The sequence below is a fragment of the Rhineura floridana genome, chromosome 4 (assembly GCF_030035675.1).
Source record: "Rhineura floridana isolate rRhiFlo1 chromosome 4, rRhiFlo1.hap2, whole genome shotgun sequence".
NCBI classification, from domain to species: domain Eukaryota; kingdom Metazoa; phylum Chordata; class Lepidosauria; order Squamata; family Rhineuridae; genus Rhineura; species Rhineura floridana.
The window spans coordinates 133,333,564-133,477,742 of NC_084483.1; the positions used below are offsets into that span (position 1 = coordinate 133,333,564).

General features: G+C 41.8%; 2 protein-coding genes across 3 annotated transcripts; one reads left to right on the forward strand and one right to left on the reverse strand.

Moving 5' to 3' along the window:
* Positions 1-9,726: 9,726 nt before the first annotated feature.
* CCSAP (centriole, cilia and spindle associated protein) lies at positions 9,727-24,496 on the forward strand. 2 transcript variants are annotated; one of them, XR_009762336.1, is made up of 4 exons: positions 9,727-10,185; positions 14,564-14,850; positions 16,754-16,879; positions 19,842-19,930. XR_009762336.1 is itself a non-coding variant. In XM_061624484.1 (3 exons), exons 1-3 carry the CDS (start codon positions 9,840-9,842, stop codon positions 20,013-20,015), a joined length of 807 nt encoding a protein of 268 aa, XP_061480468.1. In that variant the 5' UTR covers positions 9,731-9,839; the 3' UTR covers positions 20,016-24,496. The 2 variants fall into 2 exon arrangements, 1 of the variants encoding a protein (XP_061480468.1); XM_061624484.1 differs by lacking the exon at positions 16,754-16,879 and having other exon boundaries at positions 9,731-10,185; positions 19,842-24,496.
* A 4,972-nt stretch (positions 24,497-29,468) lies between these two features.
* RAB4A (RAB4A, member RAS oncogene family) lies at positions 29,469-54,404 on the reverse strand. The gene is made up of 8 exons (XM_061624485.1): positions 54,047-54,404; positions 48,492-48,572; positions 47,521-47,635; positions 47,013-47,075; positions 44,663-44,817; positions 36,131-36,226; positions 34,155-34,303; positions 29,469-30,482 (listed from the first exon to the last, which is right to left on the reverse strand). The coding sequence occupies exons 1-7, from the start codon at positions 54,075-54,077 to the stop codon at positions 34,188-34,190; spliced, it is 657 nt and encodes a 218-aa protein (XP_061480469.1). The 5' UTR covers positions 54,078-54,404; the 3' UTR covers positions 29,469-30,482; positions 34,155-34,187.
* Between the last annotated feature and the right edge of the window lie 89,775 nt (positions 54,405-144,179).

Below are 144,179 nucleotides of genomic sequence, written 5' to 3' on the forward strand. Positions count from 1 at the left end.
TTGTTGCTAGAGGCCCAGGTGACCTCCGTGGCTACGAGTGCCTTTTACCAGCTTCGGCTGGTAAGACAGCTGCAGCTGTTTCTGGACCAGGATAGCCTGACCACTGTTGTCCATGCACTGGTAACCTCTAGGCTGGATTACTGTAATGCGCTGTATGTGGGGCTGCCCTTGAGGTTGGTCTGGAAGCTGCAGCTGGTGCAAAATGCGATGGCGAGACTGCTCACTAGGGCAGGGTATCACCAACATGTTACCCCACTGCTGAAAGAATTGCACTGACTGCCCATTTGCTACCGGGCCAAGTTCAAGGTTCTAGTTTTGGTGTACAAAGCCCTATACAGCTCAGGACCAGGATACCTGAATGACCGTCTTACCCCTTATATACCCAGTTGATCACTGTGCTCTGCAGGTGAGGGCCTCCTGCAGATACCATCTTATCAGGAGGTTTGTTCTGCACAATATAGGAGACGGACCTTTAGTGTGGTAGCACCTACCCTGTGGAATGCCCTCCCTTTGAATATTAGGCAGGTGCCATCTGTGCTATCTTTTTGGTGCCTTTTGAAGACTTTCCTCTTTCAACAAGCCTTTTAAGTTGAGGCCTATCCCAGTCTGCGTCTGTGTTAGAATTGCTTTTAATATGTTTTCTTTAATAATATGTTTTAACCCTTTTTTAAAAAAATATGTTTTTAAAGCTTTTTTAAAAATGTTTTTAATGTTGTTTTGTTTTAATGTATGTTAAGGTCTTTTAATGATGTTTTGAAGTGTTTTTAGTGTTTCTGTTTGCCGCCCTGAGCTCCTGCTGGGAGGAAGGGTAGGGTTGGACGTGATGGCCTTATAGGCCCTTTCCAACTCTACTATTCTATGATTCTATGAAATAATAAATAAATAAAATAAATAAATTATTTTTAATTATGTCATTTTAAAACTGTTTTGATCTGCTCTGGAACCTTTGGGTGAACAGTGGGCAATAAATCTAAATAATGAAAACAACAACAATCTCCTTGAAGTAAAACAAAAACAAAACTAGCACAGCAGGGAAAAAGATTCGGGCCAGCCTGATCCCAACTGTGCAAGTATTCCATTTGTAGGGAAGATAAAAAACCACACAACTCAGCATAGAAAAGCATTAAATAATGTGAGACTCACCTCCAGTCTGAAGTGGTAGAATCCATCCTATGAGAAGGAACCATTGATAAGCACTGTTTGAGTATGATTCTGGAGCCAACTGTGGATCCACCCAATAGTTCTTCCATCCAGCCCACATTTAGCTAGCTTGCTAATCAGAATATCATAAGGCACTTTGTCAAAAGCTTTGCTGAAGTCAAGATATATTATGTCCACAGCATTCCCATAATCTACAAAGGAGGTTACCCGTTCAAAAAATGAGATGAGTTTGGCAGGATTTGTTCTTCATAAATCCATGTTTGCTCCTAGTAATCACTGCATTGTTTTCAAGGTGCTTACAGATTGACTCTTTATAATCTGCTCCAGAGTTTTTCCAGGGATGGATGTTAGGCTGACTGGTCCGTAGTTCGCCGGTTCCTCCTTTTTGCCCTTTTTGAAGATAGGGGCAACATCAGCTCTCCTCCAGTCATCCCGCACTTCACCAGTCCTCCACGATTTTGCAAAGATAATAGACAGCGATTCTGAGAGTTCTTCAGCTAGTTCCTTCAATACTCTAGGATACAGTTTATTGGGCCCTGCCGATTTGAACTCGTTCAAAGTAATTAGGTATTCCTTGACCATTTGTCTATCAGTCTCAAGTTCCAATTCTGCCCCTTCTACTTCATGTTTCCTGGGAGAGTCATAGACCCTTTTTGGGGAGAAGACTGAGCCAAAGTAGGAATTAAGCACTTCTGGCTTTTCTTTGTCATCTGTTATCATTTTGCAATCCTCATTGAGTAGCTGTGTCACCATTTCTTTTCTCTGTCTTTTACTATGGACATACCTGAAGAAAGCTTTTTTGTTGCTTTTAGCATCCCTCGCTAGCCTCAGCTCATTCTCAGCTTTAGCCTTCCTGACACCATACCGGCAATTCCGTGATAGCTGCCTGTACTTTTCCTTTGTGGCCTGACCTTCTTTCCACTTCCTGTATGTGTCCTTTTTTGTTTTCAGGTCATCTCTAAGCTTTTTGTGAAGCCACATTGGCTTCTTCTGCTGTTTCCCCCTTTTTTTCCTTGTTGGAATTGCTTGCCATTGCGCTTTTAGATTTTCCTTTTTTAGAAACTCCCACCCATCTTGGACTCCTTTTCTCATTAGGGTGGCTTGCCATGGAATGGTATTTACAATTGTTCTGAATTTATTAAAAATCAGCTTTCCTGAAGTCCAGGGTGCACATATGGCTTTTGCTTCTGTTAAAATCAAGAATTCAAGTATGGCGTGGTCACTTTCCCCCAGAGTTCCCGTAACTGCCACTTCATCCACCAAATCATCTCTATTGATTAGAATCAACTGCAACTTGGAACATTTTCATAGGGTTGTTGTGGTAAGAGGTATTCAGAGGTGGTTTACCATTGCCTTCCTCTGAGTTTGGATGCATCTTAGTCTGGTGCATTCCACCTTGGGTGCCCCTGCTAGGAGTCTAGCCTCTTGGTCTAGACTCCTGACAGCATTGCTCTCAGCTTCTTTGACACTCTCAACCCCCCTAAAGGTTTTCTGACTGGTCTGGAACCTTGCCTGAGCAATAAAGTACAAATAGGAGGTCAAAGACCTCCTATTTGTGCTTCCAGTGAATGCTTCACACTTTTATCTTGTTACTGAGCAATAAAGTGCCTTCCTGTGTATTCCTTCTCTCTGATTCCCAGACTTGGCCCCACACCTTGGATTGTGGCTTGCCTCTGATGGCTGTCTGTGGTTCATCCTTGACACATACTCATGCAAAGTATTCTAACTGAAGCTGTAATATTATCCAAAGAACATAAGAAGAGCTTGCTGGATCAGGCCAGTGGATCAGCTAGTCCAGCAATCCTGTTCACAGTGGCCAACCAGATGTCTATGTGAAGTCCGCAAGCAGGACCCAAGTACAAAAGCACTCTCCTCTCCTATGGTTTCCAGCAACTGGTATCAGAAGCATACTGCCTCTGACTATGGAGATTTGTATAATGACATTAAATCAATAGTTTTATTCCCAATACCTTTCGTAATGATCCCTAGCATGGAATTTGCTTCCGCCGCACACTGGTCATCATTGTCATCAAGCTATCCGCTATGACTCCATGGTCTTATTCCTGGTCAGTCACCACCAGTTTGGACCCTTTTGATTTTACCCCCCAAAAGCCCAGTTATGCATGCTGTTCAATTTTTGGAGCTTTTAAAGATGTTGTAAAATCTCCTACAATTCAACAGTATTCATACCTGGGATACATGTCATGGGGGAGGGGGACTTCAAATTTTAAGAAAAGTGTACAAGTATTGGTAATTATCCAGCTAAAGTTAATCAGAACTACATCCCATTAGAGCTAATGGCACAACGTTGTTGCTTGCAACTAACTAAAATCCCACAATTGATGGTGCAGGGGGAATTATGTTTAAGTTTATACTTAACAACAAAATTTAGCATTTGTGTAGTGCATTCAAGCGTTCAAAACATTTCACATACATTATGTTGTACTCTTAAGAACAACCACTACCAATACTGCAAGATAGGATTATGATTACTGTACAGTTATTCCCAAACTGCAGACAGAGTGGATGCTGGGAGACTGTTGTTTACCTAACACAAGGGTGAGAAACGTGTGGCCCCTCCCCATGTGATGTTGGATTACATTTCTATCATCCTTGACCTTTGGGTAAGCTAGAAGGGGCTCACAGGAGTTGGGAGTCCAACAACATTTGGTTTAGGATAGGTTTATTAATTTTATGTACAGCTTCCCACTAAAAAAAGTCCAGAAGCAATTTACAACCAAGTAAAAAATACTATAAATTACATAAACTTGGATTGCTTTAAAAGAGGATTAGAAATTCATGGAGGATAAGGTTATTGAGAGCCAGTGTAGTGTAGTTGCTAGAGTGTTGGACTAGGATCTGGGAGACCAGGGTTCAAATCCCCATTCAGCCATGAAGCACACTGGGTGACCTTGGGCCAATCACTGCCTCTCAGCCTAACCTACCTCACAGCGTTGTTGTGGAGATTAAATTAGGAGGGGGAGAACCATGTATGGCACTTTGAGCTCCTTGGAGGAAAAGAGGGATATAAATGCAAAAACAAACAAACAAATAAATATTGAAGGCTACTGACCATGATGACTATGTTCTCTTTCCACTGTCAGAAGCAGCATGCTGCAAATCACAAGTGGGGAGAGTGCTTCTGGTCACCATGACAACAGAGTGCTGGACTAGATGGGTCTTTGGCCTGATCTAGCAGGGCTCTTATGTTCTTATGTTCATAAACATATAAAACACAGATTTAACAATACCATCTTGTATCACTGATGCTGCCCAAATGCTTGGGAAAACACAAATATATTTTCCTGGCACCACAACAAAGACAAGGTTTTAATCTGGAGGGCCACAGGCTCCCCAGGGCTGGCTCAAGACATTTTGGTGCCTGAGGCAGAGCAACTGTGGTGACCCTCACCCGCCCCAGCTCAAAGTGCATAGTGCACAAGGCCAGTCAAATTATTTGGGCACCTGACACAGAAAATCCCACAGGCTCCTCTCCCTCCCTGGCAGCAGAGCTTGGAAGATTACTTTTTAAAAGTAATAAATTACAGTTACAATTACATGGCCCCAAAAAGTAGTAATTACAGTTACAATTGCAATTGCTTTGAAAGTAACTGATTACTTTGCTTTTTCTCAAAAGTAATCACTACAATTACATTTCAGTTACTTGTTTTAAAAAAGGTGCTGGCCTTGGCTGCTGCAGATCTAAGTAGCCTAAAACAACATTAAAAATAAACACACATATACAGAGGTAGTAGAATAATTCTTTTTATCCATAAGATAGCAAGGTGGTCTCTCCGCTGGTAAGGGAGGTGGGGGGGAGGCAAAGGCCACTACTCAGATCTTTCCATGTCAAACCAAGTGCAACCCCCCCCCACTCAGCCAGCCAGCATAATCTTTCACACTTAGCCACCTCCCAGACCCTGCCCTGCCACCAACTAAGGGACACTCACCCAAGCAAACAGTTTTCCCTGAGATGCAAAAAAGTTAAAATACTGCAAATGCAGCACAGCAGCCAGAGGGTGGTGAGCCACTTTTGTGTGCCAAGTGCAAACACAGTATACACACACTCACACACACACACACATCATCTTTCACCTCCACAGTTCTTTATCTCCATTCTGCTGCTGCCTCTTTCTCCTCATTTATCCATGATCTTGCCCTCCAGCTCCTTTCTCCCTCCACTCCATTCTTCGACACCACCATCCATTTTTTTCTCCACTCCACCCCTGTCTCACTCCTCACCTCCTCCCTCGTCGCCTCCTACCCACCCACAGAGTATGAGGGAAGAGCAATGCTGCACAGAAGCCCAGTCACATGATTTTCATCCACAAATCAGAGGAGCAGAAGACTTCCCCTACTCCCCCCCCCAGTAATGCCCAAAAGTAATGCTGGAAACATTATAATTACTCCACAAAAGTAATAAAATTACTCCTAGTATAAGTCGGGATCGACTTGAAGGCAGTCCATTTCCATTTTGTATTACAATCAAAATGTAAAGGAATTACCCATTCGTTCCTCAAAAAAGTAATGAATTAAAAGTAATTCGTTACTTGTAATGAATTCGTTACTTGTCAGGAATTGTTTCCAGGCTCTGCCTGGCAGTCACAATTCAACAGCAATAAGTTAAATGACAAATAGTTTGCTGACCTTTTGAGACACCTGAGTTGGCTGATTCACTCTGCCTAATAGTAGAGCCAGTCGTGCTTAACATTTATTGGATTGTACCCCTGGTAAATGAACAACTGAAACATCTATTTCAGCAAACGTTATTTTTATTGCCTTCTAATTTATTTTATCATGCCATTCATGCAGAAGTATCTAGAAGTGCTTTGGAATTGTTAATGTTATAAATAAACAATGAACTGTGACTTTGGCTAAGTGAGTCATTTCATAAATGTGGTAGAGAAAAAACAGATCCCTCCAGCTCATGGTCATTTTGTAGTGTTAATGACTGCCAACAGGCAACGATATACTGTCTTTAATGGAGAAGGCATTATGGGAAGAAAGTAAAACTAAAGTCTTAAGAGGACCTCAAGTGGGCACTTTTGGAGATGCTTTTGACCACAGTTACTTGATTTGTCCTGGCATGGGAGATGGAGATGATGTGATAACATTCTCCTTGTTAAAGTTGTCCTTGGACACTGTACAAACATTCCTGAGGCCATTTTTGCCTACTGAAAGCCAGAGAAGCAGCAACTGCGTTTGACAAAATTTCATCGCCTTCCATCACTAAAGAAGCTATTTTTCCTCACTGCATGGTTTCCATTAATCTCTTTTGTAGAATCTCCTGAGGAAAAAATATGGTGTCCAGATCAGTTTAAATGTCCGTCCTTATACTGACAGCAGTGAACAATATCATTCTTTGGGGGCTGGCTTGCGCAGCTGTGGCAAGCTGAGCAGGCCCTAGCCAGCTGGGGAGGACTAGCCTCAGAGGAAGGCAATGGTCATTCATTGGCAATCACTTGTGGCCGAGTAAGATTGTCTTCCAGAGTAAGGTCTTTAACAGTGGGTCTGTAAGTGACTGTGGAGGCCAATTCTGGATCCACACAGCCTCCCACAGTGAGGACATAGGTTTCCAGATGGAAGATGGTCATGATGAGGATTTGCTTGACATGCCTTCCGCTAAGCTCATTTGTCCCTTTTGCCCTGTACTCGTGCTTCTTCAAAGTCCATACCACCTTTGATAATGGCTGACCTCCAATTGGGATGCTCATGGGCCAAGGCTTCCCAGTTCTTGATGCTTATGTTACATTTTGTTAGATTAGCTATGAGAACATCTTTAAACCTCTTTTCCTGTCCACCGATATTCTGTTTTCCATCCTTATGTTGGGAGTAAAGTAGCTGCTTTGGAAGATGGTGATCAGGCATTCGAACAACATGGCTGGTCCAGCAAAGTTGATGTTGAAGGATCATTAACACTGGTGGTCTTTGCTTCTTCCAATACCCTAACATTAGTCTGCCTATCTTCCCAAGTAATTTGCAGAATTTTCCGGAGGCAGCGTTGGTGGAATCTTTCAAGAAGTTGGGAGTGGCGTTTATAGATGGTCCATGTTTCACAGGCATACAGTAAGGTCGGTAGTACAATGGCTTTGTAAATAAGCATTTTGGACTCCCTGCGAATATCCCAATCCTCGAACACTCTACGCTCCATTCGGGAGAATGCGGCACTTGCAGAGCTCAGACGATGCTGAATTTCAGCATCGATGTCACCTTTTACAGAGAGATGGCTGCCAAGATAGGGGAAGTGATCAATGTTCTCCAGTGTCACACCATTAAGCTGGATTGATGGTGCTACAGAAGGATTGGTTCACACTTGCTGATGAAGCACTTTGGGTTTTTTGATGTTAAGTGAGAGGCCAAGCTTTTCATATGCTTCTGCAAAGACATTTAGGATAATTTGAAGATCTTCCTCTGAATGTGCAGAGACTACATTATCATCAGCATACTGAAGTTCTATGACAGAGGTTGTAATTACCTTACTTTTTGCTTTCAGCCTACTGAGATTAAAAAGCTTTCCATCTGTTTGATATGTGATTTCCACACCAGTGGGAAGTTTCCCCTCAACAAGGTGTAGAATCATGGCGATGAAAGTAGCAAATAAGGTGAGAGCAATGACACATCCCTTTTTGACATCTGATCCCACTTTGAATGGATCACTTTGAGAGCCATTGTTATCCAAAATTGTTGTTGTCATGGAGGAGTTGCAAAATATTCACAAATTTATCAGGGCATCCAATTTTCAGAAGGATGGTCCAGAGAGCGGTTCAATTTACAGTATCAAAGGCCTTAGTCAGATCAATAAACGCCATATACAGAGGTCGGTTTTGCTCCCTGCATTATTCTTGAAGCTGTTGTGCAGTGAAGATCATGTTCACTGTCCCCCTGGAAGGGCGGAAACCATTTCTTTTGAGATTGGCAGGAGGCGATTTGCAAGAATCCTTGCAAGGATTTTACCTGCGGTAGCTAGAAGAGAGATGCCTCTGTAGTTCCCACAATCTGTTCTATCACCCTTCTTGAAAAGAGTGATAATTATGGCATCCCTAAAGTCTTCCGGGATCTCCTCCTTCATCCAGATTTTTTCGATGAGCTTGTGAAGTTGTTGTGTAAATTCAGGCCCACCTTCTTTAAAGACTTCAGCAGGAATCCCATCAGGTCCACTAGCTTTGTTATTCTTCATTTGATTAATGGCTTTACTGACTTCATCCAAATTAGGGGATACTGCAAGCTCATCTCTAATTTATTGTTGCAGGATTTGCGAGAAGATCTCATCAGCCACAATAGAGTTACAATTAAGGAGGTCGTGGTAATGCTGTTTCCAAAGCAGTGCAATAGACTCTTTGTCCTTTAGAAGTTTGGTACCATCTATTGAACGTAAGGGATTTGTACCATAATTTGTTGGTCCGTAGATGGCAACCCCCCTCTGAATACCACTTACCATGAACACCCTCTTCATAGGGTCACCATAAGTCAGGATCGACTTGAAGGAAGTCCATTTCCATTTAGGATACAATTCTCAATCTGTGTTCATTGCATTTGTTAAAAATGAATACATGTAATGTAACCCCCTACAGTTTAACTAAACAAAATATTTAGATTTAAGATAAGTTTATGTTCATTTGCTGTCAGGGAAGTTAACTTTGAATGCCAGCATTTGATTGCATTTGATTCATTTGTGGATCTACTTGTAAGTTAACATCTTCGTCCTCAGTTGCAACCAAGGCTATCGGCACACTAGTTGCTTCAAAAGCAGCAAGAATGTTTTTTTCTGGCTGCATTTGAAGCAGCTCTTCCCTCTGCATGACAAGGGCTTCAGCAGGGTCACCTGCTCTATCTATTGGGAACTCCCCCAGGGCATTCAGGAATCCTGTGGATTCCATTATTGTAATACAATATAATACAATAGAAGAAATAAAACAAGCATAAAATAAAAGACAACGTAGAAACCAACCGTCGTTTAATTCATCTCGCAAGGGGGCGAAGGGTTGGGGTCACCACAGAAAGTGCTGGGCTCTTTCACACCCTGCGGCGCTCCTTAAATGAGAGTACTTTGAGCCCCCCCCCTTAGCTACTAAAAAAGGGAAATACTCTTGAGCTATGTAAATCGCAAGCAGTTAAAAATGTTAAAGCTCAAAACCGACACACTGATTAACGGGCTGATTCAATGAGAGCAGAGCGTCAAGCCCAGGCGCGCAGTCTTGGCGATCTACACTGTCTGTCTGCGATCACGTGCACTACCCATCTGGGATACTTTTTATAGAAACAGCTGCGTTGGTGGGTGAATAAAATCTGGTGACTAAAAACACCGCAGAAACGAAAATCACTCTTGTAGGTTTTTAGAAATGCCCGAATCAGGTTCCCCTCCCAGATATGAGTCTGGCCAAACCCAGAGACTTCCTTGAGCCTCTCTTGGCCGTCTCCTTAAGCTAGATCACCCTTTGGGCTCACCAGCAAGGGACGTCCTTTGATGTTTTGAAAGCCTCTCTAAGGTTTGCTTGTGACGTAGTCACAGGATGCCTGCCTCGCACGCCGATTGGCTACAGAGGGCGGAGGCGGACGCAGAACGTCGCTGTTTGTGTTTAAACGTTCCAGCGGGAGGGTGGGGCGAGGATTGCTCTGCTCAGGGTCTCGATTGCAGGGCGACCCCGCGGGGCAGGATTGGTCGGACGGTGCGCCCCACGATGGTGCCGTCGCGGTGTGTGAAAAGCGAATACATGAAGCGCTTTAAAGAGCCGAAATGGGAGGCGTGCGGCCCCTGCTACCAGGAGTTATTGCGCTACCGCCTGAGCCGGCGCCTCTTGGAGCAGGCGCATCGGCCTTGGTTTTGGGACGGTTGGGAGCAGGACAGCAGCCTGAGCAGCGGCGGTAGTGCCAGCTCCCCGTCGCCTCCAGGCACCTCCAGCCCCCCGGGTGCTCAGCAGGGAGAGGAAGGAGCGGCACGAGCGGAAGTGCCTAGCGAGCCTGCTCTCGGCGGGGCTGCTGGGGAGGCTGGAAGGTCCAGTCCCGCAGAGCCCTTGCGCGGGTCAGGTACGTTCCTTTACGCGGGGGCAGGGGAGGACGGTCTCCTGGAATGACCTTGAGCGAGTCTCTCGCTGCCTCCAGTAACGCGGGCGAAGGAGATCGGTCTGTGTGCGGATGGGGGCGCTGGGAGCCGGCTGGCAGGATGAGTCGCTGTGGAGCGGAGGGAGGGGGAGCTTCGTGGTCCATCCCTCCCTTGCAGTGAAGCTGTCGCTGGATATTAATCGTTGGGAAGCGAATTGCTGTGGCTTTACATAAGTGTCACGGCTGGGAGAGGCTTCCTGTACACCTTGCCTGTTTTAAAGGGCCCTCCAGCATCTCTTTTAGTAGGAAACCGGAGGGTGCAAGGACCCTGCAGACACTTCTGTACCAATCTGGCGTCTGCCTCTTGCCATTGAGTGTGTTGGAGCTGAATCTCCTCACCCATCTGTCAGGGAACAGGCGAAGGCTGTTCTGCCCTTAGTCCATAAAGGCGCACGGACTTAGGTGCTGTCGCATACTCGGCCCCTCCTGCGTAAACCTGCGTCGTGCAGGATGCTTAAAGCAAAGCGCGCCTTTCCTTTCATCTTTGACGACTGCGTGTGGTGGTGGTGGGGAGAACTCCAGCTTGATCGTCGCTGCTTTCTCACGCGCCAGCGAATAGCCTGTTAACTTCAAAACCTTCCCTCTTCTTGCGCGAGCTTAGGCTGACGCAAATAGCGGCATTTTGGAAGCCCATCTTTGCAAAACTGAAAGGCTGATTAACTTCTCTCCGGCTTTCCACGTGCTAGCAGGGAAATATGTCAGGCCCACCTTCATTAAGGCTCCCTTCGGGAATTAATGTCAAATTAACTACCTATACTAGGGATGGGGAATCGGCAGCCCTCCCGATGATGTTGGACCATCATCTGGTCAGGGATGGTGGGAGTTGCAGGTCAGCAACATCAGAAGGGCCACAGTTTCCCATCTCTGAACTGCTAGGAATGATTCAGCGCATGCTTAGTGGCTTAAATATTGCTCTAGTCCCAGTATTTGTTTTGATGAGAGGCAGCAATTTTTGTTCTTCTAGACAGCAGTATAGAAACATGTACTACTCCATAAGGTAAGGACATTGCTGTTCACAAGGGCACAAAATGATGGTATTAATGTGCAGCCCTATCCTATGTAGAGTTAGATGTGCTTAAGGCCATTAAAATCAATGGCATTAGGCGTGCAATATTGGATAAAACTGAGGAACTTGTTTCCACTGGATCTACTTCCAGACCATACAACCTTTCTGCCAAAAAAAAAAAAAAAAACCAACGAGGTGAAGCATAACAATCTTATTGGGAGTGAAGGGTCAGATTCACAGCTCTGAAAGCACTTTTTCCAGACTAGCACATGGAGTTTTTTGCTTTGCTCTTGAATATTCCCATTGACATAAATGGAGCCAGCTTTGGAGAATGCAGCTTTGATTTTAGCCGAAAAGTATCTTGATCTTTCATAAGCTTTTTGGAATGTTTAATAAAAGGACAGTTGTTTCACTGGCCTCACCATTGCAAAGGCCTCTAAAGAGTGTCCGACTGAAATACCCACACAATAAATATGCCCAATTCAAAAGTATCCTGAACAGAATAATGCTTTTAAAGGCAAAAAGTAGGAAAGTATTAAAAAAATTGCTCTGAAATTCTTCATCAAAGCCTTTTTTTGTGTGCTAGATTTACACAGAGTTGGTAAATGTCCAGGTAGCTAATTTACTTCTCTATAGACCTAGAATCGTAGAATAGTAGAATTGGAAGGAGCCTATGAGGCCATCCTGTCCAATCCCCTGGTCAATGCAGGACCTGTACCCTAATTCCCAGAATATGCTTAATTAAGAGTTGTTTCACACATTGCAGCAAATTCAGGTTAGCCACTAAGTGTACACTCAACGGATCAACAGACAATGCTCTATGCTTGATTGTACCTGCATGATGTATGTTATTTACAAACATAAGTTTGGTGTGTTTGTGCATCATCTTTTTTCTTTCTTTCCAGTTTCCAGTTGAAAATGTATTCTGAGAAGTGACCTATGACAGTCTAGGACTGTTGCCTGACTTCCCTGACAGCTGGAATCTAATTTTTCAATTTAATGTTTAAATACTCAGAATATTGAATGTGGACAGATATCATCATCTGAAAATAGCCAAAACAAGTGGAAGAAATATACATGATTTATATGTGGAACATATTGTCAGCAGATATAGTGATGGCTGACAGGACGACTTGATAAAAGTACCCCTGCACAAATTTGCAATAGCACTTCATGTTGGATAAGATGATCATACGATAGCATGGCATTGTCTCTGTGCTGTGCATCCTGGACAATATTTATTTGGAACTTAAAAATGTCACAAATGCGACACTGGCTTAGAGGACCCTAACTCTTTTTGCTGGTGTCACACTGGTACCTTGGAGGCAAAGAAATTTCCTGTATAAAAGGGTTTGGGTTTTTTTTACTGCAGTTATCTTTTTTCCTTTCTTGTTTCTCATGGCATGACAAAAATCAGTGTCATTATTCATGGCATTGACAAGAATGAGTAATAGTGAGCCATGATACTGTGTCTGTATGCACACAGTGTGTTCAGCATTTGTAGAGAGCTCTTTGTCAGTGATTCTCACATGGATTCACAGCTGCTTATGTAAGTTGTTGCTATGGTATCTTGCATCTTAAAAATTGCATAAGCTTTTATTCTCTAGCTTAAAATAAGGCACTAACAGTAGCAAGGATTGTTACCTGCTAGCTGTAAGAACTGTAATGCAGTACCAAACAGCATAATTATGCTAGCCAAGCTTGTGAATGGGAAGAGTTGTGCTGTTCAGCCCCCTAGCCAATTTTGGTCTGGCCTCTTGTATAGGGAAGGCATTGCACTTTGCTGTAATACTATACAACTCTGATCACTGGCATCTCTCCATTGGTGATGTGTCCACAGTCTGACTGGAAGTATTAATAAAGGAGAGTTCTTTTCCCTAGGTGCGATGTTAGAATTAAATGAGATGTTGCAGACTCCTGTGTGATATAGTGCTCTAAGCAAGAGTTGATTTTGTCTATAGTATAGCTCAAAGAACTTCTGTTACACTAATAGGCTGCACTGGTTGTTCATAAGATTAGCCCTGCTGGATCAGACCAAAGGCTTATCTAGTCCAGCATTCTGTTTTCACAGTAACCAACCAGATGCTTATGGGAAGCCCGTAAGCAGGATGTACACACAATAGCACTCTTTCTGTGATGAACCTGCTCTGGTTAAGCCCCAGGACTCAATCCCCAACCCAGGGCAATTGATCCTGGCAAGGCAAAACCCGTGCTGAGTAAACTACAACAACCCTGCAAGGTAGGTAGACTGTCACCACCCCTTAAAGCTGGTCACCCACTCTGGGCCAAGGGGAAATCCAAAGTGCCAGAAATAGACCTGCCAAGGATTCCAACAACAAGGGCCAAAGTTACACTCCTTGTCCTGAAGCCTTAGGCAAATACCCAACTATATGGTAGTCCATTAGTAGCGAAGGTACCAGATTCGGAGCAACACTACTCCTGCAGTGAACAGACACAGGTAAATAAGCTTGATTAAATAAAATATAAGTGCACAAAAATAGCAGCAAATTGGTTCCTTAAAACCCACACCCCTGAGGGCCAGGTAAAATACACAGAGAGTTACAGCCACAGATAAAAAATAACAAAACTGTCTAGCCTAGTCTATACTTACAAAGAGGTAAACAGCAATATAACTTCATGGTTCCACATCTCCCCAGAGATGTATAGCCTGGATAGCAGATGGTAAAACTGAACCCCAACATCAGGTAGCACCATCACATTGAGGAGCAAAGGCTAAGGTTTTAATCCTATACTTATGGGAAAAGTCCCCAGCAACAGCCAGGAATTAATTAGTCAATCGGGGTTTCAAATGATGCAATGCTTACTGGAGCTTTCGCGCCTAACGATCACATACTCCCCAAATCTTCCCAGGCCTATGGCCTTGGATACCAGGCTGTACTGATAAGCAGGTGTTCTTGCTTGGGCCTAATTAACTAGCTTCAGCTGTGAAAAATGCAAGTCGTTGCCTTCACAGAGGCCCCATTTCGGACAAGATGAAATCCCCACCGTTTTTTTTGCTTCTGAGCCATTTTAGAAATCAGGTGTTCTTGACACTTTCCACTTGTGATACCCAGCAACTGGCATTTAGAAACATACTGTCTCCAACAGTGGTGGTAGAGCATAGCCATTTTGGCTAGTAGCTACTGATAGCCTTATCCTCAATGAATTTGAAGCCATCCAAGGTGGTGACCATTACTACCTCTTGGTGGGAGTGAATTCCAGAGTTTCGCTATGTGCTTTGGGAGAAAGTACTTTTTTTTTTGCAAGCTATAGTTAAACCCAATTCTTTTGTCTCAGAGGAAGAAGGCCAAGAAAAAGCTGAAGAGAAGGTTGAAATTGATGGAGGTGACAAAAAGTCTGCTACAAGAGGAGCTGACAGTTCGACAAGTTGTCAACAAGGGCAGCCTGCGAGTCGTGGTGCCTTGGGCAACCGAGGTGACAGAAGAAGAGCGAAAAGTCCTCGAAGGATAGATACGGCAAAGGGTTCAAAACACCCATTTGCCTTGTATGGCTGGGGAGAAAAACAGACTGATACAGGGAGCCAGAAAACATACAACATCTGTGCATCTGCTTCAGTGAATGAAGTAAGGCAACTTAGTGTATCTGCTTATGGGTTGTTTATTTAAATTTCTGCCCTCCTCCCCAGCTTCTTCCGAGTCCCCCTTGTGTTTCTAAAGTCAGTCCAAGTTTGTGTGCTGCCCACAAGGAATTCATTCCTTGTACTTATGACATTGTATGCTGAGCAAAGTAACTCTTGACCATTTAATGTGCTGTAGTTAAATGGGCCAGCGTTTCCCCATTTGTAACATTTCTTACTTCCTGCCCTTTGCTACTCTGCCTGGGCAGCTAACAGAGATCCGAAGGCTTTTGATCATGTCCCCGCAAAGGCAAGGAATATCACAGAGCCAATGAGCAGCTAAGTTACCTCTGTGCATCTCTTTCAAAAGTGCAGGCATCTCTCTCTCTCTGACTAACACAGTTTTGATGGTGACCCTTCGGGGTGCCTATTTTGCCTCCGCGGTCGGGCTGGCCTTGTCGGCTTCTGACCCATTGATCATGCTAACACAGTTGCGTGTGCACTAGCATGGGGGCAGAGAGCAGTATAGCATCCTTTTCATGTTGCACTAGTCCAACCCCCTGCCTGTCTGCCTTGAGCATGGTGTGTTTGTACTGTTTAGGCTGCCACTTATTTATTTATTGCAGTTCTCCATAACTGGATCTAAGGCCCTTGTTTCCTTGGTCAGTTATAATGTTCTAAACTGGGTGCAGAGCTGGCCTTAATGCAAAGCAGCGGCTTCAGATGTTCTCCAAAGGGTGTGGTGTTGTTGGCATTATTATTGTTTATTTGTATCCAATGAAATCATGACGCGTGTGGAATGGCTTCTGCAAGCGGAGTGGAACTCCTTCCCTCTCCTCTCCCCTTGGCTCCCCCAGTCTGCTATGGGTTTCCCCCCAACCTTTCAGAGCAGTTTTGGGGGCCAAGGAAAAGGAAGGGAAGTTCCATTACATTCATGGATGTTGTTGTGGGTGCAATGATTTTGTTGGATACGAACCATTATGTATTAGATTTCTTGTCTGCCCTACATCTGAGGTCCCAGGATGAGTTCTCGCAGTTTAAAAATACAATATTAAAAACAGTTTCAACAGAATTACACTCAAGAGAATAGGGTGGATCCTAAAATATATATCTTGGATGTCAAAGGCCAGGTTAAAGAGGTGCATTTGTAGCATATGATGAAAACTACATAATGAAGGTGCCAGGCACACCTCTGTGAGGAGGGAATTCCATAACGTAGGGGCTGCCACAGAGAATGATCTCTCCAGGGCTGCCACTCCCCTCCAAACTTCTGTGGGTGGTGGAACTACCAAGAGATGTCCCTCTGTAAATTTTAACACCTGAGAGGGTCTGTAGAGAAGGAGGTGGTCTTTCAGAAATAGGCTGTCACAGAGCTTGGAAAAGTTACTTTTTTGAACTACAACTCCCATCAGCCCCAGCCACCATGGCCACTGGATTGGGCTGATGGGAGTTGTAGTTCAAAAAAAGTAACTTTTCCAAGCTCTGGCGCTGTCGTAGCCACTGAGGCCACCTGACCCTCCAGTGACAATGTTGGATCCAGGAGTACCCACGTGCTATGGACCTACTCCAGGGGAGCGCAACCCTGTCTAGAACAGGCCATCTCCCCACCTCCCCCATTTGCCACACAGAGGTATCTTCATGTTCCACCACAGCTGGATGCCCAATTGGACTGAGATTCCACTCTGTAACCTACTGAACATTGTGACTGAGCCTTCCTTTGGATCGTCTGCCAAGGTCTTCTGTAATGTTATTTCTCTGTTGATCATAATGGATTGTGATGTCGTCATTGAGATCCTATGGTGTAGTCATGAAGTTCAGTCTTCTCAACCTTGTTTACAAATTATATTGAACAGTATTTACTAACTGTAATTTAATGCAAAGCTTTTCTTTGTTTCTGGCTGCCATTTCAGTGCTGCTGTGGAAGGAATTCTCGATGCTAGAACTGTGGCCTGTCCCCTGTCAGAGAGAGAATAATCTTTATAAAACAGCAGGCAGTTAGCGTCAAATGTCCCAAGACAGAATGAGCTCAAGTTTAGGTATGGCACAAAAGGTTGGAATTACTGATTGCTCCATTGTGGTAGGCTCCCCAGATCTGTGACATTGACAAGCTGCACGTTCTTGCCAGAAGTGATTGGTAGGGCCATGAAGGCAAGAAGTGTTACTGCTTCCTAGGAGGGGTGGGGTATGGGCAGCACAGCAGGGTGCAGGCACGGTGGTGTAGTCAGTCCAGCACTCCTGCCTCCATGCCCACACTGCACTTTGCTCCCTGCACCTCACCACCCCCTCTTCCTTCTCAGGAAGTGCCAGTGGCACTGGTGGTCCAAAGCCAGCCGTGCAACACTGCACCACCTTCATCGCCCATACCAAGTGCTACTGGTTCATGCAAAAGTGCTGCTAAACTGTGAAATGTTAGGTTAAGAGCATGTTAATGTATGTCTGGCAGGGTTATGGAAGGAATATGACAGATAAAAGGATAAGAAACATTTTTTTTAAAAAAGCTTGCAGCACCTACTGGTTAAACTTGCACATCTGGATTTAGGCTGGTTTAGCCCTTTAAATAAAGCTAAGCTTGTTTTCAATAGACATGTGGGATTTAGTGTGAATGACCAAAAGTCCCAACAGATAGTGGCAGTTGCTACTGAGCAGAAAAAAATTGCATTTATAATAGAGCTTACTCAGGAGCCAGGCTGCTTACCCTCATGAGTATTCTTGCTCATGTTCATGATTGAATGACCAAGGGTATCTGTACACAGTCTAACATAGTTTTGTAAAACCTCTACTCCTACAGGGATGAAAGCAGAGGTATTGACAGCTAAGGCCTTCAGTCCCTCAAGATTAGCAGTTGAGCCCATTTCAGTTAGGTTTCATACCCTAACCCGTGCCATGTGTATTGCAAGCTAGTGATTCAATTTGGATATGTATAGCTAACTGGCATATGATTTATTTTACTTAGCTTGCATCCTGACTTTTCAGTTTGATGAAATTCTCCCAAGTGGCTTACAAATGAAAGTAAAAATAGATACGATTAAACAACAAAATAAGTTTAGCAATGGAAATGATAAAAAGGAGAAGACAGCATTAGAAAATGGAAAGCCACAATAAATCTTAAAAGCAGCAGTAAAATTGGTTGCCTTTTAGTTAAAATAGCAGGCAAAATTAAAATGGTTTTCAGCTTGTGCCAAAATCTTTCATAGGTTTTTTTTTTGCCAAGTGGAAAATGCTAGAAATTCATAAATGGCTGGGCACCATTTCAGAGAAGGCTCTGTCTCTCATGAAGATAATTGCATCCAGAGAAGGTTTTTGAAGATCTCAACATCAGGATAGGTTCATGTGGGAGCATACAGTCCCGCTTAAAATCTTTTACAGCTTGGAACCAGGATATCTAAAGATCCTTAGTGAATGCATGCTACATTTGATCACTTCTTTAACCTAATGACCATCAGCTGGTGTCTGATATACTTGCTTTCTAATTTCCAAAATGTTTTGATGGTTGTTCACATTATCAGTAGGCTAAAAGTCAACTTTTATTGGGTAAAGGTGATCAAGTTAATCCATCCAAAGCTGGTCCTGGATTTACCTTGTGTCTGTTTGAGATCTGGTCTTGGCCGCATGAAACTATTCAGTGATGTGAATTAGATGTCTTTGCTGCTTTACAGAGACAAAACTAGTTTCAATATATTGAAAAATATTCACCTGAACTCATACCCAGTATCAAAAGTTTTAAAAAGTATGAGATTACTTGTCAGTAATATAGCAGATTGTTGTTATGTTTGGATTTGCTATTGATGCTACTGCCTTTGGAGGTGACAGGAGTGGAATTTGTTCACAGCTGTTAATAATGTGTGCTGTTAGACCAGAAACCAATATAGTAAAAGAGCAATTGGCACATCGTACTCGGTAACTGTATGAAGCTTCAGGGTATTTCGAGTTACAGTATTTCATGTAGAGTTTTGAAAATGGAAATACCGAAGATGGTTCAAATTCAGGCAACCCAGGCCTTGCAGTTTAAAAATGTCTATTTCATCTCCTACAAGAATGATGTTTTAACAAGAGGCACATGGCAAGGATGAAGCACTTAAGGAAATGGGCAACTGAATAGTACTGCTTGGCGAGGAGACCATATCTATCACTTTTTATTCCACCTGGTCAAATGTGTAGACTGAATCTCTTCTCCAAAATGTACCACAAAAGACTTGGGTACTAGCACAATTTGTAACATGGCACATATAGATTACAAAAAGAGAGGGAGCTATTCCATTGAAATTTAATTATATATAATCTTTACAGAAACAATTTTCTTTCTAGTGAAATGAAGTTAAATTGTTCCTCTATCTAATAAATTTGAGTCAGATGATCTATTAACGAAGCTGCCAACAGTATCTGTCAACATATTCATTTTGTGATTCTAGGATTTTAATAAGCCATTCCTTTTTGGAAGGTGTCTTGCTATCTTGGCCATGATCAAGGTGGTCTCCTTTGTATTGTAAGCAAATGAGATGGAGCAATCTGGCAATCCTAATAAATATGGGAAGCAATCAAACTGAATCAGACCACTGGCCAATCTAGCTCAATGTCATCCGCACTGACTGGCAGTGGCTCCCTGGGGTTTCAGAGGAGGAATCTCTTCCAGTCCTACCTAAAGATGCTGGGGACTGAACCCGGGACCTTCTGTATGCAAACCAGATGCTCTGCCACTGAGCTGTGGCCCTTCCCCTGATATAAACACGTAAGTAAGGGTAAATTTGTAAGTAAAATTATTCATAACATATAAAAATCAGAGTAATGATATACTTAGCATATATTGCTCACTTCTGGTTAATGGTAGCAACTGCAGAGTGTTGTAGTAGAAGTGATCTGGTTTGAAGTCTCTGAACTATATGCCACCTCTTACTAGCAACTCAAAATTGTGAATCCATAGGTGGGTTTGATTACTAAATACTGTAGCTTGGGAGTTGTGCAGTCTATAAAACCAGCTAACACTTAAATGTCTTCTGTCAGATTCATGCGTCTGCATTAAGAGCAAAGAACAGAAGGCAAGTGGAAAAAAGGAAGTTGTCTCAGAGGCGGATTCATTCGGCGGAAGTAGAGCGAACCTGGAGAACAAAATCTCCTGGACCGGACAACCCCTGGATGACTGAATACATGAGGTGTTACTCAGCACGAGCTCGGTGATTCAGAAATTTGTTTGGACCTGTCTTTTTAAATTCAAAAATAGTGGCTGGAAAACAACTGGTGAAAAATTCCAAACTACTTATGCAAGGTTTTTACAAAAGGATTTTTCCAGCAGTTTGATATACTTGTTTATATTTTGGCTACTTAGCAGGAGAGGGAATAATGGAATCCATACGGATAGGAACTATGCTTGTCAGTATAGCTTCCCTACAATTTTTTAAAAAGAAGAATATTAAGAGGTGTTTCTACTGACCTTGAGCTAAGAAACTGTAGAAGGTTGTGGAATTAACTTTTTCCAATGAAAGAACTCCAGAGGATTTTTTGACAAATACTTAGTCCCTCTTTGATCATTGAAACATATTGACCCCGGTCCACAGAAAATTTGTTGCCCTGAAGTTGCATAGAAACCTTTCTCTGTATAGGGAGCCATGAGACTTTACAAATCAGATCTGTGATAAATAAATAAATGTGGAGCGATGTAGGTGCCATTGCATTTTCACGTGATTTTAGTTCATTTGCAGTCAGCTGTACAACTGGAGACCTAGGAAACCAAGTGCAGACCATCAGCCCTCTGTGGAGCCTCAGCAGTGGATTCAATCAACCTCCTGTTGCTTGCTTCCTGAGACTGCAAAAGTGGGGATCATTATCCACCTCGCTTGGGCTGTGTGTCACAAGCTGTGCAGGCTGGATGTGCATAAATACACAGGCTATTATAGCTAGATGCGTAAAAGATTGTATCTGGAAATGCTACTGGTGATTTTAGAATTATCAAAACTTCCTAGCTTTTGGTAAATTTGTAGTGACTCGTTAAGGTTTACATTCCAGTTCTGGGTTTTGTGACCATCTGGAACTGGAGATTTTGGTGCAATAGATTAGTAATGTGCTGTGTTTTTATTCTTAAACTCTTTTAATTTGCTGTCATGAGTCCATTGTACCAAATGACAGGTGTAGACAATCATTAACTATTAGTGATGGTCCATTCAATAGTTTGCTGTAAATAACATGGTCTTAGTGCCACTGAACTGGGATGTAGGTTTTTTTAACTCTTCATCAGGGTGGATAAAATATGCTTTGTAAACAATTATGTTAGGTGAGCTTCTGCATAGTGAAATGTTACTAATATTCATACTCCGAATTAAACTAGACTGATCAAGCTAGTGTACATTCTATAAGGTATGTTCAGGACTCGGGTTGATAGTGCAGATTTTGCTGTTCTCAAATGTATGACATGTCCTTTGTTTCCCCCGCAAAAGTGGTTTTGTGTAATTCAGAGGATGAAGCCATTGGCAGTCATGAGAATGTAACAAAGCTGTTACAGTTTTAAGTTTGTGTCACATATTGCTAGACTGCCTGCCAGCTAGCTCTGAATTGGTGGTCATTAAGCTGCTTAAAATGGCCCCTTTGGCTACAGTCAGTCTCCTTAGATTTCAAATTATGTTGGCTTCATTCTTGTAGGGGTATTTTTATGCAGCTGGCATTAATCTCCATCGTTAAGACTTAACTCAGTTTTTGGAAAACAGTTATTGGTAGGAAAGAGTCCTTTCATTATGAAGGCTACATCATGTACTCTCACCAGAAACTCTGTAGTTCACCACTCTCAGCTTACCTCTTCTATGGGAGGTGGCTTTTGGCCATCTTGACTTCCATTTCCTTTCCAACTATTGATGTATTTACTTTGCTTTCTTTTTTTTAGTTGTAGCTGCTCATTTCCTTAGCTTTTGTGTGTGTATTCCTTACCTTCAATTTACAAAATGAAAGGACTTTAATTGTACATAGCTTTAACATGAGGATACATTTCTACATATTTTTTACATTGACTCCTTTCCTTCCAAGGGATACATGAAGGATTTTTTTCTCATGATCTAAAGGCCACTTTTCCTAAACAGCCTACAGCTTTTTTAAATATTAGATTCTCTTTTCAAAGGGCTGCATGTACTATCTTCAGCTTCCCAGAATGCAACAGTAGCTGTGCTCAGCTAAACTTCTTGTAAACTGACTTATGCATGGAAATGAGGGTTATCTAAATAGATTTTGTTTGTTGTATGCTCCTCCCTAGAACTATTGTTGCAGAAGATCCTTTTTTAAACAGGTATAAAGATACTTTGTGACAGAATTTTTAAAAAGCTAGATCTCTTAAAGGATGCCCAGGAAGATGCAAGGCCCTTGTGGAAAGAGAATAGGAAATGCTGAAATCACAGTTAGAACAAGCATACTCAAAGTCTGGGCTTTCAGTCTTCCACAAGAATATACTGGGTGGCTTTACATGCTCAGGGGAGCAAGTGAGGGGTAGACAACTTAAAGCGACTTGTAACTTGCAAAGGGTGGAATGTGCATCTCTCTGTTCTACATGGAACATCTGCTTTCATGTGTAAGATGGCATACTAAAATGTATCTTAATTTTCAGCGCTGCTTCTCCCCTCCCACAAGCTGAGCATTATGCAGTGTTCAGAAAGGAGCCTCTGGCACCACAATCCCATACGTGCATCGCATTGCATCACAATCCCATATGTGTCTCTTCAGAAGCAAGTCCCATTGAATTCATGGGACTTGCTCCCAGGCAAGTGGGTAAAGGGCTGCAAATACATTTTCTGACAAAAGTTCTGTTCAGGCATTAGACAGCTCTGTAAATATAGCGCATGTGCTGGGACAAGTGTGTTAGCTTCACCTTCCCATCCCTTTCTCCCTCAGAAAGTTGAAGGGCAATTGTTTGAAGTGAGGAGCCTGTTCCCCGTGCATTTTAGAACTGATTTTCCAAGATTTTACATCACTCAGGAAGGCTCCCTCTTCAATATAGGAGGTTCCCCGCTTATCCTTGCTGACGGCAAAGGGAATGTTGGGGGGAGTTAGCATGCTTATTCTTGCTGTTGTGTTACATTTTCAGATACAGTAGTCAGTCCGACCTGAATAGGGCTAATTCTACCATCCTAACTAGTCAATACAGAAGCGTGCTTAGAGAGTTGGCTACTAAAGCTGGAATAGGGGGAAAAAACTTAAGTTCTGAGCTGTTTGAGCCGTATGAGTAGAGAGAAAACTTTAGTTCTTAATAAAACTGAAAATGGGGACACTGCCATGAAAAAGACCCCGCTTTGTCTAAACTACAGGGGAAAGCCATGCTTGTATACCTTTGTGGATCTCTGTCTTCACAAAACCAGAGTGGTATCGTTACATCCTTCAGTTGCAAAATGCCTGAAACTCAAAAGCACAAGCAACCCTGATAATCCCAGCAGAGTGAAAAAGTATCTCCCTGTCCAGTTGGACAAATCTTCTCACATTCATGTGTGGTGTGAAACTGTAAACCCACACTGTGCAAAAAAATATGCTTTTGTGTATGTTTGTGCTGCCACATGCACATGCTCCTTCCATCACTTTCAAGTAACTTCAGTGGTAAACTATCATTGGTGAAAGTTGACCTCTCTTTTCTATTCTTAAATATCATGTTCATGGGTTTTTTAATGTTAGTTTCCCCACAAACCTCTTGCTTGGGAAGGGAGAAGCTTTAAACCTCTTCTACCACCTATGCCCTCCCCCCTTGTTACTGGCAGCTATGTCTTCTTTAGGTAACTACATAGCATGCAACCTGCTGTGGTCCATGTAAGGATATATGGATTGCTAATATAGCCTGGCATTAGACTTCCTCTAAAACTGACCAATATGGGGAGAGGACCAAAAGCTTTCTTTCTATAGCTTCTATGGTTGGCGTAATGGTAGCTTGCAATGCTAGGCCAATTGTTTGGTGGAAAATGGCTCTGGCTCACCTTTCCCTACTAGGATCATCTCCCTCCCTGGAGATGTGTGTGTGCTCCCTTCAGTTGTAATGTACCCACAATTGGACCTGCCCCACTTTTTGAGAACCACTTCCTTTAAGCAATCGGTACAATTCACTTGAACCTTCAGAAAACTGTTCAAGTATTTCTATACCAGGCTAGCATTAAAGATGGCTTCAAGATACTTCCATCTATATATATGGTAGAAATGTATTTTTGATATGGGGTGCAACATAACTTGGAGCATGCAAATATCTACTAGCTTACGTTAGTAGAGCATATGTTTATATTCTCTTACCTCTACAAAGTCCGTCAGGTTGTGACTTGGGGTTGGGAGGACCAAGATAGTGTTGTTATGAGGAGAAATGTAGCCTAAAGCCATCAAGGGAGGCAGGGGTAAGTGACCAGACCAAGCTAGACAAAGTCTCTTGAGCATGACTGTTGAGGTCCAGATACTTGAATAGATGGGGACACAAAGCAGCAAAACTATAAAGGCCTACTACTCCTACATGTAATTCCTATCATGTGAAGTTATGCCAGAGGTATAAGGAAACTGTCACACTTAGCTTTTGTGAGCACTGAAATCACTTTAGAGAAAAGCTTGGAAAAAATTAAGCTTGAAGCAATATGTGACTTAGAATGTTTTTTAGAAGTTTTTTTTCTAATGCTCATGTTCTTTATATTTAATTGTACTTGCCATGACTTTGTACATGTGAATAAAACCAATTTGAAAAAGCATTTGTTATGCTGTCTTGATAATGGTGGAAGGGTAAGTCTTACTAATGTATTTGAGTTGCAGGGGCCAGATGCCTCAGAGCCCTCTTAATGGGTTGCCAAACTGCCACAGTGAGGGAAATGACCTCAGACTAAAACAGGGATGGGGAACTTCAGGCCTGAAGCCTAAATGCAGCCCTCAGTGCCTCTCTGCAGCTACATCCCTTACCAGCCCTGCTTCCACCCTCCAGGGTGTTTCTGGCTCGAATGTGTTCTTGAACTTTAGTACTACCTCTTGGTAGCCTGGATGGAAGATAGGAAAAAGGCCCCTCTCGATCTACTTTCCCCACACCATGTATAATTTTATACCCTTCCACCATGTCTCCCTTTCACAGGGGAGCTGCTCCAACCCCTTCATCATTTTGGTGGCAATTCTGAACCTACAGGTTCAGAAAACAGTGGAACTTTTCCCAACACGCACTATCATGATTTTAAGACAAATGCATGAAGGATATGCTCTACCTAGGCCAGGGAGCTCAGAGTGGCCCTCCAGTTCTATTGGACCTCTAGCATTCTCCCCAGGCCTTACCCGTCACTGGTCCTACTTTGAAGAGAGTGGTTTTGTGCATCTAGAATGTGCTCTTGAGCACTGATGCCTCTTGCTTATCTGGATAGTGCATGTAGAAAGCAGGCTGCTGTACAAAAGCAAAATGTATATTCGCTCTGTGCACTTTTGGCTCTGGCTTCACCCACCACAGGCATGTGACCCACAAGGGAATGTGGCCATGGGGCTGGGAAAGGGTCCCTGGCCTAGAAACACAAATTTGAAGTTACTGTCAGCCACAAAGTTTGGTATTCAGTGCTGGTCCTACTCAGAGTAGACTCACTGAGGTTAAGACATGACTAACAGGTTAATTTCAATAAGTCTTCTCAGAGTAGGGCTTGTAGTCACAAGAGGTATAAGCATCTCACCCACAACTCTCATGTTTAATGGTAGGCACATCTCCAGTCAATAAAATACACCTACATAAGAAATGGGACAGACTGAGTATTAGCAATGCCACTTGAGTCCAGAGGGAAAAGATCCTGATGATGATGTACTAGTCAAACTGACCAAAACAGTGTATAGAGGTTTTGTATTTCTCACTTTCTGTTTTGGCATATTTGATACCAGTCTTCTGAATAAACATACACAACAGGCTTTCTTCATTAAGTGGGCAGAGAACTGCAGCACTAGCCTAACTCCCAAGGTCAGATCTGAGTACAATTAAAAATTGATCAAAGTACGGCCTACCTTACTGCTATAGTAGATATAGTAGTTTCTAACAACGTTTATACTAATTCTAGTTAACATGGATTTTTGGTCTGTACCAGATGAAGAAGGCAACACTTTGCTGGAAAAAAATGACCTGGTTTACAGCGCATTTTTACCATTCACACCTCCTTGTGTTTCCTAGAAAATAAATCTATCATCCCCACATGATACTCCTAATGCTGTATTCATTACCTAACAGCAGGGAAAGAACAGACCAAAACCTCATATGCAAGAACCAGTATTTTTACAATTGCATTACCTCCCAGTGATCGTTACATATAAGAATGGTCACTTTATCCCTTTTTGTTTGCAAGAATGTGAGACAGCAGAAGGTTTCTTTTGCCCATGCTTTCTTGTGTTCTTCAGAACACATGTAATTTTTCCAGTTTTCCTTATAACTAGGTCATCTTTGTAATATTTCGAGGAAACATGCATTCTAAGTAACGGACATTTGACTTCTGGATTATTCATTAAGAGATACAGAAAATCCAATTATTAGTCTAGAAATAACCTAAGTAAGATCAAAGCTTTCATAAATACATGTATACCATATGATGAATATATATTTAAAAATCACGTAAGCAAAATATTCAGCAGACAAAACTTCATGTGCTCGTTTTCATTGAAGTCAAGCTTTGCCAAGGCACTTGGGTTTAGCAAATCATGATTTAGATTCTGTGGATTTAGTGTATGGGGTGTCTAATGCAATAAATAAAAGATTATCAGCATTGTTAAACTCTGAGAAACTACCCTTGACAGGAGTTGTATTTTATAGAGCTGCAGCTTTGCACACTGGAGATGCTAACAATGTAAGACATGATGGATGCATGAAAAGGCTGATGAGCCAGGAAGGCCTGGTCTCCATCCCTTCCACCCACACCCTCCTCAAGCCTCCCAGATGGTTGAGAAAAAACCTGCATGTAGTACATTTTTTTTAAAAAAATGTTTTCTTTAGTTTTAGTAACATTTCTGACAACATTAAACAGCATAGTAAATTCTTTATACAGTATAGAAGTCATGCATTTTAAGTTTAATTTATTCTGTGTAAATGCACTTTTATTTTTAGTAGCAATTAAATTAAATGCCAAGAGCACACACATACTGTCTTGAAGCTCAACTGTAGTAATGCTCCTGAAGTTCCTATTTGTGGAATGAAGCCAATTTAGGTAGCATTCTAGCACACTTCAACCTCACAAACGACAGTCCTCCAATGCAAATGAAGTGTGTGCAAGATTACATTGCAATTTTCAGTCCTGAAGGATGGCACTACACATTGTAAAGGAAACACAGGATTCCCAACTCCATGTCTCCCTTGTAAACGTTAATGCAGTGATGGGAAGCATTTACAGGCCAGAATCAATGACTGGGCATGCCTAATCCTTTCCTACACCTGGTTTTCTCCTCTTCACCAAGCCAGGCTTGAAGATTTATATAAGCCCAGTAACAGAGAAACAGCTGGGGTGGTGAGAATCAGAGGGCATGGGAAGAGATAAGGACTTTGCAAAGATTCCTATATCCATGTTAATTTGCAGGCACAAGCTTAGGAAAGGAAAATACAAAGGTGAGATTTGCCTGCCTTTGGTGTATCAACCACTAAAAGGCCGCAAATATTCGTTTAGAATTGAAGCTATAGGAGAGAGTTCTCCCTAAGAGAAATTTTTATGGGCCTAAAATTAGTCCCAATTGTTTTTCCCCCTACATTAAATTTGAATACAAGCAAGTTTGTGAAGTAAAATTTCTTGGATTAATTTGGACACAAACAGTAAGATGAGTCTATTGTGCCTGCTTTTTCACTGATGCTGGGGAAAAAACACCAGAGGAAAGTAGAGAAAACAGAACTCCTTCAAAAGAACATACATAACCAAACCCACTTATATAAGCAGCAAGGCACGAGGCCTTGAGCTCTCCTATAAAGGAGGGTAGCAATAGGGAAGGCCAGTTTTTGTACTGTAGTCCTACAGACCAACTATGTCAGCCTACACCAACCCGGTGCCCTCCAGATGTTTTGGACTACAAGTCTACTGGCAGGGCTGATGCGAGTTGTAGTCCAAAACAGCTTGGTGTAGTCCAGCTTGGTGCAGGCTGATCCATGCTGTGGATGAAAGATGTGCAGAAAAGGAATAGGAATTGTGGGACATAACTAAATGCAACAGAAAGACTTACAGAGTAAATACCTGAGATTTTACTACATCATTAATTAGTTTACAATTAAGAATAGCATGGCACCTCCTTTTCCTGCTATTCCCTCCAACATGAGAATAGCAGTACCACACTCACAGGGAACAAGTTGGGCTTTAGGACTTACCGACTAAGCTTCTTTGGAATTGTTGACAAAAGTATATGTAGCTTCAGAAGAAATACACAATAAAAACACAAAAATAATATTCTTTGAAAGCATTTCTGAATCATTCTAAGATATCCATGCAGTATACCCCATGCTATGAACCAAAATACATCAATACAGACACTGCATGCTAGTCGCTTTACTTTTAATTTGACCTTTTTCCACTACAAAGCATTGCGGCATGTTATTCTGCTTACATCGGTATTAGTTTGTTAACTTTTCAGTGACTTAACCCTTTCAAGTTAATGTTCTCATTTACCTCAAAGCATTCCAGTGTCCATTTTGTGTTCTAATGAGTAACTTGTCTGCAACCTGTATAGTTTGACTTAACATGAATGGGAGAAAATAGCAAAATTCCAACATTAAAATGAGGCTATTAAATTGGGCTAGAATGCATGAGCTGTCTCCCAACCATAATTTGTTTACTGAAATGCAACCAGAAGGACTATAAAATTGAAGGACCACCTTCTCCTGGATTAACCTGTCTAGCAATTAAGTCATTGCCGCCCTTCCTCTGGGTGCCCCTGCAAGTGGAATGTGAGTGGTACTGAAGGCCCTTTTCTGTGGTTGCACCTTCATTATGGAATTCCTTATCCAGAACCTGGTGCTTTCATTTTCTTGCAGGTGTCAGGCAGTCTGCCTGACACCTAGGCTTTTGGCATTTTTGTATCTTTGTACCTTTTGATTTTTGTCATTCCGTGTGGTGAGTTCTGGCTTGTCACAGGGCTGCTAGATTTTTATTTCCATTATTTTTTACTATTCTATCTGCATTATAATGAAACTTTTGTTATTTTTATTTGCTGTTCTGTATTTACTGCAATTGTTTCTTCAAGTTGTTTTAACTGGGGGGGGCAGCAATTTTGATAAGAAAAATGGCTCACAGCTCAACATGCTTGCGTTTTGAGTAAATAAACATTCAAAAAGAGACTGCTTATGTCTTTTTAGAACATAAACCAAAGGAATATTTATTTGACAGTGTCAAACTTTGCACCCCTTTTACACATCTTCAGGTATGGCCTAGTCGAAATGTTTCAACAATATACGTCTTTAGCCTAAACTAACAAAATCTAGCTCAAGCAGCCCTGTTTACACTTCCCATGTGCAGCTTCAATGTTTCCCTATTTCAGAAATATCTGTGAATCAACAGCCACAAGTACTCGTGTTCTTGAATTTCTAGGTGCCAACATTTAAGAGGCCAAGTCATTTTGCTTTATACATACACATACCTACCTCTCAGGCAAAGCCAAGGCTTCATATTTCCAAATGAATTTATGGAACTCTCAGATACCATGAAAGCAGAGGGAAGCTTTTAAATGTTTGACAAATTGCTATAATTTACTGTATTGCATTTCTAGATTACAGAATTATAGAAGATGCCTGCACCACATTAAGTTCTGTAGACTTTAAAGCAGTCTTCTTCCATATACATCATATGCTACTTTTTCATAACAGACTGTTTCTTTTTATAGAGCGCAACCTGAATGGAGTCTTCAGTATAGAAATTACTTTAATAAAAAAAAGCCAGAGAATGATGATTCACAACTTCAGATACGGCTCTAGAATGGTAAAACAAGGAGGCATCATCTTTTACTCAAAACATACAAGTTCAGTTACAATTTAAGATGTAGAAAAAAGGAATTTCCCAAGGCAAGATCAGACAGCAGTAACCTCTTGAGTTCACAACTGAATTTTATAGCTTATATTTGTCAAAGTGATTGAAATACATTTAAGAACTGTCAGGAAACAGTTCAGCTATGCTTCAGTAAAAAAAATATTTCTTCAATATGGCATATTAGTAAACTTATGGCCTAACCGTTTTTCCAAAAAAAAAAACAAAAAACAAATCATATAAACACCTTGTAGAATGTGGCAAATAAAACACTTGACAATCAATGTCAGCAGCTTTCAATATCAAATCATAAATAGAAGCTATAGTACAAAAAGACATGATAAAGCGTACCAGAGTTACATATTATTTATAAAACAAACAGCTGTTAGTGCAACAATATGTCAGTATATCATGCTTCAGAAATTTAATGTCCACATTTTATATACATAGGATACAGCAGTGTTTTAAACTGGCGGGAATGAACAAAAATATGCAACAGAAAACATTTACATACAGGTATTTTGCTCTTAGTAATGTCCACTGAATTACCACATTTTCTTTTTTGCAGTCTTGCTGTGCCAAGTGCACACTTGTGGAAGACATTCCACAGTACTTTAAAAAATACCGTATGTGGTATGCTTTAGTGAATCAAAAGGGAGTTCTAAAATTGCAGTCTTGAAGTCATGGCAGTTGTTTCATGAAACATCATTTGAAACGACAGCTGAAAAATAAATAGCATTTAGTGTTAAGAAATATAGGTAATCCTTTGCACACTTTAGGAACAAATTCCATAGACGTTTCACTGAATTCTGTGTGAAACCATAGAACTGATCTGTCTTTTGAGATAGAGAAACAGTTAAACGGATGTTCACAAGATCATACAATATACACCACTTCTCCATTTCCCCTCTCACAATCACTAATGCAGGTCTGAAATCACAACTCTGCTAAAAAAAAAAGTTGTAATAATATGTCCATGAGGTATTGTTTTTGTACCCAAACTGTTTTATAAATGCCATGCTCAACAACAACAAAAATGATCTGCAATGTGAAAGCACACTGAATATGTTGGAATTGATTCATTTACTCAGCTGCATATCAAAATATTTGATACTTAATTCTAGACATTGCCATGAAATAAACCATTTAAATTTTAATAAGGCACCCAGAATACATACAGAAAGGCAACACTAGACATTAGGATAGACATGATATACCCTGTTTATATGCTATTCTGCACGAGGTTGTTCTGAGTATACCTGGACCTGCAAAGACACTGTGAAAATACAGATTTTTGTTCTGATCTTGCAAAGGACCAATATTTTATCACTATATATAGATTTTATGACTATACAGGTGTCACTCTTATTCACCATCTCCTTGTTATTAAAAGATTATACCATTCTGCCACACAGTCAGATCAGTAGAACAAGTTTGTATTCAGAGATCAAAATTTGAGAGCCATGAAGTGGTATTTAATAATAATAACAATAATAAATGTATTACCCACCCTTCACCAGTTGGTCCCAGGTCGGGTCACAACAATATAAAATACAAATTGGGCCCAATAACTCTCTCAGGCCTGTTGGGAAGATAAAGTGGTAAGGGGGAATCATGTACATTGTCTAGAGCTCCCTGGATGAAAAGTGGGTTATAAATAAATATTCCAGGGAGGTGATGGCGAAAGAACACTTGCTGCCCAATTTTGGCCAAGCTGAAATTTCTGTAGTTTTCAAAACGGAACCCCATGTAAAATACATTGCAATAATCCAAATGAGAGGTTACCAGACAGGTTTTAATTGGCTGCTGTTCTACTGACTTGCTTTTACCTGCTCTTTTATATTGCAATATATTTAATATGGTTGTCTTTTTGTATTCATATATTTGTTATCATCTAAGACCATGTTCCTGTGGAAAGGTGGGATATAAATTTAATAAAATAATAAGAGGTTCAAATCAATTTGCATTTTTATTTCAGTGCAGATCCTTACTTGTAGCCAAGTCATTTCTATGTTACACTTGTCTTTATAGTAATTAATTAATTAATTAATTAATTGAGTTATATCTTGCCTTTCCTCCCAGTAGGAACCCAGGGCAGCAGTATATAGTGGCATTGGTCTTTTTATAATATAATACAGAATTATGTAAAAAGTAGTTTTGCTTAGTCAAGCTTCAAAGGAAGTGAGGAAGAAAATATTTCTCTATTAATGATTTGATTTATATAGTTCTGACTTATGGATGTTACTAAAAACTGAAAAAACATATAAGTTTGTAGGAGGCACATGGGGAAAACAGGGCAGGAGAGTTAGGCAAACGAGAAGCATGGCAAATGGGAAGCCTATCTGGCTCCATATCTCGTCCAGAATAAATAAGGGACAGCACAGAGATCGGGATTTTTGTGTCTGTGTGGTTATTGCTTTTCGCAGCTCTGGAGCCTAGACTTATGTTATGTAAAAGCCTTAAAGATTCAAAGTCATGTATTTATTGCTCATCTTACTAGCAAATATTTTTACTGTAGCTTTTAATGAGCTTTGTTTTTTCTTGTTCTTCTGTAAGGGCTAAATAGTTTTTCTAAGATTTTGGAAAGGTCTTAGAGGCCGAATCCACCTGTGGGAATTGAGTGGTCATTGAAATTAAAATTTCTGTATGATAACCGTTTCAGCCACCATGCTAGTGCCACAAACCTTTGAAAAATATGTATTTCATCAACATAAAATGACAATATAAAGTGGTGCAGCAATTGCAAGTACTCTCGGATGAAACAGATTATCTTGACCCGTTCCAGTCTGGGTTCAGGTCTGGTTATGGGACTGAATCGGCCTTGGTCGCCTTGATGGATGGCCTTTATTGGGAGAATTACAGGGAGACTGCGACCCTGTTACTCTTACTTGACCTCTCAGCGGCTTTTGATACCACTGACCATGGTATCCTTGGGCCAACTTGGTGAGATGGGTATCGGAGGTGCTGTTTTACAGTGGTTCCGACCCTACCTCCAGGGTCATTTTTAGAGAATAGCATTTGGTGACTGTCTTTTGGCCCCCTGGCAGTTGTGCTGTGGGATGCTGCAGGGTACCATTTTGTCCCCCATGCTATGTGAAGCCCTTGGGAGCGGTCATCAGGAGATTTGGGGCAATGTGTCAGCAGTACACTGACAATACTCAGCTCTCTGTAACATCTGAATTGGGAGAGGCCATGCAAGCCCTGGACCTGTGCCTGGACTCGGTGGTGGTCTGGATGGGGGCCAATAAACTGAGTCTGAATCCTAGCAAAACTTCTTCCTCTTCTTCCAGGCATTTTAGCATGTGTTTTTAAATTGCTTTTTAAAAATGTGTTTTTAAATTTGTATATTTGTTTTTAATTGTTGTAAACCGCACAGAGAGGTTCGGCTATGGGGCAGTATACAAATGCAATCAATCAATCAATCAAGATGGAGGTGCTGTGGGTTGGTGGTTGCCTGCTTTGGATGGGGTCGTACTCCCTCTGAAACAGCAGGTCTGTAGTCTGGGGGTGCTCCTAGATCCATCTTTGTTGCTAGAGGCCCAGTTGACCTCCGTGGCTAGGAGTGCCTTTTACCAGCTTCGGCTGGTAAGACAGCTGTGGCCATTTCTGGAGCGGGATAGCCTGACCACTGTTGCCACGCACTGGTAACCTCCAGGCTAAATTACTGTAATGCGCTCTATGTGGGGCTGCCCTTGAGGTTGGTCCGGAAGCTGCAGCTGGTGCAAAATGTGGTGGCGAGACTGCTCACTGGGGCAGGGTATCACCAACATGTCACCCCTCTGCTGAAAGAATTGTACTGGCTGCCATTTGCTACCGGGCCATGTTCAAGGTTCTAGTTTAAAGCCGTATACAGCTTGGGACCAGGATAGCTGAAAGACCGTCTTATCCCTTACCTACCCAGTCGATCACTGTGCTCTGCAAGTGAGGGCCTCCTGCAGATACCATCTTATCAGGAGGTCCGTTCTGTACAACATAGAAAATGGATCTTTAGTGTGGCGGCACCTACCCTGTGGAATTCTCTCCCCTTGAATATTAGACAGGCGCCATCTCTGTTAATTTTTCGGCACCTATTGAAGACCTTCCTCTTTCAACAAGCCTCCCAGTCTACTTCTGTGTTGGAATTGCTTTTTAATGTTTTTAAACCTTTTTTAAAAAACAATATGTTTAACCTTTTTTTAAAGATGTCTTCAAAGCTTTTTTAAAGAAGTTTTGTTTTAATGTATTTTAAAGTCTGTTTTTATGTTTTAAATATGTTTTAAAGTGTTTTTAGTGCTTTTGTTTGCCGCCCTGGGCTCCTGCTGGGAGGAAGGGTGGGATATACATCAAATAAATAAATAAATAAATCAGGGATGTATGTAAACAAAGATGCTGATCCCAAAATGCTAACTCTTACCTTTTCCTTTGCTAAAATGAGTTTCATTTGTTCCTAACAGCCACATTCTTGAACACTTTGAGCTTGTGCTCTTCGTGGAGATCTCAGCTGTCTCAGGGCAGCATCTCCATACTGAATACCTGAGCCCATCCTTTCTGGATCCAGTTCACCTGAGAAAACAAAAAAATTGTACTTGTAGCAATCATTAATTGCACTTATGACTCCCATTTAAATTCAAGCGATCTCTTTACAACCATGTAATGTGAATATTCAACTTTTCCTAAACAATATAAATATATAAAATAATAATTTGTACTTTTAAATACTCCTAATAAAGGAAAAACAAAATTTCTTTTGTAAGGAAGACCAAACAAGATATGGATGGATTTCATAAAGGAAGCCACAGACCTGAACTTACAAGATCTGAACAGGGTGGTTTATAGCAGATGCTATTGGAGGTCACTGATTCATAGGGGCGCCATAAGTCATAATCGACTTGAAGGCACATAACAACAACAAAGAAAACTTTGAATAGTTCTGTCTCTCACACAGATTGCTGTGCTCTCCCCTCCCTAGCTGGAAGATGTACAGCAGTAAGGCGTACAGGTGGGTGGAAACCAGATGTTAGGGCCTGAAAGGGTCTAGCTGACCCCCAGATCCTAAAGTTTAACTCAAGAAGCCACTTCTGAGTCACACTACTATTAAAAATATCAGATGTCATACATATAATTAAATAAAGATACATTTAGAAAACAATACATTTTTGTAGTAACCTGCGAAAAACATTTTGATGTTATCCCCCAACATTGGGTGATTATCCAATGTTATCCAGTGTGGTATAGTGGTTTGAGTGTTGGACTACGACCCAGGAGACCAGGGTTCAAATCCCCACACAGACATGAAGCTCACTGGTGATGGGCCAGTCACTGCCTCTCAGCCTCAGAGGAAGGCAATGGTAATCCACCTCTGAATACCGCTTACTATGAAAACCCTATTCATAGGGTCGACATAAGTCGGAATCAACTTGGAGACAGTCCATTTCATCTGCCCCAAATCTACTTGAGGGGGTTAGGGAATCCCCAGTACAGATTGGGGGAGGACCGGGAGAGAATAGGGGAAGTTTCACTGCACAGGCGTAAATCCTTGCACTAACAAAATGAGCAACATAGCACTACTTTGGATACAAGTCACTGAAATCAGGTCCATCAATTTCAATGGATTTACTCTGTGTATTACTTAGGTGGATATCACCCCTAGAGATTCAAGAACTCATTTTTCTCACAGGAAAATCCCTTTTGTACAAGGCTGCACGGAGTTCTGCAATGGAAAATGAATGTAAAAGGAAACTACATGAAACTATATTAAATATGACAATTTAAGCCTACAATTCTATATACCGGGGTGAGGAATCTTTCTGGCTGGCGGGCCAGATCCTTATCTCCCTGTCTCTGGCAGGTCAAATTCAACAGGTGGGCAGATCCGTCCATTCATAAATCATCTGATGCTGCACTTTGAAGTCCTGTTTGAAAACCAGCTGTTTGAAAGCCCTTTTGCAAACAGACCTGTGCTGCTCTTTAAGCCTCTGAAGGCCAGCTGATTTGCAAACATCAATGCATTTTGGTTTGAACCTCGTTTTCAAAGGTCCAAAGAGCAGCAGAGGGTTGTTTGAAAGCCCTCCAGGAGGAAGAACTAGTTTCCATTGAAACTGCTTTTAAAATGGAGGGGGGGGAACTTAAATGGAAACCACTTCCCCCTCATAGATTAAGGCATGCCCTCCTAACCCATCAGCTGACAGGTAGTGGGAGCTCCATTTAAGCTCCCAATTGTTCCTTTGAAGCCATATTAGCACCTGCCCCATACCTGACGTCACATTTGGGGGAAATGGCCTTCACATCTGGCCTGGCAGCATTTCAACATATTTCATTATTCCACAGACTCTAAAGTGTCTAATACTTTACAGCTGAAAATATTTTAAGATCACAAACGTAACTGATTACCTGATTCAATTTTATTAAGTATTTTTCTTGCACACTGTACAAAGGCCTCTTCAACATTCTCCCCTGTCAATGCACTTGTTTCCAAGAACATCAGCTCTGCAACAAATATAAACAATAAAGTGTTTGTCATCAATGTTTGAAATGATGGCCTGAAACGGCCTTCCCCAACTAGGTGCCCTCTAGATGTTTTAGTAGAATACAATTCCCATCATTCCTGACCACTTGCCATGCTGACAGGAATTGTAATCTAAAGCATATGGAGGGCACAAGGTTGGGGAAGACTGCCCCAAAGAATGGTCAGAAAGCACCTCTCACAGTTCTACTTTTGAAGCTAGCAGTCACATCCACTCCTTTTATAGGGTACCACCTGGTAATTAATCACATTCTATTAACTCAAGGTCCCTCCACTGAATTTTTGCCAGTCCTCCCACTCCACTGCATCCCCTCCCAATGCCCCATCTCAAGCAAGAGAAAGGGGTCCCTAGTCACAGGAGGGGCTTTTCAGATGGCTATATTAGAGCGTGGAGAAGGCTTGCTGCATGAGCCATCTTCTGCTCTTGCACGTCTGGATCCAGAATCCATGAGTTTAATATTGTTTGACTGTAATTTGTAAGCTGCCAACAGAAAAGCAGGATAAACAAATTGTAGTAATAAAAATAAAATAAATTGAAATATTTATATCCTGCCTTTTTGGACCAGCCTCTAAAAAGGCAGCTCTGAACAAACCAATATATAAAAAAACAAATTAGAGAACATAATCTATATCAAACAGAAGTGCACAAGGCAATACATGTACCAAAAGTAAGCCCTGTTAAGTTCAATGGTACATACTCCTAAGTATAGCACTGCCACTGAAATTAAGCAACAGGAAACACAAAGGATTCTAGCAGAATATCTTCAACCAAAAGAATAGACAGAACTCTGAACACTTATGATACAATGCAGCCACAGACTGGCATCAAGGCATCAACAAAGAGGGGGATAGAAGTTCCCAGATAATTTGTATATGCCTAATCAGATAGGCAGTATAGCATGCATCTGATTACAACCAAGAGGAAATATGGGGATGTCTCATAAAAAGTTGTTTTTCCCCAACCACCACACCCCAGTTTTGGTGATTGGTTGATGGGGGCTACAAAATGGGCACCCCTCACTGGACCGTCACCTCGTAGTGGTGAGTGGGCTTGTGTGTTCCAATGAACCCTGTGAGCGATGCCGTTGGGAGTCATGTACTCCCAGCAGGGTCACGCATGGCGGTAAGGTCAAGGGAGAGGAACCAGACAAAGAATGATTCAAGAATGTCCTCAACAGCAGAACAGGTGGCGGATAACAATGTGTATGCTACAACGGCTGTGAAGTCAGACGAAGGCTGCAGCAGTTAAAAGACTTCCAATCGTTGTGGTATCCATGTCATCGGATCAAAGCCTTTTTCTGTCAAGATTGTGTGTTGATCATTGTGCGCCGATCTCCCCACATAAAACAAATTCACGCACAGACATCTTCCAACCAAACCAAACCAAAAGTCCCATGGCGATCGGAGAATGGCAACAGGGGCAGGACTGTGAAATCCGGAAGCCCCTAGTCATGGACCCACACATGGGTGGTGGATACAGACTCAGTCGTCCTGGCTCAAGGAGTGAGGCAGTTGAGTAGTTTGGCAGCTATATTCATGACTGAGCAGTCCTATTCAGGAACCACTCTGCTCACCCCATATGGAGAGGGGGCTAGAAAAGGTGCCATAAACAGAGTCTGCCTTATCTCTCCCTGACTGGATTACCGCGTCCAGTGGGGTCACCACTTAGCAGTTGCAAAAGACAATTGAATTTTGGAACATGGAATATACAGACATTGCTAGACAATAAAGATAGTGAACAACCTGAACACAGGACTGCCATCACCCCGAGGGAGTTGAGTCATTTTAATATTGACATAGCAGCACTCCAAGAAACTTTAAGAGCAGTAGGACAACTGAAGGAAGAAAAAGGAGGTTATATCTTCTTCTGGAAAGGACTGCCTGAACAAGAACGATGAATACATGGAATAGGCTTTGCTATTAAAAATGATCTTGTGAAGCTCTTGTCAGAAGTTCCTATTGACATTAATGAACAATTCTCAACTCTCCGGTTAAAACTTGCCAAAAACCAGCAGGCAGCTATTCTAAATGCTTATGCACCAACAATAGATGCTGATGAAGACATCAAGGAATTTTTTTATAACCAGCTGGACACCACCTTATCAGAGATACTTAAGGAGAATAAAATTATCCTCTTGGGCGATTTCAATGCAAGAGTTGGGCGTGATTTTGATTTCTGGCCAGGCACCACTGGGAAAGAAGGAGTTGGCAATAGAATGGCATTCTACTTCTGACTAAATGTGCAGAGCATAAGCTTGTTATTACAAACACACTCTTTCGCCAGAAAAATAAATACATCACGGAAGCACACTTGGTCAAAACACTGGCAGATCCTGGATTACATAATAGTCCGTGCCAGAGATCGTCATGATGTACTCCTCACTAGGGTCATGATGAGTGCTGATGACTGCTGGACAGATCACTATGGCCATTAATATTGTTCCTCAACATAGGCTCCAAGGAAGAAAACCAAGGCATAAAATGAACATCCATGTCCTTCAAGATCCTATTAAGCAAGCCTGCTTTCAAACAACTCTCAAGAAACATCTACTGACGGAACTCCCTGAAAATGTCGAGGAACACTGGATTAAACTGAAGACATCCATTATTGCAGCATGTGAACAAACTACTGGATACCAAACTAAGAAACTTCAGGATTGGTTTGATGAGAATGATACTGAGATTGAACATATCGACAAGAAAAGGAATGCCTTCCAGATATGGCAGAAAGACATTAATTGTGCTGCTAAGAAAAAAATCTATGCCAGTGCAAAGGCTGAGGTCTAAAGAACTAGAGAACTTAAGAATGCCTGGTGGATAAAGAAAACTCAAGAAATCCAGCACTTCGCAGATGCCCATGATTTTAATGCTTTTTTAATGCCACAAAGGCCATCTATGGACCAACAAATTATGGTACAAATCCCTTACGTTCAATGGATGGTAGCAAACTTCTTCAGGATAAACAGTCTATTGCACTGTGCTGGTTCAAGAGCATTACCACGACCTCCTTAATCGTAACTCTATTGTGGCTGGTGAGGTCTTCTTGCAAATACCACAACAACTAGAGATGAGCTTGCAGTATCCCCTAATTTGGATGAAATCAGTAAAGCCATCAATCAAATGAACAACAACAAAGGTAGTGGACCTGATGGGATTCCTGCTGAAGTCTTTAAAGAAGGTGGGCCTAAACTTACACAACAACTTTATAAACTCATCAAAAAAATCTGGATGAGGGAGGAGATCCCAGAAGGCTTTAGGGACACCATAATTACAGTATCACACTTTTTAAGAAGGGTGATAGAACTGATTGTGGGACCTATCAAGGTATTTCTTCTTGCTACCGCAAGTAAAATCCTTGCAAGGATCCTCGCAAATCGCATCCTGCCGATCTCAGAGGATGTCTTCCACGAATCTCAAAACGGTTTCCGCCCTTACAGGGGGACAGTAGACATGATCTTCACTGCATGACAGCTTCAAGAAAAATGCAGGGAGCAGAATCCACATTTATATATGGCATTTATTGATCTGACTAAGGCCTTTGACACTGTGAATCGAACCGCTCTCTGGACCATCCTTCTGAAAACTGGATGTCCTGATAAATTTGTGAATATTTTGAGACTCCTTCATGACAACATGACAGCGACAATTTTGGATAACAATGGCTCTCAAAGTGATCCATTCAAAGTGAGATCAGGCGTAAAACGGATGTGTCATTGCTCCTACCTTATTTGCCATCTTCATTGCTATGATTCTACATCTTATTGAGGGGAAACTTCCTACTGGTGTGGAAATCATATATCGAACAGATGGAAAGCTTTTTAATCTCAGTAGGCTGAAAGCAAAAAGTAAGGTAACTGCAACCTCTGTCGTAGAACTTCAATATGCCAATGATAATGTAGTCTCCGCACATTCAGAGAAAGATCTTCAAACTATCCTAAATGTCTTTGCAGAAGCATATGGAAAGCTTGGGCTCTCACTTAATATTAAAAAAACCAAAGTGCTTCATCAACAGGTGCAAACTAGTCCCTCTGTAGCACCATCAATCCAGCTTAATGGTGTGACACTGGAGAACATTGATCACTCCCCTATCTTGGCAGCCATCTCTCTGTAAAAGCTGACATCGATGCTAAAATTCAACATCATCCGAGCTCTGTGAGTGCTGCATTCTCCCAAATGAAGCGTAGAGTGTTCAAGGATCGGGATATTCACAGGGAGACCAAAATGCTTATTTACAAAGCCATTGTACTACTGACCTTACTGTACATCTGTGAAACATGGACCATTTATAAACGCCACTCTCAACTTCTTGAAACATTCCACCAATGCTGCCTCCAGAAAATTCTGAAAATTACTTGGGAAGACAGACTGACTAATGTTAGAGTTTTGGAAGAAGCAAAGACTACCAGTGTTGAAACAACGATCCTTCAACATCTACTTCGCTGGACCAGCCATGCTGTTCGAATGCCTAATCACCATCTTCCAAAGCAGCTACTTTACTCCCAACTTAAGGATGGAAAACTGAGTATCAGTGAACAGCAAAAGAGGTTTAAAGATGTTCTTAAAGCAAATCTAAAAAAATGTAACATGAACATCAGGAACTGGGAAGTCTTGGCCCATGAACGTCCCAAATGGAGGTCGGCTAGTATCAAAGGTGCTGTGGTCTTTGAAGAAGCACGAATACAGGGTGAACGGGACAAACTAGATAAGCAGAAGGCACGTCAAACAAACCCTCATCGTGACCATGTTCCTGTTGGCTATTAAACCGAGAAAGCAGAGGTTAAATTTCCACAAGTGAGCTACGTGACTTAGAAGCAAAAGTTGGCAGAGCTCGAGCCATCTTCAAGGACACGTTGCTATGCAACCTAGGCTCGGGCAGCTGGCCTTATCTATATAGAGGGCCAGCAGACACTTGTGAGTGTGGGGGTCGAGGAGTTTGTACAGAGAGAGCTTGTGATATATTGTCAGTAAAGTGACTCTTAAAACTTATTGCTTGTCCGGCTCATTGCTTCAACTGGCATCTAGCCTGTCACTGTACTGTTCTGCAACCTGGGCATCTGCTTGCGCCAGATACAACATCCAACAGTTCCATCTGGAAACCTAAGTCCTCACTGTGGGAGGCTGTGTGGATCCAGAATTGGCCTCCACAGTCATTTACAGACCCACTGTTGAAGACCTTATCTTGGAAGACAATCTTACTCGGCCACGAGTGATCGCCAATGAATGAATGATGAATGACAAAATGGGCAAAAAAGTTCACCCATTCTGAAACACTGCCCTCACTCTGACTTGCCTTCACCCTCCAACCCAGTAGCTTCCAACATCTGGGGGTCGTAATTCCAAAATATTTGCAGCAATTAAGTTAGCAAAACCTTTCATCATTTTTAGTAGAATTTAGGAGAGAACTTCAGGATGGGCGAATATTTTTCCATGATAGGTTAGAGAGGGTCCTGGCCATAAAGATGTCACTTTTGCCAAACTTTCTTTTTCAAAACTCTTCCACGGTTTATTCCTGATGATAGTTTTAGAAAATGGCAAAGAGTGCTGGAGCAATTTGTTTACAAGGAGAAACAGTGAGGGTAGGTAAGACCACACATATCAGAGAAGCAAAAATGGACTGGGTTTCCAAACCTCACATTATATCTTATACCCAAATGCAGAAACTTCTCAAGAGTGGTAACAGAACAGCCCAGTTTGTAGGTTGCAGAGGGGACGGATGCAAAGGTCCCATTGGTCAGGATGATGCCCTACATACCCATAATGTACCTGGTATTGGTAGCAGCAGATAATCCCCTTTTTCCCCAAACAATGCTTAAAGCCTGGAAGAAGTGGGTAGAATGGCTCATGCCAGCACCTTCTGTACTTCCTGTGCTTGACCGCCCTTGTTTCAGTCACCTGGATAAGTATGCCCAATATGTAAAAAATGATCTGGTAGAGAGGGGGAGAGTCATAACAACTGAAGAGACTGGCAGAAGACTTGAGTGGAAAAAGCGAGCAGTGGTGGCAAAAAATCAAGGCATGCTCATTTGCTACAGTTACTTCATAGAGAAGGAGGAACTAGGCCTTTGACAGAGTTTGAACATCTCTTGTGTTGAGGGTGAACAGAAAGGCATATTCTTCTGCAGGCACCAGCTATGCAGCACAGCAGGACTGCAGGTGGTGCAGGCAGACATGTGCATTCCAATCTCTCAAGAGATAGGATGCACAGTATTATTATTATAAAATTAAATTTATATCCTGCCCTTCGTCCCAGCAGGAGGCTAGGACAGACATTAAAATATATTAAACCAAAACAACTTTAAAACATGTTTTTTAAAAAACTTTAAAAGCATCTTAAAAAGCAATTCCAACACAGACGTAGACTGGGATAAGCTCTCTATTTAAAAGCTTTCCTTGGATTCAGACTCAGTTTACTGGCTCTCATCCAGCCCACCACCGAGTCCAGGCACCAGTCCAGGGTTTGCAGGCTCTCCCAATTCAGATGCTACAGAGAAATAGAGCTGGGTATCATCAGCGTACTACTGACACCTTGCCCCAAATCTCTTGATAACTGCTCCCAAGGGCTTCATATAGATGTTAAACAGCATGGGGGACAAGACAGCACCCTGCAGCACCACACAGCACAACTGCCAGGGGGCCGAAAGACAATTGCCCAATGCTATTCTCTGAAAATGACCCTGGAGGTAGGATTGGAACCACTGTAAAACAGTGCCTCCGATACCCATCTCACCAAGTCCGCTCAGAAGGATACCATGATCAATAGTATCAAAGTCACCAAGAGATCAAGTAAGAATAACACGGTCACACTCTCCCTGTCCAGCAGGGCAGCCAATCATACAGAACCACCTTGGCCAGTTTAAGGAAGGCTGCACTAAAGGTGATATATAGCATGCTGTTAAAGCCAAACACAATCTATAGCTCACTACATGACGTTTAACACAGAATCTATAGCTCACTATGACCATCATGCTGGAGAGAGCACGGAGGAGTGGGTACCCTGATCCACCTACAGTGGGGATACCCAAAGGTCCAAGAGTTCTGGAGAAAGGTATTTGGCAACATAACAGGGATGTAGACACAATAGTCATACCTGACCCAGTGCTTGCACTTGTCTCATTGTTTGATAATGGTCAGGGAACCCTTCATCATTGTGACATTACATATTTTCTATAGTTGGCAGCAGGCTGGAAGTCACACAACATTAGGGGGCATCAGACGTTTCTGTTTCAGATGGCTCCAGAGGGTATGGAAATTTGTATTACTGGAGAGGCTAATGCATCACAGTAGTGTATTGCAGAGGCTCACTAGCAATGATAATTTTCAAGAAACCCAGCTTCCATTTTTCAGTTTATAAATTGGGAGGTGGAACGGAGAAGCAGCATCTTTGACTTCCTGTCAAGCCTCATTTTGGAAAGATCTGATAAATGCAAAGCAATACAACTGTTTCCATGCTGGTTTTACCCCTTTTACTCCAATAATATTTTAATGTTTTATTGCACTGCAGGAATATTTTTGTTTGTTGTTCTACTACATTGTGTTATCAACAAATAATTTTCTTTTCAAAAAATTACTTGGCTTCACATCATCACGTAAACAAATTGGACTGTGTGATGACATCATGCTGCCTATGTGAGCGTTCAAGAACAAGTGTTTTTTTTAAAAAGCAGCCGAAAACAAGTAGTCTGGGGGGGGAAAGGAAGCAAGGGGGTCTTTAAGAAACTTGTTTCCTAAAGCTTTTCTTTCACTCTGACAAATTTTGTGGGTGAAAATTCAGTGTAGCCCTGTACCCGATTACATTTGAAGAGCAATGTTTCACAAACAAGTATAGCCCAGAAGCAAAGTTTGCAATATAACCTGCAAGCTGCATCTAGTCCCAGGCTATGGTCTGAAAGTGCATGAGCCACCACCTTGATGAAGCTAAGCAGGTCTGGGTCTGCACAATGTCTAGATGGGACACTGCCTGGGAACCACATGTATGCTACCTTGGGTTTCTATGAGGAAAGAAATATTTAAAAGAAATTTCCAGAGGCACTTTCGTCTGGCCCATGCAGAACTGTCTACTACAATTCCCAAAAGTCTTTGTTATTGACATCCACCCACCCACCCACTCACTCACCCACTCACCCTCTCTCTCTCTGTGTGTGTGTGTGTGTGTGTGTGTGCGTGCGTGTGCGGGAGAGGGAGAAATAGAAAACAGTGCTAATACTGGAAGAACGCCCTTCTCTAACCTCATGTCACCTAGATGTTTTTGACTACAACATCCATCAGCCCTGGCAGTATGCCCAATTGCCAGGGATGATGGAGTTGCAGTCCAAAACATTTGGAGGGCACCAGATTGGGGAAGGCTGACCCAGACCAACTATTGGTGAACTCAAACATTAAAAGCCATGAAAAATACTTACCATTTTCTTGAGCAAACCTGGATGCTTCTAAGAATGTGACTTCCCGATCTCCATCAAGATCTTTTTTGTTCCCACACAGTATTATTACAATATTCTGACTTGCTAGCATCCTTGCATCTGTTAGCCAGTTAGTAAGCGCATTGTAGGTTTCTCGACTAAATCACAAAAGAACAAATTATTAATCATCAATAATTATATAGTCAGCTCCAAACTATGCTTTAATTATCCTAGATCTATAGCTATAGCTAATTTTGATAGAAGATCAACACAAGACTCAACTGTAGAAAAGAACTGCTGCACTTTCTTCTGTCCATTGCTGAAGAATGCAGAGGAGCTACTGCCCAGTAGTGATGGATACAGAGTCCTAGAGTCCTGGCTGGGGAAAGGCTGCAGAGCAGCCAGGCAGCACCAAGAAACATGTAGTGTTAGCTCTACATTTGGACCTGGGTAAGTGTACTGTGGGAGCTGAAGGCAAGGCTGGGAGTAATCAGCAAAGCATGCTCCTTACACTGGTGCTCCAGCTGAGGACTAAAGAAGACTCAAGTACTGTTTCAGAGTGAGTGTATTTGAGGCTCCAATGGGACCAGCTGTGAGTTAAAGGGACAGCACTCAATTTCTGAGGCATGCACTCCAAGACAACTGGAAGTAAAAGGGGAGTTTCTCTGAAGGAATCATTGGTACCCCAAGAAGCTGACAAGGAAACATTCTTTAATGTACTGTTTCCAACACCTGCTAAATTCTTTTTTGTTTAGGCAAGCCTGCCCAAATATGTAAGCTGACCTGCATTTATTTTATTGATTGATTGATTGACGTTCATATATCACCCCATAGCCTAAGCTCTCTGGGCGGTTTACAGCAATCAAAAACAATAAAAACAAATATACAAATTTTAAAACACAAAAAACAATTTAAACACACAATTTTTTAAAAAATTAAAAACAATTTAACAACACATGCTAAAATGCCTGGGAGAAGAGGAAAGTCTTAACCTGGTGCCAAAAAGATAACAGTGTTGGTGCCAGGTGCACCTCGTCAGCAAGATCATTCCATAATTTGGGGGCCACTGCTGAGAAAGCCCTCTCATAAGAACGTAAGAAGAGCCTGCTGGATCAGGCCAGTGGCCCATCTAGTCCAGCATCCTGTTCTCACAGTGGCCAACCAGGTGCCTGGGGGAAGCCCGCAAGCAGGACCCTCTCCCTTGTTGCCATCCTCCGAGCTTAGTATGTAATTTCATTTTATAATGTATATTTTAATGCAGATTTTATTTGTTTTGCAATTTTTTTAGATCAACTCTGATTTTTATCAATAATTTTAATGTATATTTTATGTTATAGAAACTTAGAGGTTTTTACAATTACTCAGTATGCAAATTCTGTTAAATAATATATATAAAATAGGTAAATAAATGTAGGATAGTCCCCAACAGCTCTTCATCTACAAAACTCTTGACTTTGAGGATGGCCAAGGCTGATGGTCTCTCACACTCTTAGGGTCCTTTATTTATTTATTAGATTTATATCCCGCCCTTCCTCCCAGTAGGAGCCCAGGGCGGCAAACAAAAGCAGTAAGAACACCCTAAAACATAATAAAAACAGACTTTAAAATATATTACAACAAAACATCCTTAAAAACATATTAAAACAAAACATTCTTAAAAAATCTTTAAAAAAAAGATTTAAAAACATATTAAAAAGCAATTCCATCACAGATGCAGACTGGGATAAGGTCTCTACTTAAAAGGCTTGCTTGAAAGAGGAAGGTCTTCAGTTGGCACCAAAAAGATAACAGAGATGGCTGTTAATGTGCCAAGAATTGTCATATGATTCAGAAGAGTCCAAGTCTAGGATAAGGACCTACTGAATGTAGAAGCTTGAGCATAACTGAATTTTTTAAGGAAACGTGGCTTGTGGATGTGGACATGGACCATTGACTAGGAAAGAGGCTAGCCTAGCTCCTCAGCCATTGAAAGTGAGATCTTGTTGTGCTTGTATCAATCCGTCCAGTCTAATCAGAATGTATTAAGTGGTGTTTAAAATATTTTATTATTTAGGAGAGCTTGAACAGGAGTTTCTTTCCTTAAAATTAGAGACCCCAGGTTAAGACGTGGTCGCTCAAAAGCAATGCGGCTGGAAGCACAATTGTGCGAAATACTGCGCAGAGGCTTCTGCTTTACAGAATTTGTGTGATTAACCTAAAGACGTTATGAAAAGTGAACTTGTCCTGATAGTTGCTCTTACGTATGCAGAATGTATCTTAATTGTAAAGGATTATATATCCACCTAAGGATAACTGCAGGAAGAGCAGAATACAGTTTATCCTTACTTAAGATTACAAGAGTTTTTCATTTTACCTGGTGATATCATAAACAAGCAAGGCACCTGCAGCACCTCTGTAGTAGCTTCGTGTTACAGACCTGTAAAGAAAAAGGTGTACTACTGTAAGACGACAATACGTTGTGCTCTATACAGTGCTATAGTTACAAACAACATAGAAGCTATTGTGCCCACTTAAAAAGGCAGCATGGTCATGGAGCCAAAGTTAAGCAGCTTTAAGCCCCATCAGTTTCAATGGGGTGTGTTCTACAACTCTCCAGATGAAATCAACAATTTAAAAATAACTTTTGGCTGGACCATGACTAGAATTTCTCCTATGGTTATGACATGATTGAGTGTCACAGAATGAGGGGAAACAACAGTTAGTATCCAAGAAACTTGTTAGCATTTATTAAAGATATTTTTTATCCTGTTTGGCTTACAAAAACAAAGCATAAAAAGTGGCACACAAATAGGATATGTGCTGCTTTCTTCAACTAACTGACGTGCCAACAAATTTCAGTACTAAATCACATGAAAATATACCTGAACCGCTCTTGTCCAGCTGTATCCCATATTTGTAGTTTTACGTATTTCCCTCCTACATTTATTATCTTTGAACCAAACTCCACTCCTATAGTATGATTTGAATCATCTTTGACTAGAATAGAAAAAGCCTCAATTAGTAAAGTACAATGTAAAAGTACACAAGGATATTATATTAATAGTGGCATTTTCAATATTGATCCATACCTTGTTAAGTGCAATCAACAGTGTATTTGCTAACATAATAAAGAGAAAGCGTTATGGTAATTATACACACTGCATTTTGCAACATATATTTAGAGCTATCAAAATATACTTCTGTGAATACGCTGAACAAGATACTTTATACTGTGGGTTATATGCATGCACTATGTCACACACAGATGTGGCAATTCCCAAAATTTACTAGTTGCATCAGTCAAGAAAATTCCTTTATTCAAAGGCTCCCTGTGAGCTTTACCCTCTGACAAAAACAATACCTCCTTCTCCCCTTTCCCCAAGTTTTTGTTAACTAAGATTTATGGGAATATGTTATCTATGCCCATGCTTAAAGCCATGGCTATGGTGTTTTCATTGCAAGTAGTGTTAAACTGTATTATCACAACAACATACAAATAGATTAGTGGACTGACCAGGAAAGCCTGGAATCTGCCTTGATAAGATTGCTAGTATATTGGCAAAGAGCATTATGCTGAAGGGCAACCATCAAGGCAGACTCTAGGCTCTCCTGGTCACGCAGTGATACACACCCCATTTGTGTGTCATTGTGATAACTAATTTTGATCCTACTCATAATGAAAAGCCATGATAGCCATGGTATTAAGCATCATACTGATACTACGTTCTCCCAAGTCTACGTAGAAAGTGATTTGGGGTGGGCCCTGTTGAGTACAACTTCAAAGTAAACACAGAAAGAATTGCACTGCATGTGTCCCTCCTAAAAACTAAACTCATGCCTGTGTTACACTTACATTTCTTTTCAATAAATTGATGAAGCAAACAGGATTTGCCAGTGCCTGCATTTCCAATGACCAAAAACTTAAACAGGAAATCTGAAAATGATAAGAGAACCAAATGAGCATATTCAAATGTCAACAAGCCATGCTATTACTGCTTTTTTACTCTGTCATAAAATGAAGTCACAGGGGCACAGAACAGATAAATTCTCTGGTTGCCATTCAGTGCCTCACTCAGCAACAGACCACAACAGAACAAAAGAATAGATATGGCTATTTGTATTCCATGCATGTCACAAGAATCTATCCAATACAAAATTCAGCATTTGAAGGCTCTCAGATTTGTATTTTTCTTCCAATCTTTGTGGTACTATTTCCGGTATAAAACAAGAGCTGGTTTATTCTAACAATCTAGATTATAAAAACATTTCAGTTGAATCAAACATTTCTTTAAAAAGCAGGACAGGTTCTCCATAAAAGACAAATATCAAGTCATTTTAAATAGATATATATTCAAGTTTGGCATCTCTGAATGCCATGACAATCCAATTTGGATGAATCAGCAGAAAAAATGATCCACTTCAAGTTTGCAAAGCACAAATATGAAAAGGAAAAGACATACACTAACCTAAGTTAAAATACTTTTAAGCCCTGCTGCTTTCAGTGGGAGATCCGTGCTCATAAAATAGAAAAGATTAAGTAACATATATAGCAGTGATGGGGAACTTTTTTTTCCAGTCTGGGGGGAAGTATTCCCTTTTGTGCAACCTTCTGGGGGCTATATGCCAGGGTGAATGGGGCCAGAGGAAAAGCGGGAGGCACAATAGATGTGACTTTTTCTGCTGTACAAAACATTCCAGCCATGCAAAAGACAGGTTTCTCTACCCCTGTCCACATCTTTTGGTCCTCCATCCAGGTAAGCAAGAAGGGTGTGACATGGCCTGGGGAGATTCTTGGGGGCTGGACAAAGAAGCTTGGAGAGCTGCATTTGGGCCCTGGGCTTGAGGTTTTCAACCCCTGATCTATGGGATGTCCAGATATTCCACAGTCTGAAGCTATCTGACCTCCAGACTTTATGTCATCTATCCTTTCATTAACAGTTTTCTATTAGGTCACATTCAAAACCGCCCTGTTCTATACATACAAAGTAAGGTTCTGCTGTAAATCTAAAAAGGCTAACAGCAATGAAATATGTTGTTTGCTATGTTATTTCTGAGTCTGCAATGGCTTGAAGTAATTCAACACGATCTGCATTGAAAACATTCAGATGAGCAAATTTGAATGTCTTAAGCGCTACTTTATACCCAGCATCATTTTGCATCACTGACACCCTCTGATAAACACTACTATAAATCCCATTTCTCCATCCATCAATGCCTTCATAGCATAGTTTTGGCCTATTGATACATTACAATGTAATGACCCAAGATGTGGTATTTTCTTCTTTAAAGGATTGCTTTTAGTTTTTTCTAATTTCTCTCCTAATTTGGGGGTAAAGTTTTTAATGCCTATATCAAGCTGATGTAATAATCATCATACTTAAGCCAGAAGCTAGGAACTAACTCACCTGTTTTGCTATCCAGATCAGTATGTATGGCACTGACTACTTGTCTGATAAAGTATTAGAATGCAAACATGTCAGGTATCACTTGATGAAATCAGCAAGACAGGATTAAAAAGAGGGGGGAAAGAACATGTTTGCAAGAGACAAGTACAGTATACAATAACAGGTTTTAAAATGAAAATGATTTGGTTTCCTATTTGTAGATATTCCATTTGACTTCAGTGCATGAAGTTTTCAAGTCACCTCATCATTTGCTTTTAAACTTTGCCAACACACTCAAAACTACAATGCAGATAACATATTTCCTATACAACTAAAAAAATCATAGTGCAATAAAGCACCATAGGCTTATATGAATCCTACATTAACCTAAAACTAACTATTTTTCTAAATCACTGTGGGAAAGGTTGCTGGTATATTTTATTTCATGTACACTGTAGTGAAAGCAATTGACATGCCAGTTATTTCTTCAGCTTTGCTCTCAGCTTTTTCTTTCCAGATGAAAACAAGAACAAAACAAAGCTTTGAAAGGCACTTTATTATAGATGTGATTCTCTTTCTTCCCAGCTGACAAAGAAGCTTTGAGCTCCAAGATTCTGTTGGGCTGTCTGGCCTCTCACCCTAGACAACGTCGTTGTTACTAGGAATGACTGGAGACAAAAATGCAGCCAAGAGAAGACATACAGTCAGTCACTACTATCACAGCCAATCTTGAAACATTAAGGGACATTTGGAGACAAGAACCTTGTAATACACATATGAATGCTAAGAGATACATGACTATTAAAGTCAATACTACAGGCCTACAAGGATGCAGTAACTGAGCATTTAAAATGATTAATTCAGTATTAGCTTTTATTCTTGAGTTGTTTTGAAGCAATTAAAAATAAAATACAACCATTATTTTTCCACATTGTGTTTGAAGTGCACAAAAGGTACAATATTATATTACATTTGCTATCTAACTAGTAATTCACAAAAATACTCCACTCTGTGGGCAATTTGACAATTGCCCCAATGAAGGTAGATTTAAACTTGGCAATGGATGTAAACTTACAAATCCATCTTTTGTGCACATGTTGTGCAAAGCAAACAAGAATGACATCTAAAAACATAATGTAGAACTTCATCTCCAGCTATATTCTTTCATAAATGTTCTTTATTTAACCTAAATATTCCTATGTAACTATAACATTTTCTACCTGGAACCCTTTAAAATGGAAAAAATAAAGACAATCACCAATAAATTCTTGAAAAAGAAACCATTTGGTAATCTCACAAGGAAAATGAGGGTGCGGGGAAGATTTTCAACAAAAATCTTGAAGAAAGTAAAGACAAGATGATATATCTTAATTGCAAGATACTGAAGCCCAGAAATAAAAAGTAGAAAACAAGCAACAATGACCAAGATATTCCAAATCATGGAAGCTAAAAAATGGACTATACTCCCCCATCTACACCTCTGCCTCTTCTTTTATGCTGCCGTACGTTTCTTCCCAGAAACAAAATCTTCAAGTCATCATTCGATACATAATGAAGTTTATGGGAAACTGCCAACAGATAATGGTTCAGTATACAACCACTAGAATTTTTCATCTTATTTCTTATTTTAAGAACATGGGTTTGATCCAAATATATTAAGCCAAACAAAATAAGGCATGAACATTTTAAGTACAAACAAATCAAATCCTAGTAGCACTAAGAAAGAAACAAGTTTCTTAATTTACAAAGGTACTAATTGTACCTATGATGAGTAGCAGAAGAAGAGCAGTTAGTCTTATGATAATCATACATATTCTTCGTGACATGACTAGGGACCATTTGCTGCTATGCTGATACCTGGCAGGAAGCACATGCTATTGCTTGCATTTAGTAAGGGGTGTGGAGCCATCCTGCAGCATGTGATTGATTCAGAACTCTGAGCTTGGTGTCCTCATATACCTGAACGGTATTACTCGCCTATCCTTTTTTCTCCATTTGCTCACATGCTTACTATACAACATTCATAGTATTATTTATGGCAACTTAAGAAGTTTCACCAATGATCAAATAAGCTACGGCACTTAACTACCCCCCTACACACACCTAGTTTTGCTATTATTTAACCAATTTTCCAGGTTTGCTCCTTTACATACAGCAATTATTCACTTGGCCCTAGATGACCATGATAAGAAGCTCTTCATGTTTTTCCAGGCTGAACAGCATATACCAGCCTTCTTCAATCTGGTACCCTCCAGGTATTTTGGACTACAACACCCATCACCTCCAGCTAGCACAGGCTGTTGGGAGTTGTAGTCCAAAATATTTATTGGAAACCAAGTTGGCAAAGGCTGGTATATACCAGTCACACCATATTTATTGTAGATGAAATCATTTTCTATCTCACACAACAGATAGAGCATCACTACATTTAGCAAGTAGTGAAGTGTAAGCTGATCATGCTGAGCAGCACTATGAAAGGTTGAAAACTGTGATAATTTAGCAACCTAATGTAGGCTGTCTCTAAGAAAAACTCTCAAGATACACAGTATACCCAGCCCCCCAAAGTAAAAAAGCACTACTTTTAGCACATTTAATCTGGATTTACCATATAGGATAGGCATTTCTCTCTTTGAAATCTGGGTGCAAGCAGATGTGATTAGTTTGGCAACATTGCTTGATGCTTCCCAAGATTCTCCAGTTTTCCAGGTTATTTATTCCAGTTGCCATCCACCAAAAAGAAAACCTTCCCACTATTACTTTCCTCAAAGCAAAAACCGTTGTCATCTATAACACCCCACACAGAGATGGGGAACCGGTTAGTGGCTTGCAGCATGACCAAATACAACAACACCGCTATCACTATACATACATATAGTAGAAATTTAAGAAATGGGTCCCAAAATGTATGTTTGGGCTAAACACAGGCCCCAGATTATAAAAGGTTAAAAAATACTGATCTACACTATGGAGATAATAACAATGATACAAGGCTGTCGTGAGGATTTCCAAAATAATATGACATGTGAAGGGCTTTAAAGTATTAAGTATTGCTACCTACGTAAGGTATACACAATGGGAGGACAGCCTGGCTGGGAGTCCAGAGTCTGTGAGTTCAACTCCCCGCTCGTGTCTCGTGGGTGTAAAGGGCCAGCTAAAGATCAACCCCACAGCGAGTGGCTCAGGGGTTACGTGCCCTGCCACCTGTGCAGCCGTGGGCAAGCTGCATAGTCCCAAGGAGCTCAGTTGCCCCCAAGCTGGCAGTTGCAGACAAGGAAGGGGCTGGCTTGTGCAGCTGTGGCAAGCTGAGCAGGCCCTAGCCAGCTGGGGAGGACTAGCCTCAGAGGGAAGCAATGGTAAACCCCCTCTGAATACCGCTTACCATGAAAACTCTATTCATAGGGTAGCCATAAGTCGGGATCGACTTGAAGGCAGTCCATTCATTCAAGGTAATCGTTAAACACATGTACATTGTTCACCCCTTTCTCGAAAAACCAAGACCGACCTGCATAGAATATCGCTACCTGCTTTTTCCATTCCTGGACACAAAAACCGGGAGAACAGAAACAAGGACAGAATGGGAAGAACTGTGGAAGGTCCTCTCTACAGGGTGTGCCTAACTCACGAGCAGCATTGGCTTTGTACTGTATTGTTTTATTTGATTTTAAAACTGCATGGTTGTACTGTTGTAACCCACTCGCCCTGCGGCCTTATGGTGACGGGAGGATTAGAAGCCCTACAAATGCATAAATGGGGGAAGAGAATAAATGCCATATACTCTGCCAGGAGAGAGAAGTATGCATTTGTGCTATGTTCGGCTCTATCGCATCACATCACAGGTCCAAGGATTAGAAAGAGGATCTTTCATTACAGCCCGGGGGGGGGGAGAAAAGGAAAGCGCTGACCTCTCTAAGCAATCCCCCCCTCTCCCCTTATGTATAGGCACATCCATCCACAGCAGTCCCTATTCCTCCCTCGTATTCCAATGCTGTGTCCCGTGCCCCGCCCCCCATCAACCCCTCCCTACCGTAGGTCTCGGACATGGCTGTCTGCGACATTTTTGGAGCGACGCGACACGACCGTTCCTCTCCCCGCCACCGCTGCTCGGGGAAAACAGGATCTCGAGGCGCCTCAGTCAGGCCGCAGCCCTAAAAGCGGCAAAATACCTCCAGCGAATTCGCTCTCCAACCAAGCAACAGGGAAAGATAAAGAGAGAGAAAAAGCACTTGGACGGACCGACCGACCATCCACCCACCCAGGGGCACGAGAGCGCATCTCCCTATCTCTACGCCTGCGCGCGCGGCCCTTCGGAGTAGCGGCCTGCCGCTCTACGCAAGCGCGCCGGCGCGCCAACGGCTCTCTCACTCACCAAAACAAAGTGCACGTGCGCGGCGGCTTTGAAATCTGAGATCTCGGCAGATGGGTGGAGGCGACTGAAAGGAATTGGTTCTCGCAGCACGTGGCTTTTGGGCGTTTGTGCGTGCTTGTTTCGAAAGCAGAAGGTTGGGCAAAAGGGGTAGAATGCCTCAGGATGAGCGCGACTCTGTGGTCACCTTTACAGAGGATAACCCTGTATTTAGAGGACTGGGAGAGTAGGAGCCTTGAAAATGCCCAACAAGGGGTAGCAGGGCCTGGTCAGCAGAATCAGCAGACACACACGCCATCTGGAGTCTTCCCCAGTATGATAGGATATACTGCATTAAATTATAGTAATTACTTATAAATTTGTATCTAAGTAATGCCACCTTCCTTTGGGAGGAAGAGTGGGATATAAATTTAATAATTATTTCTTTAAAATCTATGTATGTAAACTTTATGCAAACTGATGTCTTTTTTTTTTTTTGCAATGCATACCTGGCCACCCTACTAGGCTTAAGTTAACCCTGAAAAAACCCGGAACTCCTCATCTTTATTATGATGCATATTATAATAACTCTATTGACTGTTAAGGTGTTACAGCACCCTTGGTTGAGTTTATTATTATTTATTAATTTGTTAAACTTATCTACCACCCTTTGTCAAAAGATCACAATGTAGTTTACAACATAGAACATACTAAACAGTATATGTTAGTACGTAACACAATATTCTACACAAAACAAAAAAACCCAATTATAATAAGAAATAAGTAATAAAGTGCAAAGTTTCATAACATAAGTTACTAGCTGCTTATCTCAGGTTGTACGTGCATTTTTGACACTACTTTATTGACAGCATCTTGTAGTCCTGAGCTTATGGGGGCACCTGATACATAAATAAATAAATATATGGCACCATATGGCTGCTTTGGAAAAGTACTCAGGAATTCACATGAAACTGTCGTGTGTGAGGACTGAACTAAACATTATGAGGGAAATAGGATTTCCAATCCTGTTCTTTCTTGTAATGCTAATATTGGGGCTGAATGTCATTTGCTTGGGAGAAGGTGAGTTGAGTGGGGTGCTTACATCAGTTGATGTTAAAAAAAAAACAGCTCTCAGTTTCTAAAGGCTTTTCTACAGCTGCACTCTGAAACCAGACATGAGCCAGGCTGGGGGGAAATGGCCTCAGAGAATCAGTGGGCACAGGAGAAATTGAGCATTCTTCCTGCTCCCCCATCACTTTCCCTGTTATCTCAATGCAGATATGAGATTAGGATACATTTGCCAAGATAATGTCTAGTTTGCCCCCCACACACACACTTTACCCTTTTTTGTCTCTATGACGATTATGGCATTCAGTGATTTTGGCTGAGCAAATTCACCCCTAATTCTTGCATACAGCAGATGAAATGGCAAACCTGTACCTTGACTGCATCACTTCATACAGGCGGTGGTTCCGTATCTCCAGCACACTCCATATTTTCTAGTCTCGCTTATTGGAATGCTCCTAAGTTAAAAATCAAGTTAAATCCCTGCACATAGAAACCTATAGCCTCTTACCATTATTCTTTGTATGTTCACTGAATGTTTTGAATCGCAGCTGTAATGATTAACAATATGAACTAGGAAATAGCCCATTCAGATGTAACCTCAACTGTGAACTTTCTCAGTGGCTTGAGGCTACTGCCTCTCCATCTCAGTTTCTCCTCTGTAATACTGGGATGACAATACTGACCTCCCTTACATGGTTGGTGAAAGGGGTTCTTAGATCATGTACATGTGAAGCACTTTGAACACTCTAAAGTCCTATTTAAACTCAGGGCAGTAATAGTACTAATAAAAATATCCAAAGTGATTTTTATCTTTTCATTGGTCATGACTTTCTTAGGCGGTTAGACTGATTTCAAGATTTACCTGTTTTATCCATTCTTGTTTACTTATAGCCTATATTGTTAACCAGTAGAACCATATGTTGCTCATTATTTGAGAGTAGCTTAGGTCAAATAACCTATCAACCCAAGATGTAAACATGCGCTGAACAATTACATGTCTTGATGTTATTCCAATTTCCAGTCCATTATGGATTATTTCTGAGAATATCTGGGAAAACCCTCTTAGCATTCCTTCTAACTAATGCTATTTGATCTAGAAGGAATTGTCGTCTTAAAATAGTTTGCATGTGTGTATTCCTAAATATGGCAGCAGCTCTCTCCACAGGCACAAGCCAATATCTTCCATACCATCTGCTATGTGATCCTTTCAACTGGAGATGACAGGGATTAAATTTGCTGCATGTAAAGCTAAGCTATGAAAATATATTTAGGGAGAAAGATTCTGAAGTTTTTCTATAGTGCCTTGCAGATGGCAGTGCCATGTTGTGATATGGGCCTTCCGCAGCGCTCCTGAGAATATAGTACTATGGATCAAGGACTGGACCATCCAAACCTGCAGTTAAGAAGTAGCTCAGAATAATATACTGTTAATCTTTATCAGAGATGTAGTTACAGCTTACATTCACTTTGCCTTAAAAGAGAGAGAGAGAGGGAGTGAAACCTTGGATGTGTGTTTATTGTGAGATTCATGCAACTCATGCATGCAAGTTTTTTTCATTGTCTACACAGCATTGTTGGCATAAAAATGCCAGCCTGTATCCCCCTCCAAAATTCTGGATTTATCCTTTCTGTGGAACTTCTAATAAGCTTTTTAAAATAACTTCTGCTAATTTACCCATTCGCAATATGAAGTCCCTATCGAGAAGCACCCTTTCCCTTATAAAATGAATTGTTTGGCTCCATTTCCCCCTATTCATGTCCCCTCCCCCTACTTCTAAACCCATTAGAATGATTAGACATAATGTCTGGCAAGATGTGACTTTTGGCTGGTAGCCATGTTCCATGTATGTTTGTGGATACTTTTTCCCCATGGAGCCTACTGTAACATGTCCTTTGCCCCTTATAAAGCAAAAGATTGTGCTGATAGGAATACATACGTCTAGCATTAAAAAACCCCACAGGGCTGGTTATTATAAAGTAATATCTGCACCATGACACACTGTTGTGTAACTCAGGGTTAGGGAAAATATTCTGTTGAACTTTACGCTAACATCAGCTGATTTATCCTTGGAGAAACAGGGAGCATGTTGTTGGCTAAATTTCAACCTTGACAGACTGCATGCTGTTATCAACATTGTAAAAGTCAGCCACTGTTTCCTTTTATGGGAAGGAAGGGAGATTATTCTTTTTTTTTATGGTTGCTTTTGGGGATACCCTTCTGGAAGGTCTATTTTCCCTTTCCCTTACATATATGTACCTTCCCCAGTCTGAGTCAAATTCTACCCTAGAGCACCTGTTTAGATTTTACCATGCTGTGAATCCTCGGATATGTAACAGCTTCTGTGCTTAAAACTTGAATGACCAGATCTTTGTTTAAACCTGAACAAACTGGGGCAGGGCAGCAGGAGTTGTGTAAAGGCAATAAATAAAAGTTCAAATTAGTCCTGCTGAAAACTTGCCCATATGGATAACAGATTCATTGGCATAACTCTTCATGGGGAGAGATAGCAATACCTTATATCAGGGATGGCCAGTCAGTGGCCCAGAAACCCCTTCAAACCTTCATCCCCCTTCAAACAGTTGTATCAGAGTTTCGTTGCCACCAATTTTTATTCAGGATATAGTGAAAAGTATTACCATCTTTTCATATAGGGAAAATAAAAGTTTTCAAATGATTATACACCCCACATTTTATTGTTGCATTTCTCCTTGGGATTTTTAATGCAGTACTATCCCTGAGTAGCAAGTCAGGATTTCTTAAAGTAGATTTGTTGTGCAGGGTGACAGTGCTTTAAGCCACTTTAAATGCTCAAAACTAAAATGCCACTAGCAAAACACTGACAGTCTGGAGGCACCCTCAGTCTTGGGTCATTTGTGTGTGTATGTGTGTGTGTGCACGTACGTACACACACACACAAGTTCTTGCAGTTATTCTGAAGGTTCTCCCCCCCACTCCATGTTAAGATATTTAGTAACTAGGTACAAACTTTTTATCTAGCCATTTTGAAGCTTGAAGTTAGCAATGCTAATTTTTTATCTTAACATTTTTTACTAGCTTAGGATAGAAAACCTGTTCTTGGAGAGAGTCTAAATAGCATTATTATGAAACTGAAGCCTTGGCAAATGTTGAGTAATGGAGAAATAACAAAATATTTTCCATATAGCTGTAGTATCACAGTAAGTAATCAGTTGTTATTGCTCAATAAAAGTACAGTTTTAATTAATTATATTTTCTTGGAAATAGTGCGTCATTTACCAAAACATCACATTTCTTCAGCAACATGTTGCTAGAAAATGCGTATCTTCCCCAGCTAACAATTGTGCTTTCTATGTTGAATGTATTTGCGTAAACATCGCAGGTATCTGTGGGGTAGTGCTGGCAAGTGAGACAACTTGCCTGTGCCATTAAAAAAATGCAGTAGAGAGGTTGGGTGGTCTGCAGTGACCTGCTTAGTCACAAGTGCACTCATATAGCTGTTTCAAAATAGAGAGCGGGGAACAGCAAGACTACCTTCACCTTGAAAAGCTATCCTCTGCCATCTTATAGGTGTAAACCTTTAACCTGTTGGTTTTTTTAAAAAAACAACCCTGTAAGCTTGAATTATTGTAATTTGTTTGTTAGTCAGCTAATAAGCATTAGTAGGTCTGAGATTTAGAGCAATACTTTTTTTTTTGTCACTACCCCAACCACGAGATGAACTCGCAAAACAGAGTTCCCATAATGAAACTGAAATGGTCATGAGAGATTAGGAGGAGTGTGTGTGTAACAGTGGTAAAGGCAGAGACAGCCAGCTAACAGCAGCTTTTGGTACTACCTCACAAGCACAGTTCCACACGTTCCCTGCCATTGCTAATCCTTCACCTCTCACTGTGTGTTCCACTGCCAGTTGCCCCATCTCACAGCTCTCCTCACATGTTTATGCCTCATTCTCCTTTCCCTCACTATCCCCAGCAGGGCAAGTAGTTCAGACTACATCCTGCATCTTCCAAGGAAGTAGCACAAATATCAACATTTTTTACTTAAAACTTATATTCGGACCTGTGCAGGTGCACACTGTGAAGTAGTGTTCTCTTACCTCCCCCCTCCTTTCTCAATGGGAATAAAATGGAGAATAAAACTTTGTTACCACAGATCTGCTGTAAAGGCAAAGTTAGAACAGGGGAGGAAGGGAGGGAAAAGGGTGCCAAACTGGTACTGCTGGAATGATGCCTCTCCCACCAATATCAGTTGTGATATCATGCAGCCAGTGCCCATGACATGAAGAGTGGTAGCAAAACATAACTAAAAAACCCCATAAAACTAAAATGAGAAATCCCAGAATAAATAATCAGAAGTAGTATTAACACAAGTAGGGAGTGAATGTCATGTGCATCATGAAGTGCTAATACTGGTAAAAAGTGTAGATTGGCCAAGTCTCCTTTGTCATGTATCTAGTTTAGCCTTGAGAGACAAACCATGATGGCAAAACAAATTAAAGACAATAGCATGTCCCAACATTACAATAGGGTGACGAATACGTTGCCTGGGTTGCTTGGGATGCTAGATAGAGATGGAAGAGGAAGCAGGCAAGATGGCACAGCGAGTAGCTGTGTTTGTTTGAGAGCTGCGGCTTGTCTCTGTTTTATCACTTATTTTAATCATTTTTTATTTATTATTAGAAATCTGGGTGTCTCTTACATTTGAGCATTTTATCTGTCTACTCACTGGCTACGACCTTGAGCCTCTTGTTGTTTTTGTTTAAATTACACTCTTGAAGAAGCTGGGACCAGGAAAGCATTTTATTAAGGACACTATTAGTTGCTCCATTACTTACAGGAAGGAGCTGAAAGGGAGCTGACTCAATCTTAATACCTTAGACGTCCTCTCGACTTTATATGGGGGGGCTGCGTTTACTTAGACCAGCGGTGACTGTTTAATTACTGAGAGGATGAATCTTTGAGAATGACAGGTGTGGAAGCTTTATTCTACCCTATTTTGACTTTTAATCCCAGAAGGCTTCAATTATTTAACTAAGGACCCAGCCCTTGTGGGAGTTACTGCTAGTATTGCTTCGATAAAACTAATGGTTTACACCAGAGAAAATTACAAGCAACTGGGGCTGGTCCCAGTGACTAAAGATGTCTCCTCCGTTGTCAAGGCTCATTGCCAATTAAAAATCACTGACTTTCTTAGCCCCACTGTGGAAGAAAGAACTAACCTTGACCCCATTGCCACACCAAATGAGGATGAGATTAGATTGGTCTTTGGGTCTGTTGTGTATGTCAAAGAACCTTGACTGGGTGTCCCAGGAGAATGGTAGGCATAGCTATGATAGGCATAGCTTAGCTGAGGAGCTGGCAATGGCGAAAGGAGTGCCATCTGAACCCAAGTCCCATGGAAGCCCTAAAATATCAAAATTATTACATCCCCCAGTGGCATCAAGAAGGATAAACCCAACTCACCTTCTCCATACTCGCCTATTCATTCTGCTCATCTGAACAATGATAAGGACTCTGATTTCCACCTTGCTGTTAATTTGCTTTGCAACCAACATGAGTTGATCTGAAATCTGTTCACTGGATGGGCAGATGATATTGCCAGATCAAAAAGTTCCTTTCAGAATGCAAGGAGCTCCTAACAATCTTAACAACCTGATGCTACACCACTCAAAAGTGGGTTGTAATTCTAAAAGCAACAAACTTGGTTCACAAGCTGCTGAACAAAAGATCTTACCAATCCATGCTGACGTTTCAGCAAACCAATTCCCTACACCAGTGTTATGCCCCAGATCATTGAGTAAAATCCCTGACAGCAGGAGAAATAAAGAAAAATCTCTAGGGCTGGCTAACAAGAAACCCAGGCCAAAAATAAGTAATCCTGTTACTAATAGTATAAAAAACCCCAAAAATGTCAAAAGCAAGACCAAGCCTAAAAATTCAGCTAGAATGAATTTCAACAAGCTATTCAAGCTACTGGAAGGAAAAGACAGGAATCAAAACATACCCTCCGAGAAGCACAACAATAAGGGGACTACAGATTCACTCCCGAGAGTTTGTTCACCCCTGAAAGCCAGACCAGCTTAGTCATCAGCCTTCTTAGTCATCAGTCATCCAGGACCCGTGGTGAATCTCACAGCCCCTAATGTGACAACTACTCCTCCCTTGGAGAAATTGTAGTAAACCTATCCCTCGGATATCTCCCTGGAAAACTCATCCTGGCATCTCCAGTTCCAGAATCAAAACCTGATCTTCACCAACTACCCTAAACCAAAGGGCTTGCTTACATAATCTGAGCGTATAGCTCACTTTGTACAGCTCACCAAAGCTCTCGGCGCAATCGCCTTAGATTCACATGCTATATGGAAGGTAGAGTATCTTTTCTATAATTATCATTCTTCCTGGGCAATTATAACTTTTGCTTCACTGCATTTAGTAGCTAGAGTTTACAGCGCCAACCAATCATTTCTCAGTACAGGTATGAGAGTCTGGAGGCATTTTAAGAATACGTCCCCAGCTCTCTCCCTTGGGTCCTTGCGGAGCTAGAAGGTTTCCCCTCCTGACCCTCTTAACATGGAATTACTGCACTTATAATCTGCCCCTAGTATCTCAAATCAATCAAGTAAACTCAGATCCAACGTAGAGCTTTCTGGGTCCATTAATAGCATTGAGATAGCTGGGAATGATAACATCACTGCTGCCCCAGAGGACTTTAGCAAAGAAGAACTTATGCTTATTGACAGCTTTACCATCCTGCCTGCACAAGAACAAAATGTGATTTTGCTGAGACTCTCTACTCTACAAAAACTATTAAAAAACAAACTCCAATAGAACTCTGAGATTTCCCACGGTTTAAACCGTCAAAAATATCATGTCCTCAAAACAGGCTTTGGAACCACCTCCCGGGATAAAGGAAGTCCTTCAGGAAGGGGCGAGTTTCTAGATCTCAACCCTTATCCCTCAAGTGTGAAGGGAAATCTGGCCCTAAGTCCCCAGATCTTGGTATTAAACCTCCCAAGCTACCTCATTCTTTTGTCTGTTCTAAGAAAGGGGCGCAGAGCCCTATGCTTGCTTCATATCGTGCTAATCGTTGTGAACCTGAAGCAACAAAAACTCCTGTTGCCAATCTTAAAATCTGTAGCCCTTAGAAATATGACTGGCTTGCCTTCCAACAGCTGGAACCACATGAAATCCGATCTCAAAACATGAGCGATCAGCGTAGGCCATTTTCTGAAATTTCCAGCCCCCAAGTTCCAATACCCAATTGTTGTGCGCTGAGTACGAAGGAGGAAGACCTGCTCACAACAGAGGAATTAGACTAAGACTAGACAAAGTTAATATTTCATCAAAATCTGTGGCCCCAAGGAGGAAAACATCACATGAAATTGGAGACATTTTAAATGATGTTGACAGGATGTGCAATTTTGAGGATGTGTGCAGTCCAACAGTGTCAGCAATTGCTCAAAACCCCAGAGAAGCAATGAAACGACTTATTGGAAGATTTTTTCCAATCTTCCCTGCCGTGTGAAGAAGTATCTAAGACCTACCCATATTGGCAGTTATTGCATCACAGTGCTATTAAGCTCCTTTCATGGAACATTGCTGGCTGGGCCTCTAAGAAGTTGATGGAGAATTCTTATATTCAAACAATAAATAAAATATATTCTTTGGTAATTATAAGGTTATAATAAGATTATAATATTTCTCATAGTGTAGCAGTCATCTAAAAATCCTTTCCTTGTTGTACTGTCTCTCCTGCCTGCTAAAGCTGAAATGCATAAAATGACTGGCACAGCTTGAATTCTGAAAAGATAAGATAACGTAGAACACTGTGCTGAACATCTCGGTATCTCCAAGACGTAGGAAGAATGGTATGTGAAGTGCTAGAACATAATGCAATGCCTATGCAATACTTATGTAATGCCCATGCAATGCCTGTGTAATACTGATTCATTAATGCTAAAGTCTTTGTCCTGGAAGGTATAAAAACCCCAGGCAAATAATGCCAAGACACAGCTCTCCACCAACATCATGGGAGACTGACTGTGTGCACGTAACCAATAAAGGTCTAACTTTGCTGCAACCTATGTCTTCAATTTCATCTAGGACTCCCGGTCCAACGAATCCCAAAATTCCCCTTCAAAGTCAGATCCTGTCTTTATAGAGTACATAGACAAATTTGATATAATTTTGCTCCAACAGACCTGGGCACAAACCTCAGTGGAGATGGATGGGTTTGTTACAATCAGTCTCCAGGCCTGGTTCTTCTGGTCTCTACAAAGCTTCAGGCTACAGTAACTAAACTAAACTCAGGTGATCGATGAGCCTTGGCTTGTATTGTAAATTTCAGTTATTGTAGTCTTTTGATCATTAACATCTATCTCCCCCCCCCCCGGGGAGCTCAATCCAGGACAATTGAAAACTGGTCTACCTTTGAAGAATATCTAACCTTTACCTTGTGTTTCCTAATGCTGCAGTGGTTGTGGCAAGTGATTTCAATGCTAAAATAGGCCCTTCTGATGATGTCTTGTATTCTCACTTTAATGCCGTACTCCCCATATATGAGACAAGACTTTTATCCTTCCCGCCACTCTAAAGATACCAAATTAAATTGGAGGGGATTCCATCTGGCTCAACTTGCGTCCAAGCTTGATTTATTTATTCTCAATGGAGCATCTTATGGTGATTCCCCAGGTGATTTTACTTACTGGTCAGAATGTGGTGCCAGCAGAATCGATTATGTTCTGACCTCACGTAATTTCCTGGACAGCTTGATCCATCTTAAACTTGAGCCAAGTCAGGATAGTGATCACTTACCTATCTTTCTGAAATTTAAAATTAAAACCACGCCTGCTCATCTAACAGATAAGTTTGGCATGAGTTTTATGTCTGCTGAGAACCATAAAAGTCAGATGGTCTAACAAGGTAGATGAGATAAGTACTAAATTTCTTAGATCTGATAGGGCCTTTGAACTCTGCTATGAGATTATTACAACAAACTGACCTGAAATAGTTATTTGCGCGTTTCAAAATTTAGCCCTTGAGCTCCAACAGGTCCTAACAAAAAATTCTTGTCCCGTTAGTTCCCGCTTTATAAAACACAATTCAAAGCCCTGGTTTGACTTAGAGTGTGTGTCAGCAAAAAAAACAGCTGGTAGCTCATTATCAACACTACAGACTAAATAAAGCTACCTCAATTTCCCCAGCATTACACCTTCAAAAAACATGCTACAAGGAACTAATCAAAAAGAAAAAGAGGGAGGCATTAAGCAAAGCTTGGACCCAGTTGATCCAGGCAGCTAGAAGCAATGATTCCTCTCTTGGCGCATTGTAGGGAGTGGGCTTCAGTTAGAACCTCCTAAGATGACCCGTCTTGTGTCTGCCAAGACATGGGAAACCCATTTTAGTGCACTCTACTCAGCAGGGCTAGACCTTGCAGTAACCCCAATTATTAATTTGGCAGACACTCCTTCATGGTAGCCAGTCTCAATATTAGAAATATAAAAAAAAGGCGCTCTGCTCAAACCTGGGAAGGCTGCTGGGATTGCTTGTATTCCATCAGAGCTAATAAAAAACAATATAGACTGGTGGGCCCCAGTCCTGGCATCACTTTTTACATTTATAGATCAGTCAGCACAGACTGGGGCCTGGCCATTATCATCCCAATATATAAAAAGAGACAAAACCCCTACAATCACCGCACAATTAGTCTTTGTACAATAAGTAAGCTATAAGCCAGGCATCTGTTGTGGAAACTTTGGGACTGGCTTGATCAGGCAAATATATTAGTTATGGAGCAAGCCAGTGTTAGGTCCAGTCACTCCATCAGCAATCAATGGCTGATCTTACATCGTCTGATTAGGAAATATAGCTGTAGGCCCAATGGAACTCTTTTTTCCAGTTTTCGTTGACTTAAATCTGCATTTGATAGTATCTCCCGGAACAGGCTGTGGGCAAAACTGGAGGCATTCTCTCTTGATTACAGATTATTATACAGCCATGAGAGTGGCTGTATACTATATTAGTTACTATAGTCAGTAGGGATTTTTCGCATTCTACCATGTTAAATGAAAATACCCACCCCACCCCTTTCTGGTGCTTTCTATAGTCCCAATTCAAAACAAAAACGTACAAGTCTTATATTGTTGGATTCAGAATCGCTTGCTCTACAACTCTGGAAGTTTTCTTGGTGATACACAATCCCACCATGGAGAATCCACAGGTTAAAGTGAAAAACGGGAGAGAAAAAAACTAGAATCCGTTTTGCCTTTTTTCTTGAGAAATGGTCATAATCTGTTGTCGTTGATTACAACTCAGAGATGACTGTAAGGTATCCCTAATCAAATCCCTGAGCTTGCCCCATACACAGTACTTCATCTGAAGTAGGTTTAAATTTTAAAAAAGGCATGGTTTATTTTTAATTAATTTATTAAAAAATGCATTGGAGTGGATTAATGTACCGCATGCGCAGAAGAAAGACTTCTTTCAGTTTCACTCTCCCTCCCCCTCCCCTTCCAGGGGAAGTCTGCTCCTGTGATTGGTGGGCAACAGACATGTGACTCACACTGGTCTTCTGCTGAGCTTGCTCTGTGTGAGGAAGCAAGTGAGAGAGAGGAAAAAAAAAAGGCAGATGAAGGGAGAAAGCAGCAGCAGAATGGAGGTGAGTGGGAAAGAGTAAAAAAATGGGGGGGGAGCTTTGAAGGACTCTGTATTTTTTAAAAACTCTGCTCGGAAGTAAGTCCCATTGAGTTCAGTGGGGCTTACTCCCAGGTAAGTGGAGCGGTGCTTTTGTGTGCTAGCAGTGACCTTGAGGGAAGGCAGGTGGTAAAATGTCTACTCAGAAGTAAATCTCACTGAGTTCAGTGGGGCTTACTCCCAGGTAAGTGGAGCGGAGCATGTGTGTGCTACCAATGAGCTTCAGGGAAGGAAGGAGGAAAATTGTCTGCTCAGAAGTAAATCCCATTGAGTTCAGTGGGGCTTACTCCCAGGTAAGTGGAGGTTCTGTGTGCTAGCAATGAGCTTGAAGGGAAGGAAGGCGGTAAAATGTCTACTCAGAAGTAAATCTCACTGAGTTCAGTGGGGCTTACTCCCAGGTAAGTGGAGTGGTGCTTTTATGTGCTAGCAGTGAGCTTGAGGGAAGGCAGGTGGTAAAATGTCTACTCAGAAGTAAATCCCATTGAGTTCAGTGGGGCTTACTCCCAGGTAAGTGGAGCAGAGCATGTGTGTGCTAGCAATGAGCTTCAGGGAAGGAAGTATCCAGGAGCGCATTTGCCCAATTAAAACTGGTGCGCCAGCTGCGCCCATTCCTGGACCTGCCTGCTCTGACCAGGGTGATGCATGCCTTGGTTACATCCCGCTTAGACTATGTAACGCGCTCTACGTGGGGCTGCCTTTGAAGACTGTTCGGAAACTTAAATTGGTACAAAGAGCTGCAGCCAGAGTACTAACTGGAGCTGATTACAGGGACCATACAACTCCCCTGTTACAACAGCTCCACTGGCTGCCAATTTGTTTCCGGTCACAATTCAAAGTGCTGGTTTTGACCTACAAAGCCCTATACGGCTTAGGTCCAGACTATTTGACAGATCGTATCTCCCTACATGAACCTGCCCGGGACTTAAGATCTTTAGGTGAGACCCTTCTTGTGTTCCCTACACCTTCGCAAGCACATTTGATGCGGACACGAGATAGGGCCTTTTCGGTGGTCGCTCCTAGGTTGTGGAACTCCCTCCCGAGTGAGGTACGATCAGCTCCTTCCTTGCCTCTTTTTGACCCTTCCTTGTCTCTTTTTTTTTTATAATTTTTATTCAACTTTTTCAAAAGACAAACAAAACAAAGTCAAAAAACATAACAATACAACAACAAAAATAAAAATAAAATAGTTGACTTCCGATTTGTCGCAGATCAGCTATGAGTATATAATATACATCAAACCTGTCCCTTAATATATACATACAGGATCACTTTTCTCCATAGGCTATCTTAGTTAATCGTCAAATCCCAATATCATCATTTTATTTTGATCTTTCAACAAAAAGTCTAAGAGAGGCTTCCATTCCTTAAGAAATGTGTCTGTCGATTTTTCTCTAAGTAGACATGTCAATTTATCCATCTCTACTAAGTCCATTAATTTCAATAGCCATTCTTCCGTTGTTGGTGTTGATTCCATTTTCCACTTTTGTGCATATAATAATCTTGCTGCCGTAATCATATATAATATTATTCTTCCATATTTCTTTTCTATTTGTTTATCCATAAAACCCAATAAAAAAAATTCTGGTTTTGACTGAATATTTATCTTTAGAATTTTTTGCATCATCCTACCTATCTGTGCCCAAAATGATTTTGCCTTTTTACACAGCCACCACATATGATAAAATGATCCTTCTTGTTGTTTACATTTCCAACAAACATTAGAAACATTACTATACATTTTTGACAACTTTTCTGGAGTCATGTACCAACGGTACATCATTTTATAGAAATTTTCTTTGAGATTATAGCATAATGTAAATCTCAAGCCTTTCTTCCACATATTTTTCCACTGATCCATTTGTATGTTATAACCAAAAAATTTTGCCCACTTTACCATACACTCTTTTACTTGTTCTTCTTCCATATCCATTTTCAGCAAGAGTTTATACATTTTTGCAATTGTATTTTCATCATTTGTACACAAACCTATTTCAAAATCAGATTTACTTATTTCAAACCCATACATTTTCTTGTCCATTTTATATCTTTCAAACAATTGTAAATAGGCAAACCATTGAGAACTATATCCTTCCTTTATCAGTTGTTCTCTCTCTTTCATTATATATTCTCCATGTACATTTTCTAATAGTTCTTGATAAGTTAACCATTTCTCTTTTCCAGCCATTTCTCTTCTGTAAAACGCTTCTTGACTTGAGACACATAATGGTATTTTCGAATAGAACCTTGGTTTATATCTATTCCATATTTTCAACAGAGGACGTCTTATAAAATGATTATTAAAGTCTACATTTACTTTTACTTTGTCATACCATAGATATCCATGCCATCCCCACTTCAGGTTATGGCCCTCCAAATCCAATAGTCTTTTATTCCTCAATAAAATCCATTCCTTTATCCAGACTAAACAGCAGGCAGCAAAATAAAGTCTCAGATTTGGTAATCCCAGTCCTCCTCTTTCTTTGGCGTCTTGTGGTAATTTAAATTTAACTCTTGGTTTTTTTCCTTGCCATACAAATTTAGAGATATCTTTTTGCCATTGTTTAAAAGGTAAATCAGAGGATATTACAGGTATTGTTTGAAACAAAAACATCATTCTCAGTAATACATTCATTTTTATCACAGATATTCTACCCATTAATGACAATTGTAGTTTATCCCATTTTAGCAGATCTTTCTTAATCTCTGTCCATAATTTTTCATAATTATTATGAAACAACTTTGAATTTTTATTTGCCATAATGATACCTAAATATTTCAACTTTTTCTCTATTGTAAAATCTGTCTTGTCCATTAACTCTTTCTGTTCCCTTAAAGTTAAATTTTTCACCAACATCTTTGTTTTTTGATTTTTGATCTTAAATCCTGCTAACGGTCCAAATTCTTTTCATTTGTCCATCAATACATTAATTCCTGCCAAAGGGTTTTCTAATACAATTATCAAATCATCAGCAAATGCTCTCAGTTTATATTCTTCTTTTTTTATCTTTAATCCCGAAATCCTTTTATCTTGCCTTATATCTCTAAGCAGCACTTCTAAAACCAGAATAAATAGAAGGGGAGATAATGGACATCCCTGTCTTGTACCCTTTTGTATTTCACATGAATCCGTTAAATCTCCATTAACAATTATCTGAGCCTTCTGAGAGATATAAATCGATCTAATCCATTTTATAAAATTGTCTCCAAAATCCATTTGCTTCAAAACCTGAAACATAAATTTCCAATTCAAATTATCAAATGCTTTCTCAGCATCTAAGAAAATCAAAGCTGCTTGTTTATCATTTCGTTGTTCTAAATATTCCAACACATTCAAGACATTCCTGACGTTATCACGTAATTGTCTTTTAGGTAAAAACCCTGATTGATCTTCCTGGATAAATTGTTGCAATATTATTTTCATTCTTTCTGCCAAGATCATTGTAAAAATTTTATAGTCATTATTCAATAGAGATATCGGCCGATAATTTTTTGTTTTAGTTAAATCATGCTCCTCTTTAGGTATTAATGTTATGTTAGCATTTTTCCAACTATCCGGTATCTTTCCCTCTTGCAAAATAGAATTCATTGTATACTGTAAAGGTAGCAAGAGTTCTTCCTCCAAACATTTATAGTACATTGCAGATAACCCATCTGGTCCTGGCGCCTTTCCTGATTTAATTTTGTTTATAGCTTCAGATATCTCTCTTGACGTGATAGGGCCATTAATAGCTTGTCTCTGGAAGTCTGTAATTTTAGGCAAATTCTGTTTAGATATATACTCTTCTATTTTTTCAGATGGGATTTCCTGACACTTGTACAATGTTGAATAATATTGATGAAAAATCTTTTTGATTTTTACATTATCTGTCAGCATCTCATCTCCTTCTTGTATCTTTAAAATAATATTTTTTGACGTTCTTTTCTTAATTTATATGCTAACCATTTCCCCAGTTTATTTGCAAATTCAAAAGTCCTTTGTTCAGCAAAATTTAGTTTCCTTTCAATTTCTCTAACTGTCAGCATTGATACTTGATTCTGTAACATTTTAATTTGATTTACAATAGAAGCTTTAGTTGGATTCTTTTTCAATTCTTCCTCTTTTTGTTTTATTTCTTCCAAAATTAATTGCATTTTCTGTTGTTTCTTTTTTTTTAATTCAGAGTTACATTTAATAAAATATCCCCTCATAAATGCCTTACTTGTATCCCAAACAACATTTTCATTTGTTCCTTTATGTAAATTATGTTCAAAAAACTCTTTTAATTTCTTCTTACATTCTTGTACTACTTTGTCATTCTGTAATAAAGATTCATTTAGTCTCCATCTAAATCCAAGATTTTTTTTTTTATAAGTTAATATCACAGGATTGTGGTCCGAAAAAGTTTTTGGTAATATATCCATTTTAACAATATCTTTCACTAGATTTTTAGACATCCAAATCATATCAATCCTCGAGAATGTTTTATGTCTTTCTGAAAAATAAGTAAATTCCTTTGCGTTATCATTTATATATCTCCAGGTATCCACCAATTCTAAATTTTCCATCAGTTCAAAGCAAATCTTCGGTAATTTACCCTGTGTCTCTTTAATATTTTTTTCAGAAAGTCTATCAATTTTTGGTAAGATTACCCCATTCCAATCACCCATGACACACCAATGATCATATGAAAACTCTGACAATTTTTCCATAAGTCCTGTGTAAAACCTTGTTTTATCTTCATTGGGGGCATAAATACCCACTATCAAAATTTTTATGCCCTGTAAAGTAATTTCAACCCCCACAAATCTACCACTATCATCCAGTAATATCAATTTAGGAAGCAATTGTGGGTTAATGTAAAGAACAACTCCATTTTTTTTTTGATCCAGCCGAAATAAATTCTTCACCCAAATTTTTACAAATCAAATATTTGGAATCTTTCTTCTTAATATGAGTTTCTTGTAAACAAATTATATCCAATTTTAATTTTTTCAAATAATGAAACACTTTCTTTCTCTTCTGCGCGGTGTTGGCTCCATTTATATTCCAAGTTAGATATTTGTAATCCATCTTTAAGCGTGTATTTTAAAATGTACCTGATGCTCCCTTTAATCCATCATCTTCCTTCCCCTCCTCTGCATGTTCCTGTTGACTTTGTTTCCCAGGAATTGTATCCATATCTTTGAGTTTATCTTCTTCCATGTCTTTTGAAGCTTTTCTCAAGAAATCCCTTGCTTTTTGAACAGTATTCAATCAATATTTCTGTTGTCTGAATGTAAAAATCACTCCTTCTGGAACATCCCATCTAAATTGAATTTTGCATTGCTTAAGTTTTTCTGTAAAGAAAGCATATTCTTTTCTCTTACGTAAAAGTCTAATAGGAATTTCTTTCATCACCAGTATTTCCTTACCATCAATTTTAAAGGTATTGTTGAAGTGTTGTTGTAATACCATATCTCTGGTCGTCTTTTTTATAAAGTGAACAAGCACGTCTCTTGGAATTTTTTTCATTGTTGCATATCTGGAATTAATTCTATAAACTTTATCTATTTCAAATTCCATCCGATCTTCATTCAAATCCAGAAATTTTACTAAAGCATTAACAATTTTCTCTCTGATGTCTTCACCTGTTTCCTCAGGGATTGCACGGAATCTCAAACAATGTTCTTTATTTCTCAATTCAATCACAGCCATGTAGTCCAAATTTTTTCTAATTCCAGATTTAATATATCTGTTCTATTCTCCAAGATTTGTACCTTTTCTTTAGTATTTTTTGCATCCTCCTTTATTTGTCCAATTGTCCCTTCCTTGTCTCTTGAGGCTCAAGTGGCCTCGGTGGCACAGAACGCGTTTTACCATCTCCGTTTGGTAGCCCAACTACGCCCCTATCTGGATGGCGACGACCTCGCCTCAGTTGTTCATGCTCTGGTAACTTCGAGATTGGATTACTGTAATGCGCTCTGCATAGGGCTGCCCTTGAAGACAGTTCGGAAGCTTCAGCTAGTGCAGAATGCAGCAGCTAGACTATTGACGAGGACCAGTTGGTCTTCGCACATAACTCCTGTTCTGGAGCGCCTGCACTGGCTACCTATTTGCTTCTGGGCAAGATTCAAGGTGCTGGTTATGACCTATAAAGCCTTACATGGCGTGGGACCGCAATACCTGGTGGAACGCCTCTCCCGCTATGAACCTACCCGCTCACTTCGTTCAGCATCTAAGGCCCTCCTCCGGGTACCAACCCATCGTGAAGCCCGGAGAGTGGTTACTAGATCTAGGGCCTTTTCTGTGGTGGCCCCCGAGTTGTGGAATAACCTCCCCGAAGAGGTACGCCTGGCGCCTACATTATTATCTTTCCGGCGCCAGGTAAAGACCTTCTTATGCTCCCAGGCATTTTAATCATTTTAATCTTTTTATCTTATTAATCTTGTAATACTAATCCTTTTATTATCTTATATTTTGTTTAATTGTATTTTGTTTTCATTGTGTCTTATATGTTTTGTGATTTTATTATTATGATGTATGTATTTTATCCGATTCTGTTTACCGCCCTGAGAGCTACTTGCTATGGGCGGTATATAAATGCAACAAAATAAATAAAAATAAATAAATAAAATAAATAAATTGCCGTCTTTTCGGCGACAAGTAAAGACTGTTTTATTTCAGCGGGCATTTGGGACAGAGAACGACCAGGATTAATGTCTTATAGGCTTGGTGATCATATTATATGATTTTATTATTTTAAATTGTTCGCTGTTTTAACTTTTATCTTATAGTTTTAAATTTTCCCTTATAGTTTAATTCTTTTTTAATAATATACTCTGTATGTTTTAATTATGTTGTTTTTAGCTGTAAGCCGCTCTGAGTCCTATTGGAAAAGGGCAGGGTAAAAATAAAGTTTTATTATTATTATTATTATTAAGGAGGAAAATTGTCTACTCAGAAGTAAATCCCATTGAGTTCAGTGGGGCTTACTCACAGGTAAGTGGAGCAGAGCTTCTGAACAGACTTTTAAAAAATTGCCAAGGTCCTTCAAAGCTCCCCCCCCACTTTTTGACTCTTTCCTTCCCTCAAGCTAGATTCAGTGAGTGGGGAAGGCAGGCAGCGGGAGAGAGCGCGGGTGGGGGCAGGGCGATTGAGCCAATGGAAAGGGCAGGCTGTGGGAGACAGCCGGGGTGGGAACACACATATACACACACATCACCAGAAGTAAGTTCCACTGAGTTTATTGCAGCTTACTCCTGAAGTGAAAGTGAACATAGAATTACAGCCTTTAACTTCTAAATTCAGTCCTTTCCTTTAAATACTAGGTGATTTATCAATAAATATTATAAAATTTATGTCTGTTAAATGTTCAGTGTGTCATCATGTGACTCTTATTGTTGCTTGTTAAACAACTGCTCTTCAGGATAATGCCACAAATAGATTCCAAAAAGTCTGCTTTAAGCTTGCTCCAAACCCCCTGTGGCATGTAATGAATGTAATGAATGTTCCAGTTTGTCTGCATCCTTCTTGAAGTACGGAGACCAGAACTGGATGCAGTATTCAAGATGAGGCCTAACCAGTGCTGAATAGAGGGGAACTAATACTTCACACGATTTGGAAACTATACTTCTGCTAATGCAGCCTAAAATTGCATTTGCTTTTTTTGCAGCCACATCACACTATTGGCTCATATTCCACTTGTGATCAATGACAATTCCAGGATCCTTCTTGCAAGTATCCCCCATCTTATAACTGTGCATTTGATTTCTTTTTCCCAAGTGTAGAACTTTGCATTTATCCTGGTTGAATTTCATTCTGTTGTTTTCAGCCCAATGCTCCAGCCTATCAAGGTCCCTTTGCTTGTCTTCCACTGTATTCACAAGGTTTTCCCAAGGTTTTCCGTTTGGAAAGGAAAGGGGGGTTCCCCTCTGCCCAGTGCCCACCCACCCAATATCCTCCCCTCCCCCTCCTCTCCCTGCCCCTCCCCTGGGTCAGTGTTGAACTATGAATTGGGAGACTGGGGTTCAAATCCCTACACAGCCATGAAGCTGACTGGGTGACCTTGGGCCAGTCACTGCCTCTCAGCGTCAGAGGAAGGCAATGGTAAAACCACCTCTGAATACCATTTACCATGAAAACCCTATTCAGAGGATCACCATAAGTCTGGTCGACTTGAAGGCAGTCCATTTCCATTTTCAAATATGATTGCATAGAAATAAATCCTACTGAACTCAAGAAGTATGCAAATGATCAAACCCAACCTCCCTTCTCCTCCCTCCTATCCTCTCCCTCTTGCCCCTTTGCCCTTCCCTCCCCATTCCCATCCCCTTCCAATCCCCTCCTCCCCCTCCCCTTCCTCCCCCTCCCCTTCCTCCTCCCCATAGTCAGTTTTACCTATCTTAAGCATGATTGCATGGAAGTAAATACCATTGAATTCTATAAGCATGCAAATGATCAAACCTGCCCTCCTCTCCCCCTTCCTTTGCCCCCCTCCAATATACTCCTTCCCCCCCTTTTTCCCCATGGTCAGTTTTTTCTATCCTAACCATGATTGCATAGGAGTAAATCCCATTGAACTCAATAAGCATGCAAATGATCAGACCTGCTTTTCCTCTCCTTCTCCTCTCCTCTCCCTTCCTCCTCCCCTCCCCTCCCCTCCCCCTTCTTCCTCCTCCCCTGCCCACTCCAGCCCGCCCTCCCTCCTGCCCCACCTGGTCAGTTTTACCTATCCTAAGCATGATTGCATGGGAGTAAATTGCACTGAATTCAATAAACATGCAAATGATCAAACCTGTCCTCCACCCCTCCCCCTCCTTCCAGCTCCCATCCCCCTCCTCCCCTCTGTGTTTCCTCCCCTCCCTCCTCCCCCTCCCCCTTCCCTCCCCATCCTCTGTGGTCCGTTTCACCTATCCTAAGCATGATTGCAGGGGAGCAAATCCCATTGAACTCAATACACATGCAAATGATCAATCCATTCTCAGCAAACTTGCACAGGACAGGATCCCATTTCTTACCTCCTGGATTAAAAAGCAGGGAAATTCACTAATAGGCAAAAAACCTTGCAATTTAAGAATGTACCTATAGCCCACAGCTATTTCTATCAAACTTTAAAAAGCAGGGAAATTGGGCAGCTATAGTGAATGCACCAGGGGAGCAGGAGACCTGAACTCCTCTCTGAGATATTGGACTGCCCTACAAATTGGTCAAAATGCAAACACCATTTGGGTTGGTCTTTCACAGTCCAATCCACTTCCTGTGTAGCTTGGAAGAATTTGGTAACATGTGCCTCTGGAGCATATGGTGAGTGGTGGCAACACCTGCAATCAGCCCAAATAACAGAAACAAGACATGTGCTGTGCTGATCTTGTTTTAGCCGGGAGGAAGCAACATTATTAAGACAGTTGATACAGTTCAGATGGTCACTTTGAATATGTCTGATTTCCTTTGCAATTTTAGTGAAGTTTCCTATAGAAAATCATTTTCTTTTGTTTCTATTTCTGTGAATATGTGAAGTACAGCAACATTTCGGTTTCTGCCGAGAATTGAAAACCTGGCTGTTTCGGCGGGCCTATGGGACTTTTGTGTAATCTCGTTTTATTCTGTAAAGATGTGGGTGGGTTTTGATTATGTAGAGTTGCTGTTCATTTGTATTTATATGTTATTTTATTCTTTTGTACGTCGCCTAGAGTGGCCGTTCATACGGCCAGATAGGCGACTTAGAAATAAAATTTATTATATATTATTATTATTATTTTGCAAAATTTACACTAAAAAAACTCCAAACATAATTGTGGAATAAGGGCACTGACTTCTGCAGAATAGTCTCCAGTGGACCTCAGGAGTGTCTCAGTTTGCACAAGATAAAACAGTGGGAGGTGAAATATATTCTAGAAAAATGGTAGGTGTGCTCTATGTTTTTAATTGACCGTGCCCACCTTGCCTTAAATGAAATGGTTTAAACACAGCAGGCTGAAAACATGCATCCTCTTCTTTCCAACAGCTAGAGTCATTGCTGAAGTAGCAACATATTGGAATCAGTCTGATTTTACATCAAACTGCAGTTTCAGATTCAACCGTTAATGTACCCAAAATAGAAATAGAACATAACCTCCAATTTGAAACACAAAAGGCTGTCTTCACCATCATATGACACTGACCAATAAAAAGGCTTTGAAATGAAGAAAAATAAATTTGACACAGATTTCTGGGATGAACAGTGAGGGAAATAAAATTTTCTAGTTCACATTCTGTGTAGAAACATTAGTAACACAGGAAAGAAGCAATGTAAGAAGAACACCAACAAACATAGAAAAATATAATTCTCCATCTTTGGAGATGGCAGGTGTTGCCACCACTCACCGTATGCTCAGAGGCACATGTTACCAAATTCTTCCAAGCTACACAGGAAGTGGATTGGACTGTGAAAGACCAACCCAAATGGTGTTTGCATTTTGACCAATTTGTAGGGCAGTCCAATATCTCAGAGAGGAGTTCAGGTCTCCTGCTCCCCTGGTGCATTCACTATAGCTGCCCAATTTCCCTGCTTTTTAAAGTTTGATAGAAATAGCTGTGGGCTATAGGTACATTCTTAAACCGCAAGGTTTTTTGCCTATTAGTGAATTATTATTAATTCGTGCCGTGCAGGAAAATAAGTCTCTTAGATAAGGTGCAACCTGCAGGGTCATCTGTCCCCTTCGGTCCCACTATACAGAGGAGTGAAACAGGGCTGTATTCTGCCCCCCCCCGTTATTTAATTTTTACATCAACTCACTAGTCCCAATTTTAACAAACCCAGACTTTCACCTGCCCAAATTAGCGAACCGACCCATTCCTGCCTTATTGTATGCGGGTGACACTGTTATATTATCTTACTCAGAAGTAGGACTCAGGAGAGTTGTTTGTGCCTTTACAGCATACTGTAAAGAGAAGGAGCTTACAATAAACTCCCAAAAGACCAAAATCTTGGTCTTTTCTAAAAGATATACTAAGCCCAGATGGAGGGTCAATGGGCACGATATTGAACAAGTCAAGGTATATAAATACTTCAGTGTAGTTTTTCAAACAACTGGCCTGTGGAGAGCCCAAATTGCACATCTTTCTGAGAATGCCCAAAGAACTATCTCAGCGATTCTCAGATTTTTCTTTTTGAAAGAGGGTTCTCATATTCCATCTGTCATCAAAGTTTTCCAGGGCAAGGTGTTGGCGCAACTACTCTATGGTTCTCAGATACACATTTATAAAAACTTTTGCTCCCTGGAGGCAATACAGTCCAAGTTTCTACATCCATTTTTGGTGCCCCACATGGCATTCCCAATGCCCTACTCAGATTGGAATCTGGGCTGGTTTCTCTTGAAGCATGAGCATGGCTAAACGCATTAAGCTTCTGGCTAAAGCTAAATTTCAGCCTTCAAGGATTAGCCCCTTTGATTTTAACAGACAACCTGACCTCTGGTTGGGTAAGTATAGTTGAGGATAAATTACATCTTTACGGGTTTTCTCCCTCAGCTCTGGTTCAACTGGGACCTATAAAGGCCAAATAAATTATTAAGAACCAGATTAGGGATGTTGCCTTACAAGAAGACAGAGCTTGGGCCTCACGTTACTTGTTTCCGGTGAATTACAATAAGAACTTTGTCCCTGAAGTCTATCTTTATGCACTGGAGATCCCTGAGTATCGTAGAGCCTTTACACTGGCTGCTTTCACACATGGGGCTAATAGCGCTAGTTTAATGGATTAAAAAGGTAGCGCTTCGTTCCAGATTTCAAAAATCCCTTTCACACTGCAGGACCTCTTGCAATAAGGAACAGTACTTTTTCAGCCAATATAGCGGCATTTCACGCAACTGTCTTTCACACGCTGCAATGAACAGATCCTCATTTTCAACCCTCTCCCGTTATACACATGCTCACTGCAGGTCAAGTATCTCATCCCGTTGCCATGAAACCACTCTCCCTTTACCTTCTGCCATATAGTTGAAACGCTGCTATCTGCTATTTGTGTGACAGAGCCGCGCGACAGAAGAGCAGGAACGCACTGCATGCTAGGATGGCTGTTGGTAAGGGTGGGAATGCACTGCATGCTGAGATGCTTGTTACGTGAGCAGCGGCAGCTAGCATAAAAATCCTATGATCTCCCGTTTTCCCAGCCTTGCTATCAGAATTTTTCTGGTATCATTTATTGCGGAAATTAGCACTAAACTTCCACTACGTTCCACCAGAATTCTGGAGCTACCCGTTATGTCGTGTGAAAGCTCAAACTTTATGCGCAAATTAACAGGAAATAAATCGTCAGAATAATGGAATGAAGTGCAGTGTGAAAGCACCCACTGTCTCGTTTTAACTCTGCAGTTTTAACTCAGGAGTTCTCTGCAGAAGCTCTACCAGCCTGGGAGACCACCCGGCCTGCCTCTTCTGTGACTTTGGAAGCCTACACACTTTGGAGTCCACACCTCTGCTTACAAAGAGACTGTGCCGATACAAAACAAGCCTCCACTCTGAGTAATGAAGTCGTGTAGGAGATATAGTAAATGGTTTTCTTTAGGGGCTTGGGGTGTTAATGGTTACTTCTTTGTTTTTAAAGATTGTTTTATTATGTTCATAATGTTGAAAAGTTGTTTTTGCTTATTATATTTGTTATGTCACTGTTTTATTATTTTTTGTTATTAGGAAATTGTTTTTGCAATTGTTTTTGAGATGTATTTTTGTTCACCTTGCTGTAAGCCGCCTTGAGCACAATTTTATGTGGAAAGGCGGCATACAAATAAAATGATGAAATGATGATGATGAAACTCTTTACCATCAGCCTTGTTGGAGGGAAGATATTTGCGCATTCCTTATTTCCAATGCATCTGTCCATGCCAATCGGGTGAGGTTGAATCAATCACCCATGTCGTGTTATACTGTTCATATTATAAGGACATTCGTTCCTTTTATATTGCTCCAATTTTTAAAAACTTACTAGGCAGTTCTTATACATTTTATATCTCCTTCTCTCAGATTTGAGAAATGAATTAACTTTTAAAGTGGCAAACTTGTGCCTTAGCTTGTTCCTTAGCATAAGGAAACGGATGGTTAATGCATCTTAATTTTAGCATACCAGGTTTTATTTTTTTAAGTTTGCTTATATACAAGTATATAATTTAACTTGTTTACTTGTGTATATGTAATTCTTCTGCCTTTCTGCATTTAAATATTTATACTTGTATGGCTGGTCAATGACCACAAACAATAAAGATAGGATACCATATGAGATGGAGATGGAAACTGACTGATTTTGCATTTGCCACTGAGATCACAAATGAATTAATGATATCAGTTTAAAGGGCCATACTGTGGGGAGGGGGAAGGTTCAGCCTTCTCCCCTAGGCACAGTAAACTCAACATTATGTCTTGATCTCATTTGGAATTGCCCATTCTTTTTTCTAGCAACATGTTGCAACTGTGCTGTTACCATCACTTTCATCTGGTGAAAGGGAAGGTATGCAGACTTGCAAAACTTGCAAATCGGGCAAGTTTTATGGAGTGTTCCTTCTTGGCATACAGTGGCTTGTAGATTTTCAGTAGCACACTGGTCTGCGTGATTTGATCTTCACAGTCTGTTTCATAATCATCATGCCTCTTGAGATATTGAACGTAATTCTCAACAGACCCCTGGCGTTTGTGCGTGTACATTTGAGCTTCAGAGAATTTACTTCTTTCACATGGAGGGTGAAGGGGAGATAGGACTTTATCTTCAGTGGGGTGGCTGGCAGGATGGTGTGATGACAACAATGCAAGTGAGAAAATGAATATGCAGAGACTCAGCTTTCTGATATTTGGTCCCAGGCTATGGTCTGAAGAGCTAAGCAGGGTCAGGTCTGGTCAGTGCCTGGATGGGAGACCACCTGGGAACCATATATAAGCCGCCTTGGGTTTCTATAATGAAAAGAAAGGTGGGGAATAAATAAATATATGTATGCATGTTCATGCACAGCTTACCCTGTGTGATTGGAGGTCTCGTACTCCAGCATGCATTGGGAGTTTGCATGCATTGCTTTGCTCACATGATGCACAGCACTGCTGCATTTGCAGCAGTTGTTTAAGGGGCAGCCAGAGTGAGTGGTGGTGAAGTGTTGGAGGACAAAGGTGTGTGTGCCTGTCCTGTGACCCCTAACCTGTTGGCCATTGCCATTGTTAAGATTCAACTTCCAGTTTATTTGGGTTCTTTATACATGGAAAACAAGGAGGACATTATCTTGTCCTTGACCTCAGATAACAAAATGTCCTGGGTCATCAGCCACTACTGTGGGCTTGAAATGGTGATCTCTCAGCCTGACCTACATTACAGAGTTGTTTTGAGAATGAAAAGGGGTAGAAGGGAGTTGTGTATGCTATGTTGAGCTAGAGGCTCCTTGGACAGATGAGATAAAAATGTAATAAAACACTGCATTAGTATGCATGCACTGTACAAGATAAGGGGGTTGGGACATATAAATATAAATAAATATAAACATTGAATCTGCTTTGGTATATTCCTTGGCCTACGTTTCTGCTCATCTTTTCTTTGTCCTCAGCTTTCTTTCTTTATCTATTGTAGTGCATGTGCTTTCTTTCTTTAGATCTTGCATGGTTGATTTTTCTAGCAAAATTTCTGTTCTATGCTATTCATTTACTTTTAGCATTGCTTGCCTACCGAGTTTTTTTCTGGTTTGAATTTTGTTTAAAATGCATTTTGTTCTACTTTAAACAAAGTTGTTTTACTTAAGCTTCATTATTATTTATTATTTATCTGTTCAGTTTGTATCCTGCCCTTCTTCCTGAAGGTGGCAAATACATCAATAACAAAGAGCAGTATAAAAAATATTCCCTCAGCCTGTGATTTCAGGGTTGCCAGGAACAGTATTTTTCAGCCATCAAATGCCTGGATAAACAGGAATATTTTAAATTCCACCTGAAAGTGAATAATGAGGGAGACAGATGCACTTTACTAGGGAGGGCATTCCACAAATGGGGAGCTGCCACTGAGAAGGCCCTGTCAACACCAATCAGGCAGCCCTCAGTGGCAACACCACTGAAAGCAACTTTCATATGCTACCATGAGCCCCTCTTTATCCCATCTGTGTCTTCCTCCTGTTGCTATTGTTGCTGTTGTTAGTATTGGAGAAAGCCTTTGATCTTTAGTTTATGCACTAAATTGTGTGCAATGGCCAGAAAATTCCCGTGTTTTAGCTTCCATTTCTTCATTCTTTAATTAGAATATGAGGGGCAGAGAAGCTGTGAAATACATCAAGAATGGGGAACCACAGGCCCAAGGGCCAAATGTGGCCCTCCAAACTTCTCTGTCCAGCCCTCAGGACTCTCCCCAGGCAAGACACTTCTCACTGCTCCTTCTCTGTGCCCTCCTTGAATGCTTTTGCCTGGCTGGAATGTGTCCTTGAAATGTGATAATGCATCTTGCTTGCTGAGTGGAGGATGGAGAGATAGGTGTTTAGAAACATCTGACTTTTGCACAGCTTGGATGTAGCTTGCTGTGCACATCTGTTGCTCCACCCACTTTTGCTTCTGGCAAAGCCCACCACTGGCATATGGTTCCTGGAAGGTTACCCATGAGGCAATGTGGCCCTTGAGCTTAAAAAGGTTTTCACCCCTGGAATAAAGTGATTAGACATAGGAAAGCATTTTACGATAGCATATAATAACATGACAAATGTAATTTAAAGCATTATGAATAACTAAACAACAATTTCATAAAAGGAATCTAACTATAATTAGAAATTCAAAGCAGCAGTGGTTAAAAATAAAACCCAGCATCTCACTTTATCAAAACGCAAATTATATGTAAAACAGTGAAAACCCAGCATGGTACTTTAATTAAAAGTGGATTGGAATAGAAAAGTTTTGAAAGCCTGTTTGAAAGATAATAAAAAAGGAGGCAGACATACATCCCTTGAGAGGGAGTTCCAAAGATACAGGGACATCACTGAAAAGGCCCTGTCTCTAATGCCCTGTAGGAAGTCTTTCAAATAAGTATTTCATCTTTGTGCTGTTATGCAGATTTCTTTGTCTAATGTCATGCTTTAGACTTCCAGTCAAAATAGGATGATTGGCTGTTCAGTTATGGGATGGCATAGTAATACAGTTAATTAGTTAATTAATTATGAGTTTTGTTTAATTAACAATATAGGCACAAATACAGTTTGGTGTTTCCTAATTTGATAACTTGGAGGAAAAAAATAAACAAATAACCTAAGAACTCAATATCTCCTTTGATTTACTAAATAACATCCCCCCCAGTAATGTCTATAAAAACCCAGAGGACAGTGCAAATTGCTTTATTTGTGGTTTAGATCAATTACGAATACTGTTTTCCCGTCCAGAGCCGAAAGAATGAGGCTGGAGTGTGTGTGCAAGTAAATCTCGTTTTATTAGAGTAATGGATACATCAAAGGCATTGCGCTTCATAGGAAACCTTACGCTAACTCACTAAAGTCCCTAACTATACTCTAGACATGCTCTGCAGCGTGTGAAGGAAGTTGACTCAACGACCCCCCCCTGGGAGCGGCAGGCTTATATAGGAAATGTTTTTGAACGTAGTCTCTGACTCCTTCGCGATTCCTGTCTTTGCCCTGTCCGTTTCTCGCGGTGACGGGAACAAGGAGACAGGGGATGCGCATCCAACAGCTCATCTGAAGACACCTGCTCCCGAGCAACAGGCTCGAGGTCAGAGGGCGGTGCCACACTGGAATCCTCCTGGGAACTGCTTGGCAAAGGAGGAGCTGGCACTAACTCTGAAGCTTCCCCCCACAAGTCCTCTGCATCAACTGGGGGCGGTGCGCTCGGCTCCTCGGAAAGGGCGTTACTCGTGGGAACTGGCTGGAGAGCAGGCTGCCCCCTCCCGCACGACCCTGCTCAGACACAACAATCCCCAACTCTGCTTCTTCTGGCTGCGAAGGTGCCTGAAACTCATGCCTCCCCCCTTCCTGTCCCTTCTGAGTTGGCTGCAGCGCAACATCATCCCCCTCTCCATGCTTTAACCCTTCCCACCCCTGAGGTCTAGGTTTCTCTGGATAAGCCTCATGGAATTCTCTCACCAAAGTTGGAGCGTGCATATTCTCCTCTGTTTCCCAGCAACGTTCAGTTGGATCGTACCCCTTCCAATGAATCAGGTACTGAAGACGTCCTCGGCGTTTTCGCGAGTCCAAAATCTGTTCTACTTCGTACTCCTCCTCCCCCTCTACCAACAACGCCGGCGCGGGCTCCACTCGCGGACGGTGAGGGTTGGGGGCAGCATCCTTGGTCAATAATGCCCTGTGGAATACTGGGTGCATCTTGAAGGTGGGTGGCAATTTTAGTCTGTAAGCCATGGGGTTAATCTGAGCCTCCACCTCAAAGGGCCCTACACGCTGATCCTGCAGTTTACGACACCGGCCAGGCATAGCTAGGAAACGTGTAGAGACCCAGACCTGGTCTCCCACTCGTATGAGGTCTCCTCTCCGATGCTGGTCAGCTGCATGTTTGTAATCCGCTTTGGCCTGTTCTAGTTGCTCTTGGAGAAGCTGTTGCATAGCGTGAAGTTCCTGCAAGTAATCCTCAGCAGCTGCGACTGAGAGACTGTCTTTTGGGGCAGGGAAGGCTCGGGGGTGGTAGCCAAAATTGGCGAAGAAAGGAGTCTGTTGCGTGTGCGAATGCACAGCATTATTATAGGCAAATTCTGCTAAATGCAGGTAGGACATCCAGTTGTCCTGCTGATACCCTACAAAACAACGTAAATATTGTTGCAACACTGCGTTGACCCTCTCGGACTGCCCATCCGTTTGGGGATGATGGGCAGACGACAGTCTCAGCTCACTTTGCAGCAACTTCCACAACGCTTGCCAGAAACGCGAGGTGAATTGTGTCCCCCGATCGGAAACCAGGCTGTCTGGCAGACCGTGCAGCCGATACACATTTTGCACATACAACTTGGCAGTGTCTTGAGCGCTTGGGAGTCCTGCGCACGGAATGAAGTGAGCCATTTTCGAGAAGGCATCAACGACCACCAAAACTGTGGTTTTTCCCTGCGAAGGCGGAAGGTCTGTTATAAAATCCATAGTAATCATTCGCCAAGGTCCTCCTGGAGTAGGGAGGGGCTCCAGTAGTCCCGGTGGCTTCCCAGTGGCATGTTTAGCCCTCATGCAAGTGGGGCAAGAGCTAACGTAATGCTCTACGTCCTTCTTCACTTTGGGCCACCAGAACTCCCGAGTGACAGCTTGAATGGTCTTAAAAACCCCAAAGTGGCCTGCCGTGGGGGCGTCATGGCACTGACGTAGTACCCTCACTCGCAGTTCTCCGGGGGGCACATAAACAGCTTCCTGATGGTGCAGTATGCCATCCTTCCATATAAAGTCCTTCTGTTCTGCCTGGGGTGACGCGCCCTCTTCGACCTGCTGCTCCTGCATGAAAGGGTCCTGTTGTTGCACTTCACGCACTTCAGCTTCCTAAGAATCTTGGCAGGCCCCTACTACTCCCCACTCTGGAGGGATTATGTACTGTAACGGTCTTGGGGTGGGATCCCTCAGAAATTCTGGCTTCCTTGAGAGGGCATCAGCCCGCTTATTCTGTGCTTGGGAGATATAATGAATTTTGAAATGGAACCGTGCGAAGAACTGAGCCCAGCGCACTTGCCTCTGATTGAGTTTACGGGCGGTATGAAGACTCTCTAGATTACGATGGTCCGTGCACACCTCAATTTCATGCTGCGCCCCTTCCAGATGGTGTCTCCAGGCTTCAAAGGCATCTCTAATGGCTAATAGCTCCTTTTCCCACACAGTGTAGTTTTGTTCAGAGTCGGTTAACTTTCTGGAAAAGTAGGCACAAGGCATCAGTTCTCCCCCTTTCTGGGCCGGTTGCAAAAGAACCCCTCCGATTGCGACATCCGACGCATCTGTCTCTACCACAAAAGGGAGCGCCGGGTCGGCATGCTGTAGTATGGGTTCGGTAGCAAACCTTCGCTTCAGGCTCTCGAAAGCCTCTTGTTGGTATTAACCTATAAAGCCTTACACGGCGCGGGACCAAGATACCTGTCGGAACGCCTCTCCCGATATGAACCGGCCCGTACACTACGTTCTACTATGAAGGCCCTCCTCCGGGTTCCGACTCATAGAGAGGCCCGGAGGGTGATGACAAGATCTAGGGCCTTCTCAGTGGTGGCCCCCGAACTCTGGAACAGTCTCCCCGAGGAGGTACGCTTGGCGCCGACATTGTTATCCTTTCGGCGCCAAGTTAAAACCTTCCTCTTTTCCGAGACATTTTAATTTTAATTTTAATTTAAGCTAACTTAATTTTAAATCTGTTGTAATTGATTTTAGATTGTTTTATTTTTATATGTCTTTGTTGTATTACTGCGTATTTTATTGTATTTCTTGTGTTCACCGCCCAGAGAGCTATTGCTAGTCGGGCAGTATAAAAGTCTAATAAATAATAAATAATAATAAATAATTGTGCAGCTTCTGTCCATTGGAAAGGTCCTGAGCCCTTCAGGCAATCCGTGAGCGGTGTGGTCTGATGGGAGTAGTTGGCTATGAAACGATGGTAGTAATTCGCAAAGCCCAAGAAGCGTTGCAAATCCTTCTTGGTCTTGGGGGGTTGCCATGTGAGTACACAATGAACTTTTTCTGGGTCCATTTCTACTCCTGCTGGAGAGATCCGATACCCCAGAAAGTCCAACATGGTTAGGTCAAACCCACACTTTTCCAGCTTCGCGTAAAGATGGTGTTCCCGTAACTTCTGCAGCACGGCACGCACATGCGAGTCGTGTTCCTCGTGTGTATTCGAATAAATCAGGATATCAGCCAGATAAACTATCACAAAGTCCCAAAAGATGTCATTCATAAAATTTTGGAAGACTCCAGGTGCTCCCAACAACCCGTATGGCATCACCAAATACTCAAACTGACCGTAACGGGTCTTAAACGCAGTCTTCCATTCATGGCCCGCCTTAATCCTCACTAAGTTGGAAGCTCCTCTCAAGTCCAGTTTTGTGAAAATTTTGGCGGAACGCAACCTCTCCAACATTTCCCTAATGAGCGGCATTGGGTAGCTATTGGGGATAGTGAGCTGGTTTAGGGCCCGATAATCATTACAGGGATGGAGCTCCCCCCCTTTTTTCTTCACAAACAGCAGGGGTGCACCAGCTGGGGACCGTGAAGGGCGAATGAAGCCTTTCTTCAAATTGGCGTCCAGAAACTCCCTTAACGCCGCCAACTCTGGTTCAGATAGAGAGTAAATCCGCCCGGCGGGAATGCGTGCTCCAGGCACCAAATCAATGGTACAGTCATAGGGCCGGTGAGGAGGGAGTTGTTCCGCTTCCTTTTTATCGAAGACGTCCCGAAAACTCCCATACTTGGCAGGCAAAGTTATCTCCCTTGGGGGAGACGCCCCTGCCAACACCTGTGGCTCCTCTTCAGGCTGGCAATGTTGATGACAGTACTTGGAGGTAAAAACCACCACAGCTTAATCCCAAAAGATTGTGGGGTTGTGCCTAACCAGCCAAGGCATACCCAACACCACCGGGAAACACGGCAAGGACGCCACATAGAACGACAGGTCTTCCCGATGCCCAGGGACCTTCACTTCCACGGACTCAGTCACCCGAGTCACCCCCCAGACTTCAGAGGCCGGCCATCTATAGTTTCCACTGCCAACGGCTGGCTTAGTTCTCTTGTGGGAATAGCATGGTGTAGCGCCAACTCTCGGTCTATGAAACAAGAGGATGCTCCGCTGTCGATCATAGCCTTGGCTGAGAAGCTCTCGCCTGAGGATAGGGTGATCCGAATGGGCAACAGAAGGGCCCCTTGGGAGGGAAGGGGTCATAACGGAGGCTCAGTGTCTGTAGCACCCCCCAACTCACTAGCCTCTACGAGAGCTGGGATGTGAAGTTTTCCGGCAGCTGGGATCTTCCGGTTTTGGCTGCACAATTTCTAGCGAGGTGTCCAGACTTTCCGCAATAGAGACACAGTCCTTCCCTCCGGCATCTTTCCCTCTCCTCCTCTGTCAATCGCGGTCTAGCCCCCCCAATCTGCATGGGCTCCTCGGCCGAGACAGTAGGGATGCCAGGATTGGGCACGGGGCGCGCACGGTGCAGCGGAGCAGCAACCTGACTCTGTGAAGGCTCCATTCTTCACTCCAACTTTCTTCCTTCTAAGCGGCTGTCTATCTGCAAACTCAGTTGAATCAAACCCCTCAGTGAGTCAGGGGGTGTGGAGCGCACCAGTTCATCCAACACTTCTGGACTCAGTCCATTTCTGTAGAAGTACACCAAGCCTGGGTCATTGTACTCTGTCTCCTGAGACAAAACACGAAAAGCATTCGTGTATTGCCCTACAGACCCCTTTCCCTGTCTCAGGGTCCCTAACTGTCGGGCAACCGTCTCCTTCCTCTGGGGGTCTCGGAACATGTCCCCAATCGCATTCTTGAAGGCGTCAAACTGGCGCAATATCTGGTCGTTGCGAATCAAATTCAGGGTGGCCCATTTTGCCGCTTCACCTTCCAATAAACTGATGATGAACGCCACCTTCGCGTCATCATTTGGGAACTCAGCTATGCGCACTTGAATGTACAACTCACATTGGGCTAGAAACGTGCCAAACTGTTCACTCTGGCCCCCATATCACACGGGGAGCCCCACTGGAGACTTCACAGTGGCTGCCACCCCGGGAGGCGCAGCCTGGACTTGGGCGACCAAGGCATGGAGATTCTGGTTATCCACTTGCAAGGCTTGCGTTGCGGCTCTGAGGGTTTGGTTCTCGGCTTGTAGGGCTTGCGTAGTCACTCGGAGGTTCTGGATCTCGGCATACAAAGCTTCCATGGTGATAGGTACTCCCCCTCTTGCTCCGTTCTGGTCCATGTCATCCGCCATGGGAACAGGTTCGAGTAGGGATGGTGGTTGAGTCAATCTGTCCCGTCCAGAGCCGAAAGAATGAGGCTGGAGTGTGTGTGCAAGTAAATCTCGTTTTATTAGAGTAATGGATACATCAAAGGCATTGCGCTTCATAGGAAACCCTACACTAACTCACTAGAGTCCCTAACTATACTCTAGACATGCTCTGCAGCGTGTGAAGGAAGTTGACTCAACGCCCCCCCCAGGAGCGGCAGGCTTATATAGGAAATGTTTTTGAACGTAATCTCTGACTCCTTCGCAATTCCTGTCTTTGCCCTGTCCGTTTCTCGCGGCGACGGGAACGAGGAGACAGGGGACGCGCATCCAACAGCTCATCTGAAGACACCTGCTCCCGAGCAACAGGCTCGAGGTCAGAGGGCGGTGCCACACTGGAATCCTCCTGGGAACTGCTTGGCAAAGGAGGAGCTGGCACTGTCTCTGAAGCTTCCCCCCACAAGTCCTCTGCATCAACTGGGAGCGGTGCGCTCGGCTCCTCGGAAAGGGCGTTACTCGTGGGAACTGGCTGGAGAGCAGGCTGCCCCCCTCCCGCACGACCCTGCTCAGACACAACAATCCCCAACTCTGCTTCTTCTGGCTGCGGAGGTGCCTGAAACTCATGCCTCCCCCCTTCCTGTCCCTTCTGAGTTGACTGCAGCGCAACAACTGTGGGGAGAAACACTATGATGGCTTATTAGATGTACCTTGTTAGGTGAATGATTGTCAGGTTTCAGTTTTTCAATATCTGCAAGTTAAAGGAATAAGTACTGCATTAAAACAAAAATACAGAATTATTCAAGACAAGGGAGGCTTTGCCCCCTTGTTCGCTCTGCCCACCAACCCCTCTGCTCACCAGACAGGGACTCCGAAATACACACATAAAGGGACTCCCAAACACACACACCCCACACCCAGGCAACTCCCCAACCTGCCCCCCCCAGGCAACCCAAGTACTTGATGGAGGCCTTCCACAGTACCGACCAGTCGAGGTGTTAAGATCTGCTGGGGAGGTTCTGCTTGTGGTTCCCTCATTGAGTATGGTCCACAGAGCTGCTATATGCAGTAGAGGCTTCCTGAGGGTGGCATTCCATTTATGGAACATCTGTCCCCCACTTTATTATACAGCCACAAGAGTGGCTGTAATAAGCATGGATTTTTCGCATTCTGTAATGTTAAATTGAAAATACCCCCATGCCATTCTGATACTTCCCATAAGCTCATTTCAAAGCAAAACCTTACAAAACTTACAGTCCTGAACTCAGAAATGCTTGCTTACAACCCTCTAAATTTCCACGGCAATGCACAAAACAGTCAGAGAGAATCAAGAGTTCAAAGTGTAAAAAGAGAGAGAAAAATCAGACCTTTTTGGACTTTTCTCTGTCAGAGTTCTGATAATTTGTTAAAATTAATTAAAAATCAGCCATGTTCACAGAGTACCTGTAATCCTATTACTGACCTTGCCACATACTCTGACCTTCATCTTCTGCAGTTTAAAAGTTAAAAAAAAATGCCTGGTTGATTTTCAATTAATTTAAGAAATTTAGCATTGAACTCAATGATAAGTCTGGGCATGCATAGTAAGAACCAACTGTCAGTGTTCTAAAAGCCAGACACACACCTGCTTGGCCTGGCTAATCAGGGGGCCACACCCACACTAGACCTTTATTTCACTTTAGACAGTCATGGCTTCCCCAAAGAATCCTGGGAAGTGTAGTTTATGAAGGGTGCTGAGTTGAGATTCTTATTCCACTGGCAGAGCTCCAGTGGCCAGAGTGGTTTAACAGTCAGCCGCTCTGATTGAAGCTCTGTGAGGGGACCAGGGCATCTCATGGTAACTCTCACACTTCACTAACTACACTTCACAGGATTCTTCAGGAGAAGCCATGACTGTCTAAAGTGAAATAAAGGCCTGGTGTGGATGTGGCCAGGGACAGCTTTGGTTTAAATTTGGGTGGGAGGCTACATGTGCCTGTTGTAGAATAAAAAGGTGGGGGAAACCCTGAAAAAGAATGATACTGTTCAGTGTTTTCCTTTTGGAAAGGAAAGGGTCTTCCCCTCTGCCCAGTGCCCACCCACCCAATCTCCTCCCCTCCCCCTTCCTCCCTCCTCCTCCCCTTCCTGTCCTCCTCTGCCCCTCCCCCAGGTCAATTTCACCTATTCTAAGCATGATTGCACAGAAGCAAATCCCACTGAAATCAAAAAGCATGTGAATGATCGATCCTGCCCTCCCGTCCTCTTCCCTCCTATCTCCTCCCTCTTGCCCCTTCCCTCCCCATCTCCTTCCAATCCCCTCCTCCTCCCTCCACCCCTTCCCTCCACCCTCCCCCATTGTAAGTTTTACCTATCCTAAGTATAATTGCATGGAAGTAAATCCTATTGAACCCAATAAGCATGCAAATGATCAAACCTGGCCTCCACTCCTCCCCCCTCCCATCACCTCCCTTGTGGCTCTCTCCCCTCCCCCTCCCTTTACAATTTTCTTCTTCCCCTTCCCCTCCTTCTGATCCCCCTTCCTCCTTCCCTCTATTCTCTCCTCCCCCTCCTCTTCCCCCATGGTCAGCTTTACCTATCCTAGCCATGATTGCACAGGAGTAAATTCCACTGAACTTGCAAATTATCAGACCTCCCTTTCCCCTCCTTTCCTTCTCCTCTCCCTTCCTCCTCCCTTCTTCCTCTCCTCCACTCTTCCTCCTCCCCTACCCACTCCATGCTTCCCTCCCCATGATCAGTTTTACCTATCCTAGTCATGATTGCACAGGAGTAAATTCCACTGAACTCAATAAGCATGCAAATTATCAGACCTCCCTTTCCCCTCCTTCCCTTCTCCTCTCCCTTCTTCCTCTTCTCCTCTCTTTCTCCTCTCCTGCCGACTCCATGCCTCCCTCCCCATGATCAGTTTACCTATCCTAAGCATCAGGGCTGTGGAGTCAGAGTTGTGGAGTCGGAGTCGGAAGCAATTTTGGGTGGAGTTGGTAGAAATGTTCCGACTCCGGCTTCAAAATAAAAACTTATAATATTATAACAAGAAATGACCCGCTAACTTGGTGTTTCTCTGGGAAGAGATAGTATTAGAAAAATAGTGATTGAAGAACCCCTTAACCAAAAGGAAGAACTTAAAAAAATACTCTCAAGGGACGCTTTGTATTTCTTAAAATGGATGCCTGCACATGCACAGAGTGAACTATTTTGCCATCAATGTCCAATTTGTTTGTGACAAGAATGAAATAGTTACCAAGACACTGGCAGTAAAAGACACAGAAGCTCATCACACCAGTGAATTTCTCCAGGTCTTAGTGGAAAAGGTTCTGCAAGATTATGAATTTAAAAAAGAACAAGTTCTTTGTATTGTAACTGACAATGCTTCAAACATGCTAAGTACAATTAAACTAATGAATGCAGATAATGAAGGTGACCAACAGCTAGAACAACACTTCAGAGATATAGGAATGTTTGAAATTGAAGAGCGTGCTCCTGCAACTGAGGAACTGAGGAACAAACGGAAGTTGCTACAGAACAACAAAATTTGTTATTACTAGTTAATATACATTTGCCATTTATGAAGGAGTCGGAGTTGGACAGTAGAAAAATAGAGGAATCGGAGTCGGAGTCAAAGGTTTGGTGTACCGACTCCACAGCCCAGCTAAGCATGATTTTTCTGTAGTGGCCCCCGAACTGTGGAACAGCCTCCCCGAAGAAGTACGCCTGGCGCCTACGCTTCTATCTTTTCGGCGCCAGGTTAAGACCTGGCTATGCTCCCAGGCATTTTAAGCGTTTATGTTATAATTTAAATTTTTTATTTTTTATTTTTTTCTTTTGTTGCTGCTTGTGTTTATTGTTTGTTGTCTGATTTTATTGTTGATATTTTGTATTTTAACCTTTTTGTACACCGCCCAGAGAGCCACTCGCTATGGGCGGTCTATAAATGAAACAAATAAATAAATAAATAAATGATTGCACAGGAGTAAATCCCACTGAACTAAGAAACATACAAATGATCAAACATGCCCTCCTCCTGCTCCCCTCCCCATCATCTGTGCTCAGTTTCACCTATCCTGATTGCAGGGGAGTAAATCCCACTGAACTCAATAAGTATGCAAATGGTCAATCCATTCTCAGCAAACTTGCATAAGATCCCATTTCTTACCTCCCAGATTAAAAAGTAGAGAAATTCACTAATAAGCAAAACACCTTGTGGTTTAAGAACGTAACTATACCCAACAGATATTTCTATCACACTCTGAAAAGCAGAGAAATTGGGCAGCTATAGTGAAAGCACCAGGGGAGCAGGGGACCTGTTCTCCTCTCTGAGATATTGTACTGACCTACAAATTGGTCAAAATGCAAACCCAATTTGGGTTTGTCTTTCACAGTCCAATCCACTTCCTGTGTAGCTTGGAAGAATTTGGTAACATGTACCTCTGAGCATATGGGGAGTGGTGGCAACACCTGCAATCAGCCCAAATAACAGAAACAAGACATGCCCTGTGCTGATCTTGTTTTAGCAAGGAGGAAGCAACAATATTAAGACAGTTGATATAGTTCAGATAGTCACTTTAAATCTGTTTGATTTACTTTGCAATTTTAGTAATTTTAGTAATTTTCTTTTGCTTCTGTTTCTGTGAATATGTGAAGTACAGCAACACTTTGCAACACTAAAAAAAAGCTCCAAAAACAATTGTGGAATAATGGCACTGACTGTTCTGCAGAATAGTTTCCAATGGACATGAGGAGTGTCTCAGTTTGCACAAGATAAAACAGTGGGAGGTGAAATATATTCTAGCAAAATTCTAGGTGTGCTCTATGTTTTTAATTGACCATTAATTGACCATTAATTGACATGCATCTTGGGCAGGCTAAGTTTGTTTTTTCCAACAGCTAGAGTCATTGCTGAAGTAGCAACATATTGTAATCCATCTGATTTTACATCAAACTACAGTTTCAGATTCAACTGTTAACGCGCCCAAAACAGAAATACAGCATAACCTCCAGTTTGAAACACAAAAGGCTGTCTTCACCATCATATGACATTGACCAATAAAAAGGCTTTGAAAGTAATAAAAATAAATTGAGACAAATTTCTAGGTTGAATAATGAGAGAAACATAATTTTCTTGGTTAGATTCTCTGTAGAAACGGTAGTAACACAGAAAAGAAGGAAAGTAAGAAGAACACCAACAAACATACAAAAATGTAATTGTTTGGAGATGGCAGGTGTTGCCACCACTCCCCATCAGAGCTTGGAAGTAACTCGTTAGAAATAACAAGTTACTTGTAATTTGTTACTATTTTGCATTTTGTATGTAACAGAATGAGTGGTAATTTCATTACTTTTGAGCTGCAAATGTAACTTTTTTGCGTTACATTTGGACGTTACTGGGGGGGAAGCAGGGGAAATAATCTGCTGCTGTGATTGGAGGAATGGTGGAGGAAAGATATGTGCCTCAAACTGGGCTTCTGCGCTGTTTAGCTCTTCCCTCGTGCTCTATGGAGGCACGAGGGAGGAAGTGGAGAGTCAGACAGCGCTGGAGGGCAAGGAGGAGTAGAAGACAGAAGCAGCAGAATGGAAGTGAAGAGCTGTGGAGGTGAGTGTATGTGTTACCCTTTCCAGTCTACTCTCCCTGCCCTCCTGCTCGTCCTGCCTCCCTCAGCCTGCTTGCCCGCCCCCTCTGCTTTTCCTGGCACACCCTGCTTGTCCTCGCATCTCCTCTGCTTGTCCTTGCACCCCCTCCGCTTGTCCTTGCACCCCCTCCACTTGTCCTTGCACCCTCTTTGCATCCCCTCCGCTTGTCCTTGCACCTTCTTTGCATCCCCTCCGCTTGTCCTTGCACCCTCTTTGCATCCCCTCCGCTTGTCCTTGCACCCTCTTTGCATCCCCTCCGCTTGTCCTTGCACCCTCTTTGCATCCCCTCCGCTTGTCCTTGCACCCTCTTTGCATCCCCTCCGCTTGTCCTTGCACTCTCTTTGCATCCCCTCTGCTTGTCCTTGCACCTTCTTTGCATCCCCTCCGCTTGTCCTTGCACCCTCTTTGCATCCCCTCCGCTTGTCCTTGCACCTTCTTTGCATCCCCTCCACTTGTCCTTGCACCCTCTTTGCATCCCCTCCGCTTGTCCTTGCACCCTCTTTGCATCCCCTCCGCTTGTCCTTGCACCCTCTTTGCATCCCCTCCGCTTGTCCTTGCACCCTCTTTGCATCCCCTCTGCTTGTCCTTGCACCCTCTTTGCATCCCCTCCGCTTGTCCTTGCACCCCTCCAGAGAGGGTGAAAATTGGGAACTGGCAAGAGACTAGGAGGTAGGTGCAGTCTCATACTTCTGTTTGTGTGTTTTGCTTCAGTTATGTGCCTCTCATAGAGCGACTCTCACTAGGCAGCAAGAGATGACTACCCCAAGCAACTAATTTGGGGCACCATGCAACAAATTATTAGCTATTTTAATTTTTGGTTGTTGTATATTTACTGTCAGGAAGAGGTACTTGTGAGATTTTCTGCCTCAAATGCCAACATAACTTTTCAAGCTATGGTACTATGACCTTGACTTGGGGGCAGGGCACCATTTGCTCTTCTGCTTCAAGTAGCAAAATGTCTTGGGCTGCACCTGCTTGCAGTCATTTCACATACTGGACAACTAACATGGCTTTTTGGTGAAGGGCAAGAGAGAATAAGACTGTTATCTCAAAAACAGTTGTGCTTGAGGAAAAGATGGCAAACATGTAGAACTGAACTTTTCTGCAATAATATAGACATTTGCATAGGGTATTTTTTTCTACTCATGGAATATTAAATCTTTAAGTCCTAAATCCTTTCTCATCCCCTCCCCCTTGTGCACACCCTTTACACTGTCTTTCTCCCTATGCATGTAGGTCAAAATGACAACTGGTGTAGTTTGGGAATTAACAGAATGAGAGCTGAATTACAACTCAAAAAAGAGCTTCCCTGCTGGTGTCTGCTACTGATGTGGGGGGCATTTTGTTAGGGAGAAGTGATGAGAGGGGGTAATTTGCTGCTGAAACTTTTTATCTGCAACCCCTTCCCTGGCCACTTTCCCCTAGCTGATGGAGGTCAATAAGGAAAAATATGGGGCATTGCACTGGTAAAGTGGCAGGCATGGAAAACAGCCCCTTCCATCTATCTCCTGCTTCACCTACCCAAATGCACCCCAGCAAATGCTTTGCACATTGACAGCACACATGGTTTTCTGGTATTTGCTTCTGAAAGTGTAGTTCAGCTGGGACGTTCTGAGTTCATATCTTACCACAGCCATGAACTCGCTGGATGACCTTCTGGCCACACCCACGCCAGACATTTATGCCACTTTAAACAGTCATGACTTCCCCCAAAGAATCCTGGCAAGTGTAGTTTGTGACAGGTGCTGAGTGTTATTAGGAGACTCCTATTCTCCCGACAGAGCTCCAATGTCCAGAGTGGTTTAACAGTCAGCCCCTCTTCTCAGACAGTTCTGTGACTGGAGTTCTGTGGGGGGAATTGGGGTCTCCTAACAACTCTCAGGACCCTTCACAAATTACACTTCCCAGGATTCTGAGATCATGACTGTTTAAAGTGGAATAAATGTCTGGTGTGGATGTAGCCTTAGTGAGTCATTTTTCTTTCCAGCCTGCCCATCAATCATATGGACATTAAAAAAGTCTGGACTATTATAAAAGTTAGAATTTTATTTGAAACACCTTTCAACACTCAAAAAAGGACTGTCAGTCATTAGAGCAGTATGACAATGGAACCAATTACCTAGGGAAGTGGTGGGCTCTCCAACACTGGAAGCATTCAAGAGGTAGCTGGACAGCCACCTGTCAGGTGTGCTTTAACTTGGATTCCTTCATTGAGCAGGGGTGTGGACTCGATGACCTTAAAGGTTCCTTCCAACTCTACTGTTCTATAATTTTCTGTTAGCTGAGACATCTCTCTCTCTCTCCCTCTCTCTCTCTCTCTCTCTCTCTCTCTCTCACTCACTCACTCACTCACTCACTCACTCACTCACTCACTCACACAGCCACTGAGCATTCCATAACAGAGCATGCTCAGTACTCATTTGGGCTGTTTTGGGAGTCATCCCCTTTCTGTTTTCTGTCTCACTTTTTTGTATTCTGCAACACTTGGGGTTCCCTCTTGGCCACTAATACTCCTTATTATGTGTGGAATGGATGGTGATAACATGGCTACATAAGCAACAACACTTCCAGCCTGAGCTTCAGAAATAGAGGGAATGACACTCTGACCAGTTTAAGTGGTTAGTATTTAAATCTGATTGGAAACTGTTCAATTTGGGACAAGGCGGCTATTAAGCATGACCTAAAAGCTGCAATTCCAAGCATACTTACTTGGAAGTAATTCCCATAGCAGGAAATAGGATTTACTTCTGGGAGTATAGAATCAATCCGTAAGAGTCTCCCAGTAGACACCATACATGTAAGCACATGGCTTTTCCCCAAGAATCTTGGGGACTGTAGTTTACTCCTCACAGAGCTACAATTCCTAGCACCCGTAACAAACTACAGTTCCCAGGATTCTTTTTTGGGGTGGTGGTGGAAATGTGCTTTAAATCTGTCATGTGTATGCAACTTTGGTGAGATAATAGCTGAAGGTAATCAGCCCAAAATGATAACAAATAATCAGTAGGCATTCCCAAAAGACATTCAAACAGTGGGTAAAAAAAAGTGAGAATTACAGAGGCAAACACAGAATGCAGTTAAGCAATAAAGTAATCCAAGAGAGAGGAGACACCTTTGTCTCTGCTCAATCCCTCCTGAGCCATGAGGGCAACTCCCAAACCTGAGTGTTGCGCCTCCAAGTTAGTTAGAACTAGGTATGCCTTTCCTATCTACTATGTACTTCTATAAATAAAATAGCTTTTCTTATTTTACTAAGTCTTAAGTCTCAGTGATCTCAGTGCAGGGTAAAAGCCTGCCACTTAGGTAAACGCATACATTGGCACACACACATCTCAGACTGTTGACAATCTCTGATAATATCTATACAAATTTACATAACATGCATCACCTGAGCTCACATGATCTAGAGTTACCTTAGATCTTGCAACATTTGCAAATGAGAAGCAATAGGGTTTTATATTAGTTCTGATTGTCTATTGGGCTATCATGGGGTATGTATTTTTTGCCTTTTCTATGGCAAAAACTCCAACTTCAGTGGAATTTATGTGATGTGTTCTAATCATTTGAATTTGGCTAATGAATGCTTTATTCTTTCATCAGAACTTTAGCAGTAGTACTAAAATACTAATAAAAAGGGAAAGAGAAAAAATACTTTACATACATCATTCAGCTGTATTGTTAATTATAGATATAGATATAAAGGATAAACGGCATTTTGTCAAAAGTATTTTTGTCTACATTTTATACCTCCTCCTTGGTTTTCCAAGCTTGACATGGAATGCTTGTCATACAGAATTAATTTGAAATGCTGCATTATCATAATCATCATCTTCAAAATAAAAAATAAATGTACTGCGTTCAAGTTGATTCCGACTTATGGTGACCCTATGAATAGGGTTTTCATGAGAGGCAGTGACTGGCCCAAGGTCACCCAGCGAGCTTCATGGCTATGTGGGGATTCGAACCCTTCTACTACCCCCTGTGTGTGTGTGTTTAGTTTTAATATTGTTTTAGGCTACTTAGATGTGAAGCAGCCAAGGCCAGCACCTTGTAGGCATTTTTTAAAAAGTAACTGAAATGTAATTGTAGTGATTACTTTTGAGAAAAAGTAAAGTAATCAGTTACTTTCAGAGCAATTGTAATTGTAACTGTAATTACTACTTTTTTGGCCAAGTAATTGTAACTGTAATTTATTACTTTTAAAAAGTAATCTTCCAAGCTCTGCTCCCCATATGCTCAGAGGCACATGTTACCAAATTCTTCCAAGCTACACAGGAAGTAGATTGGACTGTGGAAGACCAACCCAAATTGTGTTTGCATTTTGACAAATGTGTAGGGCAGTACAGTATCTCAGAGAAGAGGTCAGGTCTCCTGCTCCCTTGGTGCATTCACTACAGTAGGGCCCCACTTACACAGCAGGTTAGGGACCAGACCCTCGCCAAAAAGCAAAAACCACTGAAAAGTGGAACATCGATCAGCTGTAGCACGGGGAGCTCCAGCTGACAGTGCTTGACCCCTGAAGCTCCCCACGCAACAGCTGATCAATGGTCCACTTTTCCATGCATCGCCCTCTCTCCCCCCTGCTCACTCGCTCACTTGTCCTTCTTATGGTGGGGGAGGATCGCAGAAAGGGAGGTGCCTGCCCGCTCGCACCTACTCGCTTGCCCTCCGTTGCCTCCCTCGGTCATCCCCCCTTGCCTTCCCCCCTGCCTGTTCACCAGCTCGCTACCACTGGCTCCCTCGCTTGCTTACCCTCTGCCGCCTCCCTCGATCGTCCCCCCTTGCCCGCTCATGCTCCCCCCTGCCTGTTTGCTCGCCCTCCGCTGCCTCCCTCAGGCACTAGAAGGACGAGCACCACTCACCCCCTCTTTCCTGAGCAGCGGTCACGGCTAGTTAAAATACGCATGCCCTGCCCGCAGGAGGAAGAGTATTTGCAGGGAGAGCACCAGGTTACTGGCGCCACTCTAGCACAAGGCTGGTGGGGCCGTTCAAAAGCCGGTTGCGCAAACTAACCCTCGCATGTACAGCCCTCAAGGAGAGAAAGCAAGGTGTGGGCAGGCAAGCAGGCTACCACAGCAGCTCCTGCTCAAAAGCTGATGGTAATGCAAGGTCCGGCCTAATGGACAGCCCCCCTCATTGCTGAGGGTGGACTCGGCCGTGACAAAAAAGGATCTCCTGCACCCCCCACCAGGTGCCTATGCACAGCGCGCAAAGCCTGGTCGGCAGGAGCCGACATGCGCAAATGAGGCGGGAAAACCACTGCAACAAATCACCACCAAACAAAGCTGTTAGAGTAAGCTGCTGTATTCCACGTGCTTGAAGTCATTGTGCCCCCTTGCCCACTCCCCCTCCCCCCTGCATGCTCACTCGCTACCACCGGCTCCCTGGCTTGTCCTTCCCCTCACCTGCACAAACGCTGAATCAGACTGAATCACCGACAATACCGTGAAATGGCTCCCGACGCGCTTCTCATACTCAGCTGCTGAATGCGTCGTCTGAGCTTGGAAACGTTCCTTGTTTCAACTACAACTCCCATCACCTCAACTGTAGTTTAAAAAAGGAATGTTCCAAGCTCTGACGACACACTCGGGGTGTTGGGCACCATCAATTTGCGTCGAGCCGCAAAATCGCTGCAAATACTGAATGAGCGCCGAACATATGGAACATGGATACAATTCAAACTGCCGCATTAGCGAAACGCTGAGAAGCGAAGCGCGAGAAAGTGGAGCCCTACTGTATAGCTGCCCAATTTCCCTGCTTTTTAAAGTTTGATAGAAATATTTGTGGGCTATAGGTACGTTCTTAAACCACAAGGTTTTTTGCCTATTAGTGAATGTTCATTTAGGTGACCACTTAAAACATAACTGTTCTTGCAGGCCTTCAAAATAACATGGATGGCCTTGTCTGTTAAATCATATTGCAGTGCTAACTGTTATATGTGGTTTAATGGTATTTTATCTTTTTTCTGTAATTTCTTGTATTCTAGAACTGGGAAGTCTTGGCCCATGAACATCCCAAATGGTGCTGTGGACTTCGAAGAAGCACGAATACAGGGTGAACAGGACAAACGAGCTTAGCGGAAGGCACGTCAAACATATCCTCATTGTGACCATCTTCCATCCAGAAACCTATGTCCTCACTGTGGGAGGCTGTGTGGATCCAGGCCAATTCTGGATCCACACATCCACTTACAGACCCACTGTTGAAGACCTTACCTTGGAAGACAATCTTACTCAGCCACGAGTGATCGTCAATGAATGAATGAATGGTTTAATGGTATTTTATCTTTTTTCTGTAATTTTTTGTATTCTAATTACTTATTTTAAGAGCTGTTTACTGTTTTATATATTTTGTTAGCCTTTTGTTGGGTCTAGAATGAAAAGTGGAGTTTTGGCCTTGACATTCCTATGCAGGTTACTGAAGTAGAGAAGACAAAAATAGCAGGTAATGAAGAGCAGCAAAAAGGCAGATTGCCCGCTGCTGTTACACCTATAATATGTTATGCAAGATACAATGCCATTGTTTCTAAAACTAATTGTGGTATTTCTTTGAATGGTGATACACAAAAAAGAAAGACTCAAGAATACAGTGTCCTCTCTCCACATTTGCCCTAATTAGCAATGTTTCAGAAATTAAAGTGAATAAAAATCAGTAATAGAATAATATGATAGGACAGGGGTTAAATATGTTGTTGCAAAAAGGGGGCAGCAGAAAGAACCCAGATTCTGAGATGTGTGATACAGTGCAAGGGTATGTATAGAATTTATTTGCAACTTCTCGTCAAGTAAAAACATACTAAGTTAGGCATATCGTTCTTAACTGTTTTGGATTGCTAACTAGACAGAACTCTTTACAGGAACTAGCTTTCAACTTTGAAATGGAACTGGCCTGTTTGGAATTAATGGTAGCAGAAACGATAACAAGAGGTTTTGTTTGAGGCATGGCATGAGGGAAGGAGGAGTCTGCAGCTTGGAAAGCACTTGGAGACAGACTATCCCAGTGAATTTTTGATGATTATCAGACAGACTTTGAATTCCAGAGTCGTTTTGCTGCTTTATTCTTTGCTGTCTCTCAGGAACACACCTAAGTCTCTTGCTGTATAAAAGTGTCACCTTCTGATTTATACACATTTTTAAATAACAGTGGTCTCTCTTCTGCATGTTTTCTAGGATTTTAAAAAAACTACATTTCAGATCAGTCAGCTTTGCAAAACCAAAAGAATTCACAGAATAGAATTCATTGAATGCTTGGATAGGCACAAGAATGTTGTGTAGCAAGCAGGGCTGTGGAATCGGAGTCGGGAGCAATTTTGGGTGGAGTCGGAGTCGGTAGAAATGTTCCGACTCTGATTCCGACTCCGACTCCTTCATAAATGGCAAATGTATATTAACTAGTCATAACAAATTTACTGTAGTAAAATGGTAGCACAAGGCATTTCATCACCACCACATGAATCCAGAGCTTGGAAAAGTTACTTTTTTGAACTACAACTCCCACGAGCCCAATCCCTGGGGCTGATGGGAGTTGTAGTTCAAAAAAGTAACTTTTCCAAGCTCTGGATTCACGTGGTGGTGATGAAATGCCTTGTGCTACCATTTTACTACAGTAAATTTGTTATTACTACTTAATATACATTTGCCATTTATGAAGGAGTCGGTGTTGGACAGTAGAAAAATAGAGGAGTCGGAGTCGAAGCTCTGGCGTACCGACTCCACAGCCCTGGTAGCGAACATGGTGGGTGTAGAACAGTAGAAGTTGATTCTAGCTACATACTGTTGAAATCAGTGGGACTTGTTAGACATGATGATGGTGGCTGAAGTCCTAATCAAGAGAGCAAGTCCCTGAGCACAGTGAAAGAAAACCATCTAGATGCAGTTGATACTATGTAGAAATCACTTCATGTTGCAGGGAGCAGTGTGTAAATGGTGCATCTTTTTTGTTTTTGTTTTTATAAACATTTTATAAGTGTATTTTAAATTTAATTATGTACGCCGCCTAGAGTGGCTGTTCATTCAGCCAGATAGGTGGCCTAAAAATAAAATTTTATTATTATTTATTATTTACACAACTGGCAACCCCAAAGGAAGACACTAATCACATGGGACAGGCTCATTCCATTGGCCCTGCCCATATATGGCCCCCTGCCTAGTTGTATGGGATCATACCATGGGGAAGTGGCTCTCAAACACTTTTGTTATTGCTTTGGTTGTATGGAATGGAGACTCCTTAGTAAGCATAGTTAGGATTGTGTTGTGTGTCCCATTCCATTGCTTTCAATGGTACTAGGCTTGCAGTACTCAAGACTGGAACTTATCTTTGACTCAATATGCATAGAATTGTCTGTAATGACAATTAAGATGTAGTCTGCACATGTAACAGAATGAGCTGTGAATGAAGCGATAGAATGCTAAGGTGGCAGAGTGGACTGTCACTTCAAGGTACATGTTGCAGGTGTGATGTTTTTAAAATAATTTCTTGTGTTAAAATTTAGAAAACCAGAAAATTGATACTCCATGTATCAATTTGCTCGTTTTTTTGTGCTTTTTTTAAATGTAGGGGAGCGGTCAAAATGATATCCTGCACCACTTGTCATATGTGGTATAATTCATTTTACCTAGCTAAATGTTGGAATTTGTCTAGTTTGCCACTTTAATATTATATGGAATGCTTCCAGATGAGGGCTCAATTTATTTATTATTATTATTTATTTATTCAACTTATTAGTCGCTTATCTGGCTGAATTGTCAGCCACTCTAAGCGATGTACAAAGCAGAACATGTAAACATCAAAACATTAAGAGACTAACAATAAAAACTAAACAATAACGTAGAAGCAACAAGTTCCAATAATAATAGGGCTTCTCTCCTGTATAGTCCGGAGGTGTAACTACAGATGGAGGTTCCTGGTGTAAGCATCGAACCAGTGTGGTAATAGTTCATTGGCTGTTCTGATCACTGATAATGTTACTTTTGAGAAGAATAGTGTGTCCGTGGCCCAGAGCATCTGTTGTATTGTAGGATGATTGCAGATGGAAACAGTCTTGTGATTCAGTATTGTCTTGCAGATCTGTTGATATATTAGCTGAATCTTTTTTATTGTCACGAGAATCTTTTTCTACAGCTTCGGCGTTTCTGCAGTCTTGGTTAAGATTTTTATCATTTTTGCCTTTATGTTTTTTAAGATGGCAAACATTTTCCTTCTGGTTCAAAGGATTAGCAATTTCTTCCAGTATGGAGTCCTGACATTCAGCATCACTATTCTTTTCACTGTTGCTTTGCTTAACAACCTCAGGGCTGGTGCATTTCCTACTCTGATCACAACTGTCATTGTTTTTAATATGCTCTGCTCTTTTCTCATTGGCTGCTTTGCTACGAGTTACAAACCATGGACACATTCTTGCAGTCACTTCTCTTCTTATGTTTAGAAGCACAGCTGCTACAAAGAGAAACTGGTGATGCCAGCTTTTTACTTGACAATGAGATACCACAAACAGTTCATAGGACACTGCCTCATACTGAGTCAGACCCTTGGTCTGTCTAACTCAGTATTCTCTATACTGAATGCAAGTGGCTGTCAAAAGATTTCAGGCAGGAGATGTTTCGGGCCCTACCTGAAGATGCTGGAGATTGAATCTAAGACCTTTTACATGCAAAGCAGATGATCTACCACTGAGCTATGGCCCTTTCCATTTTTAGTTACTCACTGGCAACATCCTGGCTCCCATGCTGCATCCACTGCTGTTGTGCAGCCTGCCTCCTCTTTTGCTCCCCTATCCCACCCTAACTTCATGCAAATCCCAGGATTGTGATGAGGCACTACAGATCCTCCAATGAGGGCTTAGTGGTGGCATGCTTACATTTTTGTTATATGTGAGATAAATATTTTATTAATAGGATATTATTGTTATGTTCCTTCAGTCAATTACTACTTATGGCAACCCTATGAATCGGTGACCTCCAATAGCATCTGTCATGAACCACCCTGTTCAGATCTTGTAAGTTCAGGTCTGTGGCTTCTTTTATGGAATCAATCCATCTCTTGTTTGGCCTTCCTCTTTTTCTACTCCCTTCTGTTTTTCCCAGCATTATAGTCTTTTCTAGTGAATTATGTCTTCTCATGATGTGTCCAAAGTATGATAACTTCAGTTTCATCATTTTAGCTTCTAGTGATACTTCTGGTTTAATTTATCAAATTGTGATAAACCAAACAGAGGTTTTTATTGTATTAACAAAACGTTTCAGCTTCCGCCTTCATCAGCTGCTAACATACAAACCAACTAAAATCCATTATATAAAAGGAATTTGTAGAATTAGCAATTGTTGTTGTTATGTGCCTCCAAGTTGACTATGACTTATGGCGACCCTATGAATCAGCGACCTCCAAGAGCATCTGTCATGAACCACCCTGTTCAGATCTTGTAAGTTCAGCCATCTCTTATTTGGCCTTCCACTTTTTCTACTCCCTTCTGTTTTTCCCAGCATTATTATATTTTCTAATGAATCATATCTTCTCATTATGTGTCCAAAGTATAATAACCTCAGTTTCGTCATTTAAATAAAATATAAAACTCTGTTGGCCAGTATAGCAGCAGTTGTGTAAAATGTCCTACCATTAATAATAGTAGAAAACGGAACAGCTTGAGAATGCCACAAACATTCAGAGATCGTATCTATAAAAAAATCATCTTCCATTTGCTAAACAGAGTTGATAGATAATAATTTATGAAATAAAGTACTTCAAATACATCCTGTTTTATTCTTGTGCATGAATAAAGGAGATACTTTTAAGAATGTAATTCATGTGCAAATGTGTGGTTTTGATTTTCTGCTTGTTTAACGGGTGTAAATGAGGCTGAGTTTTGCTGGAGCTGTCTTAGCAGAAGAGGGAATCTGAGCATTCTGTCAGTAATGACCAATCAGTTGGTTTGCAGGTACATATCAGGCCACTGCATCCACAGACTGGCAACAGAGAGTGAGAAGTGTGGACCCAACACTCAAGGCCTTCTCAGCAGGCATTGTGAGGTGGCAGCAGAAACTTGGTGTCTGCTAAGCCACTTTTGCATTTTGCACAATCTCCTTATGTGTAGGTGCATCAGAAGTATCACTTTGTTTCAAGAGATCTAAATAGGGCTTATACAAATTAACAGTGTTAGGAAGAGCATACCATAAGAACATAAGAACATAAGAAGAGCCTGCTGGATCAGGCCAGTGGCCCATCTAGTCCAGCATCCTGTTCTCACAGTGGCCAACCAGGTGCCTGGGGGAAGCCCACAAGCAGGACCCGAGTGCAAGAACACTCTCCCCTCCTGAGGCTTCCGGCAACTGGTTTTCAGAAGCATGGTGCCTCTGACTAGGGTGGCAGAGCACAGCCATCACAGCTAGTAGCCATTGATAGCCCTGTCCTCCATGAATTTGTCTAATCTTCTTTTAAAGCCATCCAAGCTGGTGGCCATTACTGCATCTTGTGGGAGCAAATTCCATAGTTTAACTATGTGCTGAGTAAAGAAGTACTTCCTTTTGTCTGTCCTGAATCTTCCAACATTCAGCTTCTTTGAATGTCCACGAGTTCTAGTATTATGAGAGAGGGAGAAGAACTTTTCTCTATCCACTTTCTCAATGCCATGCATAATTTTATACACTTCTATCATGTCTCCTCTGACCCGCCTTTTCTCTAAACTAAAAAGCCTCAAATGCTGCAACCTTTCCTCGTAAGGGAGTCGCTCCATCCCCTTGATCATTCTGGTTGCCCTCTTCTGAACCTTTTCCAACTCTAGAATATCCTTTTTGAGATGAGGCGACCAGAACTGTACACAATATTCCAAATGCGGCCGCACCATAGATTTATACAACGGCATTATGATATCGGCTGTTTTATTTTCAATACCTTTCCTAATTATCGCTAGCATGGAATTTGCCTTTTTCACAGCTGCCGCACACTGGGTCGACATTTTCATCGTGCTGTCCACTACAACCCCGAGGTCTCCCTCCTGGTCGGTCACCGCCAGTTCAGACCCCATGAGCGTATATGTGAAATTAAGATTGTTTGCTCCAATATGCATAATTTTACACTTGTTTATATTGAATTGCATTTGCCATTTTTCCGCCCATTCACTCAGTTTGGAGAGGTCTTTTTGGAGCTCTTCGCAATCCCTTTTTGTTTTAACAGCCCTGAACAATTTAGTGTCATCAGCAAACTTGGCCACTTCACTGCTCACTCCTAATTCTAGGTCATTAATGAACAAGTTGAAAAGTACAGGTCCCAATACCGATCCTTGAGGGACTCCACTTTCTACAGCCCTCCATTGGGAGAACTGTCCGTTTATTCCTACTCTCTGCTTTCTGCTTCTTAACCAATTCCTTATCCACAAGAGGACCTCTCCTCTTATTCCATGACTGCTAAGCTTCCTCAGAAGCCTTTGGTGAGGTACCTTGTCAAACGCTTTTTGAAAGTCTAAGTACACTATGTCCACTGGATCACCTCTATCTATATGCTTGTTGACACTCTCAAAGAATTCTAATAGGTTACTGAGACAGGACTTTCCCTTGCAGAAGCCATGCTGGCTCTGCTTCAGCAAGGCTTGTTCTTCTATGTGCTTAGTTAATCTAGCTTTAATAATACTTTCTACCAGTTTTCCAGGGACAGAAGTTAAGCTAACTGGCCTGTAATTTCCGGGATCCCCTCTGGATCCCTTTTTGAAGATTGGCGTTACATTTGCCACTTTCCAGTCCTCAGGCACGGAGGAGGACCCGAGGGACAAGTTACATATTTTAGTTAGCAGATCAGCAATTTCACCTTTGAGTTCTTTGAGAACTCTCGGGTGGATGCCATCCGGGCCCGGTGATTTGTCAGTTTTTATATTGTCCATTAAGCTTAGAACTTCCTCTCTCGTTACCACTATTTGTCTCAGTTCCTCAGAATCCCTTCCTGCAAATGTTAGTTCAGGTTCAGGGATCTGCCCTATATCTTCCACTGTGAAGACAGATGCAAAGAATTCATTTAGCTTCTCTGCAATCTCCTTATCGTTCTTTAGTACACCTTTGACTCCCTTATCATCCAAGGGTCCAATTGTCTCCCTAGATGGTCTCCTGCTTTGAATGTATTTATAGAATTTTTTGTTGTTGGTTTTTATGTTCTTAGCAATGTGCTCCTCAAATTCTTTTTTAGCATCCCTTATTGTCTTCTTGCATTTCTTTTGCCAGAGTTTGTGTTCTTTTTTATTTTCTTCATTCGGACAAGACTTCCATTTTTTGAAGGAAGACTTTTTGCCTCTAAGAGCTTCCTTGACTTTGCTCGTTAACCATGCTGGCATCTTCTTGGCCCTGGCGGTACCTTTTCTGATCTGCGGTATGCACTCCAGTTGAGCTTCTAATATAGTGTTTTTAAACAACTTCCAAGCATTTTCGAGTGATGTGACCCTCTGGACTTTGTTTTTCAGCTTTCTTTTTACCAATCCCCTCATTTTTGTGAAGTTTCCTCTTTTGAAGTCAAATGTGACCGTGTTGGATTTTCTTGGCAATTGGCCAGTTACATGTATGTTTAATTTAATAGCACTGTGGTCACTGCTCCCAATCGGTTCAACAACACTTACATCTCGCACCAGGTCCCGCCCTCTTATACCACCCTCTTGCTCCCAAACGGCTTAGTGATGATGTCAGAATAACAGAAAGTGTGGTGTTATGATTAGTTTCTTTCTTCCTAGTACATACATTACTTCAGTTATCTGCAATAGCAGATCTACTCAAGTATTCAGTTAGTCTCCATGGTTGTCACTGCACCCATCACCCCCATGTGTTGGTGACTCAAACCACTATGTACTGGTGGATGCATTGGTACTGATTTGAGGAAAGAACCTGTTTCTTCTTCTGCAATGAAAATCAAAGCAGAACCTACATGCACTTAATATGGCTGTATAGGGAATGGCTGTGCAGGGCATGCACTGGTGTCTGGATGGAATGGTGGATGAGTCTGAATCCTTACAAGATGGAGGCTCTGTGGGTGAGTGGTTCGGTAGTCCAGGAAGCCAGTAGGTTGCCTGTCCTGAATGGAGTCACCCTCTTCTTGAAGGCACAGGTGCAAAGTCTGGGGTGCTCCTAGATTCAGGTCTGTCACTAGAGGCACAGGTGTCCTTTGTGGCTAGGAGTGCCTTTTACCAGCTTCAGATGTTAAGACAGCTATGGCCATTCCTGGCTCAGGATAGCTGCCATGACTTCAAGGTTGAATTAGTGCAATGCACTCTATGTGGGGCTACCCTTGAGGTTGGTCCAGAAGTTGCAGCTAGTGCAGAACAGGGTGGCCGGGTTACTTGTGGGGGCAAACTATTGCCAGAATATAACACCTTGTTTTGCACTGGCTGATTGCTACTAGGCAAAGCTCACATTTTCTGTATATAAGGCCATATACAGTTCAGAACCACAGCAGGGCTGCCAAAACAGCAGGAAAATCCCCCACAATTCCTCCCCAAACTGACAAAATAATTGTGGAGATAAGGAGGTGGGCTTATGCAGATGAAGCAGGCTGATTCTCCAAAAAGGAAATAAATTCTCTTGCTTGCCACTAGGTGGCAAAGTCCAACAGGGCTACCAATAAAAGAGTTGGAGAAACTCATATTTTTATATTCCTTTTGATCACTTTGTGGAATAGTTTGTAGAGGTGATTAAAAGGATGTTCAGGACCATCTAATCTGGATTTTAGCTAGACAGTGGTGTGTTCAGTAACTGTAACTACTTGTTTACTAAGAGTGCAATCCTATCCTTGGGTTATGTCTGCTGGGTGAAGACACACTTATTCCCATATGCACTTATGAAGATATGCCGGTATTGGGGATCCAACGTTATGTACTAATGTAGGTGCTGACATTTCTCTGACTGCCAGATTGCATATAGCATGTGCACTGGGGTCAGAGAGGTTGTTCTGCCATTACCAGGTGGTGACTGGTTATTTCTATGAATGTATGGCACTGTAGCAGGGGTGTCCTTGGCAGGCAACACCATAAATAGTCGGTGCCAGTAGTTTTGCGGTGGATGCTATGGAAGTGCCTGCCTGTCAATGCTGCTACATTATCGCTTGTTTACAGTGATACCATTTAACTGTCAACATTGCTGCAGGGAGTGTGTGGAATTGTGATTACATTACTGTGACACAAGTAACTATCGGGTATAATAGGACCATTGGATCTAGCTGCCTCTGCTTTTGCCTCTCCTCTCTCACTTGTGAAGGGCAATAGGAATTTGAAAAATGCTTCCAAGCTGTTCACATTACATAGTTTGCTAATAATATAGTTAGAGAGTAGGCATTTTTGCAAGAAAATATGTATACAATATCTTTGTGCAATACATTTCCTGTGAGATAGATAGTCCTGTTCCCTCCAAATACTAGTAAAAACTATTCCACATTGCTTTCGCCCAAATGCTAGTTAAAGCTGTTCCAGATTGTAACTAAATAGGTGGCATACAGGGTTTGCTACCCAAAGCAAGTTTATTTGTAGCTTCCCCTGAATTGCACTAATTATTAGGAACGGAGAGGGATGCCAAGACTGACTTTGGGTGCTCCCACTTGCAACAAATAACCCTACATATGAAAGTGGTGCTCTTAGGACAGCACCTATTAACACATGACTGATGTAATGCATATGGAAGGATTGAACCGAGGTTTTCCTCTTCCCCACAAAAAAGAGGTTAAAAATGCCATAGCGTGGGTGGTGAAGCAACTAGAAGTGTGGAATACTGCATACAGTTTGCCGCCTCACTGCAAAAAGGACATTGTAGAGCTCGAAAAGTTCAGAAAAGGGCTACAAAGATGATCGAGTGACTCCCCTATGAGAAAAGGTTGCAGCATTTGGGGCTCTTGAGTTTAGAGAAAAGGTAAGAGGGGATATGATAGAAGTGTATAAAAATATGTATGACATGGAGAAGGTATTTAGAGAAAAGCTTTTCTCCCCCTCTCATAACACTAGAATTCGTTGACATCCAATGAAGCTGAATGTTGGAAGTTTCAGGACAGACAAAAGAAAGTACTTCACACAGAACATAGGTAGATTATGGAATTCTCTTTCACAGGACGCAGTGACGGCCACCAACTTGGATGGCTTTAAAAGAGGATTAGACAAATTAATGGAAGATAAGACTATCAGTGACTACTAGCCACAGCGCCTGTGTTTACCTCCACTGTCGGAGGCAGTTTGCCTCTGAATACCAGTTGCTGGGAATTGCAGGTAGGGAGAATGCTGATGCACTCACTGTAGGACAGAGTGCTGGACTAGATGGGCGTTTGGCCTGATCCAGCAGTCTTTTCTAATGTTCTTATGTTCTAACATTGCTGCTTCTAGAGGTAATGTCACAGCTCTCAGCATTTCTCCAAGCACTGCCTCTTGCTCCTATGCTGATCAGAGATGGGGATATTTTTTAAATAGAGAGATCACCTTCGTAGCTGTTTTCTGAACTTTTCCAGCTCTACAATGCCCTTTTTGCAGTGAGATGCATTTAAAAAACATAATGAGTCTTATGAGCCTCTGAACTAATGAAGAAGATTTTATTTATTTATTACATTTACTTTTTATTTTATGTATTTTAAGAACAGGGTACAATTACTTTTGGAGCAAAGCAAATTCCCTGGTTTAAAAAGTTTTCCAAAGCATCATAAATACAAATCTCATCCTATGAGGGTGCATCCATGAAATGTTTATACCATATGTAGATTACAGTCACTTCATGGTGATGTTTCCCATGACATAGTGTTGTGCTGTGAATTGAATTGGCAGTGCAAACCAATGCATATTTACTCAGAAGAAAATCCCACTATAGGTCAGTTGGACTTACTCTTGGATAAGTGTGCAGAGGATTGAATTCTTAGTAGAGTAGTCCTCGTAACCTGGACTAATAATGGTCTGCAGATGTGGGTTTATAAAAATAAAAGCAAAGGTAATTGAGAAAGTACCTGAAGGAAGATGGTAGCCATAAGAATTCTGTCAGCAAGTTTTCAATTTGTAAGAAGCTACTAGATTAAGGACACAAGTGGCTGTGGCATGGTGACTTGAGGGCAAAGGCTGAAAAAACAGGCCAATTGAGAGAGGTGCTAGGGAGAGAAGGGTTAAATTATAGCAATTGTTTCTGAATTTGCATCTGTATATATAAACTAGCACATGCACATTTTATGCAAATCAGTGCCCTTTTTTACCTTTTCTTATTGGTGATGTGTTTCATGGCCATGCATAAGTGGCATGGCCACCCTACCCAAAATGCCAATACTACAGTGTTTCCATGTGGTCTAGAGTGAAAATAATGTAAAAATAAACAAATGCAAACAACAAAGTAAATTAGCAGCTAGGAAATTTAAAAACAAATAAACAAAAACAACCCAGCACAGAATAAAACACTAATCCCAACTGCTTAAATGGTTTAAAGCTTGGGAAAATAAGCATGGCATCTATGCAGCTACCTGGTGAACATCCTTGTGGAGGGCATTTAAAAGATGGGGTGCCACCACTGAAGAGGTTTCCTCTCTGGTTGCCTTTGGCTATACCACCAAAAGTGAGGCACCCAAAGGAAAGCTTCAGTTAACAGTCCCAGTGACTTGCTAGTATGGTTTAGGTCAGTGTTCTTCAACCTTGGGTCCCCAGAAGTTATCAGACTGCAACTCCCGTCTTACCTAGCCATCAGCTAATTATCAGGGGTGATGGGACTTGTAGTTCAGCAACACATTGGACTCAAGGTTGAAGAACACTGGTTTTGGTGAATATGACCCAATAAGCAAGTTGGTCCCAAGGTGTGTAGGGCTTTGAAAGTAAGTGCCAGCACTTCAAATTGAGTTCAGAGAGTTAGTGGGAACCAATGAAGCAGTATTAGCAGAAGCCCTGAGGATACCTTTTAGTTAGAGTACACAATCCTGGACTACATGGACCAATATCTTCCTTGGAATAAGGACAGCCTCATAAGTGGGGGGAAGCAGTTGCCTTTCTCAGATGAACCATTGCATCCATACTGACATTGCTGTTGTATGGCCAGCTAAGGCCTCATTACTTCCATGGTAATCATGGGGCTGTCTTAGTTTATCACCAGTCCAACACATAAGGCCGGGCACGCAATATATCTTTGCCCAGGTATCATATTATTGAGCTATTGCCCAGGAAAGATACTTGTAGCAGATGAACCACAGTGCAAATAGGGCATGTATATGACCCTTTCAGGTGGTAGCTTCTCCAAGTACCAGAGTAGCAAAACAGGAACAGGATTTTTTTAGCACCAGCGTTTGACACTATTATTGATGTGCTGTTTGTGCAAATCCTGCTGGTTTACTTAACTAACAGCACTGAATGCAGAGACTGGTATAATGCCTATGACGCTGAAAACATTGGACACGCCAGTTCAGCACACTGGATTTTTACAAACCATTGAATCTTGAAGTGCTGTAACAATTTGCTGACCTTTCATGATACTCAAAATTAGCTGCCTGCGATGACTATCTCACTCTTCCTAAGGGAAAGGCTGGTTACAGTTGTGGAACAACCCAGGGAAATTCACCTGGTACTCTCCCTATTGGCATTTATTAAAAAGGGCCAAAGTTTTAAATATCATTTAGGTTGTAAAGTTGGGGAAATGTTTTTTAATCCTTGCAATCTAATTGTGTGTGTATTTTCAATGTGTTTTATCGTTTCCTTTATTTTAATGTCATTGGTAATCAGCAGTCTATTAAAAACAACAGTAATAGAGAGAAAGAGGGAGGAGACCTTTGCTGCCAATAAACAGAGTTGTGCTCTGAGAAATAACTCAACATCGAGTAAGATTTCCCAAGCATATTTCAGCAGAAAAAGGCAGGAGGAGGAGGGGAGTGATATTCAATCTGTGGCCACTGCTTGGTCTTTCCTTCCCCTCCTCCCTCCCGTTTGCTGAATTTGGGCATTCTTTTTCAATAGAATGGTTCTCTGCGACAGTGCAGTATGCTAGCTGGTGTCAGGCAGTGGGAAGCTCTGCTCTGCAATGACTTCAGCGCACAGAGTTGTGTGTGTGTGGGGGGGAAGGGGTGAATATGGGAGGGAACCAGGGCGGGGATTCACTGAATGTTAAGTACAAGCAATAACCAAACAGATGTTAGTTCTACAGATTTGATGAGTGGACTAAAAATTCACTTGGGTCCCTCTGCAGTTTCCAGAGTCTGCAGAGAGAAACCTAGTATCAAGTTGCTGGATATATGAAGGTTCCTTATACCAGATCAATTCGTCCATCAAGCCCAGCATGGACAATTCCTACTTGCAGCAACTCTCCAGGGCACAAGCAGAGAGGGGTCTACTATGTACAGTTCTGGTCGCCTCATCTCAAAAAGGATATAGAGTTGGAAAAGGTTCAGAAGAGGGCAACTAGAATGATCAAGGGGATGAAGCAACTCCCTTATGAGGAAAGGTTGCAGCATTTGGGGCTTTTTAGTTTAGAGAAAAGGCAGGTCAGAGGAGACATGATAGAAGTTATAAAATTATGCAGGGCATTGAGAAAGTGGATAGAGAAAAGTTTTTCTCCCTCTCTCATAATACTAGAACTCATGGACATTCAAAGAAGCTGAATGTTGGAAGATTCAGGACAGACAAAAGGAAGTACTTCTTTACTCAGCGTATAGTTAAACTATGGAATTTGCTCTCACAAGATGCAGTAATGGCCACCAGCTTGGATGGCTTTAAAAGAAGATTAGACAAATTCATGGAGGACAGGGCTATCAATGTCCACTAGCCATGATGGCTGTGCTCTGCCACCCTAGTCAGAGGCAGTATGCTTCTGAAAACCAGTTGCCGGAAGCCTCAGGAGGGGAGAGTGTTCTTGCACTCAGGTCCTGCTTGCAGGCTTCCCCCAGGCACCTGGCTGGCCACTGTGAGAACAGGATGCTGGACTAGATGGGCCGCTGGCCTGATCCAGCAGGCTCTTCTTATGTTCTTATGTCACTGCTGCCCGGGAGCAGGGATTGAACCTAGGAACATTGCATGCAAATCAGGTGCTCAAGACTAAGCTATTTTCTTTCACTGTACATATATCTAATTCCAGCATTCATATTAATATACTGCTAGCCCTCAGTGTGCCATGTTGGACTTGATAACATCAGCATGGGGATTTGGACTGGTCTTCATGTGGCTTGCAGGTGTTAGGCATGCTGAGCTGGCACGTTAGACATTTGAAAATATTCCATCTAGAAATGCATTTAGTTTTGTACTATAAGCTTAATTTAGGGCCCACTTGCTCAAGCTTCACATTTTGGTGCCCCATGCTGACTCTTACCCATGAAGTCATGGGCTAACGTGGTAACGTGACTGTCAACCAGCAAACTGATTGGGGTTTTGAACTTAAAAACAACTGCCCCAAAGCAGTAGTTGTAAACAAATGCAAGACCTGCTGTGCACAAAATCTGTATTATAACACAGCTAAAAACCAGCATGGGTTTAATGAAAACTGGCTGTTACGGCCTGAGGCAGTCATGTGACTGGACCTTAATTCTTTTACAAACTGATGGGGAGCATAGTTTAGTGGTAGAGCAACTGCTTTGCATACAGAAGGTCCCAGATTCAATTCCCAGCATTTCCGGACAAGGGCTGGGAAAGACCCCATTTTGTAACCCCATAGAGCCACTGTCAGTCAGTGTTGACAATACTGAGCTAGACGGATAATGTATAAGGCAGCTTCCTATGTTTCTGCATGATACAGATAAAAGCTTTTTTGCCTTATAACTGTAGAATTCTGTGATTTATGTTGTTGCCAGCTTGGTCATCCATGATGATTACTGTCAATGAATCTCTTGCTGTGGTTTGTCTAAAAAGTATCACTTGGTTGGTAATTAGGTTTTCAGCATAACAAGTTAATATTCCTTAATAGTTGAGAATATCTGTCTGGTCTCTGGAATGTAATACCCATCAGAGTTTAGAGGGAAGGATGTCCCTCCATCTAACTGAGGAAAGCAAATGAAGATTGCTGGTAATTGACTAAAGCAGATGCATTCTTGAGGTGCAATTGCTGTCTATTGACTTGACACAGGATTTGCAGCAGTGCCGAGGAATCTATCTACATTATGGTCTCCTTGTATGTTTGTGCATATAATAAATATTACAAAGACACTATACATTTCCAGTTTCCTCTCATCTACAGTAAGTTGACTCTGGACCAGCACTGTCCCTGCAACATCTTAACACTCAGAGAAGTGGGGGATGTTGTTAGCAATGTTACTGAGCAGGGTACAGTTTACTGGGGACTGGATTCTACAGGGATGTGTGTGTGTGAGAGAGAGACAGAGACAGAGAGAGAGAATCGCTAGCATCCTGTAGGGTCTTTGGAGGCCAGTGCTCACTCAGAAGTGTAGGGAAGAACAGCTGATCTTGAGTTAAGCACAAGGGCTTGGAAACTCTTTTGGGACTCAACACGTCAGTTGGACAGATGGGATGGGTGAAAAGAGGCAGCTGGCTCCAGGAGTTGGCATGTGTGTGAGACAAAGGACATTAATATTTCATTCAGAATGCTCAAAATGTCTAAGGCTGGCATTAGGTTTCCCCTTTTCTACTTGGGAAGTACTGTCGGAGAGGTCAGGGTTTTATTCCCTGATGGAACTTAAAATTAATTTTAAATTAATCTGTTGTGTAATGCACGAACAGCACCATCCTAAATATGCTTACTCAGGCATAAATCCCATCGACTTCAGACAAGAGTTGCTCCCTCTGAAGTGTGCTTGGCATATTTACTTGGAAATAAGCCCTATTGGACTTTGTGAAACTTTCTTCTGAGAAAACGAGCACAAAATCGAGCTACACTTAAATGTTAGGAAAATAGTAGTAACAGTAATAGAATTAAAACAGCTGATTCTGAATTCAAGCCAATCAGGACAGCAAACAAACAGAAATCAGGACAGCAAACAGACAGCAGCATCTTAAAGAAGTCATACTTGAGCCATATTGTCATAAAGGATGTGTGCATGTTTGTCCTGATTATTACTAGGGATATAAATTTAATAAATAATAGACATTGGTTACAAAAGCTGGCATTTTATTTGCTTATTTGAATTCCTGCTCAAAATCTGCTCTGGCAGCCTTTAAAATATCCACATTTCTTGTCAGTCCTTAAGTAGAATGTTTTCCTGGAAGCCCACTTACTATTTTCCCAGAAATCTGATATCCAAATTACCTAACTTCCCTCTAGAGCAAATTGTATTGTCTCCTTCTGTTTCCAAGGCCTTTGAACGTCTGCATATGTGTTTATGACACAAATGGAGGCAGTTCTGTGTGCCACTAATCCATTCCTTCTCATTAAAAACACTTAAAAATATTAATGAAAAATATTTCTTGAAAACCAAAGAATGAACAACAAACAGAATGATGCATAAAGATAATTATTTCAGATGTCACATACATTCAGATGACATGTCTTCTTATGCCAAGCATCAGCACTTGGTGCTAAATCAGCCTAACTAATACTTGGGCAGCTGTTTATACTCTTCTGCAAAAACTATGGGGAAGCTAATCTGGGTTGAGGCCTGGTTATGGGACTGAATCAGCCTTGGTCGCCCTGATGGATGACCTTTATCGGGAAGACAGGGGGAGTGCGACCCCCTTTATTCATATTTGATCTCTCAGCAGCTTTTGATACTTTTGACCATGGTATCCTTCTGAGTTGACTTAGTGAGATGGGTATTGGAGGCACTGTTTTACAGTGGTTCCAATCCTACCTCCACAGTCGTTTTCAGAGAATAGGTTTGGGCGATTGTCTTTCGGCCCCCTGGCAGTTGGGCTGTGGGGTGCTGCAGGGTACCATCTTGCCCCCCATGCTGTTTAACATCTATATGAAGCCCTTGGGAGTAGTCATCAGGAGATTTGGGGCAAGGTGTCAGCAGTAAGCTGACGATATTCAGCTGTATTTCTCTGTAACATCTGAATCAGGAGATGTTGTGCAAGCCCTGGACTGCTGCCTGGACTCGGTAGTGGCTGGACAAGGGCCAATAAACTGTTCGGTATTATAAAAATACCAAAGAGAAATAGGAACTAATTTGGTTGGTCCTATTTCTTAGCAGAGATATAAAAATACAAGCAGCAGAATGAGAATATAACCAGCCCCACCTTTCTCTATTTAAATAACAACAGACACAATCTTCTTAGGTAAAAGATAAAACATTTACTCATGACCTCTTCATATGTTAGAAACATAGGCTGTAGCTTAAATGAAAGAAAATAGAAGATATTCAGTCCATCTTTAGTCTTTGGTATTGATGCTCTCAGCAGAGAGCATGATTTGCCATGTGGCCTCTCTCAATGGTGGATTGATCAGCAATGGAGAATATTCAAAGAATCCTCCAGGACAAAGAAGGAGGAAGTCAGGTAAGTAACCCCACCCATTAGGAAGTTACATCATGGTAAAACAGGTACATGGGATATTTCCCCAAATATCCCCCCCAAGTGAACATGCAATATTTGCCTATTCCAACATAAACTGAGTCTGAAACCTAGGAAGACAGAAGCACTGTGGGTTGATGGTCCTCAAGTTTGGATAACTGGTCAATTGCCTGCTTTGGATGGGGTTATACTCCCTCTGAAATAGCAGGTTTGTAGTCAGGGGGATATTTCTGGATCCATTCTTGTCGCTAGAAGCCCTGGTAACCTCAGTGGCTAAAAGTGCCTTTTAGCACTTTGGCTGGTAAGACAGCTGTGGCTGTTTCTGGACAGGATAGCCTGACCACTGTTGTCCATGCACTGGTAACCTCTAGGCTGGATTACTGTAATACTATGTATGTGGGGGCTGCCCTTGAGGTTGGTCCAGAAGCTGCAGCTGGTGCAAAATGCGGTGGCGAGACTGCTCACTGGGACAGGGTATCTCCAACATGTCACCCCACTGCTAAAAGAATTCTGCTGGCTGCCCATTAGCTATGGGACCAAGTTCAAGGTTCTGGTTTTCATGTACAAAGCCCTATACAGCTTGGGACCAGGTTACTGAAAGATACTGAAAGATCATCTTGCCCCTTATATACCCAGTCGATCACTGCGCTCTGCAGGTGAGGGTCTCCTGCAGATACCCTCTTATCAGGAGGTCTGTTGCGCACAACATAAGAAGCGGACGTTTAGTGTTGTGGCATCTACCTTTTGGAATTCCCTCCCCTTAGATATTAGACAGGCACCATCTGTGTTATCTTTTTGGTGCCTACTGAAGACCTTCCTCTTTAAACAAGCCTTTTAAGTAGAGAACTTATCCCAGTCTGTGTCTGTGTCGGAATTGCTTTTTAACATTTTTTTTGAGCTTTTTTTTTAAAAAAAGATTTTTTAAAAGATGTCTTGTTTTAATATATTTTAAAGTCTGTTTTTAAGATGATTTAGAGCTTTTTTTAGTGTTTGCTGCCCTGGGTTCCTTCTGGGAGGAAGGCCGGAATATCAATTAAATAAATAAATAATAAATAGTATGGGGCTGTCAGTTAACATGAACTACAAATGACCACAACGACCCTTGTGGTTACCATAGGTAATTTGCTGTAAACCAGAGACGGTCTATTTCAGTATTCTTAGCAGCTGCTCTGTTTTTCAGGTAACTGTCTGGGTGCTAGGGGTATATTTCGCTGCAGCACTGAATGTTCTCGTGGATAGTCAGGCTGTATAATACATTTGTCAACACCTGCCAGGAAGGGATTCAGACTCCATGTGGAGAATGAAGTGACACACATGCAAAACCCAAAGAAAGGTGTATGGCATTTAAAGGGAGAAATTCTCTGTCTCCTTTGAAAATAGGTTTTGTTCCCTTACAAATATACTTGTAAGCAAAACTTTTATCTTCTGCAAAACTTGAGCTGCTAGAAGCACTTCTGCTTGAAGTGGGGCCCCTTATGGTTGCTGTGCACACTTTCCTTCATCAAAGTAAACAGCTCTGTATACTCCAACTTCTCCAGTTTTGGGGTCTATTACTCTGCACCCCTTCTGCTTGGGCAGAATATCCAACTAATATTCCTTCCTTTGCAGTGCTGTCAAGCTTGGACCTCTTTTGTTTTGCTATTGCATGAAGCACTTGCATCCAAACATGCCTAAGTGTGACATGTTTGGTAGGTGCCCATACCACAGTTCAAATGGTATTTTGTTGGTTGCAGTTGTAGGAAGCCAATTCTGCAGGTAGGTGGCAGTAACTGCTACTTCCCCCCCAGTATTTCTGTGTGCATCTTCTAATAAACGGCGAATCAGTTCCATAATGGACCTGTTCCAGTGTTCTGCAACCCCCTTCTGTTGTGGACAATGTGGGGCAGTAGTCTGGTGTTCTATCCCTTCCTCACACAAAACTTCCTCCATATTTTGGATACAAATTCTCCACCATTGTCAGATCTCAATATTTTTTGCTTATTGGAGATACCTCTGACATAGTCTTTGAATTTCTGAAGTACTTGAATTCTCTCTCTTAACAGGTACATAACTGATAATAGATAACGATTTCCGCCTTGTGAGGGGGTCTTTAAGGATCCACATACATCTGTGAATCAGTTCTAGAGGCTTTTTAGTTTTCCTCTCACTTTTATTTGGGAATCTTAGGTTTGTACTCTTAGCTTTCAAACAGCATTCACATTTTTCCATAGATTTGCATTTTTCTATTTTTATGCCTGTAGCCAAATTGTCCTTCTCTAGGGCATTAATTCTAGAAAAATTGGGATGTGCTAATCTTCTATGCCAGATACAAGCACAGCCTACACCACATTTATCTCTTTAACATTGTTGGGTATAGAACCTTTGAGTCTTCCTGCACAGCAAATTCCACCTTCATCAAAAACATTGCAAATATTAAACAATGCAGATTCATTCCATATTTGATGAAGATAGGGCCTCACTAAATTGTCCTGAAATTCAGGAATGAACAGTGACTCCTTGAGTACAAGCTCTTGTACACCAAAACTAGAACCTTGAACTTGGCCCGATTGTTGTTATGTGCCTTCAAGTCGATTACAACTTATGGCGACGCTATGAATCAGTGACCTCCAAGAGCATCTGTCATGAACTACCCTGTTCAGATCTTGTAAATTCAGGTCTGTGGCTTCCTTTATGGAATCAACCCATTTCTTGTTTGCTCTTCCTCTTTTTCTACTCCCTTCTGTTTTTCCCAGCATTATGGTCTTTTCTAGTGAATCATGTCTTCTCATTATGTGTCCAAAGTATGACAACCTCAGTTTCAACATTTTAGCTTCTAGTGACAGTTCTGATTTAATTTGTTCTAGCACCCAATTATTTGTCTTTTTCGCAGTCCATGGTATGCACAAAGCTCTCCTCCAACACCACATTTCAAATGAGTTCATTTTTCTCTTACCCGCTTTTTTCACTGTCCAACTTTCACATCCATACATAGAGATTGGAAATACCATGGTCTGAATGATCCTGACTTTAGGGTTTAGTGATACATCTTTGCATTTGAGGACCTTTTCTAGTTCTCTCATAGCTGCCCTCCCCAGTCCTAGCCTCCTTCTGACTTCCAGACTATTGTCTCCATTTTGGTTAAGGACTGTGCTGAGGCATTGATAATCCTTGACAAGTTCAATGTCCTCATTGTCAACTTTGAAGTTACATAAATCTGTTGTCATTACTTTAGTCTTCTTGACATTCAGTTGTAGTCCTGCTTTTGTGCTTTCCTCTTTAACTTTCATTATCATCATGGTTTGTGGGTGGGTAGGAGGTGACAAGGAAGGAGGTGGAGAGTGAGACAGGGTGGAGTGGAGAAAACAATTGTTTTAAAATATGGAGTGGAGGGGAAAAGGAGCCGGAGGGCAAGAACATGGATAAAGGAGGAGAAGGGGGCAGCAGCAGAATGGAGATAAAGAACTGTGGAGGTGAAAGATGACAACATGTGTCTGCTTGCACTTGGCACACAAAGTGGCCTCCACCACCCTCTCTGGCTACTGTGCTGCATTTGCAGTATTTTAACTTTTTTGCATCTCGGGAAAATGTTTGCTTGGGTGAGTGTCCCTTAGTTGGTGGCAGGGCAGGGTCCGGGAGGTGGGTAAATGAGAGAGATTATGCTGGCTGGCTGGCTGGGTGTGTGTGCATTTGGTTTGATGTGCAAAGATCTGCGTAGTGGCCTCTGCCTCCCTCCCCACCTCCCTTACCAGCGGAGAGACCACCATTGCTATCATCGATAAAAAGAATTATTCTACTACCTCTGTATGTGTATGTTTATTTTTAATGTTGTTTTAGGCTACTTAGATGTGCAGCAGCCAAGGCCAGCACCTTGTAGGCTTTTTTTTAAAAGTAACTGAAATGTAATTGTAGTGATTACTTTGGAGGAAAAGCAAAGTAATCAGTTACTTTCAGAGCAATTGTAATTGTAACGGTAATTGCTACCTTTTTGGACCATGTAACTGTAACTGTAATTTATTACTTTTTAAAAGTAATCTTCCAAGCTCTGGAATTTTCCCGCCATTTTGACACTGTTCCACTTTTTGGCGCTTTTTGCTTTTCGGCGGGGTCTGGTCCCTAACCTGCCATGTAAGCGGGGCCCTACTGTATTTTATATTGGTGTTACCAAGTATGAGTATATTACCTGCAGGTTGCTTATTGTTCTTGTGCCTTATATGCAAGGGTTTGGCAAGAAGCTATGGGATTCTCCATGGTTGGAACTTCAGGCTATCCAATAACTACTTGGCTGAGCTGAGATTTCAAACAGGAACTTTTAGTTCGCTGTTGGTTGGCACACTTAACTATGATGGTGTACCAGATCCTAGCATGAGAGCATGTATACACTGTATAGCGTGCCAGAGGTAGGCTTAAATTTATCCCCTTGTTTATCCATGTGCTCAGGTTTGGTTCCAGCAGCTGCAGTGTCAGTATAATTATTCCACTGCTTTGCCAGAGGCCTCAGCTACAACCTCAAGGTAAACACTTGCTGTGAGCTCAGCTTTGAAAGATGTTGTGAATTAAAACTGACACTTTACCTAAAATACTTAACCACAAATTATCTGTGAAAAATCAGGAAGCCAGCAAGAGAGCTATCATGTCCTTATAAGGCAATTCATTGTGGTTAGTGAAATTTCACTGCTTGAAACATGTAGTGTGCATTTCTTGAGAATGGAGAATACAGCATATATATGAATGCCCCGTGAAAGGGTGGGATTATGGGACCTTAGGTGAGCTATCCAGCTCTGTGCTGGATTACTCTGGGCAAAATTATACAGCCACAAGATGGGCTGTGTACTATAGCCAGCATGGATTTTTTGCATTCTGCAATGTTAAATTGAAAATACCCCCATGCCATTCTGCTGCTTCCCATAAGCTCATTTCAAAACAAAACCTTACAAAATTTATAGTCCTGAACTCAGAAACACTTGCTTAACAACCCTCTTAAGTTTTCGTGGCGATGTACAAAACACTCAGAAAGAATCAAGAGTTCAAAGTAAAACCAGAAAAAAAGAATCCAGGCCCCTTTTAGACTTCTTTCTGTCAGTGGTTTCATAATTTGTTGAAATTAATTAAAAATCAGCCATGTTCACAGAGTACCTGCAATCCTATTACTGACCTTGCCCCATACTCTGACCTTCAGGTTCTGCAGTTGAAAAGTTAAAAAAAAATGCCTGGTTGATTTTTAATTAATTTAAGAAATTTAACATTGAAGTCTGTTATAGGGCCGGGCATGCTCAGTAAGAACCAACTGTCAGTGTTCTAAAAGCCAGACTCACAGCTGTTCGGCTTGGCTAATCGGGGCCACACCCACACCAGACCTTTATTTCACTTTAGACAGTCATGGCTTCCAAAGAATCCTGGGAAGTGTACTTTGTGAAGAGTGCTGAGAGTTGTTAGGAGACTCCTACTCTCCTCACAGAGCTCCAGTAGCCAGAGTGGTTTAACAGTCAGCTCCTCTTCTGGGGATTGCAGCTCTTTGAGGGGAATAGGGCATCTCTTAGCACCTCTCAACACCCTTCACAAATTACACTTCCCAGGATTTTTGGGGGAAAGCCACGACTATCTAAAGTGACATAAAGGTCTTTTGTGGATGTGGCCAGGGACAGATTTGGTTTAAATTTGGGTAGGAGACTACATGTGTCTGCTGTAGAACAAAAGGTAGGGGAAACCCTGAAAAACAACCATATTGTTCACAATGTTTTCCTTTTGGAAAGGAAAGGGGCTTCCCTTCTGCCCAATGTCCACCCACCTAATCTCCTTCCTTCTCCCCTCCTCCCCCAGGTAATTTTCATCTATCCTAAGCATGAGTAAATCCCATTGAACTCAAAAAGCATGCAAATGATCAGACCTGCCTTTCTCCTTCTCCTTCTCCTCTCCTCTCCTTCCCCTCTCCTCTTCCTTCTTCCTCATCATCTGCCCGCTGTAGCCCTCCCTCCCTCTTCTCCTTCTCCCTCATGGTCAGTTTCACCTATGCTAAGTATGATTGCAGAGGAGTAAATCCCATTGAACTCAATAAGCATGCAAATGACATTGACCAATAATCTCTGGAGATGGCAGGTGTTGCCACCACTCCCCATATGCTCAGAGGCACGTTACCAAATTCTTCCAAGCTACACAGGAAGTAGATTGGACTGTGAAAGGCAAACCCAAATTGTGTTTGCATTTTGACAAATTTGTAGGGCAGTATATCTCAGAAAGGAGCTCAGGTCTCCTGCTCGCCTGGTGCATTCACTATAGCTGCCCAATTTCTCTGCTTTTCAGAGTTTGATAGAAATATCTGTTGGCTATAGGTACATTCTTAAACTGCAGGGTTTTTTTTTGCCTATTAGTAAATAACTATTTTAAGGGGATTTGACACACTATATCAGCATTTGCAATGCAGTGTCCAAGATCACTAAAGTGGTATGCTTTAGCCTGTTCTAGTTACTTGGGGCCAGCTTTACTATGAAGTATCATGAAGCTCTTGTTTAGGGCAGCAGATTCCAAAGTAAAAATCATTTTCCTCCTCTCTGTTTTCTTTATGTGCATGACATCATTGTTTTTCTTTGAAAGAGCTCTAATCCTCAGAGCAAAGGATGGACATAATTCTTACACATTTTCACACCTGAAAAGAAAAGTAAGGCTGGCACTGTGGTCCTTTCGTAATCAATATGAATGATTGATAGCATTGTGGGCTTTATCTGTATATTTGCCTTCCTGTTTTGAGCATAGTGGGTCCTAGATGACCTCAGTGTGTTACTTCCCACATTCTCCATTGTGTGCTGTTGTGTGGCAGGCAATTGCTTGAGAACAGGAAACTGTCGGCTGCTTTAAAGTTGAGTCTAAAGCTCACCGTGTGTGTGTGAAAGGTATTAATTTGCTTTTTAAAAAAATGTACAAACAAAACAATACTGTAACATGGAATTAACATAGACAACTATTCACAACAAACGACAAGGTGTATTTATTTATTTTATTTGTATCCCGCCCTTCCTCCCAGGAGGAGCCTAGGGCAGCAAACAAAAGCACTAAAAACACTGTGAAACATATTCAAACAATATATCTTTGAAAACATTGTATAGTAATTTCAGCACAGACACAGACCGAGATAAAGTCTCTACTTAAAAGGCTTGTTGAAAGAGGAAGGCCTTCAGTAGGCACCAAAAAGATAACAGAGATGGAACATTTATGGAGAGGAAATTGAAAGTGTCGGTGGTACAACCTAAAGGTCTGCTTCCTATGTTGTGCGAAATGGGCCTCTGGATCAGATGATATCTGCAGAATGCCCTCACCTGCAGAGTGCAGTGATTGACTGGGTATATAAGGGGTAAGACAATCTTTCAGGTATCCTGGTCCCAAGCTGCGTAGGGATTTGTACACCAAAACTAGCACCTTGAACGTGGCCTGGTAGCTACTGGGCAGCCAGTGCAATCCTTTCAGTAGTGGGGTAATGTACCCTGCCCCAGTGAGCAGTTGCTCTGCTGCATTTTGCACCAGCTGCAGCTTCCAAACCAATCTCAAGCACGTATGTAATGCTAAAACCTTACAGAAATATATGTATATATAAAACACAGGTAGAGAAGAGTTCAATAAGAGATTCTCTTTAAGGAAGCAACAAAGAGCATCTAGACTGGGAACCAATAGTGCTTTGGTACTACATTATTCCAGAAGAATCTCTGAAAGGTTGATAGTAATCTTAATCCATTTTGCCTAACAAATATATAAAGCTCACCATGTGTGTGATAGCACTAGACATGTTTGTTCAAACCAGAGCTTCCTGAACTGTGGTCCGTGGGCCCCCACAAGCTTAAATCAGGTGGCTCGTGGCACGTTCATGGATTTGTGGTTGAAGATGGGAGACGGCACATCCATTGCCCTGAATATTCATATTGATTTTTAATTTGTTTTCATTCGTTTTTATCGTATTAAAATTTGAATTCTATGGAATTAAAATGCTACAGCAGGCAGAAAAATCATTTAGTGGTCCACCAAGACCCTCAGCAGTTTTCAAGTGGTCCATGGGGGGGGGGAAATGAAGACCTGCCCCAAGCATGTATAAAGTGCAGGAGAAGGGTTCAGCGCAAAATGGGTGCATGGGCAGCAAGTGCTGAAACTGAAAGTACCTTTCTTCACAGTCTATCATCCAAATTCCTCCAACCATGCTCTAATAATAGAAACTTGGCTTGGAGAAAAGTGTTTTGAGGTGGAAGGGACACTGCACACTGGACAGGTAAACTGCAGGAGGGTTCAGCCGCCCTCCCCCTCTATTTGCACATCCCTTTTATTCTTAAAATTGCCCTCACCCCCAGTCATGTTATTGGGGCAGACTCATGTATATAAATGACTTTCTCCTTGCTGCATATAATTTGAGCCTAATGGTATTTTTAGACTAGTGTAGGATGATTTACAGGAGGATCCCAGCTAAACTAAGGGCTCATGTGTACTATAATTACCTAAGACAAGCCAGTACAACTGTGATCCACAAAACTGAACACAATCCACCAGTCTGTACGGTAGTCCCCCCAGGGTCCTGATTAACGTCCTGTTTTAGTACCTTGTCAGGGACTACAAAAACAGGTGCATTTGGCAGGTAGGTTGCACTTACGGGTCACAAGTTGTGCAGGCCTGACTGAAGAGAGCCTCTGTGCTGGACAGGGTGTGGGTCTATCTTAATGTGTGAAAGTTCTCCACAGTACAAGAACATAGTGGCTGCTGATTCTTCTTCCCCACATTATAGGGGGAAGTGTTCACATTCTCAGCTTCAGGGAAGTTTAAAATCCAGGTTTCCTGTATAGCTTAAAGAGCAGAAAGGCTTCTCATGCCATATTTTATGTGGAATTTGCACAAAAAAGGAAGGATACTAACTGCTGTGTCTACACCAAACACTTACAGCACATGACTTCCCCCAAATAATCCTGAGAACTGGAGTTTACCCTTCACAGAGCTAGAACTCACAGCACAATTAACAAATTACAGTTCCCAGAATCCTTCGGTGGTGCTTTCAATGTATGGTGTGTATGCAGCCTATATAGTCCTGTGAAGCCTGATACACACATAAAGTGGACCCTCTGCTCTGATGTATCTCTTTGGGGCCAAATTGGAAGCCGTTTTGCTTAAGTTGGTTCCTTTTTGTACATATGTCCATGAGGAAGCGCCTGACCATAGGGAATGGGGTCAGCAGAATAATTTGTCAGGAGCAAAACTGAAATGTTGTGCACCGGCCTCCATTCCTAGTTAGTAGATTTGCAGTGCCATGCAAAATTTCAGCTTCTGTTCATAGAAAGATTTCTTTCTAAATGGAACAATTCTCTTCCTTCAGAATTTCCAGAAGGTCACAAAAATGCTGAAGTTTTTGTATTTCAGTTTAATAGAGTGTAATCAATCAATTAAAACCCAGATAAAAAATAACTATTTGACTGATAGCTACAGATTTTAATCTGTCTGATCTTTATATTCAAAGCACATTCAGTAATCGTAGCTGAACAAAGGGCTGCTTTTTAAATAGCTGTGTTTTCGTTTATGTTTTTAAATTGTTTCCACCATCAGAAACAATAATAAATTGGATTCCTGCTTTTCAATAAAGATCAGCCATGTGTGAACTAAGAGCCTCCTTGTCTCTGTGCTGATGCCCTTGTGATGGGCCACTTGAGGCTACAAAGTAAAGAAAGAAGGGGTAGGATTGCACCCCTAGGTGCCACCACAGCATCATCTCCTGGCTAGCCCGTTTGTTCTCTTTGGCCTCACCTGCCTATAGAATTTTCTAGGGCAGGCCTGGTTCTGTTGCCTGGGCAACAGACAGATTCCCCTCACGTGTGGTCTGCTAGCCATGTAAGTATATCAGCCTTCTTTTGCCTATCCCCTCCCAAGTATGTCAAATTTCCTATTAGCTTGCAGGCATCCTTTTTCCAGCCCTTGTTAAAGAACAATCTTGGCTCAGACTTTAGCCTGCACTTGACTTTTCCTTCCGATTGAGCCTCCTAGGGATGGAAAAGTGCCCCATTGCTCCAGTCAACTTGTCCCAACCCTGCCAAGACTTGCATTGCAGCTTCCTTGACTGCCTACAATCTGGCACTGACACTAAACATGCCAGCCATTGCAAATTATTGTTTTCATTCTGATTTGCAGAGCTAAGTTCTCCTCCCTTCTTTTTTTCAGTCATAAAGATTTCTGGCCTATGTGGCATTCTTAGGGATTTATCAACTGACAGCAGAGATTGATTTTTGTTTCCATAGCACTTACCTGTTTTCACTTTAAATTTCCGTTTGAAAACAATGGCATAAACATGGGGGGAAATGTCAACTCTATAACATCTGAAGACTGGTGGTCCAACTGTTGTTTTCCCTTGTATTTATTTAGATCATGGATGGCATCTTTCTGATACAGTGAAGGAAGTATAAAATAATAGACACAAAAGCTACCATCTATTGTTAGAAAGGAGGGTCATCTTTGATATCAAGCTACCCCCTCCAAATACACAAATATTCCTTTAACTGCAGCCCCACCAATTCATCTGCTAAAGCAGGGGTGGGCAACCTGTGGCCCTCCAGATATTGCTAGACTACAACTTTCATCATCGCTGGTCATTTGCTATGTCACCTTGGTCTGATAGAACTGGAGTCCAACAACACCTGAAGGGCCACATAAGGTTCCCCATTCCCATGTTAAAACTTAGTTGATAATCAAGTATCAAATTAGGCATTTTTATGATTATTTTGTATTGTTTTTATGATGGTTTATGTTTTATTGTATTTAAATACATTGCTGTTTACCACCTTGATATTTTATATGTGTGGGTGATTTATACATATTTTTATAGATAATAATAAATAAATATTTAAGGGAGTTCATACAGGGTAAGATGCCTTCTGAGATATACCCCAAGAGATTGTCTGTACTGCTTTGTGAAATATTGTCAGAGGAGGAGGAAGAATCAACAATATTTGAACAGGGACAGTTAATCCCTTCATCTAGCAATCAATGTTGGACTTAAAATGGCAAAAGAGCATAGAAGTAATTCACAGTTCAATTTCTGTTCATTCCCTTGAAGTCATGACATAACTCTTGTTTCCAGCTCCATATGGTCACATACAGGCTTCACTCCTACCTGTCCTGTTTGTTTTACTCAGTTCTTGAATGTCCAAGTTGCCTGTCAACAGTTTAGGTCTTTGCCTCCAGGAGATTTGTTTTTAAAAATTATAACAAAAAAGGAACACAAGCTTTTAGAGTAGAAGAAAAATGTAGAAGAAAACCTTTTGTTTAGTTTATTTAATAGTTACTTTTGCAATCCAAAGTTTTAGTATTTCTAGTGTGGTGTAGTGGTTAAAGTGTTGGACTACGACCTGGGAGACCAGAGTTTGAATCCCCACATAGCCATGAAACTCACTGGGTGACCTTGGGCCAGTCACTGCCTCTCAACCTCATGAAAACCTTATTCATAGGGCCGCCATAATTCGGAATCGACTTGAAGGCAGTACATTTACATTTAGATACCATGCAAATACTTATCTCAGTGACACTTAGCAACTATATAGTTCCTGTATAGGGAATTTCAGAGTAACTATACAGCTAGGACACAAGTCTACTCTGAAAATCTATTACACTTACACATGGCCATTTACTATTGTGCACAGTGAGCATAATATGAATGTAAATTATCGGCCACTGGTTCATGACTATTAATAGGCTTGTACAACTTAAGGCAGGGCTCCTTGTATTTTCTGTAAGGTAAAGCACCCTGTTCTATGTAGGTGCCATTATATATTTGTGTGCTTAATGAAACAAACAAACTCCACATGATCAGTTATGTTCATGTCTGAATTATCAGTGATGCACCACAAGGACTTTTGAAGAACTAGCTGACATCAACATTATATGGAAGGAGGATCAAAAAAGTTGTGTGATTAAGGGTAAGACTCTTTTTTTTACTTTGTTCCAGATTCCAAAAGACTTAATGCTGGAAGGAACAATTTATAACTACCTTGCTGCATATCATAAGTCACAAAAATTGACCCACCAATTTTTGCATCTGCTCCAACAATTTCAGTATGAACAGCAGCATGTATTTTCATAAAATAGAGTTGGAAGGAACCTATAAGGACATCGAGTCCAATCCCCTTTGTTGGAAAAACAAAGTATTGTGTCACTAGAGAAGCCTTGGGAAGCCATCCCATCTAAGTTGAATATGGTCTTTTGACTTGTTCATCCAAACAAGTTCTTTCATCTTACACTGGCAACACCATTGTATTTTTTACTTTGGTTGTAAATCGCTTTGGGACTTTTTTTAGTGAGAAGCAATGTATATGTTAGGGGGAATGTGACTTGAGCACTTAATGTGCATAGCAACCAGCCATTGTGCACATTCACCAGCCCTCACAGGCAATGTGGACTTTTTTCTGTGGTCCAGCCTCCTTTTCACCACTCAGCTGTTCCTCAGTCAGCTGACTAGCACAAAGGAGATTGCAGCGAGAGGATAATTTTACATCTTCCTTCCCATGATACAGATGGAAAATGCATCTCTCCCGGAGCTGCTCTTATGCTTTTTCCTAAGAGTAATGGGGTCAATCATCACTGGAATGTCATGGGAGGAAAGAGTTTACCAGCTGGGAAAAGAGGGTTAGTAGAGAAAGAATGCAAATTACCTGTGGTCTCACCCACTGCTGTTTCTGCACCTGACCAGTGTTGGCAGTTGACCTCTAGGAGAATCCAGTTGTTCATGAAGAAAAAGTTGTCTGCTCCTGGTCTCATTCCTGTAGTCTTTTCAAGACCCTAGAACTGGATGTTGGCAGATCAGAAATATTGGAATAGTCCAAACTCCAGTCAGGAAACATCATGGCTTAAGAAAGCAGCAGAGTCACAGCCACATCCACATCCCTGCTGCTCACACCAGCCAGAGCAGAAGGTTGGGGGGAGAGGAATCAGGCAAATCTGTGCATCAGCCGGGAGCCTTAATTGGGCTTGTCATCATCATCATGTGAGGGCAGTAGGGCCAGTTCAGCCCTACTTTCTAAGGAATTTGCCTGCCTCTTACCTTTTGCCCAGGCCTGCATGAGCAGCAGGGCTATAGATGCAGTGGTGGCCCTGTCCCTGCATTAAGCCCTGACACTCTCCAGCCAGGGTTTGGATTGCAGTGTCAAGAATTGACATAGGCCATATACATAACCTGAAGTGACAACAGAGAATGTGAATTCATCTTCAAGTCAATATGAGAGTATTTATAATGCCCACAAATGTCCATTTCAAAACAGGAAATTGAAAGTGGGCAAAATATTGTAGACTTAACTGTTGATATCTTACAAAAAACTCTTAACAGACACAGTAACAAACACCCCCCCAAGAGTTAATAGAACTGAGAATATTTCATGTTGGCTAGGGTGAAAGGTAGAGAGTATGCAAATATTTCAAGGGTAGGGAGGGCCTCCCAAAATAGCAGTGAGAGGACCAGAAGTATTTCACACTCTTCCCCCCAGCCCTCATTTTCCCTGCTGGTTAACCCCTCATCAGTTGATTAAGTCTTCCCTCCCTTGTGATTCTAATGATGACTGACCTCATTCTGCTATTATGGTTTTTCCTAAATCTAATAGCAGCTCAGGGCAATTTCTATCGATCATGGGAGGGAAAGGGAAGGTTTAAAATGTTCTTCTCACTGCTACCCCCTTGTGCTGGTCAGTTGACTGGGGAACAGCTTAGAGTGGTGAAAAGGAAGCTGGGCTGGATAAGAAAGTTACTTCTTTTTCTGTAGCCCCACCCCTTCTTCCCATTGCTTGACTGATTAGTGGGAGGGTGTGTTGTGAGCCACATAAGATTAGACAGTGGGCCAGAGGTAGCCTGGGGGGACACAGACTGCAAAAAAAGAAGAAAAGGTGTGTTCTTGGAGACTGTATACTGACCAGAGAATGTACAAACTTAAACATTTGAGAGATATGCATCCCCGCAAGCCTGTTGGAGATTGAGTATATTGACCAGAAAATGTGTATAATCCTTCTTCAAGGGCAGATTATGTGCACATTTTCTATGAGGCCTGGGTAGAGATGCAAGGATCTGTCCATTTTGGTTCTCTCAGTTCTGCAGTGTAAGTTAAATGAGAACATATGAGATGTTACCAATCAGTTTATGATACTTGTGGGCCAGATTGTTAACATTAACATTACTTTGATATGATATATATGTTGGTCAGTGACGCAGGCTGTGAGACTCACAGACAAGGTTTTTAGCAGAGAGAGAGAAACCTGAAGGGTTAAGCTGTGAGAACAGAGAGCCAGACAATCAAGGTCAGTGGCTGGCTGAAAGTGTGATAAGGTGGGAAACAGGCAGGAACTCAGAGTGGGGGAAGAAATGTCAATGGAGAGAGCCGTGTCTAATGTCTTTGCCTAGTAAAGACTCTTACAAGAAACTTGCCTGGCCTGTCTTATTCCTGTTCTAAACGGCTCTTGGACTCAAACCACGTTTGACCTATTCACGCACTCACCAACAGGGGTTATGGGCCCAGCTTATCAGGCGTGGTAGCGGGTTCGAGAGCCGGTGAAGTGGCGTAGTTGCAGAGAGAAACAAAGCGCAAGTGAGAGGCAAGTAAGAGTGGGCAACATGGCTGTAAATCTATTATCCGGGATGCCGATGGAGAGGCTGAATGCTGTAAATTACTCCAGCTGGAAGTGGAGGATGAGAGCAGTTCTGATTAAAGAGGATTTGAATGATGTCGTGGAAAACCCCCCTCCAGCAGCTCCTTCAGCAGCGTGGCTGAAGAAAGACGGGAAAGCGAAGGCTTTTATTACTCTGGGGCTATCAGATTCACAACTGTTGCTGGTGAGTAATGAGCCGACGGCTAATCAGATGTGGGAAAAGTTAAGAGCCGCGCATGTACAGCAAACTGCGGGAAGCAGGCTGTGTTTAGCACGGAAGCTATATCAGATGCGTTTTACAGATGAAGTGACTATGGAAGAGCATTTGGCTGAATTTCGTAGATTAAATGCTGAGCTGCAAGATCGAGGCGTGCATCATAATGACCTGCAGATGGTTTATCTCCTGTTATCTTCATTGGATCAAAAATGGGACGTGCTGGTATCTAGTCTTGAAACCCAACCTGACGGGAATCTGACTTTGGACTTTGTGGAACAGAAACTTCAACAAGAGTGGAATAGGAGGCAAGAGAATAAGAAAATAGAATTAAAAGAGACTGAGACTGTGTCTGTACAACACCAAAATCAAAGAAGCAAGCAAGAGACTAAAACATGTTATTTTTGTGGATCACGTGGGCATATACAGAGACATTGTTTAAAGAAGAGGAATTACAGAAACTTTGAAAGTCAGAGAGCAAGCGTGAACTTTGTTTCTAAGGAGAGCAATAAACTGATTAACTCTAAATGGCTTCTTGACAGTGGAGCGTCTGATTGCCTAATCACAGACTCTAGTTTATTTTACACTTCAAAGCCGACGCAGGAGAAGATTTATCTGGCTGACGGATCGTCTCAGGACGCGACTGCAAGAGGAACGCTGAAGATGGGTAATTTGGGAATTTTAACAGATGTATTATTGATTTCTGGTTTAAAATATAACATTCTATCAGTGAGAAAATTGGCTCAAATAGGTTGCAAAGTTACATTTGAAGGGGATAGATGTTTTGTGAGAAAAGATGGTGAAATATGCATGCAAGGGAAATTACAGAATCAAATGTTTATGGTTGAGTGCAAGCTTGATAAACACATGTGTGCTTGGATAGCAGTAAATAAAGAGAAACATGATAATTGTGTCCATGAATGGCACAGAAAACTGGCACACGCACATTTCCAAAAGATACAAAACACCCCAAAACATAGTCAAGATTTGAAGTTAACACACTGTGAGCATGTGGATGAGTGTGAGGTATGCTATAAAACAAAAATGACAGTAACTCCAGTAAATAAGAGCTGTGAAAGCACGACTTCTGAACCCTATCAGCTCATACATGTGGATTTAGCTGGACCTTTTCAGTGCTCAAAAGGTGGAGCAAGCTTTTATTTAGTGATTGTGGATGATTTCTCCAGATTTACACATGTGTTCTTATTGAAAAAGAAAAGTGATGCAGAAGAGAAATTAAAGACATTCATACAGAGAACAGAAACACAACATGGGGTTGTTATCAAAAATATCAGATCAGATAGAGGTGGTGAATTTACCAGTAATTCATTTCAAACATATTTGGAAAAGAAGGGGATAATTCAAAGTCTCACTGCTCCCTTCAGCCCATCCTCCAACGGAACGGCAGAGAGGAGGAACCGGTCATTGCAGGATTCATTGAGAGCAATGCTAGCAGATGCTGATATGAATAACACTTATTGGGGTGAATGTATTCTGTACACTGTTTATATTCAGAACCGCCTCATGCACAGAACAATAGGCATGTCTCCCTATGAGAAACTGACTGGAAGAAAGCCCAGGGTGAAACACATAGAACGTTTTGGGGCAAAATGCTGGGTACATGTTGCAAAACAGTCAAGAGCGCAGGCAGGACGCATTTTGGGATTTCAGAATTCATATTATAGAGTTTGGTTGCCTGAGAAACAACAAGTAGTGTTAAGCAGAAACATAAAGGTGATAGATAAACCTTGGAGAGACAGTCAAACAGTGATCCTAGATAGTGAAAGCAAACAGGAAGCTGCTGATGTTCCTTTTGGGCAACAAATTCCATTAAAAACTGCATTAACAGATTTAATACATAGTGGCAAACGTACTGTTAAAAGGCTGAGAGGTGAAGACATAACAACACATGATACAGAAATGCCAAGTACTAGTGGTGCAGGTCCGAATAAAATTGAAAGTGAAGAAGAAATGGAAATAGATAATGTCAGGAAATCAGAGAGAAAAACGAAAGGTCAACCTCCTCAGAGATTTGCATTTAATGTTACACAACAGAATAATGAGACAGATGAAATTCTGATATGCTAGTTTACTGCGTAGAGGACTTTCCACCTCACTCATCCTTGGCAAAAAGACAATCTTCCACCTGCAGCACAACATGGTACAGTCAAGGGGAAGTTTTGCTGCTTTATTCTTCTGATTGTATGAACTGGCACTAATGTCCCAGCTGCATTTGGACTGTTTAATGTTGGCTTGTATTTCACAACATGCTGCATAAACAAGGAACATAGTGCAGTGTGCACTCTATCCATTCAGATCTGCATGGCCTGTAATTTATTGTTGGAAACCACTCAAAACATACAATTACTTGAGAGAGGTGGTAACAAATGTCTTTACTTACAGGCAGAAACAAAATGATAGCCTCAAGTTTTACTTTAAAAAGAGAGATGAAGAGTAGTTAATGGGCGGAAGAGGTGGTCCTACCGGTGGCATTTTCTGTAAAAAAATGTTGGCATTTGACAAACTAATTGAATGTTTTATGTGAACACAAAGAGATGTTTCCTTTTATAAGGTATTGAGTAGATGACCTTTGTAAAACACACACACATGCACAGGCAGAAATTGCAATCAGAGCAATCAGCTATAGGGAAACAATCATGTAACTGAAACATTACTAATGCATTGATACTGTTTTCTAACACCAGTGCTTTGCAGTGCAGCCTTTGGGCTACAAATAAAAATGTCCCATGTGGTTACTGTAGAATAATCCATGTAGAACAATAAGGTGGTAGAATCCTGAGGTGGTACAATGAACTATAACAGACAGGACAGGACTAGACTTTTTCTACCTTTCCACTTGCGGGCACACATTACATAGGGAAGCACTCCAAAAGCTATCTGACACCTGCAGTCTGCAGTGGTACAAGACACGGCCTCATTCCTCTTCCTATTATTATTATAATTATATTATTATAATTTTTTTTATACCCCGCCTTTTGGCCAAAGGCCCTCAAGGCGGCTTACAAAGAAAAATAAGCACAAGTATAAAAATACATCAATGAAAGCAATACAATTTACAAAAACTAAACTAAATAACAATAACATTATTAAAAGAAAGAAAGAAAGACTGCCAGGCCCCATTCACACCATACTTTTATTTCACTATGACTCCATTTTAAACAGTTGTGCTTCCCCCAAAGAATCCTGGGAAGTGTAATTTGTGAAGGGTGCTGAGACTTGTTAGGAGACCCCTATTCCTCTCACAGAGCTACAATTCCCAGAGTTCTTTAGGAAGAAGGACTGACTGTTAAACCATTTGGGGAATTGTAGCTCTGTGAGAAAAACAGGAGTCTCCTAACAACTCTCAGCACCCTTCACAAATTACACTTCCCAGGATTCTTTGAGGAAAGCACAACTGTTTAAAGTGGAATAACTATGAAATAAATGCATGATGCGTATGTGGCCCTAGTCAGAGTAAACAATAGTGATATTGATGGACCAATGGTATGACTCAGTATAAGGCAGCTTCCTATGTCTTCTGTTGAAATCCAGACATCTGCAACTTCTGGGTTTGTCTTTTATATTCTTTGTCTTCCTCATCCTGTGGCCAGAGCTACAGACAACCTGCATTTCAACAAGGCTCTGTTCATTGCAGGTCCTGGACCCCTAAGGTATTTCAGGTGACTTCCATACATTTTCAGCTTTTTTTTTAAGTACATCTCTAATACATTTGCTATTAATCATCATCATCATCATCATCATCATCATCTTATACAGCCCACTTTGTCATGCCTCTGTGAATGTCACATAATACAAAGGCTTTGGTACCCCCTTCCCTGATCATCTGATGTGGTCAAATTCACTCCCCACCCCAAGCCTGCATTTCCCTTAAAAAATGTAATGGGGAGATCAGTCATGGATTTCAGTGTCACTTTGTCCCTAACATAGCTACATATAAGGAGCTATGATGAAAAATTTGCAGCTTTATCTAGTTTCTCATTCAGAAGTAAACCTGCATATATGTATGTTTTCAGTTAGAATTTCAGAGCTGGAAATTTTGACTTCAGCTTGCCTCCCTTTGGTCTCATTCCCCTCCTGGAGATAAGCAAAGTGTTGCATTTTATGCTTCCTTTTATCTTGCTTCTCAAGACTTAAGATAAGGCTGTTCCCTTCAAAACCTTCTCTCCACCTCTTCATCTTGATTCTGAAGGATTAAGAAGGCCTCTTGAGCAATCCTATTCCTGGCAATAGGATAAGATCCCTCCATTTCTGCTTTTCCACCAGATCTTTTATGTCCATAACCACTGCAGGCAGCAACGGGAACCTAGGAAGGCACTGTATAGTTTGGCGGCATAGATTTGTTTTTGATTTTTTTTAAAATCTACATCAGGCAGAACTATTCCAAGCTGTTGGCTTTCCGTGAAGCTTTGTACCGCTCTGACTGGGATTTTCTCTGGACTTTCAGATGAGGATATTTGAGGGAAATTAGTCTGAATTGTTAATAGGTATCAAAGCAATCTTTGATACCTATTAACAATTTATTTATACCCTGCCTGTCTCATATCAATGCCTTAAAATCAAACTAGTCACAGTCCTGATCATCAGACCATAAAACTAGATTAGGGAGGTGGTGCTTTTATGCCAGATGAGAGAGAGCTGCTGAACCGCTGAAGTTGAAAGAGAAGCAGGGGGCCGGTTATGTAAATATGTGGGTATATAACTCACTTTGGAGACAATAATTAGATGAGACTCCAACTTCAACTGCATAAACAGTCCTATAACAAACACATCTCTCACCTCTGTCAAAAGGGCATATTAAATTTCATCAGTAAAAAATCAAACAATAAAATTTACCTTGATGTTTAGAAGCTATGTGCAATTTTGAAGTATGTTTTCTTTCCTCAGCCACATGCGTAAGGCATTAATAAGTACATTCTTATATTCTTTAGATGGGCACCAGGGAGGACCAACATATGCCATGTTGGCTGCAGCCTTCTCAAATAGCTCTAAGCATAGGGGCAAGGTGGCACCTGGAACTATAATACTGCTTAATGTCCAGATTGTTTCTAAGCAGTTTAGACCTCACAACAGATTCATTTATATGTTAACCCAAACATCTTCTGCCGAGACAGTGTCAGTTCTATCATTAGGCAGAATCAGGCAATTGCCTCAGGTGGTAAATGCTGGGAGTTCCCCCACTGCTTCTAAGCCCTTCCAGTGATTCCCCTCTGTTGGAGATCAGAGCTATGTGTGTCATGGGCTTTTCATACACACCCTAAAGTAGCTTCTTGGCCTCAGGTGCGCTTGGGATATTAGCCTGTTGCCAGTATAGAAGTAAGATCCAACTGCCAGTCTAGTCAGCTGCTGTGCATGGAATTCGGGAGGGGAGGGCAATGACACTATCTTATACTTTGCCTCAGAGAGTGAAATGTTTTGAGCTAGTCCTGTGCCCAAACTTTAATGGCAGTCAAATTCAGATTTTTTTTTTAAATTCATCTGCAGCAGCCCTTGTGCGAACGACATTCAGGTAGGGTAATACAAATACCCATTTTTCAGGGGAAATGATCATACTCCAGATGTTCTCAAAAACACACCTTCCATCATGATCAAATATGTTAGCCTTCTGTATTGTGTCTGCAATTATTTCACTATGGTTACCTCTTTTTTTTTTTTAATTATCGGAAGTCTATTGCAATACTCTGCATATTTAGTATCAAGCTGTAACTTCCTACACAGAGATTCCTACATGACTTCCCTATCAGTGTATTCATGGCAAAAAGAACAGTTACACTGCATTTTGAACAATATGGCACACACACTTTGTCCTGCATGGAGATTACCTTCTGTAAGAAAAACATAATGTGCAAAGCACTACTGCAGTTCTATCATCAGAGATGGTCAAAATGTTCTTCTACTAGTTTTTTCATTGTCTCATTTTTAATGTCCAATTTGTGGCAATTCTTTCACTTAGTGACTGTGGTGTTTTTACTGAAGTGAAGACATTGCTGGTAAGTGATATAATCTATGACGTTTGTTGATGTGCAGATAAATTTGTTCTTAATTATATGGTTAATGTTATTAGGTCAAGTAACTGTGTTATTATTTTTAAATTCAGACAACTTTTTCTACAGTTGCACACACAGCAATATTGTCAAAAGAGATAAAAGCATTGCAGATCTGGCACTGGGATATGTGCAGCATACCAAGATTTTATTCCATAATGTGTATCTTGGTTAGGTAGTCTTGATAGACTTTTCTGCTGGGAAGGGACTCATCCTTTTATCGAATTGGTTGTAGGTCATTTTAGGAAGCAGCTCATGTGATTTTAATAATATATACGAACTGGAATATAATTGAATAACCAATAATCCCAACAGCTATGGATTTGTATTAGTCATCCACGTTATACAGAAAGAACATTCATCTGCATGTGCTCAGCAACTACAGATCAATGCCCCTCCCCTTCCACTCCAGATATTAAAGATGTTGTTTCTTCTGCCACACAAGCTTGAAATGGCTGTTTGGACTGGAAAGATACTCAGTAACATGTAAAAGGTTACAAACACTAAGGCTATTGCTTCTGCCAGAGATGAAATTGCTTCAGACCAATTCAGTTGAATATAAGAGGAGAGTAGTAGAGCTGGCTATTAATATGCAGTTATCCAAATGAGTAGCTTAAATAAATATTATTTCAATCACCAGGGCAACAAGGTGTCGCTTGGCATAGTTTTCACCACCAGAATTTAATGATTGCTGTTCACAAGGGAGCATGTTGATGTGATCAGGGAACAAAAGTTGGCATTAGTAGGAGTTTGCGTAGGAAAAATGAGCAAAATGGGTCAAAGAGGCCTGCTCCATAGGAAGAAACACAAATATTTACCCTGAATGTGTTTTCCATATCCTGTTCACTGTAAGCTTACTGTAATACTCTTATGTAAGCCAGATGGTATAGAAGTTAGAGGGGGGCTAGGACTAAGGAGGCCCAGGCTCAAATCCCATTAAGCCAAGATCTCACTAGAAAGCAATGCAGGGCTGATCCATACATCATTTAATATGAAATGTAAGCTTTTGTTAGTCCATTGATTTCCCATAGTCCACACGACATACTCCAATCACTACCTTTCCACACTTTGCCCTCCCTTAATCTGGATCTTCCCATGTCCAGATATACTCCAAAAAGGAGAGAAAGAGCAATTACAAACCATTGCTAAGGAGGAGCCTGGTTGCTTTGCACAGCTGTTTCCTATGTGGGTGGTTTAACTCTACTTTCTTCCACACCTCCTGCTTCTGTTGAGTTCCCATTTGCTCCCTTCTCTCTCTCTCTTCTGATCTGAGCCAATCAGAAGAAAGCAGTATCTGTGCCCCAAAAGCTTGGGCTGAATAGCTCAGAGATCAGAGGCTGAAAAATAATAAAAAGGAGACAATAGGGGAGGGAGACAGGCAGCATCAAAGCTTCAAATGTGGAGAAGGGGATTCCCTTCTTCTTGGCTTCTCTTGTCCCCCCCCCCCATATGTGGGATGGTCAGCTCTGTGATGGGAGGGAAGGAAGGAGTTTGTAAACAAAAAAGGGCAAACCTACAAGCAGGGCCGGCTCCAGGCATGCGGGGGCCCTTGGGCATCCGCTTGCCCTGGCCCCCAGGTCGGTGGGTGGGTATGTGCATGTTCGCATACGTGTGCACACGTGCCCCCATGCGCACCCCCCACGGTCCCCTTACCTGTCTAGTTTTTACCATTGCCCTTAATGAAGATGGTGGCCGTGGTTTCCCTAAGGGGAATGAAGCCTCTGCCGCCATCTTTGCTGATAGCACACGTGCATGCTACGTGCGCACATCTCTGCCATTAACTAAGATGGCAGCAGCGGCTTCAGTACCTTAGGGAAGCTGCGGCTGCCATCTTCATTAAGGGCAATGCTAAAAAGCCGGTTGACAGGTAAGTGGGGTGGGGGGGGGCACAGATCGCGGAAGGGGAGCGGAGGGCTCCTCAGGGGCTCCTGTAGCTCCAGGGCCCTCGGGCCAGTGCCCAACCTGGCCGCCCTTCAGAACTGGCCCTGCCTACAAGTATGGATGAGGAAAAGGTTTGATGCTAGGACAAAGAAAGTGCAAAGCAATCAGGTTTGGACTACCAGCAGACAATTCAAATAAGGAAAACATGGATTTTTAGTAATTTTACGTGATGTTATGGATGAGGCCGCACACTTTTGTTCTAGCCATGTAAGGAACATCAACAACAGTTCATTATCACAAATTCTTTTTTATAGTTTGCAGTTCACATTATAAATTTTTTTCTCTTGAGTTCACAGTATTCTTTTAAACATGATTCTGTACTTCTGTGTGACAATATCAGTATTGGCTATTTTATTTCTGTAGAAACTTGTATGCTTAGTTCCATTTAGCTGTAACTACTCATGTCCTAGAGTCTAGACCCACAAACCAGAGTTCATGCTAGGACTGTGCTCTTTTTTTCCCAATGTGTAAGAAAGAGTGGAGAATAATGTTTTTTAAAAGAACACACTAACTAAGGGTGGTTGCTTGTATGTTTCCTACACAGAAAATACATTCATATAGGAAATAGTGTGAAACTAGCATGTCACATGTGAATGTGATATGCACATCTTTTTTCCTCACTGCACATATGTGTATGAGGAAGCAGTGATGGACATGATTTCCAACATGTGTGTATGTATGTGCAGTAAAACACACAGATTTCATACTGTTTTCCAGGAATGGGCAAATCTGACAATTTTACTTTCTCTCAGTTTCTCTCAGTCTCCAGTTTCCACATTAGCTTGCCATCTTTTTTTTAAATGTCCTTAGGAAAATTCATCATCATTTTAGTGCAATTTTCTCCTAATATACATGTCTTCATATGCAATTTTTGTCTAATACAAACATTTTTTCAAAGCAGTTTCATCTAGTATACTGCATTTTTGTATGTTGTTTTCACTAATGCACACATTTTTATGCACACTTTCCCCCAGTATGTGCCTTTTTGTACACAATACTTGTCTGGAGAACAATTCAGAGAAGGGCAAATTTTGAAGGATGAATTTGATTTGGTTCTCATGTTGTTTTGGAAAGCATGAATTAGATAGGTTCACATTTAAATATGAACTTCACTGAATTTCTCCCCATCCCTAATTATAGATAGATATTTGTAATGTTTTTGTGCTAGAGTAGACTGAAGTTGTTTCTGGAACTCTAGCCATCGAATGCTGTGAACTATAGCTGGCTTACTCAGGCATAAAGATGTTGGATTCATGAGGATTCATGTTGGAGTACCATGAGGCACTTCCAGGGGCAATTTCAGCAGTGGTAACCACTGCTTAAAGATGTTATTACATAATTTTAGGGCTCATCCAAACGGAGCGGGATAATCCAGGTTTTCCATATCCGCTCTGTCATCCAAGAGTCCTCACTTGCCCCTTTTCCCGCTCCTTTCCCACTCTTTCCCGCTCTGAAAAACATGCTTTTTCCCCGGCCTTACATGCAGCTGGAAGATGCGGCATTCTTCTCGCTTTTTTCCTATCCCCGCCCCTGACACATCCCACTATGTTCCAATTCGTTGGAGAAAATATGACGTCTGCTCCTCTGTCCTCTGCCACCTCAATCAGTTCTGCGCATGCGCATTTTATCGCTTGAAAGCGGAAGCGCCAAAATTTGAATTTCCTGATACTTTAGTTGTGGCCGCAATGGAGTCAACTGAGTTTTTTCCTCTTGTTCATCTCCTCTTGCAGCTTTTCAGGGATGTCTCCCTGCAGTTCATGTTGGCGGAGCAAGAAAGGGAGGCGGAGGAGGATGAGCTGCTTCGGATGACATGGCGGAAAACCCACAAGCAACTGCATGACCGCAACAAACGTAGGGGCTCCCGTTTTAGACTCTGAACCTAAATAATCTTAAGGGGGGAGGCTCCTTTTTAGATGGCAATGTGCATTACTCAAAAATCTAGTAAGCCCCTCCTGCATTTGAGAAACCTTTTTCTTGTTCTGCTGAGTGGGGCCGTGGACTTCTGCCCCAAACTCCTTCCCTAACAGCACCTCTGCCTAATATGGGGAGAACATATTCATATGCAAACAGAGTGGGGAGAGCTTAATATAATGGAGGTGCTGGTTTCTTTATCTTTTCACCTTCCTTATTCAGGCAAGTAAATGAGCCAATAATCTCAGAGGGTGTGGAAGGCATTTTTAAAAAAGAATAATATGAATACTGCACTTGAGCCAGCAAATTAAATGTCAAAATAGCTCATTTATTTCACATGATGTAAACACCACTGTGATAATTCACATTCTATACTAGAACAGGCATTTAATTCACAATTATCTTCAGCTTCCAAGCATATAGACAAGTGGATATTTATTAGGCTGCAACTTATGTGACATCTTCCCTATATTTTTCTTTGAGACTCTCTAAAGGTAGAAGGGTTTCTAATCTATTCATTATTCAAATTGCACAAGGGTTTAGAATTTTCCTCTCCAAACTCAGGGATGCTTGTGCTCTGCCTTTCAAAGTTTGAATTTTCTGTTTAAATTTTCAAAACCCATCTTGGCTCCACATACTGGCCTGGTACTCCAAGAGGGACTGGGACTGCAGCACATGAGGGTGGTTTATCCTTTCCCTCTCAACACAGATCAATGAGCTGCTTTCAGCCAAGGAGCAAAGCTTCCATTGCTGCTTCCATAAGTTGGCAGCCCTTGTTGGGGGCAAGAGTCTGGGATAAGGTTTACAGACAGAAATGTCTGATTTAGCAGAGAAATTTACCCATCTGGATTTTGGAGAACAGGACAGTCTCTCAGTTTTGTTTTATATCTGAATTTGCATAATTACTTTGTAGTAATTATCCTCATATTAACTCTCTTTATACAAATTGGACAGAATATTAATGTGGGTAATAGGGAATCACTCATACGCTTGCTGATCTGTAGTGTTGGTGTATGGCATCCCAAGGCATGTTCCAAGAATCCCAGTGCTGAAAGAGAGCACTGTTTGCAACTAGGCTGATCCTTCGCAAACACAAAATCATTTTGTTGTGAAACCTGGAGCCAGCAATGAATGACTCACAGTTGGCAACTTCTGCCCTATCAGTAGTCTTTCTCTAGTAGAACAGGGGGCTGATGTTTGATATCATCTCTGGCCTTTTTGCTCCCAGAATGGTAATGAGTAACAGTACACTGGAGCCTCTATTGATCACTGCCTTATTTATTCCAGCTTTTACTGGTCACCGCTCAACATCTGCACGCAAACATGCAAACCACATTGTCCCCAGTTACAAAAATGCTCTCTTTCTTTTCATAATGTCCTATTTTGCTGCTTGTTGCTAGTTCTTTTAAAATTTATTTCTCAATTAGCCATACATTTTCTCCCACAATAAAGAGCACAGTGATTTGGTGCTGTATGCCTAGGAAAATAGAAGGGGCTGATAAAAGAAATAACAAATCTCCAGGCCAATGATTCAAAGCAAAACCTGGCTGGAGGTTGCTCATGCTGGAGGTCACCAACATTGATTCATAAGTCTAAAAAATCTGCAGGTCACTTAGTTGAATTCCTCACATTTATCATTCTCCAGCCACCCTTTCTATCAGACTTCTGCATGCTATATCTAGCTTTTTGCCTTATTTGACCTTATCCTCACCCCATAGCTCAGGATAGAGGAAAATGTTATTAAAGCATAAAATACAAACAGAAATGCCTTGCATTGCTTTTTGAAATATGTTTAGGCTAAACCAACAAAGAGGCGAGTTCAATAACTGTAGAACAAATATTCCTAGGACCTGGGAGACTAGAATTCAAATCCCCACTCAGCCACAAAGCCCACTGGGTGACCGTGGGCCAGTCACTATCTCTCAGCCTCACCTACCTCACAGGGTTATTGTGAGGATAAAATGGAGAGGGGGGAAGCATGTATGCCACCTTGAGCTCTTTGGAGGAATCATGGGCTACAAATGTAATGATAAATAAAATAACAATAATAAAATAATTAACATAAGCTTGCTTTGCAATCTTAGTTCCACTTCTCTCTGTGCTCTTGTGTGTTTTAGGAACTGAGTCTGGCAGTGAGCGACTTGCCTAAATTCACACAGTATCCATGGCAGATGTGGGGCTTGAACCACATCTCCCAAATCTGAGACCACATCACTGACCAGGGCTGGCATGGGCCAACAGAACGAGGGTGGAGCAGCAAGATGGCAGAGGAGGAGGAGGACTTTGAATGAACTGATGCTTCCCTTGTTGAACCGCCAGGTGCATAGGACTCTGAGAACTCTCTCGCTCTGGACAGTGACAGTTCCACCCCTGAAGCTTCACTTACTCATGAGGAGGCTCAGGCAGTTGCCACCCCACCTGATGCACTTCCTCTACCCATGCCCGCTCTGCTGCCTTCCCAGCGCATTGTCCCTCCCTCTGATAAGGAGGGTTCTGCTGAGGCAGAGCGGCCATTCTCACCTCTC

Coding starts and splice junctions, on each gene's coding strand:
- CCSAP (XM_061624484.1), top strand. CDS start 9,840: ATGGTGCCGTCGCGGTGTGTGAAAAGCGAATACATGAAGCGCTTTAAA. Junction 10,186..14,563: donor AGAGCCCTTGCGCGGGTCAG/GTACGTTCCTTT, acceptor CTTTTGTCTCAG/AGGAAGAAGGCCAAGAAAAA. Junction 14,851..19,841: donor CATCTGCTTCAGTGAATGAA/GTAAGGCAACTT, acceptor GTCTTCTGTCAG/ATTCATGCGTCTGCATTAAG.
- RAB4A (XM_061624485.1), bottom strand. CDS start 54,077: ATGTCGCAGACAGCCATGTCCGAGACCTACG. Junction 44,818..47,012: donor CTTGTTTATGATATCACCAG/GTAAAATGAAAA, acceptor TTTGTGATTTAG/TCGAGAAACCTACAATGCGC. Junction 34,304..36,130: donor ACTTAATAAAATTGAATCAG/GTAATCAGTTAC, acceptor TTGTTTTCTCAG/GTGAACTGGATCCAGAAAGG.